This window comes from Coregonus lavaretus (assembly GCF_964263955.1).
Source record: "Coregonus lavaretus genome assembly, chromosome: 26".
NCBI lineage: Eukaryota > Metazoa > Chordata > Actinopteri > Salmoniformes > Salmonidae > Coregonus > Coregonus lavaretus.
The window spans coordinates 18693606-18837784 of record NC_140013.1 but is presented as its reverse complement, the minus strand read 5'-3'; the positions used below and the strand labels follow the sequence as shown (position 1 = coordinate 18837784).

Sequence of the window (144179 nt, the reverse complement as noted above, 5' to 3'; positions counted from 1 at the left end):
TACGCTGTAAAGGGGTTACCGTGCTCATTGGCAAGTACATTTCTGTATTTCATATTGCAGTGTATATATACTGTTATCTAAATACAGTATCAAAGCAAGCACTGTGTAATGACACACAGTACAATGCCGTAAATGTATTGTATTATCCTGTGAGAAAGTAAATGCTACTGTAATCATAATGGATGGTTGAATTAATGAAATTTGTTGAGGGGAGATGGGGTTTGTATTTCACAGTATTTCGCTGTAATTACCTGGTATTGCTGCGAGTAGGCTGCTTTGTAATAATATGTTTACACAGTTTACACATTTCAGTGAATATTTGGTGTTTTATATCACTTGCACTTCTAGAGCCTTAACAAAGGCTTCCAAACTGGGAGCAACTACAGGGCAGAAAATACCAAAAGGACATGGCAAAATGTTCAACCCTGCTGCCACTCCAATCTGTTCCATATACATTTGAAGTTGATGGGCACTATAACCACATTAGTTAAATTAGTACAGCCTTCTCACTAATGGGTGCAACAAATACATCCCATTACAAGGCACACCTCAAAATATGTTAATGAGCCAGAAACAACAATACCATGCACCTACTAGTGGTCAAATGGTTTTTGGTGCTCTAGAAATATGGTACGGTACTGCATTCTGTGGGTGGAATTACAGTACCATTCGAAATACAGCAATTATTTCCCTGCCCACAACATTTTCCCACAATGGACCATAATTTACAGTATGCTGCAGTAAAATGTTTCACAGTATTTTCCTGTTTATAATACCCCAAATGACTGTATAAATTACAGTTTTCCATTACAGTGTACTAGTTATCTGTCTCTAAATATGAAGATAGCAATTTATGATGCTGGATCAGGATACAGAGGAAATGGCAAAGAGGAGAGAGAGAGATGGCACGGAAGAGAGAGAGACAGACAGAGAGAGAGATTGAGATGTAGAGATGGGGGGTGTAGCAGGGAGGAGAGAGAGACAGACTTTAGAATTTTATATTTTGTTATTGTGACCTTCTAATTTATTTAAAAACACCACAGAACGCCCCTCTGAACCCCCCAAGAGAGAGAAAGAGAGAGAGAGATTGTTGGGAGGAGAACACAGAACATCTGACCATGCCTCTCTGGAATGCTGGGAATCTGCAGGAGAATTGAAAAGGAATGGGAATGGAATGGGAATATTGAGTCAAGGACAGCGGTATATTGCAATGTTCTACAAAAGAGCGTTGTCTCGTTGTGGTATTTTATTTATTGTCCTTTGGTGGTGTAAATATTGTGACTGTTGCGTAAGAGTATCATTTGAAATGTAACGTCTGACACCCAGGCTGCGTCCCAAATGGCACCCTCTTCCGTATATAGTGCACTCATTTTGACCAGAGCCCTATGGATGCAGCCCCAGATATGCTTATTGTCTTGTTGGGAAGGTGATCTTAGAGGTTTTACACAAGTTGAAGTTAAGTGTAGAGAAGTCTCTCAGACTTGGCTGAGCACAACAATAACATTGCTGGCAGGCAGCAGGCCTTCAACCATACAGCCACATGTTGTAGCTGGCTGTATGGTTGAAGGACCCCCCCCCCCCCCCCCTCCCCCTTCTCTCTCTACCCCCCTATGTCCCTCTATGTTCCATAGGAACTATAGTCTCTTGACATTCCTTTCCTGTCCTGACAGTCATTCCACTGATTAGAGAGAATATAGAGGAAAGGCAATGCTCTTGACAGATGAAAATATGTTGTGCAGCCTTGTGGTAATAGCAGTATTTAGCTGGTGGTTAGCATGCAGCTTTAGGAGTGTTGTCCCAGTTTAGTGGGAGATTTATTACTGAATGAGCCCTCATCTCATCTGGTGCCCTGGGGACCCTAAAGGTGTCTGCATGCTTCCATCCAAAACAGTTTGCGCATATATTACGACAACATTTTGTGATGTTTTGATCGTTTTGGTCTTCGGTAAGGTTTTTCTGCTGTTCGTGCACACATTTTTCTCAGGCAAGCCGAAATCGGTAGCCGAAGTCTACACCCCTTCGTCGGTGATTGGTCAACAGTAGAGATTGTTCAATGAAGTGTTTGTTGTCATTCAATGAGAGACATCTTAGTTAGATATAAAATTGCGTGACTAAGATCTCTGCAAAAATATCTAAATGTATGACAAATATTTTAAGTTATCTTAGACTAATTCTGACAATTTCTTCTGTCTACAGAGTCTCAAGATGGATAAACAGTACTATTGCCGCTTTCTTCTTGTTTTTCAAGCAAATGTCTGTCAATCACGACCTTGTCCAATGGGCTCTCTGTTAAAGGGAGGGAAGTCAGGTTTGCTGTCTATATACTGTACATCAGCAGAAGATGAAGAGGTGTGGGGTAAAAAACACGTCATAAAGGAAAATTAAATAGAAATATCCAGTAGAAACATTGTAATCAACTGTAGCGGAACAGCGGTCTCCTGTTTCTGGCCCTGGCATGCTTGCATCTCTAGCTGTTGGTTGTGTTTGGCAGCCTTGCCTAGGCCCTCCGACCATGTCTTCACATAGCTGTCATAGAAGCCTGAGGTTTGGGGAAACGGCTCTACATTGCTCACCGCTCACCAGCAGAGCAATATCCCATCAACCCTGCCTCCTGAATCACACACACACAGAGACACACACACACACACACACACACACACACACACACACACACACACACACACACACACACACACACACACACACACGGCTAGATACTAGGTACTGTCATTACATTAGGCAGTTAGGATTGAGACAATTAAATAAGCTCTTGTGTTTGATGTATTTAGTTCCCAGTGCTCAGTGTGACTGTGACTTTCTGTTAGGTCATGTTCAGTTCTCTGACTGACCCTGCAGATTCTATAGTTTCTATGGCTATGTCCCAAATGGCAACATATTCCCTATTTTGACCAGAGCCCAATAGGGTGCCATATTGGACGCAGACAGGGTCTAAACCAAGCTCTGCATAGCACGGCTCGACTCAACTGCTTTTCACCCCAGGTGTCCTCTTTTCCCTCATTTAGTCTTTCCATCTCTCTCTCTCTCTCTCTCTCTCTCTCTCTCTCTCTCTCTCTCTCTCTCTCTCTCTCTCTCTCTCTCTCTCTCTCTCTCTCTCTCTCTCTCTCTCTCTCTTCTCTCTCTCTCTCTCTCTCTCTCTCTCTCTCTGTGGAAACTAACAAGTCTGTTTTCCAGCAGGGCAGCGAGGGCCTCTTTTCGAAACATCCAGCTGTGTTTGACTAGAGCTATTCCCAACCCTAACCCCTGGTCAGACAGAACCTGGAACAGACCCTGTCTGTGTCCCAAATGGCACCCTATTCCCTATGTAGTGTAATATGATTGACCAGGGCCTCAGGTCAAACGCAGTGCACTATATAGGGGATAGGGTGCCATTTGGTATGCAGGCAGGACCTCTTCACCTCAGCAGCTGAGCCAGATGAGACCAGGTGAAGATAAAGGCAGCCTTTCACTAAAGCAGCCAATTGTTCAATGTGTTCCTCCAACTGTTGCCCCAATGTTGTTCATAAGAGCTGGCAAAGGGAAGAATGGGTTCTCTCCTCTTCTCCTCTCCTCTCCTCTCCTCTCCCTCTTCTACACTTAACAAAAATATAAACGCAACATGTAAAGTGTTGGTTCCATGTTTCATGAGCTGAAATAAAATATCCCAGAAATGTTCCATACGCACAAAGAGATTATTTCTCTCAAATGTTGTGTACAAATTTGTTTACATCCCTGTTAGTAAGCATTTCTCCATTGACAAGATAATCCATCCACCTGACAGGTGTGGCATATCAAGAAGCTGATTAAACAGCATGATCATTACCCAGGTGCACCTTGTGCTGGGGACAATAAAAGGCGACTAAAATGAACAGTTTTGTCACACAACACATTGCCACATATGTTTCAAGTTTTGAGGAGTGTGAAATTGGCATGCTGTCTGCAGAATGTCCACCAGAGCGGTTGCCAGAGAAGTTAATGTTCATTTTTCTACCGTAAGCCCGCCTCCAAGGTAATTTTAGAGAATTTGGCAGTACGTCCAACCGGCCTCACAACCATTGTCGTGCCATTCATCCGCCACCATCAACTTATGTTTCAGCATGATAATGCACAGCCCCATGTCACAAGGATCTGTACACAATTCCTGGAAGCTGAAAATGTCCCAGTTCTTCCATGGCCTGCATACTCACCAGACACCCATTGAGCATGTTTGGGATGCTCTGGATAGACGTGTACGACAGCGTGTTCCAGTTCCCGCCAATATCCAGCAACTTCGCACAGCCATTGAAGAGGAATGGGACAACATTCCACAGGCCACAATCAACAGCCTGATCAACTCTATGCGAAGGAGATGTGTCTCACTGCATGAGGCAAATGATGGTCACACCAGATACTGACTGGTTTTCTGATCCACGCCCCTACTTTTTTAAAAGGTATCTGTGACCAACAGATACATATCTGTATTCCCAGTCATGTGAAATCCATAGATTAGGGCCTAATTAATTTATATCAATTTACTGATTTCCTTATATGAACTGTAACTCAGTAAAATCTTTGAAATTGTTGCATTTTGCATTTATATTTCTGTTCAGTATAGTTCAGGGAGAGTAGCTCCATTTATTTAGTAGCAGGCTACTGAACTGGTTGGAGTTTTCCTGCTCTCGTTCCAAAGTCGTGTCCTTCTGCACACAGAGGTCTGAACTCAGACTATTGTCTATCATTGCAGACCATATAAGACACTGTAGTAAATATTTTTTTTATTATGCATTCTGTGAGCTTTTTATCTGCTCGCTCACACAAAGCCAACGCAAACACAAATAGGACCACCAAGGACACCAAGGAATGTCATTCAACCTAGCAGCACGCAACAGAACCAAAAGGGGACCATACTATCTAATGTACACTCACTCCATATCTCTCTAGTTACACTGTACATTTACATTTTAGTCCTTTAGCAGACACTCTTATCCAGGGCAACTTACAGTAATAAGTAAATTCAATTTCATACGGGTACCCCATGGGAATCAAGCCCACATCCTTGGCATAGCAAGCACCATGCTCTACCAACTGAGCCACACAAGACTTCTAACGCTCTTCAGTTTCTGTCACTATTGAACATTATTGTATGTGAAACAACCCAGGACAATCATTATATGAACTTTTTTACCCAATGAAAACATCTAAACCTTTACTATGCACTTTTAGAAAAAAAGGTGCTATCTAGAACCCTAAAGGGTACTTTGGCTGTCCGCATTGGATAACCCTTTGAAGAACCCTTTTTAGTTGCAGGTAGAAACCTTTTGGTTCCAGGTAGAACCCTTTTGGTTCTCTGTGGTCCTCTGTAGCTCAATTGGTAGAGCATGGCGCTTGTAACGCCAGGGTAGTGGGTTCGATCCCCGCGACCACCCATACGTAAAAATGTTTGCGCACATGACTGTAAGTCTCTTTGGATAAAAGTGTCTGCTAAATGGCACATTATTATGTAGATCCCTTTCTACAGAGGATTATACATGGAACTCAAAACGGTTCTACCTGGAATCAAAAAGGGTTCTCCTATGGGGACAGTCGAAGAACCCTTTTGGAACCCTTTTTTCTAAGAGTGTATTTTTTCCTTACAACTATGGCACATTTAATTTAGATATGACAATACCGTGCAAGCATACAGTAACAGTACTGTTTCTTGTGTGTATGACTGTTCTCTGATGTTTGGATGTACTAGTATGCAGTGGCGATTTTAGCATGTAATTCTTGGTGGGGCAAGCCAGCAAAGCCACTACACAACACAACACTAAACAATACATTAACTGCACTATAATGGTGACAAATGGTGCCCACAAACTTTTAGGGCCTACATAAAGCTGTCCCTACAGCAGAGCTTTCTTTTCAGCACCATGGACTGAGTCCTTAATACGGCTACACCTGGCTATCAGCGGAGCCTTGTCTGGCAGCGAAACAGTTAATTCAGCCTCTTATCTGCCTTAAAAAAAAACATAGCTGATATGGCTGACTTGCTTAAACAAATGTGGTTTCTACTGACAATTGAGATGTACAAACTATGGCTTAAGGGGACGATGAGCGGATAAGAGGCAATCCGTCATTTCGATTAAGACAATGAGGGAGCTAGGACGGACATAGTCAATATACTATTTGTTCAGCACTTTTGAAATGTACAGCGACAGAATTCAGAACATTGGCCGTTCTTACAGTATTCTCCCTGTACACCAAGTCAGAACCATAGGATAAATAAAGGGGGCATATAAGCAGACAATGAAAGCTCTTACAATTTCGATGATTACATTTCTCTAAAACAGGCTATAGGCTACATGTGCACCACCAAGTCAGAACAGTAGGCTAAGTTATGAGGGGAAAAGGGACCAAATTATTAGGGTGAGGCACATGGGCTACTAACAACTTACTCACAACATACACTTAGTATTAATTTCTTAGCTACAGTAGACATATCTCCCTGGCATGTTACATCATTTATGCAGCAGCATACAATACATCTTTGGATTCACCTTGTTGTGCTGTGCTCACTTGAATAGGAAGGTGGGGCGGCGGTCCTTATTGTGGGCAAATTTGGTCATCAAACTTTGTCATCAAAGTCTGGCATTCTCTGGATTTATGGTGCTTTCAAGACAACTGGGAACTCTGAAAAAAAAAAGGTTGAATCATGACCTCAGTGATCTTCAGGTCGGAGCTCTAGAAAGAGGCCCGAGTTCCCGAGTTGGATGACCGTTCAGAGTTCCCAGTTGTCTTGAACTCACTGAAGTCTGAGATTTCCCAGTTCAGAGTTTCCAGTTGTTTTGAACGCGGCAGAAGTAATGCTGGATTGACAGCATGGCCAATGTATTCAATATTTTCTGGCCCATGGTGTTGAATGTTTATCCTTTTAAGCTTGGAAAAGAGACCCTTAAACCCAGACTTGGACCACACACCCACTCCACTGAATAGCAGGCTAGTGATTGCATTGCAACGCTTGCAGTTCGCCACTGATTCCTTCCAAACCACTCATTGTTGAATTTGCAATTTCCAACTTCTTGTGTAATGTTTATGTCCTATGGCCGATGAGCACTGATACGTTTTGACAAGGATTGAAAATAATTTGCCAGTAGATTGTCAACTTGATTCATGATGATGACTGATTGTCCAGCTTGCTAGCTAAGATTCTGAAAGTATGATGTTGACATGATCAGTCCAATCAAAGTTACAGTAGATATAACGTTATTTGATGTAATTTTATGTGTGGCCAATGACCTTGAGCCTTCTTGGATGGGCACTTCTAATGTAACTCTATGAACGCACCAAAGGGGATTGAATTTTCAAACTCTCCCCGTAGATTTTGCGGTGACATAGCGTCCACATTTTTCTGCTGGCTTGCCCCACCACCACAGAAAGCACTCAGCTAGGCTGAAACACCTGCATTTTGGAGCTGCCTTACTCAAGAAAGCAAAAAATGTTTGTATGTGGCTTTATTAACGCAATGATTATTATATATTTTTTTACATTGTTTGCACACTGATATGTGACACCTATTAATGGCAAAATAACATGCAAAACAGGCTCTGCCCCACCTGCCCTGAATGACGGGTCGCCACTGCTAGTATGTTAAGGCGGGGCTGGTTGCTCATAAACACCTTAAATTATATGTATAGAGTGCCGTGACAATGGCAGGGCATAGAACAGCTTTCAAAGAAGATAGCTGGAAACTATTATTGACAGAGAAAGATAGCCATGGGCGGATACCAGAGTATTTTATGAATGATAGTCTGATGTCGTGCAGAGCTGCCATCAATGACTCCTGTTTGTCATTTAGTAATGGACAGCATATGGCAGAACTAAAGTAGATTATTTATGACTAACTTCACATTACCCAAAAAAAAAATCACAAACAAGGCGCTATCACTATGGCAAATACTTCACATATCTTATTATATCTCTGTTTGACACTTTTCATTACAACATAGCAGCATATCTTTGACCTTGAGAGGATCCTTTGGAATTCCTTATATGTGCTATCTGTATGTCTTTATATTTTAACCAGCTACAGCAGGATATCAAGGCATGGTGCCGCTCCTCCTAAGTAGGAATCCGCTCTGCCGCGCCTCAGGAATGACTGCCATGCTGTTGCATCCAGATAGGATGACTCACACGCACACACGCACACACGCACACACGCACACACGCACACAGAACACACACACACACACACACTCTGAGTCCAGTGACAATACAGCCATGAGGTCACTCTGTCTTCACAGCCTAACATGTTGTGTTAGCTGGAACCACATATTACCTTGTTCTCTTACTGTGCCTTATACCAAATACTGCTCCTCTCCCTTACTCCCTCTCTCGCTCCCACTTCCTCTCTCTCTCTCTCCTATCTCTTCTCTCCTCCCCTTTCTACCTCCCACACAAATACACACACTCACATCCTTGCCCTTACCCATATTCTGAATGGCTTAGTCAGAGCGCTAGCAGCATGCATAGAGGTAGCCAGCGCTAACCTCCACTAGCCTCTGAGGGAGGACAGATAGAGGGATAGATGAGGAATAGTTGAGATGACAGAGTTACCCTGCAGAGGAAGACCTGCTTGACATACTGACTGGAAACACAGAGTGGCTTCACTTCTGACAGGATACTCTTCTACTCTGTCTCTTTTCTCTCTTCTACTCTCTCTCTTTTCTCTCTCTCTTTTCTCTCACTCTTCTACTCTCTCTTTTCTCTCACTCTTCTACTCTCTCTTTTCTCTCACTCTTCTACTCTGTCTCTTCTGACAGAGACTCTCCTAGTCCCTCACTCTCTCTCCTGCTCGCTCTTGTGTCTTAAGAGAACTTTGGTTCCACAAGGACTCTGTGTCTCTCCAGTGTTTTGTTGCTATGATCTCACTTTGTCTGTTTAGACAACAAACAGGACTATTCTCCACCTAACAGGTAAGACTCTACTTGCATCTCAAATGGCATCCTATTCCCTATATAGTGCACAACTTTTGACCAAAGCCCTATCCATATAGGCCCAGGTCAAAAGTAGTGCACTATAAAGGGAATAGGGTTCCATTCTCTGTCTGTTTGTTCTCTGTTTTCATTGCCCTTTGAGACTGTTTCCCTCTCTGACTTCCAGGTCTGTCTGACTTGTTAGTCCTGGTGTCCTCACCGTTGGTTAGTATGAGCTGTAGAGGTTAAAACTGATGTTACAACCATCTGCCTTTATCAAGTTGTATTACATTGTTCTATGTCAACATGCTTTGATCTTTCATTGACTGTTTTAAATGTAACCCATATCCAACTCTATATCTACATCCAACTCTTTAATTGTGTTTGTCAGAGTTTATTTTTACATTTACATTTAAGTCATTTAGCAGACGCTCTTATCCAGAGTGAGTGCATACATTTTTCATACTGGCCCCCCGTTGGAAACGAACCCACAACCCTGGCGTTGCAAGCGCCATGCTCTACCAACTGAGCTATAGGAGGCCATTTTATAGATCAGGTTTATAGATGATCAATACAATTTTGTAAAATGTTGTATGTTTCTTAAATCCAGGAAAATAGTTAAGATAAAATGAAACAATAGATTGAATTCCTCAGTTGTGGGATCTATTTCACAGAATGAAAACATGTAGAGACTAGGGATTTTTTGTTGTTGTTGAGAATCTATCAATTTTCCTTCCCGAGAAAATTGCAAGATATTACTGGGCTTCCCGGTATTCCCGTTCAAACCGGGAACACATAAAAGCATATAATACCAGCGAAAAAAATTGGACATAGTTATAACACTGTAAATGGCTAAATATAGACTACACAGGAATCTGACAATTTCATGTTGTATTTTTTTACTCAAAGTTCTATGTCACCACACTATATCGTTGATGTAGCCTAGTTTTAATATAGGCCTATGAAGCACTGTTGGCCGACTGGTAAAATATAAAAAATATAAAAAGAGGTTATTACAGTGTAGTTATAACTAGGCTAAATTCATTTTAGCCTACCTTTGACTGAAATATGCATCTTGGTCATTTTCTCTCCCCTTGCACCTGGCTATTGGGGGAATTTGGGAAAGTTGTGGCTGTTTTTACTTTATGATAACCCGCTTATTCTGGTGATTTTGTTAGAGGGAACATATCTGCTTCTCCGCTAATCAAACAGATAAGCTATAGCGGAGATTCAGCACCATGGATAGCGCTGCGGTTGATCATTGCCCGCAAATATAAACCGTGTGTCATGTGTCATTCTAACGTGACCTGGTAGTGTGGTGCCAGGACAACAACCGCTCCCTCAACGTCAGCAAGACAAAGGAGCTGATCATGGATTAGAGTAAACAGGAGTGCCGAGCACGCCCCCATCCACATTGACGGGGCTGTGGAGCTGGTTGAGAGCTTCAAGTTCCTCAGTGTCCACATCAATAAGGAATTAACATGGTTCACACTCACCAACACAGTCATGAAGAAGGGACAACAATGCCTCTTCCCCCTCAGGAGGCTGAAAATATTTGGCATGGGCCCTCAGATCCTCAAAAAGTTATACAGCTGCACCATTGAGAGCATCTTGACTGGCTGCATCACCGCTTGGTATGGCAACTGCTTGGCATCCAACCGCAAGGCGCTATAGAGGGGAGTGAGTACGGCCCAGTACATCACTGGGGCCGAGCTCCCTGCCATCCTGGACCTCTATACCAGGAGGTGTCAGAGGAAGGCCTTAAAAATTGTCAAAGACTCCAGCCACCCAAGTCATAGACTGATCTCTCTGCTACCGCACGGCAAGCGTTACCGATGCACCAAGTCTGGAACCAACAGGACCCTGAACAGCTTCTACCCCCAAGCCATAAGAGTGCTAAATAGTTAACCAAATAGCTACCCGGATTATCTGCATTGACCCCTTTTGCACTAACACTTTTGAATTATGACATACACTGCTGCTACTGCTTATTATCTAAACTGTTGCCTAGTCACTTTACCCCTACCTATATGTACTGTACATATCTACCTCAATTACCTCGTACCCCTGCACATCGACTCGGTACTAATTCAGCTTATGTGACAAAACAAGAAAGTATAGTGTAGAGAATCATTGTACCATCCAAACATTTATATTTTATGGTGTTTGAAGCTGGTGTACAAAACCGAAAGTAAAAGATGCAAAAACGAAACTTAAAACAGGAAGCATAGAAATAGAGCACATAGTACAGATCTACTGCTTCTTAGACTTGCTTTCAATGAGACTGACAGATCTATAACTCACTTTTCTATGTGAATTTGTTCAGGTCAGCCAAAAAGTTACATATTGCAGCTCAACATTTTCATATAATAAAATCAATTAATAAAATGGTACAGTGCAATGTACAGTGCGTTCGGAAAGTATTCAGACCCCTTCACTTTTTCCACATTTTGTTACGTTACAGCCTTATTCTAAAATGGATAAAAAAATATATATCCTTATCAATCTACACACAATACCCCATAATGACAAAGGGAAAACAGGTTTTTAGAAATGTTTGCAAATGTTAAAAAAACGAAAAACCTTATTTACTTACCTTTTCCTATGAGACTCGAAATTGAGCTCAGGTGCATCCTGTTTCCATCGATCATCCTTGAGATGTTTATACAATTTGATTGGAGTCCACCTGTGGTAAATTAAATTGATTGTACATGATTTGGAAAGGCACACGCCTGTCTATATTAGGTCCCACAGTTGACAGTGAATGTCAGAGCAAAAACCAAGCCATGAGGGCGAAGGAATTGTCCAAAGAGCTCTGAGACAGGATTATGTCGGAGCACAGATCTGAGGAAGTGTACCAAAAAACCTCTGCAGCATTGAAGGTCCCCAAGAACACAGTGGCCACCCATCATTCTTAAATGGAAGAAGTTTGGAACCACCAAGACTCTTCCTAGAGCTGGCCACCTGGCCAAACTGAGCAATCGGGGGAGAAGGGCCTTTGTCAGGGAGGTGACCAAGAACCCGATGGTCACTATGACAGAGCTCCAGAGTTCCTCTGTGGAGATGGGAGAACCTTCCAGAAGGACAAACATCTCTGCAGCACTCCACCAATCAGGCCTTTATGGTAGAGTGGCCAGAAGGAAACCACTCCTCAGTAAAAGGAACATGACAGCCCGCTTGGAGTTTGCCAAAAGGCACCTAAAGGACTCAGACCATGAGAATAAATAGTCTCTGGTCTGATGTAACCAAGATTGAACTCTTTGGCCTGAATGCCAAGCGTCACGTCTGGAGGAAACCTGGCACCATCCCTACGGTGAAGCATGGTGGTGGCAGCATCGTGCTGTGGGGATGTTTTTCAGCGGCAGGGACTGGGAGTCTAGTCAGGATCGAGGGAAAGATTAATGGAGCAAAGTACAGAGAGTTCCTTGATGAAAACCTGCTCCAGAGCGCTCAGGACCTCAGACTGGAGGCGAAGGTTAGCCTTCCAACAGGACAACAACCCTAAGCACACTGCCAAGACAACGCAGGAGTGGCTTCAGCCAGAACCCCGATTTGAACCCGATTTAACATCTCTGGACAGACCTGAAAATTCTACAAACCTGTTTTTGCTTTGTCATTATGGGGTATTGTGTGTAGATTGCTGAGGGAAAAAACTATTTAATCAATTTTAGAATAAGGCTATAACGTAATTTTTTTGGGGAAAAAGTAAAGGGGTCTGAATGCTTTCCGAATGCACTGTATTTACATTGCATTTTCACCACTATTAGTCAAAATGGCAATCAAGCATCGATCATCATGTCACCAGAATAAGACCTTCTGCATTTATTGTAAAGGAGCATTAAGCTCGCGTGTACAGTTTCATCATAAAGAATGCATGCGCTTTGAATAAATTGCATTTTTTTTGTGTAAGTAATACGCACATGTCCTGAGCGTTGATTATTGATCATGCAGATAGTAGAGCAGAAGGCCATAGCGAAGACAGATTTAGACATTGCATATCATTTAACGGTTCCATTTCACGTCACGCTGTTCATATAAATAATTTATTATAATTTACCGATTTCTCGCAATTATTTATCATGGGAAAAGGGAGTGGGTTTGGGCGGTAAATCCCGGTAAATCTCGGTAACCTGGTCTCCGCCATTAAATTCTAGTAGAGACTCATGCACAGGGTTTTTTCTAAATAAAAAAGTGGCTTAGGTGGTGGGCATGGCAGGGGGTGTGGTAGGGGCGCAGTCTGCCTGTCAGCGCAGCTGAATTTTAGAGAACATCTTAGAGGCCCCCCATATTGGCAGTGCAGAGAAATGTTTGCATTTTTAAGCTTATTTCCTGCAATTCGATGCATTTTATAAGGGATCGGGGTTTGGCTGGATCTAGACAGAGTCTGACACTTCCCCGATCTACTGAGAGGGGGAGTCATCAGACTCGATCTGCTTCACCTGAGTTCTGAGCACACCTGTCAGTAATTAGAGTAGGATATAAGGTGTGCTCAGAAGTTCAGTCGGTGCGAGGTATTGTTCCTTTGTGACTTGCTAAGCGTTTTGTTCAGAGAGAGAGAGAGAGAGAGAGAGAGAGAGAGAGAGAGAGAGAGAGAGAGAGAGAGAGAGAGAGAGAGAGAGAGTTTGTTTTTGATTACCAGTGTACCAGACCTGTGCTTCGTTGTTTGACTCCCCGTATTGCTTAATCTTCTGCTTGTCTATCCCAGTGATTACCGTATTCTGAACCTGTGCCCGTGCCCTCGACTACGACTACGCCCGCTCCCTTGGTACCTCTGCCTGTCTCTGCCTTGCCCGGTTTTGACCACAGCTCGCCAGACCACGATTAAGCTATTCCCTTGTCTGTACTCTAATAAAGCATCGCAATTCTGCGATTGGATCTTACCACTCTGTCCGAGTATTCATTACAGAATACCTTGCCGCAACCATGGATCCAGCGGAATTACAGAGGCGATGGGAGATACAGGAGAAACGGATGGATGAACTCCTGCAACTACTCAACGCTGGTGCGGCTGAAGGCACCACCCCGAGCACGGTCAGTCCTCGTCATGCACCTCCGATTTCTCTACCGACTAAGTACGATGGGGAACCTAGCAAATGTCAGGGGTTTCTACTCCAGACGTCCCTGTATATGTCCTATAATCGTACTATGTTTTCCGATGACCGTAGCAGGGTGGATTTCATGATTTCTCTGCTAACGGGAAGAGCACTGGATTGGGCTACTGCGCTATGGGCAGCTGAGGTCCTCGAGTTGAATGTGTAAGTTCAGTTTAAGAGACTGTTCCAAGAGGTGTTCGACCACCCAGTATCTGGGCGTAGCGTGGGAGACCAACTATGCGAACTTCAGCAGGGCCGTCGCACAGTAGCCGATTACGCCTTAGAGTTTCGGACTATAGCAGCTGGTAGCGGCTGGAGCAAGACTGCTTTGCTCACCGTTTTCCGTAGAGGGCTGCGCAAAGAAGTACAGACTGAGTTGGCCTGTCGGGGAGATATCACTGCGCTACATGAATTTATCAACATAGCCATCTCTATTGATAATTTGATAGTGCAACACAAGGTATCCGCAGTCCGGGAGCCCTCGGTCACAGGTCCTAAGCAATCGACAGAGCGGAGGAGAGAATCTGAGGAGGAACCCATGCAACTGGGACGGTCGCCCTTACAAAGTTCGGTGAGACAACAACGTCGGCAAGACGGACTATGCCTGTATTGTGGTCAGTCGGGTCATTTCATTCGTCAATGTCCGGTACGACCAAACCGTACCCCAGAATATCGCCTCGGAACTGCCAAACCGGTGAGTGAGACTCAACAATTACATCTAAACAAATGTATGTGCCAGTTACCTTATCTGTCGGAGAGAAGGTGCGCAGGTTGGAAGGTCTTATTGATTCCGGAGCGGCTGCCAGTTTTATGGATATGGGTCTCGCTGAGGAATTGGGAGTTCAACTTATCCCAATTCAACCTCCCCTGCGAGTCAACGCGCTAGACGGTGAGCCCATGGGCACTGGGTTCATTACGCACCGTACAGAGGTAATAAAGTTACAAGTGGGCTCCATACACCATGAGAACATCATTCTGTTCGTCATCTCCGCTCCACGGGAGCCGCTAGTTTTCGGCCACCCCTGGCTCGTCACCCATGATCCGGTCATCTCCTGGAAATCTGGCGATATCACTGCGTAGAGTGAGGTATGTAGGGCAGAGTGCCTCAATTTACCGTGCAAAACGTCTACTGTGGAGGATGCGCAGGGTGCGGTGTCTACTGTTGTTCCAACAGAATACCAGGATTACGCGCAGGTGTTCTCCAAGGAGAGGGCTACCGTGTTACCACCTCATCGGGCCTGGGACTGCGCGATTGATCTGCTATCCGGGGCTACACCTCCTCGTGGAAGAATCTACCCTTTGTCACAGCCGGAACGAGAATCGATGAGAAAGTATATTGATGAGGCGCTACAGCAAGGGGCCATTCGCCCATCTACGTCTCCCGCCGCATCCAGTTTTTTCTTCGTTAAGAAAAAGGATGGCGGACTGCGTCCTTGTATAGACTATCGAGGTTTGAACGATATTACCATCAAAAATCGTTACCCCCTTCCTTTGATTCCAGCAGCCCTCGAGCAGGTGGGGCAGGCCTCAATCTACAGTAAACTGGACCTCAGGAGTGCGTACAATCTGGTGCGCATTAGAGAAGGGGATGAATGGAAGACCGCCTTCATCACACATCGAGGACACTATGAATATTGTGTCATGCCCTATGGACTTACCAACGCGCCCTCAGTATTCCAGGCGTTCATGAATGACATTTTCAGGGACTTGATTGATCGCTTTGTTATAGTGTACATTGATGACATCCTAATCTATTCAAACTCTCTGAGTGAACATGTGTCCCATGTACGACAGGTTCTGGACCGACTCCTACAACATTCTCTGTTCGTGAAGGCAGAAAAGAGTGAATTCCATGTCACTACGATTTCCTTCCTGGGGGCCATACTCACTCCCGACGGGGTTAAACTGGATGAATCCAAGGTGCAAGCGGTACGAGACTGGCCTCAACCCCAGACGGTGAAAGAGCTCCAGAGATTCTTAGGGTTTGCCAATTACTATAGACGGTTCGTGCGTAATTTCAGCACAACCGCAGCTCCCCTGTCGGCGATGACCAGCTACAAGGGTCGAGGTCTGAACTGGACGGAGGAGGCAGTGCGTGCCTTTGAGACGTTGAAACAACGCTTTACCACTGCTCCTATTTTATGTCAGCCGGACCCTACCTTGCCGTTTATCGTGGAAGTGGACGCCTCGGAGGTTGGAGTTGGAGCCGTGTTATCCCAGCGCCAAGGTGAGCCGCCTAAATCACGACCCTGTGCTTTCTTTTCAAGGAAACTGAATTCGGCCGAGCAGAACTACGACGTGGGTAATCGTGAATTACTGGCGGTGAAGTTAGCACTGGAGGAGTGGAGACATTGGCTGGAGGGAGCAGAGCATCCGTTCCAAGTGCTCACGGACCACCGCAACCTGGAGTATCTTCACAGTGCTAAACGACTGAACTCCCGACAGGCTAGGTGGTCTTTATTCTTCAACCGTTTCCGATTCACTGTCTCTTATATCCCCGGGTCCAAGAATGGAAAGGCGGACGCGCTTTCCCGACGGTTCGAGCGCGCGGAAAGACCCGTGGAACCAGAACCTATCCTCCCCATGAGTTGCCGTGCTGGTCCTGTGAGGTGGGCTATTGATGACACCATTCAGGAGAGCCTACAAGCGGAACCAGCCCCTCCAGAAACCCCGGTGTCTAAGGTGTTTGTACCAGCTCCGCTTCGACCGCAACTGTTGGAATGGTGCCACACGTCGCTGGGATCTGGTCATTCCGGAATTACTCGAACTACACGACTCATCAGTCGAAAATACTGGTGGGATTCCCTTACAGTATGCGCGCAATCCAAGGCGCCTCGTGCACTACCGGAGGGTAAGCTGATGCCATTGCCAACTCCTCAACGACCCTGGTCGCACATTGCTATGGACTTTGTTACAGATCTCCCAGAATCAGAGGGCCATACTGTAATTCTCGTGGTCATCGATCGATTCTCCAAGATGTGCCGGTTAGTACCCATGACCCGTTTGCCTAACGCCACTCAGATGGCTGAGACTATGTTTAACCAGGTGTTCCGTCAGTTTGGTGTTCCGGAGGATATTGTGTCTGACCGGGGACCCCAGTTTGTTTCCCGGGTATGGAAGGCCTTCTGCGAACGCTTGGGCATCTCAGTGAGCCTAACCTCCGGATATCATCCCCAGGCCAATGGGCAGACAGAACGGCTCAATCAAGAAATTGGGAAATATCTACGGCAACAGTGTTCGCGGCAGCCGCAGGAGTGGAGCCGATTTCTTCCTTGGGTAGAGTATGCTCAGAACTCCCTCATTCACACCTCCCTACGTCTAACGCCCTTCCAGTGTGTTCTAGGGTATCAACCACCTCTGTTCCCGTGGGATACTGCACCAGGGATGGTACCGGCTGTCGACGAGTGGTTCCGTCGGAGTGCGCAGGTCTGGGAGACGGCCCATCAACATCTCAGTCAGGCCTCACAACAGCAGAAGACCTACGCCGACCGACGCCGGAGACCTACTCCCACTTATCAACCCGGGCAACGAGTGTGGCTGTCTACCCGGGACCTGCGGTTCCGACGGAGCTGTAAGAAGCTCCAACCCAGGTACATCGGGCCTTTCAAGATACTGAGACGTATTAACCCTGTCACCTACCGTCTGTTACTTCCTCGACACTACAGGATAACCCCTACTTTCCACGTCTCGCTGTTGAAACCTGTCCACTATAGCCCGATGTACCCCCCAATCGCTCAACAACCTACTACACCACCTCTGGAGGATGAACAGGACACCACCTATACAGTCCACGAGATACTGGAGTCAAGACGGAGACGAGGGGGCATCGAATATCTCGTGGACTGGGAGGGATATGGACCTGAGGAACGGTCCTGGATCCCTGCGAAGGACATACTGGATCCCGCTCTCAAGGCCACTTTCCACGCTGAACACCCATATCATCCAGGACCCCGACCCAGAGGAAGACCACCCGGTAGAGGTAGAAGGCCGTCAGGAGCCGGCCCTGGGGAGGGGGATACTATAAGGGATCGGGGTTTGGCTGGATCTAGACAGAGTCTGACACTTCCCCGATCTACTGAGAGGGGGAGTCATCAGACTCGATCTGCTTCACCTGAGTTCTGAGCACACCTGTCAGTAATTAGAGTAGGATATAAGGTGTGCTCAGAAGTTCAGTCGGTGCGAGGTATTGTTCCTTTGTGACTTGCTAAGCGTTTTGTTCAGAGAGAGAGAGAGAGAGTTTGTTTTTGATTACCAGTGTACCAGACCTGTGCTTTGTTGTTTGACTCCCCGTATTGCTTAATCTTCTGCTTGTCTATCCCAGTGATTACCGTATTCTGAACCTGTGCCCGTGCCCTCGACTACGACTACGCCCGCTCCCTTGGTACCTCTGCCTGTCTCTGCCTTGCCCGGTTTTGACCACAGCTCGCCAGACCACGATTAAGCTATTCCCTTGTCTGTACTCTAATAAAGCATCGCAATTCTGCGATTGGATCTTACCATTCTGTCCGAGTATTCATTACACATTTTGCCATGGCTAATGCTGTGTTCTTTTGCTAAAACATAATAACAAAATCAATACTGCTAAATTCATTGTTTTGGGAATGTTCTATTCTCCCTGACTGTCTATGTTTTATTTTGGTGATTGTTAGTTCTCAAAGATTATAGTATTTAAAGATATACAGGTCCATGATGTTTTCTATATACTTTATATATGTTTTTAGTTGTTTAAGTGCATATTCATCCCGAAAATTAGTAAAAAATAAAAAACAGTGTTTGGATTTAGGCGACCTGAAATAAAAATCCCCAAGGATTTAAATGGCAGAAAAGAAAACTGCACACGTGTCTGGATGTCACTGTGTTCCTCTCCCTCCATGTGAATCTACTGTGTATTATTGTGTCAACTTGTTGGGCAACACTCTGGGGTAGGGGTGTGTGTGTGTACTTGCTAATGTACTTAATATAATTATTATTCTTATTACCATATCTTTCACTTGAAGTGAGCATTATTACAAGGTAACAGTATATGTGTGTCCATAACCCCAGTCTAACAGTATGTTGATGTTAGTGGGAGGTTGTGTCCATACCCCCAGTCTAATAGTATATTAATGTTAGTGGGATGTTAGCCGGAGTTTGTGTCATCATCTGGCTGTGAAGGTTTTAAGTTATTAGGTTTTGAAGGTTAAAGCCCCAAGTTCCTGCCAGACCAGACCAGGTGCAGGTCTTTTCTCTGATACATTGGCACAGTGTATGTGTGTGTGTGCGTGTGTTTGCATGCGTGCATGCCTGTGTGTTCGTTCATGCCCATTCGTGTGTGTGTGCATGCGTGCATGTATTTGAGCAGTTGTTATAAGAGCTAGAGTCAGGGCCATGGTCCAAGATGCAACAGCTGCTAGGTTCTCAGGGCAGCAGGATGTGTGTGTGTGTGTGTGTGTGTGTGTGTGTGTGTGTGTATGTGTGTGTGTGTGTGTGTGTGTGTGTGTGACAACAGAGCAGCAGGCTGTACTGTAGCTACATGGGAACCAGCTCTCTGATTCTCCATAGCTGTTTCATACATAGCTGTGTGTCAGTTTAGGAGTCATCCATTACACCATACACACTTAAAAGAAGGTGCTATCTAGAACTTAAAAGGGTTCGTTGGTTGTCCCTATAGGAGAACCCTTTTAAGAACCCTTTTTGGTTCCAGGTAGAACACTTTTGGGTTATATGTAGAACCTTTTCCACAGAGGGTTCTACATGGAACCAAAAAGGGTTCTCCTATGGGGACAGCCAAAGAACCCTTTTGGTTCCATACTAATAAATAATCATCCATTACACCATACAGATCAACCATACTAATCAATAATCATCCATTACACCATACAGATCAACCATACTAATACATAATCATCCATTACACCATACAGATCAACCATACTAATCAATAATCATCCATTACACCATACAGATCAACCATGCTAATACATAATCATCCATTACATCCATTACAAGCATTTTGCTACAGCTGGCCATGCTTTCCATCTGGCTACCACTAACCCGGCCACCAACTCTGCACCCTCTGCTGCAACTTGCCCATGCCCCCCCCCGCTTCTCCTTCACACAAATTCAGACAGCTGATGTTTTGAAAGCGCTGCAAAATCTGGACCCCTACAAATCAGCTGGGCTAGACAATCTGGACCCTTTCTTTCTAAAACTAGCCGCCGAAATTGTCGCAACCCCTATTACCAGTCTGTTCAACCTCTCTTTCATAACGTCTGAGATCCCCAGAGATTGGAAAGCTGCCGCGGTCATCCCCCTCTTCAAAGGGGGTGACACTCTAGATCCAAACTGCTACAGACCTATATCCATCCTGCCCTGCCTTTCGAAAGTTTTCGAAAGCCAAGTTAACAAACAGATCATCGACCATTTCGAATACCACCGTACCTTCTCCGCTATGCAATCCGGTTTCCGAGCTGGTCACGGGTGCACTTCAGCCACGCTCAAGGTCCTAAATGATATTATAACCGCGATTGATAATAGACAGTACTGTGCAGCCGTCTTCATCGACCTGGCCAAGGCTTTCGACTCTGTCAACCACCGCATTCTTATTGGCAGACTAAATAGCCTTGGTTTCTCAAATGACTGCCTCGCCTGGTTCACCAACTACTTCTCAGATAGAGTTCAGTGTGTCAAATCGGAGGGCCTGTTGTCTGGACCTATGGCAGTCTCTATGGGGGTGCCACAGGGTTCAATTCTTGGGCCGACACTTTTCTCAGTGTATATCAATGATGTCGCTCTTGCTGCTGGTGACTCTCAGATCCACCTCTACGCAGACGACACCATTTTGTATACATCTGGCCCTTCATTGGACACTGTGTTAACAAACCTCCAAACGAGCTTCAATGCCATACAACAATCCTTCAGTAGCCTTCAACTGCTCTTAAACACTAGTAAAACTAAATGCATGCTTTTCAATCGAACGCTGCTAGCACCCGCCCACCCGACTAGAATCACCACTCTCGACGGGTCGGACCTAGAGTATGTGGACAACTACAAATATCTAGGTGTCTGGTTAGACTGTAAACTCAACTTCCAGACTCACATAAAGAATCTCCAATCCAAAGTTAAATCTAGAATCGGCTTCCTATTTCGCAACAAAGCCTCCTTCACTCATGCTGCCAAACATGCCCTCGTAAAACTGACTATCCTACCGATCCTTGACTTCGGCGATGTCATTTACAAAATAGCCTCCAACACTCTACTCAGCAAATTGGATGTAGTCTATCACAGTGCCATCCGTTTTGTCTCCAAAGCCCCATACACTACCCACCACTGTGACCTGTACGCTCTTGTTGGCTGGTCCTCACTACATGTCCGTCGTCAAACCCACTGGCTCCAGGCCATCTATAAATCACTGCTAGGCAAATCCCCGCCTTATCTTAGCTCATTGGTCACCATAGCAGCACCCACCCGTAGTCTGCGCTCCAGCAGGTATATCTCACTGGTCATTCCCAAAGCCAACACCTCCTTTGGCCGCCATTCCTTCCAGTTCTCTGCTGCCAATGACTGGAACGAATTGCAAAAATCTCTGAAGCTGGAGACTCTTATCTCCCTCAATAACTTTAAGCATCAGTTGTCAGAGCACCTTACCGATCACTGCACCTGTACACAGCCCATCTGAAATTAGCCCACCCAACTACCTCATCCCTATATTGTTATTTATTTTGCTCTTTTGCACCCCAGTATCTCTATTTGCACATAATCTCTTGCACATCTAGCATTCCAGTGTTAATACTATTGTAATTATTCTGCACTATAGCCTATTTATTGCCTTACCTCCATAACTTGCTACATTTGCACACACTGTATATATATTTTCTGTTGTATTTCTGACTTTATGTTTTTTTACCCATATGTAACTCTGTGTTGTTTTTATTGCACTACTTTGCTTTATCTTGGCCAGGTCGCAGTTGTAAATGAGAACCTGTTCTCAACTGGCTTACCTGGTTAAATAAAGGTGAAATAAAAAAAATAAAAATAAAATTACACCATACAGATCAACCATACTAATCAATAATCATCCATTACACCATACAGATCAACCATGCTAATACATAATCATCCATTACACCATACAGATCAACCATACTAATACATAATCATCCATTACACCATACAGATCAACCATGCTAATACATAATCATCCATTACACCATAAAGATCAACCATGCTAATACATAATCATCCATAACACCATACAGATCAACTATACTAATCAATAATCATCCATAAACACCATACAGATCAACCATACTAATCAATAATCAATCATTACACCATACAGATCAACCATACTAATCAATAGACTTCAAGCTTTCCATACATACAGAAGGCAAAGTTATTGTCCAGGGAATATGAGGACAGTTGCAAAGGCATTCATGACTGTATTTAAGCTGTAGCAAGACCTCACAGTTGGGGTTAGTGTATCTATCTGTGAAATGTAGGGAATGCAGTTACTGATGTAACTTTGTTATCAGCTTGTTTGGAAAGAGCAGTCTGAGAAAAGCCTCCCTTTGTACCCTGAGACAGATGGTGATCCCCTACACAGAGTGGAGTGCTTATGGAATGTGTGTGTGTGTGTACATCAGCTGCTGGGGAGAATAGCTAGATTCCTGTGTGCAAAGATGTCACTGCCGTAGTGTTTGAAACAGATCCAGACTTGAACGTTGCGACTACAGCCAGATGTTCAGATTCACAGCTAGCAGCTCCTCTCTGGGACTGTGTCCCAAATGGCTCCCTATTCCCTACATAGTCCACAACTTTTGACCGGAGCCCAATGGACCCTGGTCAAAAGTAGTGCAATGTATAGGAAATAGGATGACATTTGGGACACAGCCTGAATATTAGCTCCGCTGGACTCTCTGGCTTCACTCCAGCTGTGGTTAGTTCACTGCTAGTAGGAGAGTCAGAAAGGGAGAGACGAAACACACTTACAAAATACTAGCTTGATAAATCTGTGCTTGAAGGTAAAGTTATTACTAATTTTTCAGTTGAGATGGATGTGTGTGATGGATCTGAACCTGAGGACAGCAGGCAGTCTTTGAGCAATGTCATTGTGAGGTGTTTATGGCTTGGAACTAAGGCTTTTTTTTGTCTGTTTGTTTAATGCAGTATTTTCTCTAATGCAGTATCTTCTTTGTATCTTCTCTAATGCAGAATCTTCTCTGTATCTTCTCTAATGAATTATCTTCTAAGTATCTTCTCTAATGCAGCATCTTCTCTAATGCAGAATATTTTCTAATGCAGTATCTTCTCGAATGCAGTGTCTTCTCGGTATCTTCTCTAATGCAGTATCTTCTCTAATGCAGTGTCTTCTCTGTATCTTCTCTAATGCAGTATCTTCTCTAATGCAGTGTCTTCACTGTATCTTCTCTAATGCAGTATATTCTCTGTAACTTCTCTAATGCAGTATCTTCTCTGTATCTTCTCTAATGCAGTATATTCTCTGTATGCTCTCCAATGCTGTATCTTCTATAATGCTGTCTTCTCTGTTAATTTAATGTTGTACTGTTATCTTCTCTCTTTGTTTAATGCTGTATCTTCTTAGTTTTTAATGCTGTATCACCTTAGTTTTTAATGCTGTATCTTGTCTGTTTTTAATGCTGTATCTTAGTATTTAATGGTATATCTTCTTAGGTTTTAATGCTGTATCTTGTCTGTTTTTAATGCTGTATCTTGTCTGTTTTTAATGCTGTATCTTATTTTTTAATGCTGTATCTTGTCTGTTTTTAATGCTGTATCTTCTTAGTTTTTAATGCTGTATCGTCTTAGTTTTAATGCTGTATCTTCTCTACTTGTTTCAGGTGATCTGCTGTTTGATCCGTTTGAAGGTTGGTGTTGCTGATCCAGGTGCTGAGGTGGTCTGACAGGAACATGGCAAATCCATATAGCTCTTACATCAGACAGCAGTCCCTCTGGATCTACCTGACCACCAGTCACACCACCAGACTACCAGTTCCCTAGAAACACACTGTAACACACTGTAACAGACTGTAGAGACAACATGGACACAGCTCTGATGGTTACTCAGGAGGAGCAACAGTCTCTGGTCATGTCAGCATCACCTGGTAGGACCTTCTCGACACAGACACAGACAACGGCACAGACACAGGTACAGCAACAGACACAACCAGAGACACAGACACACCAGTCCTCCTCAGAATGTGCTCCAGGGTCTTCTCATGATGACGACAGCTCCAAAGAGAGCAGTGAGGATGTCTGTCTGCCTGGACCTCTAAGCCTGGAGCTGTCGAAACTGGAACTAGACCACCAGGACACAACCCAGCAGGACAGGGAGGCTGGTAGTGACTATAACAGTACTGGAGCTCCTGGGATAGAGGGAGAACTAGCTGTTACTACTGGAGGTCCAGGAGGGCCAGCAGGGCCAGAAGAGTCTGGTTCTGATGTCTCCCCTCCTGACCCTCTAGACCCTGTCCAGATCGTCTGTCCCGCGGGTCTCCTCAGTGAGCCAGGCAGTGTGACATCACCATTGCCTGATGATGCCAATAACAATGGATTGGATTTACACAGCACTTCTCCAGCTGAGGACCCCTGCCTTGCCTCCAATGTTCCTTCTCCTAGGACAGAGGGAGGTGTGGATGTTCTTGCTCCTAGGATAGAGGGAAACCTGGAGGTTGAGGAAAGTGAAAGACCTGTAGAATCAGGACATACACTGGATGCTAACCTATCTGGTCAGCTAGAGGACATGGAGCTGGGGCATACCTCACCCAGGCAGACAGAGACCGACATGGAGCTAGAGGAGGAGTCACCCAGGCGGACAGAAACAGACAGCCAGCCTGGGGACCACTCAGAGGGGCCTGTGGAGAACGGACATGTCCCTACTGGTCTGGAACACACAGAAGACAACCATTTCCCCGTCCCTCCAGTCCCCACAGAGAATGGACATATCCATACCCTTCTGGTCCAATCAGAGACAGAGGTCAGCCACATCACTATCTCTGTGGTCCAATCAGAGGCTTTTAGCTCCATCCCTTCTCTAGTGGTCAGTGTCGACAACAACATGGATCCCTTCAGACCTCCCTCCCTCCCCCTGGCCCTCTCTGAGGCCCCCTTGGCGGGGCTAGGCCTCTGCAATCACCCCCGCATCATCAAACACAAACCTAGCTCCATCACCTTCTCAGACTACACCTGTAGTCCCTCCACCTGTCACTCTAGCACCGACCACAGCGTTTTCATCAATGACAGCTCCGACTGCAGGGAGTGTACCTCAGAGGAGGATGATGAAGGTGATGATGATGAAGATGGGGATGATAACGACATATTCCCAGAGCTGCTTCAGAGCAGGGAGTTCCTGGTCAGTCGGAGGAGAAGGAGCAGCAACAGAGACAAAGTAGTTAAGAAGAGAGGATCTATGCGTCCCCAGGCTGAGGCACCAGTCAGGTCTACATCCAACACTACAGCCAGCTCCAACCTCTCCTTCTCCTCTTCCTCCAAAAACCAGAACCACAGCGGCTACGACGCAGAGACTGAGAGCAGCAGCACAGAGGTAGGCTACTGTTTGTTGACAGTCATTACAGACATTACAACATTTTAGAGACACAACTGTAAAGATAGTCTCACCTATATTCCTCACATATTGATGTAATATTCATGTATTTGTTGAAAGGTTCAGTACAGATGTGTTTGAATGTTTATGTCAGGGTTAGGCACTGTGTACTAACTGTGGTTTAACACTATTAGATACAGTATATTAATGTATGTGAATCCATTGTATATTAATATAATCCAGCCTGTTCTCTCAATGAGGAGATGTGACTGTTGCTCCCACAGGCTGTGTATTTCCTGCCTCCTGGTATCAAGGGTCTCAGAGTAGGAGTGCTGATCTAGGATCAGTTCTGCCTTATAGATGATAGTGAATAAGATTACGTGGACAGAGGGGACCTGATTCTAGATCAGCACTCATACTCTGAGATGCTTGATACAAAAAGGCCCCAGATGTTTACCATTAAAACATTCGAATTAGGCTCAATACAAAGACAGTGCTGTGCTATAGAAACACTTTCAAAAGTATGCTCCCCTATGTTTGTTGTTATTGCATTCTGAGATATTACTCTGTCGGAATGAGTGTGTAGGAGTACATTGAAAATCTAGCATTTTCCCCAGCATTTTAAAACACAAAACCCAACAGGCCTTGCAGGAATGCAGACATCCTAAGTCCTATTTTGACAAAGCTCCTACACAGGCATCGTCGGGTCTATTACAGTAACAGTGAACTTAGTCTCCCATTAACAACAGTATCTATAGCTTCATTCAGCTTCATTCTCCTCTACAATGTCTATAGTGCACTCCTCGGCTCTGGTCTGAAGTAGTGCATTACAGGGAATAGGGAGCCAAGTGCAGCAGCTCTGTGGTGTTTTCTCCCAACCGTCCCCCTGACCTTGGTAGTTACCAGGCTATCACCTCATCCCTCCAGGTTTAATGGTAGTTACCAGGCTGTGACCCCATCCCTCCAGGTTTAATGGTAGTTACCAGGCTGTGACCCCATCCCTCCAGGTTTAATGGTAGTTACCAGGCTGTGACCTCATCCCTCCAGGTTTAATGGTAGTTACCAGGCTGTAACCCCATCCCTCCAGGTTAAATGGTAGTTACCATGCTGTGACCTCATCCCTCCAGGTTTAATGGTAGTTACCAGGCTGTAACCCCATCCCTCCAGGTTTAATGGTAGTTACCAGGCTGTGACCCCATCCCTCCAGGTTTAATGGTAGTTACCAGGCTGTGACCTCATCCCTCCAGGTTTAATGGTAGTTACCAGGCTGTGACCCCATCCATCCAGGTTTAATGGTAGTTACCAGGCTGTGACCCCATCCCTCCAGGTTTAATGGTAGTTACCAGGCTGTGACCCCATCCCTCCAGGTTTACTAGTTACCAGACTGTGACCCCATCCCTCCAGGTTTACTAGTTACCAGACTGTGACCCCATCCCTCCAGGTTTAATGGTAGTTACCAGGCTGTGACTCCATCCCTCCAGGTTTAGTAGTTACCAGACTGTGACCCCATACCTCCAGGTTTAATGGTAAATATCAGGCTGTGACTCCATCCCTCCAGGTTTACTGGTAGTTACCAGGCTGTGACAACATCCCTCCAGGTTTAATGGTAGTTACAGGCAGTGACCCCATCCCTCCAGGTTTAATGGTAGTTACCAGGCTGTGACCCCATCCCTCCAGGTTTAATGGTAGTTACCAGGCTGTGACCCCATCCCTCCATGTTTAATGGTAGTTAACAGGCTGTGACCCCATCCCTCCAGGTTTACTAGTTACCAGACTGTGACCCCATCCCTCCAGGTTTAATGGTAGTTACCAGGCTGTGACTCCATCCCTCCAGGTTTAGTAGTTGCCAGGCTGTGACCCCATCCCTCCAGGTTTAATGGCAGTTACCAGGCTGTGACCCCATCCCTCCAGGTTTACTAGTTACCAGACTGTGACCCCATCCATCCAGGTTTAATGGTAGTTACCAGGCTGTGACCCCATCCCTCCAGATTTACTAGTTACCTGACTGTGACCCCATCCCTCCAGGTTTAATGGTAGTTACCAGGCTGTGACTCCATCCCTCCAGGTTTAGTAGTTACCAGACTGTGACCCCATACCTCCAGGTTTAATGGTAAATATCAGGCTGTGACCCCATCCCTCCAGGTTTACTAGTTACCAGACTGTGACCCCATCCCTACAGGTTTAATGGTAGTTACCAGGCTGTGACCCCATCCCTCCAGGTTTACTAGTTTCCAGACTGTGACCCCATCCCTCCAGGTTTACTAGTTACCAGACTGTGACCCCATCCCTCCAGGTTTAATGGTAGTTACCATGCTGTGACCCCATCCCTCCAGGTTTACTAGTTACCAGACTGTGACCCCATCCATCCAGGTTTAATGGTAGTTACCAGGCTGTGAAGTCATCCCTCCAGGTTTAATGGTAGTTACCAGGCTGTGACCCCATCCATCCAGGTTTAATGGTAGTTACCAGGCTGTGAACCCATCCCTCCAGGTTTAATGGTAGTTACCAGGCTGTGACCCCATCCCTCCAGGTTTACTAGTTACCAGAGTGTGACCCCATCCATCCAGGTTTAATGGTAGTTACCAGGCTGTGACTCCATCCATCCAGGTTTAATGGTAGTTACCAGGCTGTGACCCAATCCCTCCAGGTTTAATGGTAGTTACCAGGCTGTGACCCCATCCCTCCAGGTTTACTAGTTACCAGACTGTGACCCCATCCATCCAGGTTTAATGGTAGTTACCAGGCTGTGACTCCATCCCTCCAGGTTTGCTAGTTACCAGACTGTGACCCCATCCCTCCAGGTTTACTAGTTACCAGACTGTGACCCCATCCCTCCAGGTTTAATGGTAGTTACCAGGCTGTGACTCCATCCCTCCAGGTTTAGTAGTTACCAGACTGTGACCCCATACCTCCAGGTTTAATGGTAAATATCAGGCTGTGACTCCATCCCTCCAGGTTTACTGGTAGTTACCAGGCTGTGACTCCATCCCTCCAGGTTTAATGGTAGTTACCAGGCTGTGACCTCATCCCTCCAGGTTTAATGGTAGTTACCAGGCTGTAACCCCATCCCTCCAGGTTTAATGGTAGTTACCAGGCTGTAACCCCATCCCTCCAGGTTTAATGGTAGTTACCAGGCTGTGACCCCATCCATCCAGGTTTAATGGTAGTTACCAGGCTGTGACCCCATCCCTCCAGGTTTAATGGTAGTTACCAGGCTGTGACCCCATCCCTCCAGGTTTACTAGTTACCAGACTGTGACCCCATCCCTCCAGGTTTACTAGTTACCAGACTGTGACCCCATCCCTCCAGGTTTAATGGTAGTTACCAGGCTGTGACTCCATCCCTCCAGGTTTAGTAGTTACCAGACTGTGACCCCATACCTCCAGGTTTAATGGTAAATATCAGGCTGTGACTCCATCCCTCCAGGTTTACTGGTAGTTACCAGGCTGTGACAACATCCCTCCAGGTTTAATGGTAGTTACAGGCAGTGACCCCATCCCTCCAGGTTTAATGGTAGTTACCAGGCTGTGACCCCATCCCTCCAGGTTTAATGGTAGTTACCAGGCTGTGACCCCATCCCTCCATGTTTAATGGTAGTTAACAGGCTGTGACCCCATCCCTCCAGGTTTACTAGTTACCAGACTGTGACCCCATCCCTCCAGGTTTAATGGTAGTTACCAGGCTGTGACTCCATCCCTCCAGGTTTAGTAGTTGCCAGGCTGTGACCCCATCCCTCCAGGTTTAATGGCAGTTACCAGGCTGTGACCCCATCCCTCCAGGTTTACTAGTTACCAGACTGTGACCCCATCCATCCAGGTTTAATGGTAGTTACCAGGCTGTGACCCCATCCCTCCAGATTTACTAGTTACCTGACTGTGACCCCATCCCTCCAGGTTTAATGGTAGTTACCAGGCTGTGACTCCATCCCTCCAGGTTTAGTAGTTACCAGACTGTGACCCCATACCTCCAGGTTTAATGGTAAATATCAGGCTGTGACCCCATCCCTCCAGGTTTACTAGTTACCAGACTGTGACCCCATCCCTACAGGTTTAATGGTAGTTACCAGGCTGTGACCCCATCCCTCCAGGTTTACTAGTTTCCAGACTGTGACCCCATCCCTCCAGGTTTACTAGTTACCAGACTGTGACCCCATCCCTCCAGGTTTAATGGTAGTTACCATGCTGTGACCCCATCCCTCCAGGTTTACTAGTTACCAGACTGTGACCCCATCCATCCAGGTTTAATGGTAGTTACCAGGCTGTGAAGTCATCCCTCCAGGTTTAATGGTAGTTACCAGGCTGTGACCCCATCCATCCAGGTTTAATGGTAGTTACCAGGCTGTGAACCCATCCCTCCAGGTTTAATGGTAGTTACCAGGCTGTGACCCCATCCCTCCAGGTTTACTAGTTACCAGAGTGTGACCCCATCCATCCAGGTTTAATGGTAGTTACCAGGCTGTGACTCCATCCATCCAGGTTTAATGGTAGTTACCAGGCTGTGACCCAATCCCTCCAGGTTTAATGGTAGTTACCAGGCTGTGACCCCATCCCTCCAGGTTTACTAGTTACCAGACTGTGACCCCATCCATCCAGGTTTAATGGTAGTTACCAGGCTGTGACTCCATCCCTCCAGGTTTGCTAGTTACCAGACTGTGACCCCATCCCTCCAGGTTTACTAGTTACCAGACTGTGACCCCATCCCTCCAGGTTTAATGGTAGTTACCAGGCTGTGACTCCATCCCTCCAGGTTTAGTAGTTACCAGACTGTGACCCCATACCTCCAGGTTTAATGGTAAATATCAGGCTGTGACTCCATCCCTCCAGGTTTACTGGTAGTTACCAGGCTGTGACTCCATCCCTCCAGGTTTAATGGTAGTTACCAGGCTGTGACCTCATCCCTCCAGGTTTAATGGTAGTTACCAGGCTGTAACCCCATCCCTCCAGGTTTAATGGTAGTTACCAGGCTGTAACCCCATCCCTCCAGGTTTAATGGTAGTTACCAGGCTGTGACCCCATCCCTCCAGGTTTAATGGTAGTTACCAGGCTGTGACCCCATCCCTCCAGGTTTAATGGTAGTTACCAGGCTGTGACCTCATCCCTCCAGGTTTAATGGTAGTTACCAGGCTGTGACCCCATCCCTCCAGGTTTAATGGTAGTTACCAGGCTGTGACACCATCCCTCCAGGTTTAATGGTAGTTACCAGGCTGTGACCTCATCCCTCCAGGTTTAATGGTAGTTACCAGGCTGTGACCCCATCCCTCCAGGTTTAATGGTAGTTACCAGGCTGTGACACCATCCCTCCAGGTTTAATGGTAGTTACCAGGCAGTGACCCCATCCCTCCAGGTTTAATGGTAGTTACCAGGCTGTGACCTCATCCCTCCAGGTTTAATGGTAGTTACCAGGCTGTGACCCCATCCCTCCAGGTTTAATGGTAGTTACCAGGCTGTGACACCATCCCTCCAGGTTTAATGGTAGTTACCAGGCAGTGACCCCATCCCTCCAGGTTTAATGGTAGTTACCAGGCTGTGACCCCATCCCTCCAGGTTTACTAGTTACCAGAGTCTGACCCCATCCATCCAGGTTTAATGGTAGTTACCAGGCTGTGACCCCATCCCTCCATGTTTACTAGTTACCAGACTGTGACCCCATCCCTCCAGGTTTAATGGTAGTTACCAGGCTGTGACTCCATCCCTCCAGGTTTAGTAGTTACCAGACTGTGACCCCATACCTCCAGGTTTAATGGTAAATATCAGGCTGTGACTCCATCCCTCCAGGTTTACTGGTAGTTACCAGGCTGTGACTCCATCCATCCAGGTTTAATGGTAGTTACCAGGCTGTGACCCCATCCCTCCAGGTTTAATGGTAGTTACCAGGCTGTGACCTCATCCCTCCAGGTTTAATGGTATTTACCAGACTGTAACCCCATCCTTCCAGGTTTAATGGTAGTTACCAGGCTGTAACCCCATCCCTCCAGGTTTAATGGTAGTTACCAGGCTGTGACCCCATCCCTCCAGGTTTAATGGTAGTTACCAGGCTGTGACCTCATCCCTCCAGGTTTAATGCTAGTTACCAGGCTGTAACCCCATCCCTCCAGGTTTAATGGTAGTTACCAGGCTGTGACACCATCCCTCCAGGTTTAATGGTAGTTACCAGGCTGTGACCTCATCCCTCCAGGTGTAATGGTAGTTACCAGGCAGTGACCCCATCCCTCCAGGTTTAATGGTAGTTACCAGGCTGTGACCTCATCCCTCCAGGTTTAATGGTAGTTACCAGGCTGTGACCCCATCCCTCCAGGTTTAATGGTAGTTACCAGGCTGTGACACCATCCCTCCAGGTTTAATGGTAGTTACCAGGCAGTGACCCCATCCCTCCAGGTTTAATGGTAGTTACCAGGTTGTGACCTCATCCCTCCAGGTTTAATGGTAGTTACCAGGCTGTGACCCCATCCCTCCAGGTTTAATGGTAGTTACCAGGTTGTGACACCATCCCTCCAGGTTTAATGGTAGTTACCAGGCAGTGACCCCATCTCTCCAGGTTTAATGGTAGTTACCAGGCTGTGACCCCATCCCTCCAGGTTTACTAGTTACCAGAGTGTGACCCCATCCATCCAGGTTTAATGGTAGTTACCAGGCAGTGACCCCATCCCTCCAGGTTTACTAGTTACCAGACTGTGACCCCATCCCTCCAGGTTTAATGGTAGTTACCAGGCTGTGACTCCATCCCTCCAGGTTTAGTAGTTACCAGACTGTGACCCCATACCTCCAGGTTTAATGGTAAATATCAGGCTGTGACTCCATCCCTCCAGGTTTACTGGTAGTTACCAGGCTGTGACTCCATCCCTCCAGGTTTAATGGTAGTTACCAGGCTGTGACCCCATCCCTCCAGGTTTAATGGTAGTTACCAGGCTGTGACCTCATCCCTCCAGGTTTAATGGTAGTTACCAGGCTGTAACCCCATCCCTCCAGGTTTAATGGTAGTTACCAAGCTGTGACCCCATCCCTCCAGGTTTAATGGTAGTTACCAGGCTGTGACCCCATCCCTCCAGGTTTAATGGTAGTTACCAGGCTGTGACCTCATCCCTCCAGGTTTAATGGTAGTTACCAGGCTGTAACCCCATCCCTCCAGGTTTAATGGTAGTTACCAGGCTGTGACACCATCCCTCCAGGTTTAATGGTAGTTACCAGACTGTGACCCCATACCTCCAGGTTTAATGGTAAATATCAGGCTGTGACTCCATCCCTCCAGGTTTACTGGTAGTTACCAGGCTGTGACTCCATCCCTCCAGGTTTAATGGTAGTTACCAGGCTGTGACCCCATCCCTCCAGGTTTAATGGTAGTTACCAGGCTGTGACCCCATCCCTCCAGGTTTAATGGTAGTTACCAGGTTGTGACCTCATCCCTCCAGGTTTAATGGTAGTTACCAGGCTGTGACCCCATCCCTCCAGGTTTAATGGTAGTTACCAGGCTGTGACACCATCCCTCCAGGTTTAATGGTAGTTACCAGGCAGTGACCCCATCCCTCCAGGTTTAATGGTAGTTACCAGGCTGTGACCCCATCCCTCCAGGTTTACTAGTTACCAGAGTGTGACCCCATCCATCCAGGTTTAATGGTAGTTACCAGGCAGTGACCCCATCCCTCCAGGTTTACTAGTTACCAGACTGTGACCCCATCCCTCCAGGTTTAATGGTAGTTACCAGGCTGTGACTCCATCCCTCCAGGTTTAGTAGTTACCAGACTGTGACCCCATACCTCCAGGTTTAATGGTAAATATCAGGCTGTGACTCCATCCCTCCAGGTTTACTGGTAGTTACCAGGCTGTGACTCCATCCCTCCAGGTTTAATGGTAGTTACCAGGCTGTGACCCCATCCCTCCAGGTTTAATGGTAGTTACCAGGCTGTGACTCCATCCCTCCAGGTTTAATGGTAGTTACCAGGCTGTGACTCCATCCCTCCAGGTTTACTAGTTACCAGACTGTGACCCCATACCTCCAGGTTTAATGGTAAATATCAGGCTGTGACTCCATCTCTCCAGGATTACTGGTAGTTACCAGGCTGTGACTCCATCCCTCCAGGTTTACTAGTTACCAGGCTGTAACCCCATCCCTCCAGGTTTAATGGTAGTTACCATGCTGTGACCCCATCCCTCCAGGTTTAATGGTAGTTACCAGGCTGTGAACCCATCCCTCCAGGTTTAATGGTAGTTACCAGGCTGTGACCTCATCCCTCCAGGTTTAATGGTAGTTACCAGGCTGTAACCCCATCCCTCCAGGTTTAATGGTAGTTACCAGGCTGTGACACCATCCCTCCAGGTTTAATGGTAGTTACCAGGCTGTGACCTCATCCCTCCAGGTTTAATGGTAGTTACCAGGCTGTGACCCCATCCCTCCAGGTTTAATGGTAGTTACCAGGCTGTGACACCATCCCTCCAGGTTTAATGGTAGTTACCAGGCAGTGACCCCATCCCTCCAGGTTTAATGGTAGTTACCAGGCTGTGACCTCATCCCTCCAGGTTTAATGGTAGTTACCAGGCTGTGACCCCATCCCTCCAGGTTTAATGGTAGTTACCAGGCTGTGACACCATCCCTCCAGGTTTAATGGTAGTTACCAGGCAGTGACCCCATCCCTCCAGGTTTAATGGTAGTTACCAGGCTGTGACCCCATCCCTCCAGGTTTACTAGTTACCAGAGTCTGACCCCATCCATCCAGGTTTAATGGTAGTTACCAGGCTGTGACCCCATCCCTCCAGGTTTACTAGTTACCAGACTGTGACCCCATCCCTCCAGGTTTAATGGTAGTTACCAGGCTGTGACCCCATCCCTCCAGGTTGACTAGTTACCAGACTGTGACTCCATCCCTCCAGGTTTAATGGTAGTTACCAGGCTGTGACTCCATCCCTCCAGGTTTACTAGTTACCAGACTGTGACCCCATACCTCCAGGTTTAATGGTAAATATCAGGCTGTGACTCCATCTCTCCAGGATTACTGGTAGTTACCAGGCTGTGACTCCATCCCTCCAGGTTTACTAGTTACCAGGCTGTGACCCCATCCCTCCAGGTTTAATGGTAGTTTCCAGACTGTGACCCCATACCTCCAGGTTTAAAGGTAGTTACCAGGCTGTGACTCCATCCCTCCAGGTTTAATGGTAGTTACCAGGCTGTGACCCCATCCCTCCAGGCTTACTAGTTACCAGACTGTGACCTCATCCCTCCAGGTTTAATGGTAGTCACCAGGCTGTGACCCCATCCCTCCAGGTTTAATGGTAGTTACCAGGCAGTGACCCCATCCTTCCAGGTTTAATGGTAGTTACCAGGCTGTGACCACATCCTTCCAGGTTTAATGGTAGTTACTAGGCTGTGACCCCATCCCTCCAGGTTTACTAGTTACCAGACTGTGACCCCATCCAACCAGGTTTACTAGTTACCAGACTGTGACCCCATCCAACCAGGTTTAATGGTAGTTACCAGGCTGTGACTCCATCCCTCCAGGTTTACTAGTTACCAGACTGTGACCCCATCCCTCCAGGTTTACTAGTTACCAGACTGTGACCCCATCCCTCCAGGTTTAATGGTAGTTACCAGGCTGTGACTCCATCCCTCCAGGTTTACTAGTTACCAGACTGTGACCCCATCCCTCCAGGTTTAATGGTAGTTACCAGGCTGTGACTCCATCCCTCCAGGTTTAGTAGTTACCAGACTGTGACCCCAAACCTCCAGGTTTAATGGTAGTTACCAGGCTGTGACCCCATCCCTCCAGGTTTACTAGTTACCAGGCTGTGACCCCATCCCTCCAGGTTTAATGGTAGTTACCAGGCTGTGACCCCATCCCTCCAGGTTTAATGGTAGTTACCAGACTGTGAGTGACCCCATCTTCCAAGGTTTACTAACCTCTAAAAGTATCTTCTGGACATTTATGAATCATGTTTACATGATAAACCTATGGTTTACCTGTGTCAGATACACCAGATCTCTGACAGTGCATAGCTGTCGTTTCTCAGCTAAACCCTCAGCTAAACAACATATAATACCAACCCTAACCCTGGAGATGAGAACATACAGTAAAACAGAGGGGAGAGGTTAGGTAGGGAACACTCCCACTGTCTCTGCTGATAGCCCTTGCAGGCTTTACAGGCTGTATGACACAACACTGGGAATGGGCTGTTTGTGAGCATAAAGGTTGTTTGGGGAAAGGGAGGAGGAATGCTTTAAATACCTGGAACTGGTTTAAACTGGGCCTTGGTCAAAAGTTGTACACTAAATAGGAAGCAGGGTGCCATTTGGGATGCAACCAGGGGCTCTGACAGGCAGCACTCCTGTTTGTTCTTCAGACAGTCCATTTTAACTACAGCTTTTCATACTAGCCATCTGAGGGCACCATTGCTACATAGTAATCCTGCATGGCCTATGCACGCATCTCTCTCTCTCCCACTCTCTCTCTGTGCATCAATCAGTTGGTTATGCACATGTTTCTGTGATGTTGTTTATCTTTATCTACTTTAGAAGTGAAAGGATTCTACTGGTGTGACTCAGTGCAGAGTAAAAGCATGTTCTCACCAGGGGATAGACCTGGGAACTTAGCAGGTAACTTCTAGAAAGTTAGGAGAGAATGGGTTATAACTATTTTTCAGCGGAGTAACCTGTTAGCCTAGCCGTTGTTCCCTTTCACATGCCACCCTGCTCCATCTCTATCCCAGTCATCTCCAGCCCTCTCCCTGCCTGGTGATCTATGCCTCTCTCAGTGGGTGGTATGGTCCAGGCACGGTGCCCAGAGCTCACACACTTCACTCCTCATTACCATGTCAAAGACCCGGCCTTGGAGTTTACAATGTGGCCAATTTGCCCTGATGAAGTTATCGTCCCTCTCACATTTAGCTTTCCCCTGAAGATAACACTACTGTCTGTCTCATACCGACAGCATTGCCATGGCATCAGTGTTTCTCACTATTGATGGGGCCAGAGAGAGGAGGTAAAAGGTATCATGGGTAGTGTCTCTCTCAGCTTCAAGCCTGCTCTGGAATTCCACTCATTCTGAGGAAAAGTGTCTGCATTCCAAGGCAGGCAGGCAGCACTGTTTGTGGCTGTCAGAGAGAAGAGAGACAGTGGGAGACAATGTGTTCTAGTGTGTTCCAGATATAGCACAGAGAGACAGACAGACAGATTGAGGAGTTTCAACCTGTCAGAGGTCAACCAGCTGACCATAGGTGGACTGACTTCTGCTCTGATCACTAGCCCCCTACTAGTAACACCTTTATGTTGTAGGAATTCTCTAGATGCATGAACACCTCTAGATGCATTGAGTTCCCTGTCTCTACATTGATTGTTGTTTCTCCCCAATTGTATTTCCTATATTTTGTTGTCCATTCCTATTTTGTTTTTATTCTGATGAAGGCCGTTGGCGGCCGAAACGTCATGGCTTTAACTTGAACTAGATTAAAAAAGCATCAAGATTTTAATTGTGAGGGAAAGTCGCCCCTATTTACTGTATGTTGTGAGTGAGACTCACTGCCTCAACATTGAAGCAGGAAGAACAGGAGGCCAATGGGAGAGTCACACCCATCTCCACCCAAGGAGCCTGTGGCTCAGACACCAGCGCTACAGTAGCCCCTCTAGAGAACACAGCCCTCAATAGGATGATTGTTAGGAGGAGAGGGGTTTTAATGCAGCATGGAGAAAGAGCTGGGCGCACAGGGGCTCCTGGGGGCCCTAACAGACAGAACACAGAGCCAGGGGCCAGGGGCTTCCAGGGGCCAGGGGATTCAACAGACAGACAGACACACTCAGAACACAGATGACAGTTCCGCAGTTTAATTCCAGGAAATTAATGAATGGCTTTGTGTCGGCTGCTTGTCTTCTGAGTCACACTGTTGCGCAACAAGGGTCACAAAGAAAGAGAGACCTTAACCTCCAGATCCTCTACCACAGCTCATGTTTATCTCTGGATGCATCTCAAATGTCACCCTATTCCCTATATAGTGCCTATGGGCCCTGGTCAAAAGTAGTGCACTATAAAGGGACTAGGGTGCCATTTAGGATGCATCCAGAGACAAACATGAGCTGTGTTAGAGGATCTGGACTGGAGGTTAAGGTCTGTGTTACTACGTGATGACTGCTAAGAACTAGGTGGTGAAGATATCACATTCCCTCTATGGTGGTCTGTACTGTTTATTGCTGTTTACGTTCACTCTGACATTTATAAAATTGATCTCTTAAATGTATTTAGAGTTTTTAGTTGTCACCTGATGCTCACAACCTTCTCCAACTGTCTGAACGGTTTCAACGTTATAATCCAGAGAATTAAATCGTAACTCTTTGAATGATCTTATTTTTTCCTGTCCAACTACGGAGTAGTGATCGTTGTGGTCCTAATTCATTTACCTTTGTTCCTGTTAACGGCATGCTCCGGTTTAGTACATGCTGTCACAATAGTATTTTTCTGCAGAATCTATAGGTTTCTCCAGTGTTGTCTAATAAAACCCTCTCCCCCCTGCCTTTCTCTTCCCCCAGGAGTCTCCCCTGGTCCAGCCTCAGTCCCCGTGGTGTGAGTCTATGAGCCAGCTGATGAGGAAACTGGACCAGCTCAACCTGGACATAGAGGAGGCTCTGAGTGCATCATCCTCCCCCTCGGACACACCCTGCACCGCACGCAGACAACAGGTCAGTCACACACACACCCTGCACCGCACGCAGGCAACAGATCAGTCACACACACACACACACATACACACACACACACACCCCACACTGCACACAGACAGACAGACAGATAGCAGGTGACATGACCATGTTAATTGAAATGCAAACCATATACTAACCAGTGATACATATGGGAAATCTATACATTCCTCTGCAGTCTATCATGATGGCACATGCTTTTTCATGCTCTCTGCTGTCTATAATCAATTTACTGAGCTTTGTGAATAGGAAATCCTGATGGATTATTGTTATAGTCATTCAACAGGTGTCTAACAGGACTGTAAATCCATGCTGCTATATCATGTACTTTATATTACACATACATTCACCTAACTAACATACATTTCACCTAGGAACCATACGTTCACCTAGCTAAGCCCCTGACCCAGACAGAGAGAAGACTAGACTCAGGATGAGTCCCAAATGGCACCCTATTCCCTTATAGTGCACTACTTTTGACCAAAGCCCTATGGCTGCCATTTGGGATGCAGCCTCAGAAGCTTGTATGTCTGGGAAGGGCTGTTCTGTCATAAGCCATAAGGATAACTGTGATATAATGTTGATATACTGTACATACAGTATGTTGTCATACAGTGGAAGCTGTCTGTCTGGGACACTATGGCCATTGTCAGTCTGTCTTTGATTCTGCTTCTCTGACTGCTGCTGGCGTCCATTTTATGATGTGAGAGGAGGGAGCTGGCTGTTAGAAAAGCTGCTATAGTGTGTAGTGTGTCTAGCAGTAGTCTGGCCAGGGTGGTGGGCCAGGCGGGGCAGAGACAGACAGACAGCCATTGTGTGGAGATGTTGTTACCAGGACCTTGTAGCTCTGGTCCTACATAAGACTCCTCTCATGGAGGCTTGCATCATGAAATACCCCAGCAGTCAGTTAGCAGAGGGCAACAACAGACAGAGGCCTTTATGGTTCTGTATGTGATCAGCAAATAGACAGAGGTCTTGTTGTGTGGGTAGAGGAGGTTGTTTGTATGTTTGAGCATGTTAGGAATGGTTACAGAGGGGTTAGCAGAGGGGCACATGCCTGCAGGCATCACATCAGCAGCCATAACACACATTCACTGAGACAGCTTTAACTAACGACAGCCAGCCACCGGCGGAGGAGACCACACGACATCTTTACTTGGGGGACTTGACAAGGACACACTCTTTGTCCATTCAGAGGACTCACTCTGTCTGTCGCTGTCGGTCCGATAGAACTGGAACTGAAGACTGCGTTCCCTGCCGTTGACCACCCCAGAGACAGACAGACAGACAGACAGACAGACAGACAGACAGACAGACAGACAGACAGACAGACAGACAGACAGACAGACAGACAGACAGACAGACAGACAGACAGACAGACAGATAGACAGACAGGCAGACAGGCAGGCAGGGATCCAGTGTTGACGGTTGTTGTTGTGCTGTTGTTGCAGTGTGGAGCTGTGTCTGGGACGGCAGTAAACAAATCTCTTAACGAGGAGGATAGTACACTGTTGCAGCGAGGGGAACCAGACACAGGAGAATGTCCCAGAAAGGACCAACACAAGACCTCGGCCCCTCGTAGCTCAGCCACAGGAACCAGAGCCAGGACCAAGAAGACAGTCGTAGGTTCCTCTGAGACTCTCCCTCCACTCGACTCCTGCTTACTCTGTGCCTGTCTGTCTGGGTCTAGGTGAAACAATGTGGTATAGATATCATAAGCTAGCTCTTGCTTTACATACAGTGCCTTCAGAAATTATTCATACCCCTTGATTTATTCCACATTTTGTTGTGTTACTGCCTGAATTCAAAATAGATTAAATCAATTTTTTCCTCACCCATCTACGCACAATACCCCATAATGAAATACAGAAATACAGTATCTCATTTACATAAGTATTAAATCCCCTAAGTCAATACATGTTAGAATCACCGTTGGCAGCAATTACAGCTGTGAGTCTTTCAGGGTAAGTCTCTATGTCAAGGTAGATGTAGGTGGGTGTGGTGGTGGAATCAGGCGCAGGACGCAGAACGTTAGTCCAACAGACTTTAGTAGATGCACACAAAAACAATCACGAATAAATGCCCTGAGGCGAAAACTCCGCACGTAGGCGAAAATAACGGGCGCACTAACAGGTACGTCAAAACACTCCAAACAATATGGAGAAATAACTCAACCGAGCAAACAGTAGAATAACAGCCTACCGGCACGACAGTAAAACAATAACACACAACACTAGACAAACACAACGAGAACTTATAGGACACTAATTACACTAAACGATAACAGGTGTAACAACAATCAGACAAAAGCAAACGAACATAGAAACATGCAACGGTGGCAGCTAGTATTCCGGAGACGACGAACGCCGAAGCCTGCCCGAGCAAGGAAGGGAGGCAGCCTCGGCCGAAACCGTGACAGTACCCCCCCCCTTGACGCGCGGCTCCAGACGTGCGCCGACTCCGGCCTCGGGGACGACCAGGAGGACGCGGAGCAGGGTGCGTCGGGTGCCCACGATGGAATTCCGTCAGGAGAGACGGGTCCAAAATGTCTCTCCTCGGCACCCAGCACCGTTCCTCCGGGCCGTACCCCTCCCACTCCACTAGATATTGGAGACCCCCCATCCGACGTCTCGAATCCAAGATGGACCGCACGGAGTACGCCGGTGCCCCATCGATGTCCAATGGGGGCGGAGGAGTCTCCCTGATCTCACTTTCTTGGAGTGGGCCAGCTACCACCGGCCTGAGAAGAGACACATGGAACGAGGGGTTAATACTTTTATACTCAACAGGTAGTTGTAATTTGTAACACACCTCGTTCAACCTTCTCAGGACTTTAAATGGCCCTACAAACCGCCGACCCAGTTTCCGACAGGGCAGGCGGAGGGGCAGGTTTCTGGTAGAGAGCCAGACTCGATCACCAGGTGCGTACACCGGTCCCTCACTGCGGTGGAGATCGGCGCTCGCCTTATGACGACGGAGGGCCCGCTGCAGGTGGACGTGTGCAGCGTTCCATGTCTCCTCCGAGCGCCGCACCCACTCATCCACCGCAGGAGCCTCGATCTGGCTCTGCTGCCAAGGTGCCAGAACCGGCTGGTAACCCAACACACATTGGAAAGGGGTTAGGTTAGTGGAGGAATGGCGTAGGGAATTCTGGGCCATTTCGGCCCAGGGAACGTACCTGGCCCACTCCTCCGGCCGGTCCTGGCAGTATGTTCTAAGAAACCTACCCACATCCTGGTTCACACGTTCCACCTGCCCATTACTCTCCGGGTGGTAACCCGAGGTGAGGCTCACCGAGACCCCCAACCGCTCCATAAAAGCTCTCCAGACTCTGGAGGTAAATTGGGGACCTCGATCAGACACAATATCCTCGGGTACCCCGTAGTGCCGGAACACATGGGTGAATAGTGCTTCGGCGGTTTGCAGGGCAGTAGGAAGGCCCGGCATAGGGAGCAAACGACAGGCCTTAGAAAACCGGTCCACAACGACCAGTATAGTGGTATTCCCCTGTGAAGGAGGAAGGTCAGTGAGGAAATCCACCGAGAGGTGAGACCATGGTCGTTGTGGAACGGGCAGGGGTAGTAACTTACCCCTAGGCAGATGTCTAGGCGCCTTACACTGGGCGCACACCGAGCAGGAGGAAACATAAACCCTCACATCCCTCGCCAACGTGGGCCACCAGTACTTGGCACTAAGACAGTGCACTGTCCGGCCGATACCAGGGTGTCCAGAGGAGGGTGACGTGTGAGCCCAATAGATCAATCGATCCCGAACCTCGAGCGGAACGTACTTCCGACCCTCCGGGCATTGAGGTGGACTAGGGTCGGTGAGTAACGCCCGCTCGAGTTCAGCATCGACCTCCCACACTACCGGTGCCACCAGACAAGACTCCGGCAGTATGGGAGTGGGCTCCACGGACCTCTCCTCCGTGTCATACCGCCGAGACAGTGCGTCTGCCTTACCGTTCTGTGACCCAGGGATGTACGTGATCTTAAATGTGAACCGGGTCAAAAACATATTCCACCTCGCCTGGCGAGGGTTCAGCCTCCTCGCTGCCCGGATGTACTCCAGGTTACGGTGGTCCGTCAAAATGAGGAAAGGGTGTTGAGCCCCCTCAAGCCAGTGCCTCCACACCTTTAGGGCCTGTACCACGGCTAACAGCTCCCTGTCCCCTACGTCATAGTTTCGCTCCGCCGGACTGAGCTTCTTGGAATAAAAAGCACAGGGGCGGAGTTTAGGTGGCGCGCCGGACCGTTGCGAAAGCACGGCTCCTACACCGGCCTCTGACGGTACCTGATATGGCAAAGAGGGATCCGGATGCGCCAGCACCGGGGCCGAGGTAAACAGGTCCTTCAGCCTCCCAAACGCCCTGTCCGCCTCGGCTGACCACTGCAGACGCACCGGACCCCCCTTCAAAAGAGACGTTATGGGAGCTGCCACCTGTCCAAAACCCCGGATAAACCTCCGGTAGTAATTCGCAAACCCCCAAAACTGCTGCACCTCCTTCACAGTGGTTGGCGTTTGCCAATTACGCACGGCTGACACCCGGTCTACCTCCATCTTCACCCCTGACGCAGACAACTGATAACCCAAAAAGGAGACCGACTCCTGGAAGAACAGACACTTCTCTGCCTTGACATACAGGTCGTGCTCCAACAGCCTCCGCAACACTCGGCGCACCAGGGCCACATGCTCGACTCGGGTAGGCGAGTACACGAGAATGTCATCTATGTACACGACCACCCCCTGCCCCTGCATGTCCCTGAAGATCTCATCCACGAATGATTGGAAAACTGAAGGAGCGTTCATCAACCCGTATGGCATGACAAGATACTCGTAATGGCCCGAGGTGGTACTAAAGGCTGTCTTCCATTCATCGCCCCCCCCTAATGCGCACCAAGTTGTACGCGCTCCTGAGATCTAATTTAGTGAAGAAACGCGCCCCGTGCAATGACTCCGTCATGGTCGCAATCAGCGGGAGTGGATAACTGTACTTCACCGTGATCTGATTGAGACCACGGTAGTCAATGCACGGGCGTAACCCCCCATCCTTTTTCTTCACAAAAAAGAAACTTGAGGACGCAGGGGAAGTGGAGGGCCGTATGTATCCTTGTCTCAGAGATTCGTCTATGTAAGTCTCCATAGCTCTCTTCTCCTCCTGAGACAGAGGATACACATGGCTCCGTGGGAGCGCAACTCCTGCCTGGAGGTCTATCGCACAATCTCCCTGCCTATGGGGAGGCAACTGCGTCGCCCTCGACTTACTGAACACAATAGCCAAATCCCCATACTCAGGGGGAACGTGCAATGCGGGCATCTGGTTTGGACTCTCCACCGAGGTAGCCCCTACGGAAACGCCTAAACATCGACCCACACACTGGGCAGACCACTCCATCAGAGCCCTCTCATGCCACGAAATAGATGGGTTATGGGTACTCAACCAGGGCATGCCCAGCACCACCGGATACGCAGGCGAGTCGATCAGAAATAGCTGGATCATCTCCTGATGACCCCCCTGCGCACACATCCTAAGTGGCGCCGTGACCTCCCTGATCAAGCCCGCACCCAACGGACGGCTATCTAGGGCATGAACGGGGAAGGGAACGTCAACAGGGAGAAGGGGAATCCCTAAGGCTAAACAAAATTTCTTATCAACAAAATTCCCAGCCGCGCCTGAATCTACCAGCGCCTTATGCTGGGAATGAGGTGCTACCTGTGGAAAACGCACAGGCATACAGTGTGCAACAGAGAGCTCTGGGTGAGTGGGGCGCCTACTCACCTGGAAGGACTCCCCAGTGCGGGACCTGTCGTCTTCTCCCCTAGGAGGCCATCCCCAGCACCTAGCCGTGGTGTGTCCTCCCCGACCACAGTTGGGGCAGGAGATGGACCCCCTCGTCATCCGACCCCTCCTCTCTCTAGCGCCAGCGCCCCCGAGCTCCATGGGGCACGGCTCGGAGGCGCTGGAGGGTGAAATGGACGGACCCCCCTCGGGACGTCCGCGGGTAGCTAGCAGGGTATCCAGCCTGATGGACATGTCGACCAACTGGTCGAACGAGAGGCTGGTGTCCCTACAGGCCAGCTCCCTACGGACGTCCTCACGTAGACTACATCGGTAGTGATCGATGAGGGCCCGCTCATTCCACCCTGCATCCGCCGCTAGAGTACGGAATTCTAAGGCGAACTCCTGGGCACTCCTCTTCCCCTGCCAGAGGCAGAACAGACGCTCCCGTCGTAGGTGATGGTGAACTCGTCGTAGGTGATGGTGGTAGCGTCGATTCTCCTCCACTCTGCGTTGGCCCATTCCAACGCCTTACCGGAAAGGCAGGAGATCAGGGCGGACACGCTCTCGTGTCCCGAGGGCGCCGGGTGCACGGTGGCCAGGTAAAGCTCCACCTGGAGAAGGAATCCCTGACACCCGGCAGCGGTCCCATCGTAGGCCCTCGGGAGCGAGAGTCGAACTCCTCTGGGTTCCGGAGCGGGAATGGGCTGACTTGCCGATGGTGCGGGCAGGGAGGATGGTGGTGGAGGTGTCCCTCGGGTCTCCCAGCCTCGGATGGTGGTGATCACCTCCTGCAGTGCGGACCCCATCCGCAGGATCTGGTCATTCTGCTCGCGGACCCGGTCCTCCAGCGTCGCCTGTGCTGCTGCGGCTCCTGCTGATTCCATTCTTGTGGTGTGTTATTCTATCAAGGTAGATGTAGGTGGGTGTGGTGGTGGAATCAGGCGCAGGACGCAGAACGTTAGTCCAACAGACTTTAGTAGATGCACACAAAAACAATCACGAATAAATGCCCTGAGGCGAAAACTCCGCACATAGGCAAAAATAACGGGCGCACTAACAGGTGCGACAAAACACTCCAAACAATATGGAGAAATAGCTCAACCGAGCAAACAGTAGAATAACAGCCTACCGGCACGACAGTAAAACAATAACACACAACACTAGACAAACACAACGAGAACTTATAGGACACTAATTACACTAAACGATAACAGGTGTAACAACAATCAGACAAAAGCAAACGAACATAGAAACATGCAACGGTGGCAGCTAGTATTCCGGAGACGACGAACGCCGAAGCCTGCCCGAGCAAGGAAGAGAGGCAGCCTCGGCCGAAACCGTGACACTCTAAGAGCTGTGCACACCTGGATTGTACAATATTTGCACGTTATTATCTTTTTTATTCTTCAAGCTCTGTCAAGTTGGTTGTTGATCATTGTTAGACAGTCATTTCCAAGTCTTGCCATATATTTTCAAGCCGATTTAAGTCAAAACTGTAACTAGGCCACCCAGGAATCTTCAATGTCATCTTGGTAAGCAACTCCAGTGTATATTTGGCCTTGTCTTTCAGGTTATTGTCCTGCTGAAAGGTGAATTTGTCTCCCAGTGTCTGTTGGAAAGCAGACTGAACCAGATTTTCCTGTAGGATGTTACCTGTACTTAGCTATATTCTGTTAATTTTTTTCCTAAAAAACTCCCTAGTCCTTGCTGATGACAAGCATACCCATAACATGATGCAGCCACCACCATGATTGAAAATATGAAGAGTGGTACTCAGTGATGTGTTGTGTTGGATTTTCCTCAAACTTTGTATTCAGGAGAATTTCTTTGCCACGATTTACTTTAATGCCTTATTGCAAACAGGATGCATGTTTTGAAATATTTGTATTCTGTGCAGGCTTCCTTCTTTTCACTCTGTCATTTAGTTTAATATTGTGGAGTAACTACAATGTTGTTGATCCATCCTCCGTTTTCTCCTTTCACAGCCATTAAACTTTGTAACAATGTTAAAGTCACCATTGGCCTCATGGTTAAATCCCTGAGCGGTTTCCTTCCTCTCCGGCAACTGAGTTAGGAAGGACGCATGTATCTTTGTAGTGACTTAATCAATTGGCCACCCGGACTATTTACATTGACACCCCTCCATTTGTTTTTACACTGCTGCTACCCGCTGTCTATTATCTATGCATAGTCACTTTACTCCTACCTACATGTACAAATTACCTCGACTAACCTGTACCCCCGCACATTGACTCGATACCGGTACCCCCTGTATATAGCCTCGTTATTGTTATTTTATTGTGTTACTTTTTATTATTTTTTACTTTAGTTTATTTGGTAAATATTTTCTTAACTCTTTCTTGAACTGCATTGTTGGTTAAGGGCTTGTAAGTAAGCATTTCATGGTAAGGTCTACACCTGTTGTATTCGGCACATGTGACAAATAAAGTTTGATTTGATTTGATTTGAGACAACATCCAAAGTGTAATTAATAAGTTCACCATGCTCAATAGGTGCCCTTCTTTGCGAGGCATTGGAAAACCTCCATGGTCTTTGTGGTTGAATCTGTGTTTGAAATTTACTGCTCGACTGAGGGACCTTACAGATAACTGTATGTGTGGGGTACAGAGAAGAGGTAGTCATTCAAATATAATGTTAAATACTATTATTGCACACAGAGTGAGTCCATGCAAGTTATTATGTGACTTGTTAAGCACATTTTTAGTCCTGAACTTATTTAGGCTTGGCATAAACAAAGGGGTTGAATACTTAATTTTTTATGAATTTGTAAATCAGGGCAGGTGCGCTCGAGGTGATTAGGGTGCGTTGCGTTTCCATTCAGGTGTTGCCGAGGTGGTGCGCTCAGACCAGTGGCTCAGTAGACCAGCAACACCCCCCCCCCCGGACGCGCGGCTCCCGCCGCAGGACGTCACCAACCAAGAGGACGACCCCAAGGACGAGGAGCGGGCCGGTCAGGGCGCAATGGTGGATGTCCCGAATTAGGTTGGGGTCCAGAACGTCCCCAGCCGGAACCCAGCGCCTCTCCTCAGGACCATACCCCTACCAGTCCACCAGCTAATGGAGACGTTTACCACAGAACCTGGAGTCCAGCAGGTCCCTCACCGCATACGCCGGACTCCCGTCACTGTCCATGGGCGGAGGAGACATAGCCCGGGGGACGGCATCCGCCAGAGGACCAGGAACCACCGGCCTGAGGAGAGACACATAAAAAGTGGGTGAGACACGGTAGTGAGGGGTAAGGAGCAGCCGGTACGATACCTCATTTATCTGCCGGAGGACCTTAAACGGCCCCACAAACCAGGGGCTCAGTTTCTTGCAGGGCAGGCGGAGAGGGAGGTTTTTAGTGGACAGCCAGACACGATCACCAGGCTGGAATACGGGGGCCTCACTGCGGTGACGGTCGGCTTGGTCCTTCTGCTACCCATATGTGCTCTAAATTCCGGTGTTCAGTGAGAATCCGGAATGGATGGACTGCGCACTCCAGCCAGTGTCTCCATTCCTCCAGAGCGAGGACCACCGGCAACAGCTCCCTGTCTCCAACTCCATAGTTCCTCTCTGCGGGTGTAATCTTTTTCAAGAAAAAGGCACAGGGATACATTTTATCTGGCTTACCATGCTGCTGGGAGAGGACCCCACCCATACCCTTCTCAGATGCGTCCACCTCCAGGATGAAAGGACGAGCTGGATCTGGGTATTTTAGGAGGGGCGCAGTTGTGAACCTCTCCTTCAGCCTCTTGAAGCAGCGTCAGCCGCAGGGTTCCAGGCCTGCTTCTGAGCCCCCCCCCTCCCTAAGGAGAGAGGTGGGCGGGGCGGCTATGGAGCTGAAGGACCTGATGAAACGCCGGTAGAAATTTGTGAAGCCCAGGAAGCTCTGTAGGTCCTTGATGGTGGTGGGGACTGACCATGACCTGACGGCGTCCGTCTTCGCTCTTTCCATGAACATCCCCTGAGGACTGATCCTGTATGCCAGGAAGGAGATGGCCTGTTGGTGGAATTCGCATTTCTCCCCCTTCACCAACAGGCTGTGTACCCAGAGGCAGAGTTGGACCGCTCTGACATCCCTGACATGCTCCTCGAACGTAGCCAAGTAGATCAGGATATCGTCGATGTACACGGAACACGTCATTGACGAAGGACTGGAACACGGTAGGTACGTTGGCGAGGCCGTAGGGCATGACGCAGTATTCATAGTGGCCTAAGGTAGTGCTGAATGCCGTCTTCCACTCGTCTCCTTCCCGGATTCAGATAAGGTTGTAGGCACTCCTTAGGTCCAACTTGGTAAAGTACCGGGCCCCTCGCAGCTGCTCGATGGCCGACGGAACCAGAGGGAGGGGGTAATGGTACTTGGTGGTGACTGCGTTCAGCCCCCGGTAGTCAATGAAGAAGAAGCTGGCGGAGGCAGGAGAGGTAGAGCGTCTGATTAACCCCTGTTTCAGGGTCTCCGCCACATACTTCTCCATGGCCTCAGTCTCCGTTATGGAGAGGTCAGGGAGGTGACCAAGAACCCGATGGTCACTCTGACAGAGCTCCAGAGTTCCTCTGTGAAGATGGGAGAACTTTCCAGAAGGACAACCATCTCTGCAGCACTCCACCAATCAGGCCTTTATGGTAGAGTGGTCAGACGGAAGCCACTCCTCATTAAAAGGCACATGACAGCCTTCTTGGAGTTTGCCAAAAGTCACCTAAAGATTCTCTGGTCTGATGAAAGCAAGATTGAATTATTTGGCCTGAATGCCAAGCGTCACGTCTGGAGGAAACCTGGCACCATCCCATGGCGAAGCATGGTGGTGGCAGCATCATGCTGTGGGGATTTTTTTATCAGTGGCAGGGACTGGGAGACTAGTCAGGATTGAGGGAAAGATGAACGAAGCATAGTACAGAGAGATCCTTGATGAAAACCTGCTCCAGAGCGCTCAGGACCTTAGACTGGGGTGAAGGTTCACTTTCCAACAGGACAACGACCCTAAGCACACAGCCAAGACAACACAGGAGTGGCTTCGGGAAAAGTCTCTTAATGTCCTTGAGTGGCCCAGCCAGAGCCCGGACTTGAAACCCATCGAACATCTCTGGAGAGACCTGAAAATAGCTGTGCAGTGATGCTCCCCATCCAATCTGACAGAGCCCTCTGTAGCGCCTTACGGTCGGAGGCCGAGCAGTTGCCATACCAGGCGGTGATGCAACCGGCAGCCTCTTGAAGCAGCGTCAGCCGCAGGGTTCCAGGCCAGCTTCTGAGCCACCCCCCCCCCCTCTAAGGAGAGAGGTGAGCGGGGCGGCTATGGAGCTGAAGGACCTGATGAAACGCCGGTAGAAATTTGTGAAGCCCAGGAAGCTCTGTAGGTCCTTGATGGTGGTGGGGACTGACCATGACCTGACAGCGTCCGTCTTCACTCTTTCCATGAACATCCCCTGAGGACTGATCCTGTATGCCAGGAAGGAGATGGCCTGTTGGTGGAATTCGCATTTCTCCCCCTTCACCAACAGGCTGTGTACCCAGAGGCAGAGTTGGACCGCTCTGACATCCCTGACATGCTCCTCGAACGTAGCCGAGTAGATCAGGATATCGTCGATGTACACGGAACACGTCATTGACGAAGGACTGGAACACGGAAGGTACGTTGGCGAGGCCGTAGGGCATGACGCAGTATTCATAGTGGCCTGAGGTAGTGCTGAATGCCGTCTTCCACTCGTCTCCTTCCCGGATTCAGATAAGGTTGTAGGCACTCCTTAGGTCCAACTTGGTAAAGTACCGGGCCCCTCACAGCTGCTCGATGGCCGACGGAACCAGAGGGAGGGGGTAATGGTACTTGGTGGTGACTGCGTTCAGCCCCCGGTAGTCAATGAAGAAGAAGCTGGCGGAGGCAGGAGAGGTAGAGCGTCTGATTAACCCCTGTTTCAGGGTCTCCGCCACATACTTCTCCATGGCCTCAGTCTCCGTTATGGAGAGGTCAGGGAGGTGACCAAGAACCCGATGGTCACTCTGACAGAGCTCCAGAGTTCCTCTGTGAAGATGGGAGAACTTTCCAGAAGGACAACCATCTCTGCAGCACTCCACCAATCAGGCCTTTATGGTAGAGTGGTCAGACGGAAGCCACTCCTCAATAAAAGGCACATGACAGCCTTCTTGGAGTTTGCCAAAAGTCACCTAAAGATTCTCTGGTCTGATGAAAGCAAGATTGAATTATTTGGCCTGAATGCCAAGCGTCACGTCTGGAGGAAACCTGGCACCATCCCATGGCGAAGCATGGTGGTGGCAGCATCATGCTGTGGGGATTTTTTTATCAGTGGCAGGGACTGGGAGACTAGTCAGGATCGAGGGAAAGATGAACGGAGCATAGTACAGAGAGATCCTTGATGAAAACCTGCTCCAGAGCGCTCAGGACCTTAGACTGGGGTGAAGGGGGGTAGCCCTATTTGGTAAAATACCAAGTCCATTTTATGGCAAGAACAGCTCAAATAAGCAAAGAGAAACGACAGTCCATCATTACATTAAGACATGAAGGTCAGTCAATACGGAACATTTCAAGAACTTTAAAAGTTTCTTCAAGTGCAGTCACAAAAACCATCAAGCGCTATGATGAAACTGGCTCTCATGAGGACCGCCACAGGAATGGAAGACCCAGAGTTACCGCTGCTGTAGAGGATAAGTTCATTAGAGTTAACTGCACCTCAGAAAATGCAGCCCAAATAAATGCTTAACAGAGTTCAAGTCACAGACACATCTCAACATCAACTGTTCAGAGGAGACTGTGAATCAGGCCTTCATGGTTGAATCGCAGCAAAGAAACCACTAATAAAGGACACCAATAATAAGAAGAGACTTGCTTGGGCCAAGAAACACAAGCAATGGACATTAGACCGGTGGAAATGTGTCCTTTGGTCGAGTCCAAATTGGAGATTTGTCTTTGCGAGACATGTGTGGGTGAACAGATGATCTCCGCATGTGTATTTCCCACCGTAAAGCATGGAGGAGGAGTTGTTATGGTGTTGGGGGGCTTTGCTGGTGACACTGTCTATGATTTATTTAGAATTCAAGGCACACTTAACCAGCATGGCTACTACAGCATTCTGCAGCAATATGCCATCCCATCTGGTTTGGGCTTAGTGGGACTATCATTTGTTTTTCAACAGGACAATGACCCAACACACCTCCAGGCTGTGTAAGGGCTATTTTACCAAGAAGGAGAGTGCTGCATCAGATGACCTGGCCTCCACAATCCCCCGACCTCAACCAAATTGTGATTTTGTGGGATGAGTCGGACCGCAGAGTGAAGGAAATGCAGCCAACAAGTGCTCATTATATGTGGGAACTCCTTTAAGACTGTTGGAAAATCATTCCAGGTGAAGCTGGTTGAGAGAATGCCAAGAGTGTGCAAAGCTGTCATCAAGGCAAAGGGTGGCTACTTGAAGAATCTCAAATATAAAATATATTTTGATTTGTTTAACACTTTTTTGGTTGCTACATGATTCCATATGTGTTATTTCATAGTTTTGATGTCTTCACTATTATTCTACAATGTAGAAAGTCAAAATAAAGCAAAACCCTTGAATGAGTAGGTGTTCTAAAACCTTTGACCGGTAGTGTAGGTCGTGGATGGCAGGAAGCTTGGCCCCACTGATGTACTGGGCCATACACACTACCCTCTGTAGCGCCTTACGGTCGGAGGCCGAGCAGTTGCCACACCAGGCGGTGATGCAACCGGTCAGGATTTTCTCGATGGTGCAGCTGTAGAACAATTTGAGGATCTGGGGACCCATGCCAAATCTTTTCAGTCTCCTGAGGGGGAAAAGGTGTTGGTGTAGGGGTTGGTGTGAATAAGTTGTGGACCTGGAGGTCGTTTTGTGCTGGGGGTCAGACTTCTCTCTAGGCCCTTCCTTTCCTGTAGTCCACGATCAGATGGCTTTGTCTTGCTATGTTGAGTAGAGGTTGTGTCTGCTCCCTGTCTGCAAGGTTGAGTCAGTGGCTGTCATTGTCGGTGATCAGGCTTACCATGTTGTGTCGTCAGCAAACTTAATGATGGTGTTGGAGTCGTGCTTGCCATGCAGTCGTGGGTGAACAGGGTGTACAGGAGGGGACTGTGTTGGAGTCGTTGCTTGGGCCTTTAGTTGTTGGTGGTCAACGTGGCAGGATGTTTGCTCTGTGGGGTCTTGTTGTGGTTCTTCGTGGTGGGTTGGCCACGTTCAGAAGTCCAAGATCCAGTTGCAGAGGGAGGGTGTTTTGTACAGGGGGTCCTTAGCTTAGTGATGAGCTTTGTGGGCACAATGGTGTTGAACGCTAAGCTGTAGTCAATGAACAGCATTCGCACATAGGTGTTCCTTTTGTCCAGGTGGGAAAGGGCAGTGTGGAGTGCGATTGATATTGCGTCATCTGTGGATCTTTTGGGGCGGTATGCGAATTGGAGTGGATCTAGGGTTTCCGGGATGATGGTGTTGATGTGAGCCATGACCAGCCTTTCAAAGCACTTCATGGCTACCGACGTGAGTGCTACGGGGCGGTAGTCATTTAGACAGGTTACCTTCGCTTTCTTGGTCACAGGGACTATGGTGGTCTGCATGAAACATGTAGGTATTACAGACTCGGTCAGGGCCAGGTTGAAAATGTCAGTGAAGACACTTGCAGGTGTGCCAAGCTTGTAGCGTCATACCCAAGAAGACTCGAGGCTGTAATCACTGCCAAAGGTGCTTCAACAAAGTACTGAGTAAAGGGTCTGAAAACGTATGTAAATGTGATATTTCTGTTTTTTTATTTTTAATACGTTTGCAAACATTTCTAAAAACCTGTTTTTGCTTTGTAATTATGTGGTATTGTGTGTAGATTGATGAGCAAAAAACAACAATTTAATACATTTTGAATACGAAATGTGGAAAAAGTCAAGGGGTCTGAATACATTTACATTTTAGTCATTTAGCAGACGCTCTTATCCAGAGCGACTTACAGTTAGTGAGTGCATAATTATTATTTTTTCATACTGGCCCCCCGTGGGAATCGAACCCACAACCCTCGCGTTGCAAGCACCATGCTCTACCAACTGAGCTACACTTTCCGAATGCACTGTATAAAGGCCATCCATACCGGTTTGGATATAATGAGATGTCCAAAGCAGAGCTGTCCATTGTATCCTCTTCTGTTCCTTGTTTTACAAAGTGTGTACACAGGAAGTGTGTGTGTGTGTGACAGCTGAGTGGTTTACTGTCCCCAGGTCAGGTGTTAGTCTGCCTATTAGACAGGCTTAGCAAGGGAAGCGATGCAGCAAGTGTCAGATGGAGAGGTGGTGCTAGGTATGTTTTGTGTCGGCTGTATGGAAACCCTGCTAACGGCCTGTGTCTGTATAGGTACCATGTCTGGATCAGGATCAGATTCGACAGGTGAATGACTAATTAGATTGGTGGGAACAGAATGATGTGGCTTTGTGCTCTCCAGTCCTGATGCATTCTGGTTCTCAGAGTCTCAGAGCAGATTATAGAGTCAGAAAGCTGCAGAGGCATGCGGAACACCACCAAGGTCTGAGTCAGAGACAGACAGGCTGCATGGAGACCACCTTCACACTGTACACAATGTCCTAACCCTAACCCACTGTCAATGGTTCCAACGTCTGGCCGGGAAACACTGTGTCTCCCTGTGTGTGTGTGTGTGTGTGTGTGTGTGTGTGTGTGTGTGTGTGTGTGTGTGCGCGCCAGGCTCTGTAACACTGACCTCAGGCCAGGGTTAATGATTACTTCCCTAGAAGCCCCAGGCTGATTCCAGGATCTAGACCACCCCTACCGCATGCATGCACACACCCCTCGGCCTCTTACATGAGAGTTTTGGAGTGGGTGTGAAAGCAGTGGAGAGAGAGAATATGATGTTAGAGTCTGAGCTGCTGCTGTCATGATGAGGGGCTCAGAATAACCTGACCATGGTAACTAACTACTGCAGCATGTGATGTGATTGGAATGTTATGAGCTGATAGAGAGGTTGCGTCTCAAATGACACCCTATTCTTTATATAGTGCACTACTTTTGACCAAAAGCAGTGCACTATATAGGGAATAGGGTGCCATTAGGAACACATGCAGAATGTTTGGAGTCAGCGTTTGACAGGACGTTGTTATGGCTGTTCCCCTGACCCTGCCTGTCTCTAGGTTAGGGTCACCATTTTTCGGGTGGTCTCAACATGACCCCTGTCGTACTGACATACAGATTCCCGTCCACAATGGTTTGCTAGATGGAAAGGGTATTTTATTCTTAATATTCTGGTTCCATCTCCTCCTGCACCCAATGCATAGTGACTGTGAGGTATGTGTTATGTGTTGAATACGTGACGGTGAGACCCCCAGGTATGTGGCGTGTTCTGTGTTTGATGCGTGAGGGTGAGACCATCAGGTATGTGTTCGGTGTTATGTGTTGGAATGTTCTGCAGCACGTTGCTATGCTCCTGTGTGTCTCAACATGACTGCAGATGCAGCATTCCACGTGTGCCCTGAGACCTGACACTTCTAACAGAGACAGATAGTTCCTCCTCAGAACATGGCAGGATGGAGCTGGTCTGATGGCCCTGGCAGACAGAGGGTCAAAGGATCAAAATACACACAGACACACATCCATGTTTTCACAGCAGGACAGAAAGGCAGCAGTGATGGATAACTTCTCTGACATGGTTGTGACCCATTGAAGCAGAGTTCTAAATTTAGCCAGGTGTTTTCCTGTCTGTCCAGGGGTTGGATAGAGGAGGTGATGGATGAGGCTGGTCTACTAGTCTACTGGCTAGTCTACTGGTCTACTGGCTGGACTACTGGTTTACTGATCTACTGGCTGGTCTACTGGCTGGACTAATGGTCTACTGATCTACCGGTCTACTGGCTGGTCTACTGGTCTACTGGCTGGTCTACTGGTCTACTGGTCTACTGGCTGGTTTACTGGTCTACTGGTCTACTGGCTGGTCTACTGGTCTACTGGCTGGTCTACTGGTCTACTGGCTGGTTTACTGGTCTACTGGTCTACTGGCTGGTCTACTGGTCTACTGGCTGGTTTACTGATCTACTGGTCTACTGGCTGGTCTACTGATCTACTGGCTGGTCTACTGGTCTACTGGCTGGTCTACTGGTCTACTGGCTGGTCTACTGGTCTACTGGCTGGTTTACTGATCTACTGGTCTACTGGCTGGTCTACTGGTCTACTGGCTGGTCTACTAGTCTACTAGTCTACTAGTCTGCTGGTCTACTGGCTGGCCTAATGGTCTACTGGCTGGTCTACCGGTCCACTGGCTGGTTTACTGATCTACTGGTCTACTGGCTGGTCTACTGATCTACTGGCTGGTCTACCGGTCTACTGGCTGGTCTACTGGTCTACTGGCTGGTTTACTGATCTACTGGTCTACTGGCTGGTCTACTGGCTGGTCTACTGGTCTACTGGCTGGTCTACTGGTCTACTGGCTGGTCTGCTGGTCTACTGGCTGGCCTAATGGTCTACTGGCTGGTTTACTGATATACTGGTCTACTTGCTAGTCTACTGGTTTACTGGCTGGTCTACTGGGACAGCTTCTAGGTCGCCCAATGATCTCTTTCTATCCCTTATTTTTTCTTAGACTTTGAGAGTAAAACTAGGGTTATTTTCATAGAGAGCAGGTCTGAGGTTTTATTTTACAACCGAGACAAGTATCTGAATGTTGTGGGGAGAGATGGATTCAGTCCTGTGAGTTTCAGCCTGTAGTTACGTGTTATGAGTTAGGGGTTGTGGATCATGGCTATGCCTTGGCGTAGAGGTCCAGAGGGAGTATCTAGAGCTGTGCTGTTAGAAGCCACATAAGAGTAATGGCCGTGGAGAGACCTCATCCATCCTACCCTGCCCTGAGCTATGATGAGAGGCCTGGATCGTTACATATTACATAGGCTGCGTCCCACATGACACCTCATTCCCAATATAGTGCACTACGTTTGACTAGGGCCCATGGGGCTCTGATCAAAAGTAGTGCACTATGTAAGGAATAGGGTGCCATTTTGGAGGCAGCCATTTACAGCTATAGGTTTGGTTATATAATATCAGACATGGGTTTGGGGGTTCTCTGTCTGTCTCTGTGAACAAATGTGATTCAGGTTAGTCGCGCATGCCAAATGAAACACAATGAATGATTGGTGGGGTAACCTCAGACTTCACTCTGTGGGGTTGGGAGTGTTCAGGACTGTTAAATCCATTCCAAATGCAACCCTATTGTCTATATAGTGCACTACTTGTGCCATTTTGGATACATCCTACACAGACCACAGGGCTCTGTGTGGGGCTGGGAGTGTACTCTACATAGACCGCAGGGGGAAAGTAGGGGGAGTTGGGAAATGCAGGAAAAAGTCAAACACAAACGTCAACGTTGTTCACTGGGGACGTAAAGAAATGCATGATGGGGATTATGTAATTCCTTCCAGATCTCATGTGAACTTTGTACAGCATCCCATTGCCAGCTACAATGTATAGCAGCATCTCAGAGAGTACTATTGTAGAGCATGGACATGTCCCATAGCCTGTTAGATTAGGAATGTTTTCCACTTGTTTTGTCTGAACTAGTTGATTTATTTAGTCAATGCAGAAGACAGGTAGACCAGATCAGTTATCAATCACTAAAGACCAGACATGTCAGTCCATATAAACATCTTGGTTGTTGTAGCAGAGGTAGCTTCCTGATAGGGCTGTGTCTTCTTTCTGTGTCTTGTCACCTGACCTCTAACCCATAACCCGACATGTGGTGATTGCTCAGAACTGAGGCGGTGTGGTATAACCATAGAGACAGATAGAGGATTCTAGTGTCCAAAAGCCTGTTTTAGCATGGCCAGCACTATTAAGGATTTCACCATTTTTAAGTAGTAAACTGGGTGAGACTTCCTATGGGTTAAGGAAGGATCACATAATTCCATCCAGGTCACCAGGAGGGATCAGCCAATAAATGATACTCGTGAGGAAACATTCCATAACTGCAGTTGGCAGTAAACAGCCAACCTTGGCTTTATACCTGTTCAAACAACACACTCTAGGTGGCAGTGTGCACCCTTTGTTTGCCAACTCATAGAAGTAGTAGGGGAAGAAAATGTACTACTTCAAAATGGAGATGGCCTCAATGGTGCGCTGCCGATGTTCTCACAGACGCCATAATGGGACAGATACAATGATGCGATGTCTATCCAAGTCTATGGGTATAACTAAATCAGTGAAGAGGAAAATGGAAGGGCACGAACAGGACTTTATCTGGGCTGTCGAGGGACAGACAGAAGTCTAGGACAGTTTTTGAAGCCCCTGTGAGAAAAAGGCAGACTGGTATCTCCATTGGGGCCATTCAGTCAGTTCTAAAAGGGTAATTTTCATTTTAGCTTTATTTCTAGATGTGGGTCAGAGACGGTTCAAATCAAATCAAATCAAATCAAATGTTATTGGTCACATACACATATTTAGCAGATGTTATTGCGGGTGTAGCGAAATGTTATTAGATCTATGTTAATACACGTCAGTTTAGAGTTTCGACAGCGCTATGGGCCCAGGTCAAAAGTAGTGCCATTTGGGACGTAGACCTAGTTTCCTCTGTCTGCAGAATGAGATGAGATGATTGGTTAGAGCAGAGAGCTGAGAGAGACACTGTCAGCATTGCTTCTTATCTCCAACCCTATGACTGAAGAGGACAGAAATGTAATAATGAAATTCGACTCTGTTATGCTGAATCTCACAGTCAATAAGCAGGGATACTTGGGTAACAACATCAGTCCCTTCACCTCATAGTGTTCTGCCTGAGACCGAATATTGCCTGTATGTCTCCACCTGTTAACCACCTCACTGCTCTGCTGTTGGACAGAGGCTACTCTCTGTAATAGATATGTTTCCTCATACTACCATTGTTGCATCCCAAATGGCACCCTATTCCCTTTATAGTGCACTATTCCGGCTGTGGCAAAGATCCTATCCAGCCACACATGGTGCTGCACAACCACCAGCTGACCTCTAAAATCACAACATATTGTCTCTGGAGACACACAGGCCTAAATACTTATGGCGAGTTTCCAATGACAATTTAACCAGGTGTTTTACCCAAAAGACTCAGACTTCTGTTTCTATCTACATGGACCAGCACCCGTGTCTCACTGGGCCATGGCTCCGGCGGACCTGCCATGACTTGGGGCTAAGCCCAGGTCACTGGTACTTTTCAACAGGCATTTACATAACAAACGCTAACTGTGAACTTTAACACCTTCTCACAAAGCAACAGTCTTGAATGATGCAGAGGTTGTTGATTCTGCTCACCACAAGTCATTAGAGTCACACTCCTGATGATAACACTAGCGCTTACATTAACATAAAACACTGGCGACCCACTGGTGTTGGGATAAGTCTCAATGTAAAAGCACCATATTATAGTGCACCCTGGTCAACAGTATTTTACTTTTATAGAGAATAGGATGCCATTTGGGATTATAGCCATGTGTTTAGTCTAAATTGGTCTAATAACACTACTATAAATAAACTGTTATAAATACTAAAGTGATGTACAAACATGAGCCAGCTGTCCATATTGAACCAGCCATCAGGTCTCTATGGTAACACAGTAAAGCAGGCAGCAGCCATATAGATCAGTCATTAACCCTTAACTCTTTATGGCTGTGGCATTACTAGGATACAATTCAGTTCATTACTCCTCTCCTCTCTGAATATATCCTCTGTGGCATTACTAGCATGCCACAGACACCTGACTTGTACGTCACTGTAGTATTTATAACATTTTGAAAAGTTGTTTGTGTATTCTTCAACCAATCTGTTTTGTTGTTTGTTTGTGACAGCCATGCAGTTAGAGCGGTATTGAGGGCTGCAGTACACTCTACTGTTGTGTGACTAACCATTGTCTATTTCTCTTTTTTGCAGATGTGCAGTAAGATGACCAATGCAGGAGCAGGTAAGGCATGTGTACATGTTTCACCAGGCTGTGTTTTGAATCTGGGATGTAGCCCAAATGGAACCCTATTCCCTACATAGTGCACTACTTTGGACCAGAGCCCCTATGTGCCCTGTTCAAAAGTAGTGCACCATATATGGAATACGGTGCAATTTGGGACATAGTCACTGTCATTAGATTGTCTTTAGATTGTCTTTAGCAGCCCTGCTTAGCTCTTTGAGTCCAGGGTCTGCTCTGTTAGTCCAGGGTATGCTCTCTTAGTCCAGGGTATGCTCTGTTAGTCCAGGGTATGCTCTGTTAGTCCAGGGTATGCTCTGTTAGTCCAGGGTCTGCTCTGTTAGCCCAGGGTCTGCTCTGTTAGCCAGGGTCTGCTCTGTTAGTCCAGGGTATGCTCTGTTAGTCCAGGGTATGCTCTGTTAGCCAGGGTCTGCTCTGTTAGCCAGGGTCTGCTCTGTTAGTCCAGGGTCTGCTCTGTTAGCCAGGGTCTGCTCTGTTAGCCCAGGGTCTGCTCTGTTAGCCAGGGTCTGCTCTGTTAGCCAGGGTCTGCTCTGTTAGCCAGGGTATGCTCTCTTAGTCCAGGGTATGCTCTGTTAGTCCAGGGTATGCTCTGTTAGTCCAGGGTATGCTCTGTTAGCCAGGGTCTGCTCTGTTAGTCCAGGGTCTGCTCTGTTAGCCAGGGTCTGCTCTGTTAGCCCAGGGTCTGCTCTGTTAGCCCAGGGTCTGCTCTGTTAGCCCAGGGTCTGCTCTGTTAGTCCAGGGTCTGCTCTGTTAGCCCAGGGTCTGCTCTTAGCCAGGGTATGCTCTGTTAGTCCAGGGTATGCTCTGTTAGTCCAGGGTCTGCTTTGTTAGTCCAGCATCTGCTGTGTCTTTCAGGGAGCATTCCAAGTTTAACAGAGGTGGTTCGGTGAACCATTCTCGGGTGATGAGTAACCTTGCATGAGACCTGAAGTCTTGCATTAGCTCCCCGAGCCAATGCCTGGACTTTAGCTCAGCGGGCTAACACAGTATTTTAGCGTACATAAGACCTGCATGGTTTCAAACCCAGTCAGTCACATAAGGCTTGTCTGCTAGTGCTTGTTCCGCAGGGTGGTATGGCTATTGCTCTGAAACAATGTGGTTGTGAGTTACGAATGGGGACAGGTGTTCCAGCCAGGGTCCAGGTTTCACTCCCCAGCAGTGTCTAGAGAATGTCCAGAGAATGTCCCTCCCGACACACAGCCTGTCAGGCTTTCCTTTTAAAGGCCTATTTATACTGACAGCCTGGCTTGGCGGGACGTAGTTAAAATTAGGAGGCATGCCAGATCATTGTTACTAGTACTACATAGTTACTGCTGAGGGAACTATTTGTTGTGTTGTGATGTGGCCCTGGGGGTAGCTGGGAGATTACGGGGCGATGCCATTTTTGTCTCAGGTTCCACTCTCACATGAATTCTACGATCAGGGTGGGTAACAGGGGGTAACAGGGGGTATGTCAGTAATGTACAGGAGACCCTGTTCACATTCCATCACTCTCCCCTATAGGTAGGAATGTCTGCTGTGTGGTCTGGCTGTGATTTATGACGCGCTCTTAACATACAACTTTACAGCTCTGTGAATTATCACCACTCACACCAGGGTAATCCAGAGTGACGTATCACTGCTCACAGCTACAGCACGCTAACCCTAGAGTAAGGGTTGTAAATCTATGGACTGTTTGTCAACACAACCAAGACATTTCCTTCCCCATGGTTCTGTTGATGTCATATTATAGTACAGTGTGTTTCTACCCTCTCTGCTTTAATAGCGTACAGTATATTTAGCCACAAGACTCTCGACATGCCGTTTCCCTTTTAGCACCATATCCTGGCTGAAGTAAGCCAGACCAAAGTCAGTGTCAAAGTCAATGTGATGTGGTCAGAATCACTAACAGTAAGAGAACCGTAGTTAACGGAACATCTGTTTTCAATGGAAACACAGATTGCGTCCCAAATGGCACCCTTCTCCCTATATAGTGCACTACTTTTGACCATAGCACATATGGGGCTCTGGTGAAAAGTAGTGCACAATACAGGGAATAGGGTGCCATTTGAGACACACACACAGTCAGGATAATAACTGTGAGTAGGATGATGATGATGATGATGATGATAATGATGACGTATAGAAATGAAGCTAACTCTGAGCTCTGATATTCTCTGCTTATATTTGACAGCCGTACCGTAGAGACTGTAGAGACTGTATGATGTCATGTTACTGGACCAGATGGTCTGCAGAATCTATGGATGCATCCCAAATGGCACCCTATCCCCTATATAATTCACTACTGCTGACCAGAGCCATTTGGGCCTGGTCAAAAGTAGTGCACTATATAGGGAATAGGGTGCCATTTGGGACACAGACTATAGCATAGCACCAGTCATCATAACCACCTGTTCACCTCGTTATAGTGACATAGTCCAGCCGAGGAAACCTCTCTGGGCCCATATCCCAAATAGCCCCGCGTGTCACTAAACACACCACGCACACACACACGCGCAATGTCTAGGGTAGAGGTTAGGGTGGTCAGCTCACTGGGGTAGAGGTGAGGAGAACCACAAGTCAGACAGAGGCTTGAATCCTCATCTCTCTGAACCATGGCCTGTGTGGCCTGAATGTATTTGATGTGTTATCTCCTGACCATAGTTTATGGCCTTTAAACTCTATACCGATCGTTATATCTGTTGTATATCTGTTGTATATCTGTTGCTATGTTCTCAAAAGCATTTTGCTACACCCGCAATAACATCTGCTAAATATGTGTATGTGACCAATACAATTGGATTTTATTTTATTTGATGTTGAGAGGAAACTCCAAGCATCTATGGGAAAACGCCAGACCTTTCTGTCCAACTAGAAATGTTTTTAAACCCCAGAATATTTTTGTTTGTTTTCCCTCAGCTCCCAGAAGGACAGGCTCAGGGACAGTTTGGATTGTTTTAACAAAATCCAACAGCTTATTTTTAGAACATTTTACCAACATTTTACAGTCGTCTGTAAAATCTCTCAACGGGAGAGGGATGGAGAGAGAAGACGAATATGTAGTATGAAAATGTATGCACTCACTAACTGTAAGTCGCTCTGGATAAGAGCGTCTGCTAAATGACTAAAATGTAAAATGTAAAATGAAGAGATGGAGACAGGGAGATGGAGAGAGGGATCTAGACAAAGAACAGTCCACGAACATAGCAGCTACACTTAGCCGCTGTGTCGTTCAGACGTGGCCTGTAACCTGAAGCCATAATAACCGTCCGGGTGTTTTGTTATGGTAAACATCACCTTGGCTGACCTGCTCTCTCACAGTGAGGGGACAGGACACTGCAGTGCCCTAGAACTGTCTATCACTGTCCTAGACCACATACACACATGCATGCCTGTGCACGGAAACACACACCCATACAAACACGCACAACACGCTCACACACAAACACATACACACAAACACAAACACACACACAGATCTCCTCTCTGAATATATCCTCTAATCTGGGTTGACTGGTGCAATCTAAAGCCAGTTATTCTGTGAAAACAAAGGAAGAATTGTGTGGAAAGGGTTCATTCTCTTAATAAGACACTCCGTGTCTGAAGGCTCCATTGGGTTATTTAGACACTGCGTTCCTCACACCTCTCTGTGAATGACTTCAGGGCAAAGCATCCAACAACCTGGCTGACTTCCCTCACCAGGAAAAAGGACACGTCTTTAAGACTCTTTGTTAAACTGGCTTTCTTCTTTAGTTTATTTCCTCTTCACTCTTCAATTTCACCTTGTTATAATAAGGACTTGAGGTATCCTGCTGGTCCTATTGACTCTGCTGTCAGGCTGCTGCTTTGATCAACTATACAGAGTACTGACTGACTAGTTAACCATGGAGGAGTCCTCATCATCATGCACTACATGATTACACCCCCACCATGTCATCCTCACGTAAGATCAGCCTATACTCTAGTTTATTAATATATAGCGATTAGTTGTGAGTAGACTTAATCTTTTTGAGGTTTCTATTTAATATAATTTGTGTACTTTTTACCCCCATTTTTCTCCCCAATTCCATGATTACGATCTAGTCTCATCGCTGCAACTCCCCAACGGGCTCGGGAGAGGCGAAGGTCGAGTCATGCGTCCCCCGAAACATGATCCGCCAAACCGCGCTTCTTAACACCCGTTCGCTTAACCCGGAAGCCAGCCGCACCAATGTGTCAGAGGAAGTCAGCCTGCAGGCGCCCGGCCCGCCACAAGGAGTCGCTAGAGCGCGATGAGCCAAGTAAAGCCCCCCCAGCCAAACCCTCCCCTAACCCGGACGACGCTGGGCCAATTGTGGGCCGCCCTATGGGACTCCCAGTCACAGCCAGTAATGACACAGCCTGGGATCTAACCCCAAGCTGTAGTGACGCCGCAACACTGCGATGCAGTGCCTTAGACCGCTGCGCCACTCGGGAGGCCCCTTTTTGAGGTTTCTTAATCAAATGGATGCTGACTGTCCTGTTTTGTTTATATGGGATTTACTATAGAGTTCTGCACCACTAATATGAACTTGACTGAAGCTAAGTGTAGTCAATCAATGCTGCCACAGGGACCATTCCTAGAACACTTGGGAACACTATAACAGGAACATTAGAACACTTGGAAACACTATCAGAGATAATGTAGAATAATACTGCTGTGAAGTTCTGCATTCTGCCAAGCTGTTTCTTCTCCCCAGACTCCCATAACATGGCTGTGGTCAGTGTGATCATTCATCTTGGTGTAAAACGAGGTCTGTGCTGGCTCAGTCAGTATATACAGTATTCTAAATCCCTGCTCTAGGTCCATGGGTCCAGATGACGCACCACTGCCTGTTATATAACTCCAGGCCAGGCTGGTGGTAATCATCCAGTAGATTTGTCTTTCTATCTTTGTTTGACTCATCTCTGTTCCACCATTGGCACATCACATTGTTCCCAGCTGCCTTCCCAAACCTAGGCCTCTTCCCTCTTTCCTCTCTTTCCTTCTCTCTCTCTCTTTCTCCCTAGCCTCTCTCTCTCTCCCCCGCTACATCTCTCCGCAACCTCTCTCTTGCTCTTCCACCCTCAACCCTTTTCTCACCCTCTTTGCCTTCTGCCAGTGACCCTAAACAGCTGCAGCCTCTCTTCTCCTCTACCAGGACGCTCCCAGGCTGTCACACGCACACACACACACACACACACACACACACACACACACACACACACACACACGCACACACACACACACACACACACACACACAGGATTGATGATGAGGGAGAATGGGATATCACCTGTAGAACCGTAGACAGAACACAGGCAGAACTTATTCTGAGGGTGAACATGTTGAACTCAGACAGTCCCTATCTTACTTATGTGTTTATGATCACATCTATGTATGGTGTCAGTCAAGGTCATGAGAGGGACAGAGGGTGAAGAGGACAGAGGGGGAGTAGGTGAGGGGGAGTCTAGTAGAGGGTATATGTGTGTGTGTGTGTGTGTGTGTGTGTGTGTGTGAGCGGGGTTGGGGAGTAAAGTGATAGCTGATACTCACCAGGCCCGGTCGGAGAAGATGACCAGCGACAGATCTGGAACAGAGATGTCAGGACGGATCTATAGATTCTATACAGAAGTACATGACGTATTCCCTACATAGTGCACTACTTTTGACCAGAGCCATATGGGCCATGGTTAAAAGTAGTGCCCTACATAGGAGTATAGGGTGTCGTTTGGGACGTAACGACAGTGTTATGGAGAAGTGGATGAAGGATCACCGACTGGATGAAGCATGTCGTTGCTGTGGCCTCAATAGAAAACAGGTGTTCTCTCCAAGGTGGCCTATATTCAGTGAAGGGGCTGTGTGTGCTCGTTTGTGTTTACCAGTGAATGTGACCAGGACATTCAGCATTTTAATCCATTTAGCGACCTTAGAATACTATAATAGACAGCAGGTCTGGACTGTGTTGATGTGTCAGTAGTGGCGACGCTCAGAACTTGGAACTCCTGGAAAACCTGTTTTCATGTCATTATACTGTTATTCACTCCCCCTCCTCTCATTGGCCAGTACTGTCCGATCTATGACATCATGTGTTATATTTACTAGCCAGTCGTCATGTGTAGCTTTATAAAGAGCTCCTGGCCTGACCAGAGCATGAAACATTCCACACGGGGAAAGATGGAAAATAACTTGCGGTTTCCTGAGTCCACAGACCAGCCAGACTGTTTGACAGAAGAAAAAAACTGTCCTAGGTTTTAAAAAGACTATCTCCCAAATATACAGTCATTAGAGTGACTCTTCTTTTTAGGCTTAGGAGAAGATGTGAGGAACTACTCAGTGGTGGAAAAAGTACACAATTTACATACTTGAGTAAAGGGAAAGGGGGATACCTAGTCAGTTGTACAACTGAATGCATTCAACTGAAACGTGTCTTCCGCATTTAAGATACATTAATAGAAAATCACTCAAAAGTGAAAGTCACCCAGTAAAATACTACTTGAGTAAAAGTCTAAAAGTATTTGGTTTTAAATATACTTAAGTATAAAATTCCTTATAGTAAGCAAACCAGACGGCACCGTTTTCTTTTTTTTCTTTTTTTCTTTACAGATAGCCAGGGGCACGCTCCAACACTTAGACATCATTTACAGATAGCTAGGGGCACACTCCAACACTTAGACATAATTTACAGATAGCTAGGGGCACACTCCAACACTTAGACATAATTTACAGATAGCTAGGGGCACACTCCAACACTTAGACATCATTTACAGATAGCCAGGGGCACACTCCAACACTTAGACATAATTTACAGATAGCTAGGGGCACACTCCAACACTTAGACATAATTTACAGATAGCTAGGGGCACACTCCAACACTTAGACATAATTTACAGATAGCTAGGGGCACACTCCAACACTTAGACATAATTTACAGATAGCTAGGGGCACACTCCAACACTTAGACATCATTTACAGATAGCTAGGGGCACACTCCAACACTTAGACATCATTTACAGATAGCCAGGGGCACACTCCAACACTTAGACATAATTTACAGATAGCTAGGGGCACACTCCAACACTTAGACATAATTTACAGATAGCTAGGGGCACACTCCAACACTTAGACATAATTTACAGATAGCTAGGGGCACACTCCAACACTTAGACATCATTTACAGATAGCTAGGGGCACACTCCAACACTTAGACATAATTTACAGATAGCTAGGGGCACACTCCAACACTTAGACATCATTTACAAACCAAGCATGTGTTTAGTGAGTCCGCCAGATCAGAGGCAGTAGGGACGACCAGGGATGTTCTCTTGAGAAGTGTATGAATTTGACCATTTTCCTGTCCTGCTAAGCATTCAAAATGTAACAAGTACTTTTGGGTGTCAGGGAAAATGTATGGAATAAAAAGTACATGATTGTCTTTAGAAATGTAGTGAAGTAAAAGTAAAAGTTGTCAAAAATATAAATAGTAAAGTACAGATACCCAAAAAAAACTACTTAAGTAGTACTTTAAAGTATTTTTACTTAAAAATATATGTTTTACTTACTTTACACTGTCACTACTTCAACTACTTCAAACTACTACTAGAAACCTTCATTAGTAATGTTGTATTTAAGCTTTTGTCATTTGAAATGCCACATTACTTCTGATGCCTCCTATCCTATATAAAACCATGAGCATGGCCATGAAATCCCCATCATTATAAGAATGAATGACCAAATATAAATCCATCCTGTAGTTTGATGGTGCCATAGTGAACAGTTAGTCCATGCTGCCTGGACCTTGTCACAAATGCACCCTCTTCCCTATATAGTGCACTACTTTTGACCAGAGCTCTGGAATAGGGAAAAGGGTGCCTCAAACCAGAGAGAGAACAGGAAGAGAACAGGGTTTAGTCAGAGTTAATGAGGCAGGAAGGCCACTAACGCTCCAGGACTCTGCTCTGCTCTGGGACATGCCTACACAGCCAGCATGACTGCCTCCACCCCTGTTCAATGGCAGTCAGTCTGTCTGTCCTATCCTGGCTGTGTTTGTCCAGTGGAGCTTGGCTGTGAGGAAGCATGCAGCAGGAGCTTTACACAGCTCTGTGCTTTCACCTGTACATAGCTGTAACACTGTTACAGCTACAAACACCCTCCAATAACAAAAGGGGTTCAGTGCTAATAAAAGCCAGGTGGTGCAGACAGTAAATGTGTTCCCATGGATTATTGTGGCTAACAGCCTTAACAGATCCAGGCTTGACAACATTACATGCCATGTCATTCTCCTCTTGTTTAACAATGAAGAAACAATAGTCATGTTAGCTTGGCTTGCCAGTTACACTCTGTAGGCCTTTGAGTGGTCACTTCTGTTATTACAATCCTGAAACTAACAGTCTATTATAGTCTAGTACGACTAAAAGTGACATACTTTAGCAGCAGGCTGACTTTAGATGGGTCTGTCATACTGTCATCGTCATGGTGTGTGTGTGTGTGTGTGTGTGTGTGTGTAAACCTACAAGTTGCTCCTCTGGAAAAATGGAAAAGCGTCTTGGGAATATATGGTTAGGAAATGTATAGTGCATGACTGAGATGGGCCTGTAAGAGCGGGGTGAGGGGGGAGTCGGGGGCGTGAGAGTTCCCTGGTGTGTCTTGTTTCCATTAGGTTGGGAGTTTAATCCCCCCGACTATTGAGGGGGCGTGGCCTGGGACCTCATCATCCAATCACAGAGCAGAATCAGCTTCCCCACATCTGGGATTTTCCCACCGCCCGATCTGACAACATTCCACACACACATGCACCCACGCACACACACACACACACAGACACATAAAAATGTAAACATGAGAGAGAGAGAGATGGAGAAAGTGAGAGAGAGATGGAGAAAGAGAGAGGGATGGAGAAAGAGAGAGACAGCAAAGAAGTAAACTAGCTCTCTGAGAAGTTGCCAGTTTCTCAATGAGATGAGAAGTGAGTGGTTTGTGAAGTGGCCTGTCCAAAACAAACATTCAGAGAGTCAGAGAGGAGATGAGGGGAGAGGGGGAAGCCCTGCTCCTGATGATTGATATTTCCTCTCTCTCTCTCTCTCTCTCTCTCTCTCTCTCTCTCTCTCTCTCTCTCTCTCTCTCTCTCTCTCTCTCTCTCTCTCTCTCTCTCTCTCTCTCTCTCTCTCTCTCTGTATGTCTGTATGTCTGTCTGTCTGTCTGTCTGTCTGTCTGTCTGTCTGTCTCAGTCTAGCCATAATATTCTACAGAGATAACAACAGCCGTTGTTCTGGGTGGTGGAGGGTTTCAAACCAGGGTTGGGGTCAATTCAGTGTGTGCATGTGTGTGTTCCTGCAGGTGGCATTCTGCCCAATGGGGCCTGAACAAGTGGGGCTGAAAATAGTAACAAGCAGGTCACTGCTGAGGAGTTCCATGCATAGCACAGTTAGTAGCCTTTATAGAAAAAGCAACAGTGTGTTGTTCTCCAGTAAGATATAGCCTGGTGCTGACCCTGCAGTGTGTTGTTCTCCAGTATGATATAGCCTGGTGCTGACCCTGCAGTGTGTTGTTCTCCAGTATGATATAGCCTGGTGCTGACCCTGCAGTGTGTTGTTCTCCAGTAAGATATAGCCTGGTGCTGACCCTGCAGTGTGTTGTTCTCCAGTATGATATAGCCTGGTGCTGACCCTGCAGTGTGTTGTTCTCCAGTATGATATAGCCTGGTGCTGACCCTGCAGTGTGTTGTTCTCCAGTATGATGAAGCCTGGTGCTGACCCTGGGCAGAGCAGTGAATGTCTTGGTGGAAATTAAGTAATGTTATCCCAGCTGGAGAGGGAGGGAGGGAGAGAGAGAGAGAGAGAGAGAGAGAGAGGAAGAGAGAGAGAGAGAGAGAGGAAGAGAGAGAGACAGAGACACAGAGAGAGAGAGAGAGAGAGAGAGAGAGAGAGAGAGAGAGAGAGAGAGAGAGAGAGAGAGAGAGAGAGAGAGAGAGAGAGAGAGAGAGAGAGAGAGAGAGAGTTGTTGTGTATTATAGATATGAGAGAATTGTATTACTGTATCACTGCCTGCTGAGGTTCAGCTATGTTGACCGTTATTACACTACTTCTACACTGTACTTTCTATATGAAAACCATTGAAGTCACATGGAGTACTCTACTCCAGACTGAACCGGTTGTTGCTCCTTGTCCTCTGTCACAATAATATCTGGTTTAACTTAATATGATATTGACACAGCAAAGCCACTATAATATCTGGTGTGATATTGATACAGCAAAGTCACTATAATGTCTGGTGTGGTATTGACACAGCAAAGTCACTATAATGTCTGGTGTGGTATTGACACAGCAAAGTCACTATAATGTCTGGTGTGGTATTGACACAGCAAAGTCACTATAATGTCTGGTGTGGTATTGACACAGCAAAGTCACTATAATGTCTGGTGTGGTATTGATACAGCAAAGTCACTATAATGTCTGGTGTGGTATTGACACAGCAAAGCCACTATAATGTCTGGTGTGGTATTGACACAGCAAAGTCACTATAATGTCTGGTGTGGTATTGACACAGCAAAGTCACTATAATGTCTGGTGTGGTATTGACACAGCAAAGCCACTATAATATCTGGTGTGGTATTGACACAGCAAAGTCACTATAATGTCTGGTGTGGTATTGACACAGCAAAGTCACTATAATGTCTGGTGTGGTATTGATACAGCAAAGTCACTATAATGTCTGGTGTGGTATTGACACAGCAAAGCCACTATAATGTCTGGTGTGGTATTGACACAGCAAAGTCACTATAATGTCTGGTGTGGTATTGACACAGCAAAGTCACTATAATGTCTGGTGTGGTATTGACACAGCAAAGTCACTATAATGTCTGGTGTGGTATTGACACAGCAAAGTCACTATAATGTCTGGTGTGGTATTGACACAGCAAAGTCACTATAATGTCTGGTGTGATATTGACACAGCAAAGCCACTATAATGTCTGGTGTGGTATTGATACAGCAAAGTCACTATAATGTCTGGTGTGATATTGATACAGCAAAGTCACTATAATGTCTGGTGCGGTATTGACACAGCAAAGTCACTATAATGTCTGGTGTGGTATTGACACAGCAAAGTCACTATAATGTCTGGTGTGGTATTGACACAGCAAAGTCACTATAATGTCTGGTGTGGTATTGACACAGCAAAGTCACTATAATGTCTGGTGTGGTATTGACACAGCAAAGTCACTATAATGTCTGGTGTGATATTGACACAGCAAAGCCACTATAATGTCTGGTGTGGTATTGATACAGCAAAGTCACTATAATGTCTGGTGTGATATTGACACAGCAAAGCCACTATAATGTCTGGTGTGGTATTGATACAGCAAAGTCACTATAATGTCTGGTGTGATATTGATACAGCAAAGTCACTATAATGTCTGGTGCGGTATTGACACAGCAAAGTCAATAAGGCTTAACTTTCCTCTCCTTCAGGGGGGTGTGACCTCTGATAAGTTTGTGTATCAGAATCAAAAATACACTTCATTTTAACTCACGTTTTTACATTTTATTTTTACATAAAACCCAACATCTCTATAAATCAATTTTGATGTAGCCCTAATTCCAATTTTGCTGTAACATTCCATGGTTATTACCTATTAGTCACAAGAGTGAAAGCTCTATTTAGTGTAGTGAAAGTGAGAGTAGCCTGATGAGTGAGCGGGAAGAAGGGAGGGAGGGAGGGAAGTGGAGGGGTGAAAGATAGAGGGAGGGAGAGAGAGCAGCTAGTGTAGTCTATCTATGCATATAGACTGACCGTCACCGTGGTGGAAACTTCAAACAGCCACACATCTGGTCCTAGCTTTGTCTGGCAAGGGGGGTGCCGAATCGTTCTGTCGATTCTCTTCTATGCAGTGAGTTAAATATCGTTTAACTGAAGGACTTGGCAAAGATGGATACTTTATATGGAACATGTATCTGTTCTTCGGTCAAATTTATGGCTGGTTAATTAATGGTTACACTCTACTCTGCGACTGTAACTCAGTACTAATTAGGCGAGGAAGCATCGCCGCGAGCGCAGGTGATGCATTCAGATGAATGACGCAATAACTGGTTCATGAGGACCGGGATTTATTTTATTATGATGGACTCACGGATTTACTATGACAACTAAACGCAAGTCGATGAAACTGAAGCTGCGGCGGTGTTTCAGTGAGACGCTGCGCGATTCCACGTCGAAAGCCTGGGATCTACTTTGGAAAAATGTCAGGGAGCGAAGACTCGCAGGTCAGTCTCCAAAAAGTATCGGTGTAGTATTGAATACACACAATATTTATTTGATATTTATTTATGCTGTAAGAAAATAGCCATTCTTAACTTTGTTAGATTAAAAAAAATAATTTTACATAGACAGATTCTAGCACAGAACTGTTTTATTAAACAAATAGCTTAATAAGCACACAAAGTTACAAACCGGGCCATTATAGTTAATTTTCTAATCACAATCGATCAAGTGAATGTTAAAGGACAATCAGCAGTTGCTAGATCCATTTTTTGGACTTATACATTAATTATATGTAACCTTACCCATTGATTCTTGAAGAATATATCTTATAAATGCCTCAAATGAGCTTAGTTCAACTGTCATACCCCATCAGAACCAAAAATATAGGCTTGTTTTACTGCAATGTCTGTAAACAAAGTTAATGTAAACAAAAACGATATAGCCTCAAAACATGGTTACAACTATAATTGTGATATCATGGATGGTCAGTCCTTGCATCCATATCTCTGTCTATGAATTTTAGTGGTTATTTATCCAGCCCCATCCCTCAGCTTTTTTACGAAACAGGGATGAGGAAAATGCTTTGTTATTGTTTCTACTGCAGATTGCTGCTTTAAACTATTCATCATACCACTCATTGGTTGTTTGACACAGGCAGCCCAATTCAGATCTTTCTTCCACTAATTGGTCTTTTGACTTTTCACATCAGATCTTTTTCAGAGCTGATCTGATTGGTCAAAATACCAATTAGTGAAAAAAAGATCAGAATTGGGCTGTCTGTGTAAATGCAGGCTATATGCACAGAATACATTCTGCATAGTTGTCCTCATAATTACTCTTCTACAATAATCATATCCATTAACATGTGTTCACCAGGTGTACTTACCTTAGTTTCACATGTGATTTACTTCGCTCTTATTTATTTGTTTGTTTAAAGATCTTCTAATTTACAATAATAACTAGAATTTCCCAAAACAATTTGCAATACAGTTTTACTTCTTATTTATTGTTATAATGATTAATTTGGATGAAAGTAAAACAATATCACAATATATGTGAATAATTTTCTCAAATGTAGCACCAAAGCAAGACCCATTATTATCCCAATGTGAGTTTGTGCTAAGCATGTAGAAGAGGTATGAAACTGTGGAGTAGAGACCAGACTCCCTACTGTCACTGCTGCTGAAGGCTATACTTAATGGTTAGAGGGTGTTTCCTAGATTAGTTTGCCTTATAATTCAAATGTGAAGATTATGCATCCCAAATATCATTCCCTATATAGTGCACTACGTTTGACCAGGGCCTATAAGGTTCGGGTAAAAAGTAGAGCACTATACAGGGAATAGGATGCCATTTGGGACATCCACTGATAGTTATTTCCTTCAGGTACCTTTCTGTCAGAGATTTAAAATACAGCTGGAGCTGCTTGCTGGGAGAATGATATTGTATTTTCTAAGGAGCTGCTGAAGCATGGACTGTGTGTGTAGAGAGCCCAGTACACCATTAGGTGGTGCCAGTCAAATTATCCATACAGTAGGACAGTCCAGTAGTCTAGTAGGTTATGAACTATCTGAGAGGGATTCCGTTCTCCATCTGTATTTCAGTGTTATAATGACGTTATAATGTTATGTGATAGAAGTTGACCTCAACTGTACCAGGAGATTGTAATTGAATCAGATTGGTGTCAGTTCTGTTTCCCGGACACAGTCCTGGACTATATAGGCACGACTCCAACACCATCATTAAGTTTGCAGATGACACAACAGTGGTGGAAAACCGCCTCTATAAGCATATTTTATTGCTACACTATAGGTGATATGTGTGATCAACCTTCACAATACTGTCTTTGTCTTGTTTTAGCAGCATGTCTGTCTCTGTGTATTTAATGTAGTTTAAACCCTGTCAGTCCATCTCAGCTGTGCAGTACTGAAACACCTCTCTGATTTAACTGCCTTTAGAGCCCTGTGGCTGCATTGTTGCTTCGTTGTTGCTGTGTTGTTTGAAAGGTTGACACATTAATCTAACATTCTATTCCATATTTGTACCCTGGTGATATGCCATGGTGCCATGCATCTAGCAGCCCATCCATTGGACCTCCTACAGGCCTTGGCCTGCTGTCTGTTTAGAAGCACACTAAACAATCAGGGGCCGTTTATGGGCTGGATACAGCTGACTGTCTGGCCTGTGTGTGTGCATGCGTCGATCAGACCTGGCTGGCTGGTGGTCTATTGCTTTCATAATGAGTCATAATTCTAACACATCTATTATATTTTTATGAGACCACTGAGTACCAGCACCTCTTTGGCAATGGTCTGGTCATAGAGATGCCTGTTGGTTTGTGATTTTACTGAGGAATAATTCTAACATATATTACATAAATAATAGTTACATGTCCTATAATCCAGCTCCATGAGAAGACCTGGCTGACATTGAGGGTCGTTGAGGGATAGAGGCTCTCTTCAGTTGGCACCTGCTCTAGAACATGTGCTTGGCATGAATAAGAGACTCCCAGCCAAGACTGCAGTTGCTGTGTCCTTAAAATGAAAGCACCTGCTACAGTCATATCTGTCCTGAGGGTTCTCTCTTTGAAATGTCCTCAGTTCTTCGAATCAAAGAGGACATTTCTACTGCAGCCCAGCATCAGACCCAGTCTAACGGGTTGGTTATTTGGATCATGGAGTGGAATTCGTCAGTCATTCTGAGGCTACCTCAGGACAGGAGCCAGACCAAAGCCAGAGCCATGCAGCCTAAACATTTACCCAGTTGCCTCTAATCTCTGATCAGTCCTGGTTCCAGACACCTAGTAATACTACATCCAACCCTGGTTTCAACCCTACTACAACGTTGGGATAAATAATGGAAATGTTAACAATGTTGTGGGATATATCATAGTTCAAATTTTCTAGATTGAGTTTGGTGTGAGGCTGGCTGGCTGTTTAGCTGGTTGTGGAGTGTAGGCAGGGCAGACAGGTTTGAAAGGTTTACAGCTGCCGCAGCAGCCAACACACAGAGCACCTAGCAACACATAGAGGATGTGCTGTAGTACCCGACACAGAGCACCTATCAACACAGAGCACCTAGCATCACAGAGCACCTAGCAACACAGAGCACCTAGCATCACAGAGCACCTAGCAACACTGAGCACCTAGCATCACAGAGCACCTAGCAACACAGAGCACCTATCAACACAGAGCACCTAGCATCACAGAGCACCTAGCAACACAGAGCACCTAGCAACACAGAGCACCTAGCACCACATAGAGGACGTGCTGTAGTACCCACACAGAGCACCTAGCACACAGAGCACCTAGCAACACAGAGCACCTAGCACACAGAGCCCCTAGCAACACATAGAGGACGTGCTGTAGTACCCGACACAGAGCACCTAGCATCACAGAGCACCTAGCAATACAGAGCACCTAGCACCACATTGAGGACGTGCTGTAATACCCTACACATAGCACCTACCAACACAGAGCACCTAGCAACACAGAGCACCTAGCACCACAGAGCCCCTAGCAACACAGAGCACCTAGCAACACAGAGCACCTAGCACCACAGAGCACCTAGCAACACAGAGCACCTTGCAACACAGAGCACGTAGCACTACAGAGCACCTAGCACACAGAGCACCTAGCAACACAGAGCACCTAGCACCACAGAGCACCTAGCAACACAGAGGACCTGGCACCACAGAGCACCTAGCAACACAGAGCACCTAGCAACACAGAACACCTAGCACCACAGAGCACCTAGCACCACAGAGCACCTAGCAACACAGAGCACCTAGCAACACAGAGCACCTAGCAACACAGAGGACCTAGCACCACAGAGCACCTAGCAATACAGAGCACCTAGCAACACAGAGCACCTAGCAACACAGAACACCTAGCACCACAGAGCACCTAGCACCACATAGCTCAGACTACAGGAACGCTCAGAGCAGTGCAGCCACCCAACACACCAGAGACAGGGACCTCCACCCCCTCATTTCCATGAACTAACACCCTTAGTGTCTGTATGTGTGTGTGTGTGTGGGGGGGGGGGGGGGCAGAGGTAGTGCATGCCAGAGGTAGTGCATGAAAGCATACAGAGGGTTGGGGGGCTCTGAAGTGACGGGAGATGGGGGTGAATGGTGGTCTTTGTTGCCCAGGGATGGTCCTGCCAGCCAGAGGGACAGGGGCTGTTTGAGTGTTTACTGCATCCCAAATGGCACCACCCTATTCCCTATATAGTGCACTACTTTTGACCAGAGCACTATAGGGAAAAGGGTGCCATTTGGGAGGCTGTTTAGCATGGTGGTGTGCTTACTAGCAGCCCCAGTCCCACTCCTACCCCTGTCCCGTTCCAGTCCCATGTGGAGCCCTGTGCTGCAGGACACAGGCAGCCTGTGTGTTGAGAGGGTGACACCACCAGAGTGGCCTGCTGTGACTGGGAGTGGGTGGGTCTGGTCTGTTTGCAAGGATGTGGACTCTATTTTAAGTGTGAATGATGACGTCTGTTGTTCCATCCTGTTCCAAACTCAACATCACTACTGGAAGGTTAGAAAGTGTCAAGATCTACTTTTATAACTATTTCGTTTAAACTTCACTATTGACAACTGTATCTTATCATCATATCTCAATCTCAAATTCTAGCGTCTGTAGTGTTGTGGCGGTAGCCTGGTCCCAGATCTGTTTAATGCTCTTGCCTACTTGATTGTCATTGTCAAGCCAAACATTTTGGCATGACAATTCCATAAGGAGTTGGCAAGAGAGCAGAAACAGTCTGACACTCAGGCTATTGTAGTGGGCTGTTTTAATGAACCAGAAAGCTTATTGGGGTCTGCATTAACCAATTGTGTAGAGTTGAGATTAATTATAATCCAGGTGTTTAGGCTCAATGGTTTCTTCTTCACAAGGTGCCACAGGCTTCCTGTCCTGTTGACCCCCACTGTGAATGGAGACGGGCTGGGAATGGTGTTGGAGTAGGGGCGTGGGCGGGGGCCTGGGGGTGGAGAGAGGGTTGTTGTGGAAATTCTTCCTCTCGTTCAGCTCTCGCCTTCTCTTCACTCTCTTCATTCTTTCTCCTCTGTCTTTTACCTGAGTCCATTTGTCAGTGTGGCTTCTCCTGAGTAAACTTGGCACCTGTGTGCAGGTCCACACTCCACAGCAGAGGATTGTTTTGGGCAGGGCGGCTCCTAACAATACTGTTTTTCTAAGCCCTCCCATGTCCTCCTCCCTGTCTCGTCCTCCTCCCTCCCTCCTCTCTGTGCTTACTCAGTTCACAGGCATTCTTCTGGTATTTATATTTCCCTCCAGACCCACATTCAGCCGTTCAGTCGGTTCCACTCCCTCTCTCACATAGACAGACCCTGGATTGAGCTCAACAAGGTGGGCAGTACTCCAAGTACTGATCTGCCACTGGCTGCTGTCTGGTCACCTGACCTGGAGAGGTGTAGTGTTGTCCTGGCACTCCTCCTCCCTCCCCTCCTATAGCCTCTCAGCTCTCCTTCCGAGCCCCAGCCTTTCAGATCACACTGGGCTGCTAGCGCCTGGATGTGAAGCCTTCTGCTGCTGGATCCTCTGAGAGAGCGTGTTTATCAGACAGGGGCCAGTGTAGTGTGTGTGTCAGTCTAGCAGTGCCAGTGCTGTAGTAGCAGTCATGTACAGGGATCTGTCTGACAGAGACTCTGAGCCCCAGGGGCCGGGCAGCAGTATGAGTCAGGACAGCCAGGACTGTCTGGGCAGTATGACCCAAGAGAGCCAGGATATCTACCTAAGGATGGACCACCACCGCCGTCGCTCCGGATACCGCCTAGGACGCATCATTGCCCGGCAACAGCTGCTCCGGAGGATAGCTGGAGGTAGGAGGAGGAGGGGTAGCTCTGGTCCAGGGTGTTATGTGCGGCTTGCTGACAGCCTTAAGCGTCAGCAAGCCGCATGTAACGCCCATGACTAGAGCTAGTTGAGTGGCTACTGTAGTAGGAGTGGTGGTGGAAACTCACTCTAAGTATGATATCTTCTGGACACTCACAGTATTATGATGGTGGATGTTGACCATATGAAGGCTGCTGAAGACTGACATTGTGATGGACAACCAGATAGTTCCTAGTTCCTCTATGAAGTTCAGAGACAGAGAGCCATAGTCTGTCATGGTTATCTAGTCAGCCTATAGTTTGATCCAGCAGCAGCTCTGCTCTGCTAGTGTGTGTGAGGACATGAGCGCAAGCTAGTGTCTGTCAGTCTGTCAGTGTGTAAGGACATGGCAAGGTGCTGTACTCTGTCAGTCAGGAAGTAACTCTAGTGTTGCTTAACTTAATAACACATTTAGCAAGCTGTGTAAAGGGTGACTAATATTGGTGTTGTAGACTAGCACACCACAGTGTTCCTACATTCCAGAGGATTGATTATGTGCACTATTCCCTAGGTATGTAACACATAATACATACCGGGGCTGTGTCAGTTGGTGTGGTCGCTGAATTGTTTTATTGATCCTAAATACGATACACAAGTTAAGGCAACACCACAGTAAGCGCAGTGTGTTGGGAGCATGACAAGCTAATCCTTATCAGCCCCACCTGAACTTTGTTAGCTGACCTACAGTGTCTTCAGAAAGTATTCACACCCCTTGACTTTTTCCACATTTTGTTGTGTTACAGCCTGAATTTAAAATTGATTAAATGTAGATTTTGTGTCACTGGCCTACACACAATACCCGATAATGTCAAAGTGGAATTATGTTTTTAGAAATGTTTACAAATTAATTAAACATTTAAAGCTGAAATGTATTGAGTCAATAAGTATTCAACCCCATTGATTTGGCAAGCCTAAATAAGTTCAGGAGAAAAAATGTGCTTAACAAGTCACATAATAAGTTGCATGGACTCACTCTGTGTGCAATAATAGTGTTTAACATGATTTTTGAATGACCACCTCATCTCTGTACCCCACACATTATCTGTAAGGTCCCTCAGTCGAGCAGTGAATTTCAAACACTGATTAAACAACAAAGACCAGGGAGGTTTGCCAATGCCTCGCAAAGTAGGGCACCTATGGTAGCAGACATTGAATATACCTTTGAGCATGGTGAAGTTATTAGTCACACTTTAGATGGTGTATCAATACACCCAGTAACTACAAAGATACAAGCGTCCTTCCTAACTCAGTTGCTGAATTGTTGTATTGATCCTAAATACTATACGCAAGTTAAGGCAACACCACAGTAAGTGCAGTGTGTTGGGAGCATGACAAGCTATTCCAGAGAGGAAGGAAACCACTCAGGGATTTCACCATGAGGCCAATGGGGACTTTAAAACTGTTACAGAGTTTAATGGCTGTAATAAGAGAAAACTGAGGATGGATCAACAACATTGTAGTTACTCCACAATACTAACTTAATTGACAGAGTGAAAAGAAGGAATCCTGTACAGAATACATGCATCCTGTTTGCAATAAGGCACTAAAGTAAAACTGCAAAAAATGTGGCTGAATACAAACCGTTATGTTTGGGGCAAATCCAACAAAACACATCACTGAGTACCACTCACTATTTTTTCAAGCATGATGGTGGCTGCATCATGTTATGGGTATGCTTGTCATCGGCAAGGACTAGGGAGTTTTTTAGGATAAAAAGAAACAGAATAGAGTTAAGCAAAGGCAAAATCCTAGAGGAAAACCAGGTTCAGTCTGCTTTCCACCAGACACTGGGAGACAAATTCACCTTTCAGCAGGACAATAACCTAAATCACAAGTCCAAATATACACTGGAGTTGCTTACCAAGACGACGTTGAATATTCCTGAGTGGCCTAGTTACAGTTTTGACTTAAATCAGCTTGAAAATCTATGGCAAGACTTGAAAATGACTGTCTAGCAATGATCAACAACCAACTTGACAGAGCTTGAAGAATTTTTAAAAGAATAATTTGCAAATATTGTACAATCCAAGTTCTTAGACATACCCAGAAAGACTCACAGCTGTAATATCTGCCAACGGTGATTCTAACATGTATTGACTCAGGGTGTGAATACTTATGTACATTAGATATATCTGTAGCTCATTTTCAATACAATTTAAAAAATTTAGAAAAACATGTTTTCACTTTGTCATTATGGGGTATTGTGTGTAAATGGGTAAGAAAAAAATAGCTATTGAATAAATTTTGAATTCAGGCTATAACACAACAAAATGTGGAATAAGTCAAGGGGTATGAATACTTTCTAAAGGCACTGTAGCAATACAATAGAGGAACTAACAAAACGGTTAAGCAATAAGACATCTGTGAGTAGAAGATAATGTGCCTGGCAACAGCCAGCACAGTAAACAGTATGAATTAGTTTATGGTCAAACAATGACAAACTTGACCTTCAGCCTTCGTTACTCTGCTGCCATTATCTGCTCACAGGATTAGTCAACTATGTGTGTGTGTGTTCCCTGGTCTGTCATTAGGGTTCTATTGTGTCCAACATGAGTCCACAGAGAGAGTTTGACCTGATAGGAGAGGAGCTGCAGTCCCTCCCTGTGCCTCCCTGTGTATTTGACCCGGAGGGCTGTGGATGGCTTACATGGGGGTGGAGCAGGTCGGGGGGAGAGGAGGGAGGCATGCATAACAACAGAGGTGATAAAGGCGGGTCTCCCCTCCCCTCCTCCTCCTCTCCCTGCAGGTGTGAGAGGCAGGCTGTGGGCCCTGGAACTGGATCGAAGTCTGGCCACATTTCACCTCAGAGTAGAGCAGAGAGCTCTCCATCAGTCAGCAGTAAAGCCTCTGCCAGAGTTTAGTCCTCATTTAGTCACTGTCCCTGGCAGGAGTCAGAACATACACTGTCTGGATTCTCAGAGTGAGATAGATAGCTGGCCTCCAACATCTCAGAGGAGTCAGTGGATTCATGTTTAGCTGTTTCTGTGGACAGACAAACCGACAGACAGAGAGTAGAGACAATGGAGTTATTGTTGTTTGACTGACTGATGCATCTAGACTGTGTGGTTCGGGGGAGGTATGTTTCGGGCTCTGTTTCATGTGGAGGTATCGTGATGATCTGGGGTAGAGGAAGAGGCCTGTTGAATCATGTGTCTGGGTCTGACTGCTCAGATCAAAGATGTCTGGTGTGTGTCAGCTATTTAGATCAGGGATGATGATGGCAGAAAATATGGTATGTTGTCGTGTTGGATCTGACTTTTCTTTTTGTCTTCATAAGTCTAATCCTGCTATGACTCATGGCTGTCTTAGTCCTAGAAAGATCTTAAAGGTTCTCTCTGTTGAGAAGATACGTTTTTTTCCTGCTATAAACACCTATTGTAGCTAAACACAACATATAGGAGAAGGCATTTACTTTGTAGAATCATATTCTTAGGGTTAGGGTTAACAATAGAGATTGCCAACCCTAGAGACTTAATATTTACTTTGTCCTTTGTAAACCTCACAAATTATTAGCTTATAAGGCCTGTATAAAATGAATAAAACAAATACTGAGCTATGTTGTATGCAACAATTCTTTATTATTATTTTATACTAGTCCCCTGTAGCTCAGTTGGTAGAGCATGGTGCTTGCAACGCCAGGGTTGTGGGTTCGATTCCCACGGGGGGCCAGTATGAAAAATGTATGGACTCACTAACTCTAAGTCGCTCTGGATAAGAGCGTCTGCTAAATGACTAAAATGTAAATGTAATACAATTGCTCAGAGAAAGAGATTTTGTTTAACAAGTAATAACAAAAAAAATCTCAAGATAGGGGTCCAAATTATTGGCACCCCTGTTTTCAATACTCCAGCACCCTCACCTTGAGAGGATAACGACGCGGAGCCTTTTTCAAAAATGTTTTCATGAGATTGGAGAACACATTGGGAGGGATCCTAGACCATTCCTCCATACAGAATCTTTCCAGATCATTGATATCCTTCGTCTGCGCTTATGGACTGCCCTCTCGAATTCAAACCACAGGTTTTCAATGGGGTTTAAGTCTGGAGACTGAGATGGCCATGGCAAAATGTTGATTTTGGGGTCAATTAACAATTTCTTTGTGGATTTTGATTAGTGCTTGGGGTTATTGACTTGCTGGAAGATCCACTTGTGGCCCCAAGTGTCAGCCTCCTGGCAGAGGCAACCAGGTTTTTGGCTAAAATGTCCTGGTACTTGGTAAAGTTCATGATGCCGTTGACCTCGACAAGGGCCCCAGGACCAGTGGAAGCAGAATAGCCCCATAACATCAAAATTCCACCACCATATTTTACCGTAGGTATGAGGTGCTTTTCTGCATATGATTCTGTTTTGCAACGCCAAACCCACCACTGGTGTGGCCAAATAGCTATATTTTCATGTCATCTGACCATAGCACCGGTTCCAATCCAAGTGCCAATGCTGTTTATCAAACTCCAGGCGGTGTAGACGGCAGGTAGCCTAGCAGTTAGAGCGTTGGGCCAGTAACTGTGAGGTCGAATACCCGAGACGGCAAGGTAAAAATTCTATTGATGTGCCCTTGAGCAAGGCGCCGTACTACTTTGGCTGACCCTGTAAAACAACCGTTTCACTGCACCTATCCGGTGTATGTGACAATAAAACATATGTTTATTCACCCCCCCCCCCCATTATTTGTTAAAAATAATTACATTATTATTTGCCAATCTTTATCAAGGGATCCAATAATTCCGGGCCCCACTGTACATTATAAAGGTCTAACTTTGTCCCCAGAATGGAATTTAATTGAACTTTATTGATCCATCGAGATGTCACAGGCTTTACATGACACACATTACAAACATATAGGGCTGGTTTCCTGGACATGGATTTAGCTTAGTCGTGGACTAAAACGCTGTTTCAATGGAGATTCATCATTGAGCATGCTATTTATTCCAGGATGTCCGCTAAACTGGCCCATAAAGTGCCGGTACTATGAATGCACTGAACCTTTTGTCACACACAGTGGTGTTAGAGTCTGTCCAGTGAATTGACCTCCTCCATGCCATGTTGTGGCCTGTCTCTCCTGGCTGGAGCATTCCAGCTGACCAGCTCAATTGACATAGCAGGCTAGGAGAGGGAGGGACTGGGCTACCACACCTGGGTTCAAATACTATTTGAAATAATTTAAAATACTTTATCTGTGCTTGATTGAGCTTACCTGGCTTAATGGACCAATAGTGCAAAAAACTGCAAACCTTGCCTATCATGCACTCCAGACAGGCTAGAACAAACGCTCAAATATTATCCGGCCATAGAATAGCAGACTGTGGGAAGGAGTGACTGGGAGCTACTGGTAGTTTGTATAGTTTCACCCCGAATTCCAGGGAAGCTTGTCCAGCGTTTTTAGTCATGTAGGCCTATAGAGCAGTTCTAATATCTATCAGGGTTTTCCTGCCCCACAGAGTGAATGAGCCATTCGCTGACTCTGCAGCAGGGTATGAGGATGTGGCTAGCCTCTCTGCAGCAGGGTATGAGGATGAGGCCAGTCTTTCTACAGCAGGGTATGAGGATGAAGCCAGCCTCACTGCAGCAGGGTATGAGGATGTGGCTAGCCTCTCTGCAGCAGGGTATGAGGATGAAGCCAGCCTCTCTGCAGCAGGGTATGAGGATGAGGCCAGCCTCTCTGCAGCAGGGTATGAGGATGAGGCCAGCCTCTCTGCAGCAGGTCCCATAGGGATTTGGGACCAGGGCCGGTCCCATTTGGGACTCAGCCTATGTGTATGAGGGAAGAGGCCTGGGTTCTATTCTAGAGGAATGTGTCTCTTTCCTGTCAATATTCCTGCAGCCCAACTATATCTCTCTCTAGATCTGTAGAGCAGACTGACTGCATCTATCTCTGTATCTGCTGCTACTTTACTAAGGCAGTGGAAAAACCCAACACTTCACACCCAAATGTAACTGTGTTCAATTCTCCCGTACTCACGCACACAGACCCTCACACACGTGCTTGTCCGCCACATTACCCCCTCTGCCCGTACACACTACCTCCTCTGTCCACAGTCAATGACCTTTTCATGCCATCATGGAGGGAAATTTCCTGCTAGAGTCTTGATTTGCTTTCTCGAATTCCTTGCGGAATTCCTCAGTCTAACGCCCAAAATTATTTTTATACGAACTCCAAGTTGCTTTGGAGGTTGTTCTACTGGCAAACTCATTATAAAATACTCTGTCTCCACAGAGCTGATAGGAAGCCAGAATATTGGTCAACTGCGCAGTTAGAGCTAATGCAATAGTCATGGTTAGATCTCTAGCGTTGATAATGTTTGGAGTAATGGACATGAGTGCTTTGGCCCTGGTATGTTTATCAAGACTAAATTCCTGAAAAACTGGCTGTATATTTCTGGCTCTATATATCTCTACCTATATCTATAGCTGCACCTGTATCTGTAGTGGTGATATACTGTCTGGGTTTTAAAGACTGGCTGAAATGGTGCTTTACTGTGGTAGAACTCTAAACCATGACGAAAGGCTGGCTCACTGACACCCTGAGCCTGACCCTCTAGTGGCCCTTCATAACGGCCCTCTGACCCCTCCGTGAATCTGTTGTTGCAGCCAGGGGCTCCATTCTCTCTCTGTGAAGACTATAGTAATAGCCTGGAGTGAATCTGTCTGTCTGTCTCCTCAGGAGGACTATGATAACTAGCAGTGTGGACTGAAGGTGCATGGTTGTTACATAACTTGGTGGTCGTGTACAGTATCTATATGACTTTGGTTATTATGCATCATAGAACCAGGCTACAGGCCTGCTAGACACCATGATGACCCTCAGTAAAATATAGCCGTGTTGATCATATTAATGATACCCACGTTTACCCAAAGGTCCAGAGTCATGATGACATGCTCTATCATATGCATACAGTGAGGGAAAAAAGTATTTGATCCCCTGCTGATTTTGTACGTTTGCCCACTGACAAAGAAATTATCAGTCTATCATTTTAATGGTAGGTTTATTTGAACAGTGAGAGACAGAATAACAACAACAAAATCCAGAAAAACGCATGTCAAAAATGTTATAAATTGATTTGCATTTTAATGAGGGAAATAAGTATTTGACCCCCTCTCAATCAGAAAGATTTCTGGCTCCCAGGTATCTTTTATACAGGTAACGAGCTGAGATTAGGAGCACACTCTTAAAGGGAGTGCTCCTAATCTCAGCTTGTTACCTATATAAAAGACACCTGTCCACAGAAGCAATCAATCAGATTCCAAACTCTCCACCATGGCCAAGACCAAAGAGCTCTCCAAGGATGTCAGGGACAAGATTGTAGACCTACACAAGGCTGGAATGGGCTACAAGACCATCTCCAAGCAGCTTGGTGAGAAGGTGACAACAGTTGGTGCGATTATTCGCAAATGGAAGAAACACAAAATAACTGTCAATCTCCCTTGGCCTGGGGCTCCATGCAAGATCTCACCTCATGGAGTTGCAATGATCATGAGAACGGTGAGGAATCAGCCCAGAACTACACGGGAGTATCTTATCAATGATCTCAAGGCAGCTGGGACCATAGTCACCAAGAAAACAATTGGTAACACACTACGCCATGAAGGACTGAAATCCTGCAGCGCCCGCAAGGTCCCCCTGCTCAAGAAAGCACATATACAGGCCCGTCTGAAGTTTGCCAATGAACATCTGAATGATTCAGAGGAGAACTGGGTGAAAGTGTTGTGGTCAGATGAGACCAAAATCAAGCTCTTTGGCATCAACTCAACTCGCCGTGTTTGGAGGAGGAGGAATGCTGCCTAACATTATGCTTTGGGGGTGTTTTTCTGCTAAGGGGACAGGACAACTTCACCACATCAAAGGGACGATGGACGGCGCCATGTACCGTCAAATCTTGGCTGAGAACCTTCTTCCCTCAGCCAGGGCATTGAAAATGGGTCGTGGATCGGTATTCCAGCATGACAATGACCCAAAACACACGGCCAAGGCAACAAAGGAGTGGCTCAAGAAGAAGCACATTAAGGTCCTGGAGTGGCCTAGCCAGTCTCCAGACCTTAATCCCATAGAAAATATGTGGAGGGAGCTGAAGGTTCAAGTTGCCAAACGTCAGGCTCAAAACCTTAATGACTTGGAGAAGATTTGCAAAGAGGAGTGGGACAAAATCCCTCCTGAGATGTGTGCAAACCTGGTAGCCAACTACAAGAAACGTCTGACCTCTGTGATTGCCAACAAGGGTTTTGCCACCAAGTACTAAGTCATGTTTTGCAGAGGGGTCAAATACTTATTTCCCTCATTAAAATGCAAATCAATTTATAACGTTTTTGACATGCGTTATTCTGGATTTTTTTGTTGTTTTTCTGTCTCTCACTGTTCAAATAAACCTACCATTAAAATTATAGACTGATCATGTCTTCGTCAGTGGGCAAACGTACAAAATCAGCAGGGGATCAAATAATTTTTTCCCTCACTGTATATACATGGTCTAATACTCCAGTATGTTTTTATGGTACAGAATAGATGTGTTCTGTTTAATGGGGAATTCCCTGAGGACCTATTTAAGTAACCATCACCATGGAAAACTTTGAAACACGTGATCTTCAGAGTGTCTTTGTCCCACAGGGAGGAACATGTTCCATCCTGCTTAGTGACGAGACAGACTGTAAATCTGTATGACCATATCACTGGTATGCAGATGTCACAGTCAGATCTCATGCCTATAGTGGAGCATGGTGCTGCATCTGATGCTGATGTGCCTAGCCTTGGACGCCCAGGTTTCCAAGGTGAGGTGAAAGCCTGTGACAGAGCCTACGTTGTGCCCTACTGAACATGACCCTGATGGTGGCATTTCTCTAGGGAAAGTGGTGTGACGCACAGGCTACAGCCCAAATGACAACCCCGGTCCCAGTTAGCAGCAGTCCTGCCTCTCCTACAGCCTGTGTGTCTAACCTGACAGCTGTCATGTACAGACCAGACCAGTCATAGAGCAGGCTAATGATTGGCTACATACCTGAGCTCCATTGTAACGATACACACAAGTCATATATTAACAGAACTAGGCTGGAAAACTCTCACTGCTCAGCTCAACTCAAATGTCAATCACATTCCTGTGGGGAAATGCTAATTAGCAGAATAGTTTCCCAGTACAAAGTGGCACAAATCAAGTCAATAACTATGTACTAACTAACATATTATATCTCAGTAACAGTTACTGAAATATGACTTTATTAGGACAGTATTTATTAACTGAGGACTGTGATTGTGTCTGTTGAAAGTGAAGTCCAGGCCTCTGTTTCTCTTTACATTAACCTCAGATGGTGCATGTGTGTGTTTGTATTTGTATTTGAATTTGTGTGTGTGTGTGTGTGTGTGTGTGTGTGTGTGCGTGTGCGTGTGCGTGTGTGTGTGCGTGTGTGTTGGAACATAAACAGTGTGTTTTCATGGCAATTCGAGTGGAATAAGTTGTTAGAGGTGAGAGGTTATTGGTTGTGCCTCCTGGTGATTCAGGAGACTGTCATCACTGTTCCATTTGGTTTCCTCACTTCACTGGGTTCATCCTTTCTGCTGACCTCCTCTGGTAGTAATGTGTAACTGCACCACCACATGGAGAGTGTGTGTGTGTTTGTGTGTATGTGTGTGTGATCTCCTAGCCTTGTCCGTGTGATAGCTGTGATTCTGGGTCAGAGTTAACAAAGTCTGTTTGTCTGTTTGTCAGTAATTCATGATGATCTTTCTCCAGTTGTATTACACAGCTCATGGAAAACCAAATGACAGTGTTTCCTATGCTATCAAAGACAGGAAAATACAGTATACAGGCTTAAATTATGACAGGGAAACAGCATTGCCAGACATTATATTACCCTGTGTACACACACACACACACACACACACACACACACACACACATACACACACAAACTGCTTATAATAGGTGACTGATTTACAGAGGTTCTGCTGTCAAAGTGGAGGACATGCATGTCCATTAGCAGGAGGACAAGGTTACTAACTACATAGAACCCAGCTGTGTTACAGACTGCACTGGAGAGGGTGGGGGAGGAGGGGGATAGGGACATCTAATAAATCCCAGAGCAGACTGAGGACTGAGGATGGAAGGTAGGAGGGGAGAGAGAGGGAGAACAGAGAGAGAGAGACAGTCAGTAAGACTGTCGTAGTGGTGGCAGCAGTAGCAGGAGGACAGCCAGGCTTGCGGTGGTCTGTTGTGGGGACCATCTCTCTCTCTCGCTCTCTCGCTCTCTCTGGCTGGAGCCTGTTTCCGCTCCCTGTATCTGGACCCAGAGACCCACCAATGCAACAGGTACCTCTCTACTCTTTCCCTCTACAGCCTGCCCTATACAGTACCTCTGGCCACAGGTATTAGACCTCTACTCTGTATCTCTCTGGCCTCACACAGGTCTGTGGATTTGTCATGCTTTTATTGCTATATAGAGGATGACCCTGATGTTCAGTTTAATAAAACTGCTCTCTGTCTCGTAGACCAAAATAAACAGAAGATAAAAAGGCTATGTTTGATGTTATTGTTCTTCTGAGAAAAGAAAACTACTGAGTTAAGTGTAATCATTGAGTAGCTAGTTCTTATGTCACTATTCGGGGAACTTACATCTGTCATCTGGTATGGGAGTGTTTCTATATCCTCATACTGAACTACTAAGGTTATCTCTTAACGTTAACAACTAACACTCTGGATGCATCCTGAATTGAATCATATTCCCTATATAGTGCACTACTTTTGACCAAAGCCCTATGGGCCCTATGTAGGGAATAGGGTGCCATTTGGGACGCATGGTCTGATTCCTGAACAGAGAGGAGGGTTGGTGGTGGTACACAGTGTGTTGAGAGGGGGTGACAGACGTATGCCTTGTTGAAATGAAAAAGGAAATCTCCAAAAGCCAGAGTTTATGTTTTTCTCTCCTCCATGAAGGGCCTCCAAGATAGCTGTCAAAACACTTTAGCATTTGTGGGAAAATGGCTCCGCTCCAGCGCCTGGAAGTGTTTATATAGAATTTGGGGCTGAGGTACGGGGAAGGACTAGAGCTGGGGCTGGGGTTATAGAGCCGACTGGGGTTGGGGGCTTAGGTTGGGGCAGAGGGCTGGAGCTGGAGCTGGAGCTGGGGTTATAGAGCAAACTGGGGTTGGGGGCTTAGGTTGGGGGAGAGGGCTGGAGCTGGGGCTGGGGTTATAGAGCAAACTGGGGTTGGGGGCTTAGGTTGGGGGAGAGGGCTGGGGCTGGAGCTGGAGCTGGGGGCTGGGGTTATAGAGCAAACTGGGGTTTGGGGCTGAGGTTGGGGGAGAGGGCTGGGGCTGGAGCTGGAGCTGGGGCTGGGGTTATAGAGCAAACTGGGGTTTGGGGCTGAGGTTGGGGGAGAGGGCTGGGGCTGGAGCTGGGGGCTGGGGTTATAGAGCAGACTGGGGTTTGGGGCTTAGGTTGGGGGAGAGGGCTGGGGCTGGAGCTGGAGCTGGGGCTGGGGTTATAGAGCAAACTGGGGTTTGGGGCTTAGGTTGGGGGAGAGGGCTGGAGCTGGGAGCTAAAGCTTGAGAGTGATCACTGTATGTATTTCACAGAATGCATGGCTGATTGATTTGTGTTCTGTTTGGAGCTGCTGGCTGAGTGGGGCAGAGGTGTGAGGGGCTGTGGAGAGTGTAGAAGGACGGGATCTGTAGAGGTGTTTTCTCAGCCCTGCCTGGGGTCGTGAGGTTTCCTGGTACAGGCCTCTCTTCCAGGACTTCTCTTCCAGGACTTAGTAAAGGGATTCATGTGAGTCAGGGTGAGGTTTAGATCTGGGCAATGGTGGGGAGATGGGAACACCACTACCCTGTGAGATCAGACCAGACCACTGCCCCATCCCTCCCTCAGCCAGGAACAGGTCTGTAAATCACAGTGGTGGTTTAGAACATATCTGATGTCTGCTTTTTGAAAACAACTTGAAGTAACCCCCCATTTCTTTAACTCCCTGAGGATACATCATTCTAGAAGGTTCACTGGGTTTAAACTAAACGGGCAGCAGCCATGTAGCGAAGTCAGAAGGGCTTTTTACATCCCTGTGGGCGCTGGATGTTTTGGTGCTGTTGTAATAGTAGACATAGTAGACAGTGGTGGGTGTGTGAGTGAGTGACTATCAATGTATGTTGTTGTATGTGTCTTTGTGTCTTGTGTAGTTGAGACATGGTATGTGTCACTGTGTTGTCTAAGGTATCTATTGTTCTAATAGCATTAGTTGTCTGGTCTGTGCTGTGTGAAAGGGTTGGTGACTATGTTGGAAGATGGAGTCAGAGAGAGTCAGTTTAAGAGCTGTTATCCTGCCAGATGAAAGGCTGGTCTTTCTGGGTGATCTTCTGAGCTGTTTCACTGGGTGAATGCAGTGTTGCTACAGCTGTGCTGTTCTTGTTTCAACTCCATACCAGAGTATGTGAGCGGAGCTGGAGTGGAGCGAGGAGCTAGGCGTGCCCAGTTTGACTGGAGTGCAGGAGCGAGATTACCAATGTCTGGAGCGTCTGCCTTTTCGCCCGCTTTAATTTTGCTCCTGTACCGCTCCTGTAGAGCTCACTTCACTAGCTCAGGGCATGCCCGGCCCAGCATGCATTTGCAGTCTACTTGTGTTCTGCTATAGCCCCTTGCTTTAGCTACTGTCATGGAGTTCGCTAAATATTTTTATAAAGAAACTGATAAAACACACAGGTGCAAAATCAAGGTGACTTACAAAGATGAGGACCAAGTGCAAGAGAGAGAGTGTGGTGATGTAGTGTCCACAACTAAAGAATAATTGTGGAATCTGAAAATACAAGTATTCTGAAGCATGATGTTGTACTTACTATGTGCACATGCTAAAAGAAAGGAACGAGGTGGGTAGATAACTAAGTGTGTCATTGTAGCAAAGTATATAGGCCATAATTGATTTTGGCCCAATAGGCCTGGCATATTCCCACTTTCAAGGAACTTTCCATTTTGATTGGGTTATTTTGCCTAAAAACCTTTAGGCCTATCTATAGAAACATAAAAAAAAAAAACTATGCATCTCTGCCCAGCCTGTCAAGAATGTCCAAAAGGATGTTTAGCATCCCCAGTGGCTCTGCAAGCGTGGAGAGGATATTCTCCGCTGCTGGCCTGCTCTCCAGGCACCATCACATGAGCCTGAAGCCACAGACTCTGGCCAAACTCGTGTTTCTAAAACTCAATTCAAAAGGCACTGTAGACTGAGCCTAATAAGGCATTTTTCGTTTCATTTGTATTTAATTGTAAGTGTCACAGCCTATATGTGCGATTTATAGACTATAATGATTTAATACAACTAAATGTTGTTTAAATGCCAAGCGCTTTATGTCCCTGCCAGCATAGTGTGTCACACTCACAAATGCTTCACAATGTATTTCTTTGTAGAATAGCCTTGAAATAATATAGCCTAAATAATGTCTGGCTCCTGACCTATTTAGTGTGTTTATATGCTGTTTAATATGACATGTAGCCTATTTGAAATGATGAGTGCTTCTTACATTCACCTTTTCATGTTTATTAAATGACTTTTCATTCAAATCATATGGTTTGGTTTCAATACTTCACAACCAAATGGTAGAGCCAGGCAGTAAGAAAAATAGATGGGTGTTGGTTAAATTGTGATTTTAATGAATAGAGCAAATTTGGTGGGGCCGTTTTTAGCGGAGTGGTTTTTAGCGGAGCGGTTGGAAAGGACGTGGAAGGACATGCTCCGTGAGCGATGAGCGGGATTTCCGACAGCTCAACCCCGCTCACATACTCCATACATACAGGCCCTTCAGAGAAACTGACTTCTGACCCAGTTGTCAGGCTTCAGCCCTGGGTTGCTTCCCAAATGGCACCCTATTCCCTTTATAGTACACTACTTTTGACCCAGGTCCATAGGGCTTTGGTCAAAAGTATTGCACTATATACACGCTTAGGAAAATGGGTTCCAAAAGGGTTCTTTGGCTGTCCCGATAGGAGAACACTTTTTGGTTCTATGTAGAACCCTCTGTGGAAAGGGTTTTTATATGGACCCAAAAGGTTCTACCTGGAACCAAAAGGGGTTCTTGAAAGGTTTCTCCTTTGGGGACAGCCAAAGAACCCTTTTCGGTTTTAGATAGCAATTATTTTGCGAGTGAGGGAATAGGGTGCCATTTGGGACAGGGCCAGGTCAACAACAGCAGCCTGCATCCTTCAGATTTGTAGCTCATGTCCTCCTGTTATCCTGCTGTTGACATTGACAATCAATAATCACTCTCTCACTCTCTCACACACTCACACACTCACACTCTCACACTCTCACACTCTCACTCGCCACACATGGTGTTGGGTAGATTAGCGAGTGAGTGGCAGTGGCACCTCCTGGTAGGGTTGTGATAGAGGGGTATTGTATGGATGTATGGGCTGTGGTATGGGGGCATGAGGGGGGTATTGTGTGTAGCGGGGGTGGAGAGGTATTAGGATGTAGCCCTGAGGGTGGCAAGGGGACCATGATGGAGACATGGGGGGAGGTTAATTAAAACCTGAAATGGAAAAATAGACCCACGTTGTTCCCACGACACTGGCAGAGTGACTTGGGGACTGAGCCTGAAGCTGGGGCTTGGAAGAAGGTAGGGGGTATGGGGTAGGGGGTAAGGGGACATAGGAGGAGGGTGAGGGGTACCGGCAGAACCTGGGGCTAGGCTATATTATTAATCCGTCTACTGCCTCGCCAGCACTCTGCTCTCACTGGACCTACTACTGCCTATTCCTGGCTCTATGTACAGAACAGCTACCTACGTACAACCAGTCACTCAGGGTCTCTCCAATGAGGCTACAGACTACTATTTATAGACAATAATTTAAGCCTAACTTAGCTCTTCCTATTGTCCATGCACAATTGAACTCTGTTAGACAAGGAAATGTTAGACAGAGACAGGAGGAAATGTTGGCTTGTTTCAGACATGAGACATATGAGGTGGTGGTTGTGGTTGACTAGAAGGTGCACACTGTTTCCTCCTGTCTATCTGTCTGCCTCAGGCTGTTAATGTAAGGTAGTGTGATCACTGAGTAGGTGTTTGTGGTGTTACAGTAAGATAGTGTGATCATCATTGTGTGCCGCAGTAGTCTGTCTGTAATCAGGCTGCTGTCACTCCTGATGCCTTCCCCAGGGTAGTCAGACAGACAGCAGGGGAGCAGTGCACTAAACTAGTGTTTTCACAGCCACAGCTCTCTCTCTCTCTCTCTATCTATTAGTTATTTCTCTCTCTCTCTCTCTCTCTCTCTCTATCTATTAGTTATTTCTCTCTCTCTCTCTCTCTCTCTCTCTCTCTCTCTCTCTCTCTCTCTCTCTCTCTCTCTCTCTCTCTCTCTCTATCTATTAGTTATTTCTCTCTCTCTCTCTCTCTCTCTCTATCTATTAGTTATTTCTCTCTCTCTCTCTCTCTCTCTATTAGTTATCTCTCTCTCTCTCTCTCTCTCTCTCTCTCTCTCTCTCTCTCTCTCTCTCGCTCTTAGTTCTCTCTCTCTCTATCTATTAGTTCTCTCTCTCTCTATCTATTAGTTCTCTCTCTCTCTATTAGTTCTCTCTCTATCTATTAGTTTCTCTCTCTCTCTCTCTCTCTCTCTATCTATTAGTTATCTCTCTCTCTATCTATTAGTTTTCTCTCTCTCTCTCTCTTAGTTCTCTCTCTCTCTATTAGTTCTCTCTCTATATATCTATTAGTTCTCTCTCTCTCTATCTATTAGTTCTCTCTCTCTCTATCTATTAGTTCTCTCTCTCTATCTATTAGTTCTCTCTCTCTCTATCTATTAGTTCTCTCTCTCTCTATCTATTAGTTCTCTCTCTCTCTATCTATTAGTTCTCTCTCTCTCTCTCTTTAAATAGGGACTAGGGCGCCATTTGGGACGCTGTCTGAGGATCTCAGTATGACTCATGGCTGCTGATTGTTGACGGTTTATGTCATGGTTTTATGTCATGCTTTGGTTTTCCCCACTTTAGCTGCCCACGCTTTTCCGTTCCGTCGATTTGCTGGAAAAACATCTGGACTCCAAGAAACTCCCCCTCCACCCCGTCTTCTCTCCCTCCCTCCCTCCCCTTCCCTCCTCCTCCCTTACTCCCCTCTCTAAAGCAAACAATGTCCAGCTCTCTGGCTGTGTGACAGGGACGAGGTGGTAGAGGGGGGAGATGGAAGGAGGTCTGGGATGTTTAAAGGCTTCTCAAGCCACGGGTTCAAACTATACTCTTTTTCATGTAGCGTTTGATTGTAGTGATGAGGTTTCATTGGGATTACGTCTTTGGAGAGAAAAGTCCCACATTGCACACAGGCATTAGTAAACACGGCTCCTGTTGCTTGGCTCCTGGCATGATGTTCTCTGCCAAAAATGTGCTGAGAGAGATGTAGTGGGCAGAGCTGGGTAGGAGGGTAGAGGAGGGGTAGGGGGTACAAGGAGGGGAGAAGAGTGGGGAGCACCAGAAAGGGGTGGAGTTGGAGAGAAATAAGGGGGTGGCCACATGGCTATTTGGGGGTAGAGAGAGAGAGAGAGAGAGAGAGAGAGAGAGAGAGAGAGAGAGAGAGAGATGTGAGAGAGAGAGAGATGTGAGAGAGAGAGATGTGAGAGAGAGAGATGTGAGAGGGATCAGTAGTGATCAGTATCTCTGAGCAGCAGGCCGTGGTACTAGAGAGCTGGTATCTAACATTACTTACTGCTGCGTGGGAAGAGGAGAAAGATGCCCAGAAACTCTAATACGTCTGTAGAACCACCGTATTGGAATGTGGACATCCTAATGACTGTATGATGAAAATAACCAGTGAGTAAAACACAATCTGTTTCTTACAGTCTGATTATTACAGAGTTGAGAATATTTAGTATGAAAATGTATGCACTCACTAACTGTAAGTCGCTCTGGATAAGAGCGTCTGCTAAATGACTAAAATGTAAATGTAAAATTTAGGTTTGGACTAATACAGGGATCATTTATCTCTCAAGTGTAACTCTACTTCTTTAGAATTTTGACAAGTCTAGTGTAGTGATTGTATAATTTTTTTAACAAGGAGCATGTTTCTTTATATCATGTTCTATAGGCGATGATCTACACTTAACAGTTAACCAGTTATCTTTGTTACCTGCCTGTATCATTCCGAATTCTGTCATGCATCTCTGTCATGTTGTTGGCAGCCAGCCAGCCAGACAGGGTTAGGGTTATTATTAGGGCTTGCACTAGCAGGTTCAGCTCAACCCTCCACCAGCCACTCTCCAAGTCTGCATCCCTATGGACCCTGGTCAAAAGTAGTGCACTATATTATAGGGCATAGGGTGCCACTTCAGACGCACACAGACCAAGTGTGCCATCGCTTCCCTTTAGGACACTACCTATCTGCCTGTAGATCTGATATTCCATTCGTTCCATAACAAAATGTTCCTACTACCAAAAGGCTATGTATGGATATATATCCAATAGAGAAAGTAGTGCACAATATAGGGAATAAGGTGCCATTTGGGCCACTGCCAAGGAATGTTCCTATAAAGGGAATGTTGTTGCATAAGGAGAGGAAGGAGTATCCCCTGTAGGGATAGGTTGGTCGGCCACACACACACACCTTAGTAACACACCTACTGCTGGTGGCATTCAGGACCTTTGTCCCTCCAACGTGCTGGGTTTCATGTCATTGTGGCGATGCAACTGTACACAGTAACATGTTTACACTGTACACAGTAACATGATTACACTGTACACAGTTTTACAGCCATGGTTGTGTAGGAACAGGCAGTTCCCGTCCTGGCTCGCTGCCAGACCAGGGGTACGTCCCATACGTCCCAAATGGCACCCTATTCCCTATATAGTGCACTACTTTTGATGGGCCCTGGTCAAAAGTAGTGCAATATACAGGGAATAGGGTGCCATTTGGGACGGAAACCAGCCTTTTCTCGCTGGAGAAAAGGAAAAGGTACGTCGGAACGTCGGTTGGAACAGAATGTCTCGAGATTCTGTTACAGAATGCCCAGGACAGGACAGTGAAATTCCCAGATCGTATACCCTGTTCTGTTCCCAACAGTCCCACCTCCGGCTGTGGGACAGAGAATGGAGCTGGAGGACCTCTCACCATGTGGTGCAGTATAACAATATGACTCTACTGTACTCAATACAATATACAACTGTCAGGACAGGCTAGTCGGAAGAGAGAGAAAGACCTGAACTCACGGAAAGTCTTTATTCTTTCACTTCTGTGACCTCTGATGCTGCTATCTTAAGACTAGTGACAGTGACTGGAGGTGTTCCTCTTCTATCATGTGTCTTTACAACACTGCACTCAAAGACTTGTACGTAGATAGAGTTGAGCACGCTGATCCTTTATTCCACTAAGAACTGTCTAGATGGCCAGGTTAGTGTCAGTTATCTTTGCTGCTGGGAGATTTCCCATGTTCTCAACCTGTGATGTGACCCTGTTATGGAGGTCGTTGGAGTAAACCGTGATCTGACGTGGGTGTAGAGGTAAACATGGACGTTGTCATCCAAGGACACTGTCTGCGTCCCAAATAGTACCCTAAACACTTGATAGTGCACTACTTTTGACCAGATCTATATGGGCTCATAGAGCTCTGGTCAAAAGTGTTGCACAATATAGGGAATAGGGTGCCATTTGGAACACACCCTCTCCCTCTGGGAACTGTTAATATTTATTCAATTGGTGGTCTGACTTGTCAGTCTGCGGAACAAAGTCACTAGTCATTGACATGTGGACACAGCGCTGTAATGACACAGGTTAGTCACAACACAGGTGAGTCACAGAGCAGATGGTCACGGTGTTTGAGAGAGGAGTAGCATACAATATAGCCACAGAGCAGGGTCTGGAGAAAGGTGGGGTACAGACAAGACAGATGAAGTTACAGTGAAAGGTTATCTCTGTCACAGACAGTTCTGTATGGAGACCCAGGTGGGATGAACTGTGATAAATGACTAGTGCGTCACAGAGCGTCAGACACAGACAGGGGCAGGAACAGACATGCTGGGATACCTGTTTGGAGTGGAGTGGTCCTCTTTATCCACACCAGACATATTGTTGAGGTGATTGTCGAGGGAAATTGGCTGGAAGATGTTCCTATTGTGTTGATCTGCTGTGATATTAACAATAGCTAGTTCGTCTACACACCAACGTGCCTTGAGTATACTGCTTCACTGCACTAGACTATTGTAGCAGCTTCACTGTGGAGTTGGGATCCTATTGGAACAGGAGGACAGGTTTGGGATCCTATTGGAACAGGAGGACAGGTTTGGGATCATATTGGAACAGGAGGACAGGTTTGGGATCCTATTGGAACAGGAGGACAGGTTTGGGATCCTATTGGAACAGGAGGACAGGTTTGGGATCATATTGGAACAGGAGGACAGGTTTGGGATCATATTGGAACAGGAGGACAGGTTTGGGATCATATTGGAACAGGAGGACAGGTTTGGGATCATATTGGAACAGGAGGACAGGTTTGGGATCCTATTGGAACAGGAGGACAGGTTTGGGATCTAAACAGACTTCTATAACAGACCTGTCTGTGTCTGTAGTGCCAGTCCTGGGTAGGTGAGAATATTTTTAATTCATAGTAGATGGGAAAGAATTGGAAAGTGTTTTTGAATTTTACTAGATCATCTTCTTTCTTCATGTTTGACATAGTAGCCTATTGATTATGTAGTGAGAGTGGTGTGTTGGCTGAGTAGTGAGAGGGGTCTGGTGTGTAAGTTGAGGAGTGATAGAGGAGAGAGAGAGGAGTGAGAGTGGGAGAGAAGTGACACGAGTAAGTGAGAGTGAGAGAGAATTGACAGGAGTGAGAGTGAGAGAGAAGAGAGTGGAGTGAGACAGGAGAGAGAGGGGTCTGTTCTGTTAGACGTGAGAGGTCTGTCTGCTTCTTGTCCTGTGAGTCAGGAGCTCGGAACCAGAGAGGGGATGTCACCCCTCAGGTGTCAGCAAGGTCAGGTCATGACCCCACAACAGGGGTCACCACTAGGGGTCACCTGTAGGGGACAGGGTTAGGGTTAGTACAGGACAGCTGCTCTGTCAGGAGGCTGGCTGGATACTTACATTCTGGTTATGTTGCAGCCCCAGTCCCTTTGATCATTGTGCTGACCGCCATATACACTACATGACCAAAAGTATATGAACACCTGCTCGTCAAACATCTCATTCCAAAATCATGGGCATTAATATGGATTTGGTCACCCCTTTGCTGCTACTACAGCCTACACTCTTCTGGGAAGACTTTCCACTAGATGTTGGAATATTGCTGCGGGGACATTCTTCCATTCAGCCACAACAGCATTAGTGAGGTCGGGCACTGATGTTGGGCGATTAGGCCTGGCTCGCAGTCGGCATTCCAATTCATCCCAAACGTGTTCGATGGGGTTGAGGTCAGGGCTCTGTGCAGGCCAGTCAAGTTCTTCCACACCGATCTCAACAAACCATTTCTGTATGGACCTCGTTTTGTGCACGGGGGCATTGTCATGCTGAAACAGGAAAGGGCCTTCCCCAAATTGTTGCCACAAAGTTGGAAGCACTGAATCGTCTAGAATGTCACTGTATGCTGTAGCGTTAAGATTTCCCTTCACTGGAACTAAGGGGCCTAGCCCGAACCATTATTCCTTCTCCACCAAACTTTACAGTTGCCACTATGCATTCGGGCAGGTAGGGTTCTCCTGACATCCGCCAAACCCAGATTCGTCCGTCGGTCTGCCAGATGTTGAAGCGTGATTCATCACTCCACAGAACGCCTTTCCACTGCTCTAGAGTCCAATGGCGTTGAGTTTTACACCACTCCAGCCAACGCTTGGCATTGCGCATGGTGATCTTAGGCTTGTGTGCGGCTGCTCGGCCATTGAAACCCATTTCATGAAGCTCCCGATGAACGGTTCTTGTGCTGACGTTGCTTCCAGAGGCAGTTTGGAACTTGGTAGTGAGTGTTGCAACCGAGGGCGGACAATTTTGATGCACTACGCGCTTCAGCACTCTGCGGTCCCGTTCTGTGATCTTGTGTGGCCTACCACTTCGCGGCTGAGCCGTTGTTGCTCCTAGACTTTTCCACTTCACAATAACAGCACTTATAGTTGACCGGAGCAGCTCTAGCAGGGCAGAAATTTGACGAACTGACTTGTTGGAAAGGTGGCATCCTATGACGGTGCCACATTGAAAGTCACTGAGCTCTTCAGTAAGGCCATTCTGCTGCCAATGTTTGTCTATGGAGATTACATGGCTGTGTGCTCGATTTTATACACCTGTCAGCAACGGGTGTGGCTGAAATAGCCGAATCCACTAATTTGAAGGAGTGTCCACATACTTTTGTATAGTGTATTACAGAGAACATAAGACCGTCAGTCCAGGACAGTTTGATCTGCTGGCTTTGCTTTGTTCTGATATCTATATTTAGCATGATTTGTAGATTTCTTCTGTTTGACAAGTCTAATCTTTTGTAAAACTCGAATAAAAAAAGGACAATAAAAAGGATATATATTACTTTTAAGGTGCAGTTCTAGAAATATATATCCCATGTCTTCCTGTGCTGATCCCTCTGCTGTCCACCGGTGTATCCTGACTTGAATTTATTTCACCCCTATCAGCACTCTGTTGTCAGGCTATACCCTATAATCCAAGCTTAGAGACCAGACCTCAGGTAGTCAAGTAAGGTTTTATGTAAATCTACCTGAGGGACCAACTATCTATCACCTTAGTACTAGTTCAAGTTTTATTATCACATACAGTACATTTACATTTTAGTCATTTAGCAGACGCTCTTATCCAGAGCGACTTGCATAACATTTTTCATACTGGCCCCCCGTGGGAATCGAACCCACAACCCTGGCATGCAAGCGCCATGCTCTACCAACTGAGCTACACGGGGCCTTGCATACTATCTAACAGCTAAACTCAGCAAAAAAAGAAACGTCCCTTTTTCAGGACCCTGTCTTCCAAAGATTATTTGTAAAAATCCAAATAACTTCACAGATCTTCATTGTAAAGGGTTTAAACACTGTTTCTCATGCTTGTTCAATGAACCATAATCAATTAATGAACATGCACCTGTGGAACGGTCGTTAAGACACTAACAGCTTACAGACAGTAGGCAATTAAGGTCACAGTTATGAAAACTTAGGACACTAAAGAGGCCTTTCTACTGACTCTGAAAAACACCAAAAGAAAGATGCCCAGGGTCCCTGCTCATCTGCCTGAATGTGCCTTAGGCATGCTGCAAGGAGGCATGAGGACTGCAGATGTGGCCAGGGCAATAAATTGCAATGTCCGTACTGTGAGACGCCTAAGACAGCACTACAGGGAGACAGGACGGACAGCTGATCGTCCTCGCAGTGGCAGACCACGTGTAACAACACCTGCACAGGATCGGTACATCCGAACATCACACCTGCGGGACAGGTACAGGATGGCAACAACAACTGCCTGAGTTACACCAGGAACGCACAATCCCTCCATCAGTGCTCAGACTGTCCGCAATAGGCTGAGAGAGGCTGGACTGAGGGCTTGTAGGCCTGTTGTAAATCAGGTCCTCACCAGACATCACCGGCAACAACGTCGCCTATGGGCACATACCCACCGTCGCTGGACCCAGACAGGACTGGCAAAAAGTGCTCTTCACTGACGAGTCGCGGTTTTGTCTCACCAGGGGTGATGGTCGGATTTGCGTTTATCGTCGAAGGAATGAGCGTTACACCGGGGCCTGTACTCTGGAGCGGGATCGATTTGGAGGTGGAGGGTCCGTCATGGTCTGGGGCGGTGTGTCACAGCATCATCGGACTGAGCTTGTTGTCATTGCAGGCAATCTCAACGCTGTGCGTTACAGGGAAGACATCCTCCTCCCTCATGTGGTACCCTTCCTGCAGGCTCATTCTGACATGACCCTCCAGCATGACAATGCCACCAGCCATACTGCTAGTTCTGTGCGTGATTTCCTGCAAGACAGGAATGTCAGTGTTCTGCCATGACCAGCGAAGAGCCCGGATCTCAATCCCATTGAGCACGTTTGGGACCTGTTGGATCGGAGGGTGAGGGCTAAGGCCATTCCCCCCAGAAATTTCCGGGAACTTGCAGGTGCCTTGGTGGAAGAGTGGGGTAACATCTCACAGCAAGAACTGGCAAATCTGATGCAGTCCATGAGGAGGAGATGCACCGCAGTACTTAATGCAGCTGGTGGCCACACCAGATACTGACTGTTACTTTTGATTTTGACTCCCCCCTTTGTTCAGGGACACATTATTCAATTTCTGTTAGTCACATGTCTGTGGAACTTGTTCAGTTTATGTCTCAGTTGTTGAATCTTGTTATGTTCATACAAATATTTACACATGTTAAGTTTGCTGAAAATAAACGCAGTTGACAGTAAGAGGGCGTTTCTTTTTTTGCTGAGTTTATATGGTTCAGTCTCAACTCTGTGTCTGTTTTTTGTTCTTCCAAGAGAACAACCTTCCATGGTGAGTGCTGATGGTTGCTGATGTGTGTTTTTAGTCCAACTCATCATAAAGGCGTTCGACATGCTGTATTTTTGTTGTTGTTGACAAAAAACATTTGGACAAATGGATGGATTTTCTTCCCATAATTTATAAAACATGAAAGTTAAATTGTTCAGTGAAGCAGTGAATACCCCCTACCCACCACTCCATGTTGAACATACTGTTTATTTCTGATTCTCTGACTGACAAGACATGTTTTCTTGTTCTGTTTCAGAACTCGAGGCGAAGGAGGCGTGTGATTGGCTACGAGCGGCAGGATTCCCCCAATACGCTCAGCTCTTTGAAGGTAATAAACTCAATAACACACCAGAACAATGCAACACTGGCACTGGCACTGGCACGCACGCACACACACACACACACACACACACACACACACACACACACACACACACACACACACACACACACACACACACACACACACACACACACACACACACACACACACACACACACACACACACACACAGTTGTCTGTCAGTTCCCCTCTCCAGCCATGTATTATTGTCTGAGAGAATGGTTTGATCATAACATACACATTATAATAAGGTAATAAAGTCATAATAGACCAACTATAAAACAAATATGGCAGTTTTATTTTGAAATGTAACTTCTGTTGTGAAATGAGCTGCTGTTGATTTTAACTTTGATGTAGAGTTTCTATATGAGGAGTGAATCATCTGGCATAGTCTGGCTTCCTCTTACACTGCCCTGCCCTACCCAACCCAACCCTGTCCCCTGTTGAGTCCTTTCCTCTCCTCTCATGTCCTCTCCTCTCATGTCCTATCCTCTCCTCTCATGTCATGTCCTATCCTCTCCTCTCATGTCCTATCCTCTCCTCTCATGTCCTCTTCTCTCATGTCCTCTCCTCTCATGTCCTATCCTCTCCTCTTGTCCTATCCTCTCCTCTCATGTCCTACCCTCTCCTCTCCTCTCATGTCCTCTCCTCTCATGTCCTCTCCTCTCATGTCCTATCCTCTCCTCTTGTCCTATCCTCTCCTCTCATGTCCTACCCTCTCCTCTCCTCTCATGTCCTCTCCTCTCATGTCCTATTCGCTCCTCTCATTTCCTCTCCTACATTCTCATATCCTCTCCCCTCATGTCCTCCCCTCTCGTCTTATGTCCTCTCCTCTCATGTCCTCTCCTCTTATGTCCTCTCCTCTCCTCAAGTCCTCTCCTTTCCGCTCATGTCCTCTCCCCTCATGTCCTCTCCTTTCCTCTCATGTCCTCTCCCCTCATGTCCTCTCCCCTCATGTTCTCTCTTCTCATGTCCTCTCTTCTCATGTCCTCTCCTCTCATGTCCTCTCCCCTCATGTCCTCTCTTCTCATGTCCTCTCCTCTTATGTCCTCTCCTCTCATGTCCTCTCCTCTCCTCTTATGTCCTCTCCTTTCCTCTCCCCTCATGTCCTCTCCTCTCATGTCCTCTCCTCTCATGTCCTCTCCTCTCATGTACCCTCCTCTCCTCTCATGTCCTCTCCTTTCCTCTTAGGTCCTCTCCTCTCCTCTCATGTCCCCTCCTCTCATGTCCTCTCCTCTGGCAGTTTCATTTACACAGCTGTCCTCAGGAGACTCAGAGGCTACGGCTCCTTTCAACTCACTCAGGACTGGAGAGAGGGAGGGAGGGAGGGAGGGAGGGAGGGAGGGAGGGAGGGAGGGAGGGAGGGAGGGAGGGAAGGAAGGAAGGAGACAGAGAAACAGGGGGACTGCAGAAAGAGAGAAAGAGAAAGCCTCGGCTGGGCTTTGGTCTGGGTAGTTCCTGGCTAGAGTTACTACCCAAACATGTCCAGCACACTAAAACAAAGAGGTCATGGGAAAAAGTTTTATCATCATGGTTTAGAAGCAGCCAGCTTTCCTCACTCCTACTCCCCTCTCCTCCTCACCCCTGCTCCCCTCCTCCTCACCCATCTGCCCCCTCTTCTCCCCAGCACCCTCGGTGCTCGAGGTCTTTTGAAGTGAGAGGGTGTAATGAATCTCTTGTTGACAGGGATTGTAGCGCGTTGTAAAGGAGACACGCTGACACCAGCCCTCTCTCTGTGTGTTTGTGTGTGTTTGTGTGTGTTTGTATGTGCGTGCATGTGCGATTGTATCAGTGTGTATTGAAAGCCGCAGATACAGTCTCCACTGCTATCCACATTCTGTCCCCCTGTATTCAGCTCCATACAGCCTGCTCACTAAAGGAAACAATGTTTACGTGAATATTGAGTATAAAGTAACTGCATTTTGAAACCATTTCACAATTCCTGCCGGCTGCAGCTCCCCGACCCAGATCTGTCTGAGTGTATTCTGATATCTGTGTTTCTCCTTATGTGACAAACCATGCAGCGGTGCTTTTCATAAAACAGTTAATGATTCCACATGAATGCAGTGGAATGTAATATGGAGGGTCTGGAGTGAATCTGTGCCTGTGTCCCAAATGGCACCCTATTGCCTACATAGTGGACTATGGGCCCTGGTCATATAACAGGAGGCCAATACCCAGAGACAGATGTAATGCTGCTCAATGGCGTTATTTGGTCCAGCTCTCTAGTACCACGGCCTGCTGCTCAGAGATACTGATCACTACTGATCCCTCTCACATCTCTCTCTCTCACATCTCTCTCTCTCTCACATCTCTCTCTCTCTCACATCTCTCTCTCTCTCTCTCTCTCTCTCTCTCTCTCTCTCTCTCTCTCTCTCTCTCTCTCTCTCTCTCTCTCTCTCTCTCTCTCTCTCTCTCTCTCTCTCTCTCTCTCTCTCTCTCTCTCTCTCTTCCTGAGTTAAAAAGTGAAGCTGCTTCTGATCTGCCACGTGTTTCCAGCCTGCCTGCTGCCCTATTACAGTTTTTCTCAATTGCTAAAACACTAAACCCTATTGTCTGAACCAAATGCTCAGTTGCCTGAACCCACTGATTGAATCAATCACTCTTTTGGCAAAACCATAAGCACTTTTCACCTGTTTAGACACAACTTGCCAACACATTTTCATTGTGATGCACCCGTGCTGCATAATGGTGAGCACATGTGACAAAAGTCAAACACAATTAGAGCACAGGTATCACCACTTGAACACAACAACTCAAAATTGATCACACTTGTGGCTAATGATGTGAGGGAACATATACAGTAAGCCAGTTCAGAGAGCACTGGTTTGTGAGGCCCTACAATGGATAGAAATCTGAGAGGAAGAGTTCGTGTGAGAGGAGGTCGAGGTGGTCGAGGTGGTCAGCGAAGACAAAGAACAGTAATATCTGATGAAATCAGAGCTACTGTGATTGACCATGTTCTTGTCCATGGTATGAGCATGAGGGAGGCTGGACAAAGGGTACAACCAAACATCAGTAGATTCACTGTGTCCACCATAATCCGAAGATTTAGAGAAGAGAACAGGTAATTACCTTTTTTTGACATTATAGTACAGTATGTAAATGTTGACAGCAATTACTGTATGACATACTATATACTGTACCACAGTATACTGTAAGTGAATATATGTTTCAGTACATCACTGTACCAATGTACTGTAGTATTGTAATGGAGGGTTGGTCTAACTGTTTGTAGGCCTAGTATTCCATGTATATTTTTTGTAACTCCATGTTCTCTTTTTGTAGAATTGAAAGACTGCCACATGGGGGTGGGAGGACAGGTATGTTCTCCCCACACCAAGAGACCCTAATTGTTGATATGGTCCGTAAGAAAAATGCCATTAAACTGAGCGAAATTCAGCAGAAGATCATTGAGGACCATTTACATTTTGAGGGTATCAACAGTGTCAGCCTCTCTACTGTTGATCGTGTCCTCAAGCGCAACAGACTGCGCATGAAACAGCTATACAGAGTGCCCTTTGATCGCAACTCAGACAGAGTCAAAGAGCAAAGATTCCAGTATGTACAGGTTGGCATATATCCAGACACATTCAATGTTGATTACTCTAAGTAGTGATTTACTGTAGTGGCCTAAATCACTTTTTCCGTATCACTTACAAAACTATATCTATTTCTACAGAGGGTTTTTCAACTGGATGCAATGGAAAGACCCCATCAATACATCTACATGGATGAAGCTGGGTTTAATCTCACCAAAAGGAGAAGGAGAGGCCGTAATGTGATTGGCCATCGGGCCATTGTTGGTGTTCCTGGGCAGCGTGGTGGCAATGTCACATTATGTGCTGCCATCAGCAATCATGGGGTTGTCCACCATCATGCCAACCTGGGGCCCTACAACACTCACCAGCTCCTCATTTTCCTCAATCACATGCGAGATGCTTTGTTAGGGCAGCAGGATGAGCATCCCATCTATGTTGTTGTTTGGGACAATGTGAGTTTTCACAGAGCCCTCCAGGTTAGAGAGTGGTACAATATGAACCAAGGTTTTATCAATCTTTGCCTTCCACCGTACTCCCCTTTCCTAAACCCCATTGAGGAATTCTTCTCCTCATGGCGGTGGAAGGTATATGAACGCCAACCTTACACCAGGGTAAATCTCCTGCAAGCCATGGGACTTGCCTGTGGTGACATAGGTGTGGAGGCATGCCAAGCCTGGATACGGCATGCCAGGGTTTTTTTCCCCCGTTGCCTGGCCAGACAAAATGTGGCCTGTGATGTGGATGAAGTCCTGTGGCCTGACCCAGTACGGAGACATGATGCTGTGGCAGAGTAATGCACTTATTTGTATATTTTTGTACTTTATTTTTACATGGGCTTACTGTACACAAGCGGCAAACGCATAAGATTTCTGTTTGTTTTTACAAGTGCTACATGTAAATGCACAATATTTCTGTTTTGTCTTTTTGTACAAGTGCTAAATGCACAGGTTTTTTTTGTTTTGCAACATGCATTTAGCCTACAGTGAACAATAAACATTTATTTCTCCAGCTTCATGTCCTGAGCATTGTGTTTTCTATTTTTCTACGTAGTGTTTAGTGACTGTTCAGTAGTGTTTTTTATTTTGATTGACTCGGGGCACGATTTGACAACATAGTTCAGTTTTGAGCACAGATTGAACTGTTTTGAGGTGAAAGTTTGGTTTTGCAAGAAGAGTCTGAGGTTTTGTGAATGTAGCTTGAAAATTGGGTTTTGTGTTCACAGTTAAGAGAAAAGGAGAGCAGCTTTCAAGAAATGTGTCTTAGCAATCGAGAAAAACTGTAAGGAGCTAGATAACTACTGAGAGGAGAAAATGACAGAACTTTTAAAAGTTGTATCTTTAATCTAAGAGCAGCATTTAATCTGTTTCCTTCTCCTCAGACTCTCAGTTCCCCATTGACATCTCTCCTGTAAAGAAAGACCATTACTTTCTGGACAAAGACCTGGTGGAACCTCTCTGCAGGTGAGTGGATTAAACCTGGTTGGATTTTCCATACTGCTTCCATACCAATTGCAGTGTCATTCAGTTGACGTTGAATGTGTGAGATTGTATGTCAGTCAGTAAGGTAACAACAGAGAGAGCTGAGTGTTTGAGCCTCAGGGAAGTGAAATGGATCTACACCGCTTAAACTGACAGAGCGATAATCACTGTGAACAACAAGCACCTCACGCATCTAGGAGTCCTTTACTAGACAGACGTCACAGAAATCTCACACTAACGTTACCCAGCCACCAGAAGAAAACAACAACACAACAGATTAGCCAACGTGGCAGACCAGAGGGGTACACTACAAAGTAAGATCAATGCGTTAGCCAGCTAACTTAAATATTGTGAAATAACTTATGGAAAGATAAACTTGAAATGGGCATGGTCTAATCGACTCAACAACCAAAAACACATAAATAAGTTTAACTTTCTTAATGAACCAGAAAATCAATAGTTATTTCTGGTTGTTTATCTGGCAAACTCACTGATCCTGCTTTGTAGGATACCCCTCTGGGCCCGTTTTTAAACCTGCTTCTGTCTGGCAAGACTAGTAGTCAAGTTCAACCTCACCATTGTTTCCCCTTTGCTATGCCAAGACATTAACTGTCTCTGATTGGGTTCAAAACAGCCCTTTAGTTCCCCATGTTGCCCTATATTGCTATGGAAACTTCCCCCAGAGACTCAGCAGAGAGAAGGGCTTAGTCCGAAATGGCACCCTATTCCTTATATAGTGCACTACTTTTGTCCAGGGCCCATAGGATTTTTTTTCAAAATAGTGCACTATATAGGGAATAGGGTGCTATTTGGGATGACGCCAAGGTAGGAGGAGGGAAAGGGCTGCCTTTACAGCCTAACACACTGTGACTCTAAACAACCCTTAAGCAACTCATCTACATTCCAAACTAGCCCTGGAGACAATGCCTCCCAGCTCCCACCTCCCTGTGACTCTGTCTCCCTGTGAGTGTCACCCCCATACACCATCCCTGACTCCTCAGCTTCTTTATGGTCACCTGGAGCCAGGGGAGACTGGTAAACATGCTGTCTGCCTGTCACTGTGTGGTGAGCAGAGTAACACTTCCTCCCTTCACACTGACCATGGGGCTGAGAGGAACAGATAGATACAGTATGTCACGCTCTCCACTGATGTTTTCTCTGTGATCCCTGGTTATTCAGGCTCTATTATGCTCTATAGTCAAAGCTTTTTAGTCTTTAGGAGTTAGGGGCCCTCAACACTCTCTATAGGCTCTACACGCTCCAACAGCTTCTGTAAGGACCATGGGAACTAACCTAGGCTGCGTCTGAAATGGCAACCCTATAGTGCCATACGTTTGACTAGAGCTCTATGGGCTCTGATCAAAAGTAGTGTACTATATAGGGAAAAGGGTACCATTTCGGACAAAGACCTCCAGCCCTACTGTATCCTGTTGGCTTCAGAGCAGCAGGAGGGGGCTAGAGGCTAGTCTCTTCTAACTCTGCTACATCTGAAAGGGAAAAGGGGATACTTAGTCAGTTGTACAACTGAATGCATTCAACTGAAATGTGTCTTCCGCATTTAACCCAACCCCTCTGAATCAGAGAGGTGCGGAGGGCTGCCTTAATCGACATCCACGTCTTTGGCTTTTTACTGTCACAGAATCCACATAAACCCTGCATGGGACAATATCTAGAGTGGTAAAACGTTACGTCTGTCACACCGTACATCTTCTGTTGAGCGCCATTTTCCTGGCGAGGATTGGTTAGGAATGTGTCGTCATGTTTTCCTCTCGTGCTGTTGTTGTTGTCGTTGTTGCTTTAGGCAGGGCAGCTTATTGGCCTGAGTGTCTCTGCCTTATTTACCACTGCAATAGGCCAGCCTCCCCTACTCTCAGCCAGCTAGCTGTCCCACAGACCCCTACTCTCCTACTCTCTGATTACGTCCCAAATGGCACCCTATTCCCTATATTGTGCAGTACTTTTGACCGTAGTGCACTATATAGGGAATAGGATGCCATTTGGGACATAGGCACAACCTCTGACTGTTTTACTGTTCATGGGGTATATTGTAAATGCCCATTGTTACATTGTTACTCTAGCAACTTGTGGGTGGGATTGAATTTAAACCAACTCTAACAGTTATGGAGCTGTTTAGAGCTGGTTAGCCCAGAAAATTCCAACAGGGACTTAGTTTGCTGTGCGTTTATGAACTCTATGGATAGAAGGAGAGAGTGACTAAGCGGGAGCAGGAGCAGGAAGTCTGTGTGCAGCTAGAGAAGCAGCAGAGACTAGTCCATTAGGTGTGAATGGAGAATCTCTGTGAACCACAGGCGAATAGACCAATGACTACCACAGCAGGCTACCCTCAGCGCCTCAGCAGTCTTCACCAATTAGGTCCCTGTCAGGGAGAGAGAGGCCAGAAGCAGATAGACAGCCAGGGAGATAGCGAATCGCATCTCTGCATGTCTGGCAGACATATCAGTATGGATGACGGATCACCACCTCAAGCTGAACCCTGGCAAGACGGAGCTGCTCTTCCTCCCGGGGAAGGACTGCCCGTTCCATGATCTCGCCATCACGGTTGACAACTCCGCTGTGTCCTCCTCCCAGAGTGCGAAGAGCCTAGGCGTGACCCTGGACAACACCCTGTCGTTCTCCGCCAACATCAAGGCGGTGACCCGCTCCTGCAGGTTCATGCTCTACAACATTCGGAGAGTACGACCCTGCCTTACACAGGAAGCGGCACAGGTCCTAATCCAGGCACTTGTCATCTCCCGTCTGGACTACTGCAACTCGCTGTTGGCTGGCCTCCCTGCCTGTGCCATTAAACCCCTACAACTCATCCAGAATGCCGCAGCCCGTCTGGTGTTCAACCTTCCCAAGTTCTCTCACGTCACCCCCCTCCTCCGCACACTCCACTGGCTTCCAGTTGAAGCTCGCATCCGCTACAAGACCATGGTGCTTGCCTATGGAGCAGTGAGGGGAACGGCACCTCTGTACCTTCAGGCTCTGATCAGTCCCTACACCCAAACGAGGGCATTGCGCTCATCCACCTCTGGCCTGCTGGCTCCCCTTCCTCTGCGGAAGCATAGTTCCCGCTCAGCCCAGTCAAAACTGTTCGCTGCTCTGGCACCCCAATGGTGGAACAAGCTCCCTCACGACGCCAGGACAGCGGAGTCACTCACCACCTTCCGGAGACATTTGAAACCCCACCTCTTTAAGGAATACCTGGGATAGGATAAAGGAATCCTTCTACCCCCCCCCCCCCCCCCCCCAATTGTAAAGTGGTTATCCCACTGGCTATAGGGTGAACGCACCAATTTGTGAGTCGCTCTGGCTAAGAGCGTCTGCTAAATGACGTTAATGTGCCCTTGAGCAAGGCACTTAACCCTAATTGCTCCTGTAAGTCGCTCTGGATAAGAGCGTCTGCTAAATGACTAAAATATAATGTAAAGAGAGGCCAGAGCATCTGTCCATTAAGTTATTAGCCACAGTTAGCAGGCATGATTAGGTTTGGGCTGCCCTGGCTGTGTAGTCGTCAGCCCCACAGTCATTTAGCTCCTGGACTGGAGAACAGATCTAACTACGCTGGCTGACTGTGTCTATTCCTGGTGACTTCTCTCGGAGTGAAGGATGAACTCTGAGAATGTTATTGTTTACATCCATCTGGCTTGTTTCTCTTCCAGACGACTCAACACCTTGAACAAGGTTGCCTCTATGAAAATAGACGTCAACCTTCCTAAGAAAAAGGTAAGTAGAGGTTTTAATTATTATATTATTATATATTATGACCGTTATGATCCTGTTCAGTTGCGATAAACAGCTTTAGTCAGTGCAAGGATACTATGTATACCTTTCTAAGGTATTATGGTAATAAATACTGAGGATATCGGCCAACACAAAACTACTCCTCCTCTTAGCCCTCTATTCTTCCATCCCTCTATCCTTCCATCCCTCTAACTCAGATCCTGTGATATGTGAGATGTGTCCATTGTTGTATTCCCTAAAGGATGTACTACTTTTGACCAGTGCCCTGGTCAAAAGTACTGCACTATAAGGAATAGGGTGCCATTTGGGATGCATCCAACACCTCTGTTGTTTCATCTTCCTTCAGTGTGGAGGGAAGCCCCTCTAGGCTTCAGGATGTTTCCTATTGGTTTATTTATGGCTGTAGAACCTGATAAGTGATGTTAAATCATCATGATTATGTGATCGATATAGAACTGTAATGTGATTATAACTGAACAGACACATCCTCTGTCTCCGTTGTTTACTTTTAGGAAAAAAACACAGATGACATTTGTCTCTCCTTCCTGGAACAGATACAGATACAGACAGGCTGTGATGCTACACCATCACAGATCTCACAACCAAAATATCTAGATACAGCTGTCCCATCAGCTTATTACTAGAACCAATCATTCTGATTGTCTTGTTACCATGTGTTGATAACAGTGTACTGACAGCGCTATGTGTCTACTCCCTTCCTGTGTCCAGAGTGAAGACTCGGATGAGTGTGTTTATGTAACTTTTAACTGGTTTCGATTTCTACCTGACTAGGTGATCATGTGTTGATAATTGATTTTGTGTTGTCTTCCTGTGTATTCAGAGTGAAGACTCTGATGAGGAGGACCTGTTTGCCATCAGTGACAGATGGACGTTTGAGTGGACGAGCCGCCGCTGGTCCAGACTAAAGGGGGAGGGGCAGAGTCCCAGGGAATGGGAGGGGCGGGGCCTGCGGACCACCACCAGTAGTGAGAGTGTTCTAACTGACCTCAGTGAACCAGATGTCTCATCTCTCCACAGTGAGAGCAGTGGGGGGAGTGGCCAACAAGCCGTGAGCACAGAGGACTCAGACTGTTCTAACCGGAACAACTCTGACTCTGCAGCCATGCCTGAACCTGACTCCACATCCCTTAACCTGCCACAACTCCCTAAGCACCTCCCTTACTACGGCTCGCTGCCTGCCAAAAACGGCCGCGCCAGACAGACCCGTGCCAAGGACTTCCTGCACCGCATGGAGACGCTACGTTCCCGGGGCACGCTGGGTAGGGGGAGGAGCAAGATGCTGGTGATCAGCGCTCCGGTACTGCAGACAGAGCCGCAGGCCCTGAAGACGCTGCGCTGCATGGAGATCACCAATGGGGACGGGTCGGGGGCGGTGGAGGTACCCACTGGGGGACCAACCCTAGGGCTAACCCCCCAGTGCCCCTCCAGCAGCGAGGGCAGCCACTCCAGTGGCAGCACCGTCTCCTCCCCCAGTCTGAAGGAGAGGAAGCCCCACTCCCAGCGGACAGACCGGTCTGAAGCCAAGCGCAGTGGCATGTATCTGGAGGACTTGGCCGTGTTCTCCAGCCTGCAGCAGAACAGTGGCGTGGCCCAGGGGAAGAGGGGCGTGGCCGAACACAATCGGCGTAACGAGTTCCGCTCCTACGAGGACCTGGTGGTCCACATCCCCAAAGACCACAAGCCTGGCACCTTCCCCAAGGCCCTGTCCATAGAGAGCCTCTCCCCCACCCTGAGGGCCTCCGTCCCCTGTCACAGCGATAGCGTCAACTCCCTGGAGCCCCAGTCCAACCCCTACCCCCACCCTAACTCAAACCCCAGGGAGTTCCACCACCGCCCGGTCACCCAGTGCTGCCCGCGGGGCAGTAGGATCAGTGTGTACGACAACGTCCCTGGGTCTCACCTCTATGCCTCTACTGGAGACCTGCTGGACCTGGAGAAGGAAGACCTGTTCCCCCACCTGGATGACATCCTGCAGCACGTCAACGGTCTGCAGCAGATAGTGGACCACTGGTCCAAGAACATGCTGCCCTCTGCAGGCCTGGATGGACAGGGGATCCAGCCTGCAGGTGTGCAGTCCTCCAGCCAGATCACACTGGACTTTGAGGGGACGTCTGTTCTGGAGGGACAGAGCACATCCAGTGACGGGGACAGAGACGGTGTGTCCCTCAATGAGACTCACTGTACAGGACACAGAGAGAGGAGGGACTCAGGGGTGGGAGCATCACTAACCAGACCCAACCGGTAAGAATCATAGTCCTCAAATTCTTATTAACATCTCAGTGTTTAGTTCCCTGTAGAAATCATTATCCTGTTGTTATTTCCATACTGATAGTGCTAAATACTTACTCAAAACATCCGTCTTTTAGAGGTGAAGACTAGTGAATGATTTGTGGCCAGTTTCAGTAGTTTTGATACATTTACAAATCTTCAAGTTGACATCATTGTCCAAGCTTGCATCCCAAATGGCACTCTATTCCCTACATAGTGCACCTTTTCCCTGCATACTTCCCTATGGGGATCTGGTCAAAAGTACTGCACTATATAGGGAATAGGGTGCAATTTGGAATGTATTCTAACTGTTGTCCTCTCTCTCTCTGGCTTTAGTCTGCGATGGCCCAGCTTCCAGATATCCAACCGGCTCAGCCACTCAGTGGCCTCGCTCCAGATCACCAACCAATCAGCAGGCCAGCTCAGCCTGCTGCAGAAGTTCTCTCTCCTCCGCCTCACTGCCATCATGGAGAAATACTCCATGTCCAACAAACACGGATGGACCTGGTGAGTACAATCAATCAATCGATCAACCTAAGCTTGTCAAGGCTGAACTCTATTCCTGTGTTTGTGAGTAGACATGAGATGTATCCTGTGTTGTCTCTCTCTGTCAGGTCGGTTCCAAAGTTCATGAAGAGGATGAAGGTTCCAGACTACAAAGACAAGAATGTGTTTGGTGTTCCTCTGATCGTTCACGTCCAGCGCTCTGGTCAGCCCCTCCCCCTCAGCCTGCAGCAGGCCCTCCGATACCTCAGGAGCCAGTGTCTAGACCAGGTCAGTCTCTCTCTGTTAAACTGTGTTACAGCAGACTGTCATCTCTTTCTGTTAAACTGTGTTACAGCAGACTGTCAGTCTCTCTCTGTTAAACTGTGTTACAGCAGACTGTCATCTCTTTCTGTTAAACTGTGTTACAGCAGACTGTCAGTCTCTTTCTGTTAAACTGTGTTACAGCAGACTGTCAGTCTCTCTCTGTTAAACTGTGTTACAGCAGACTGTCATCTATTTCTGTTAAACTGTGTTACAGCAGACTGTCAGTCTCTCTCTCTGTTAAACTGTGTTACAGCAGACTGTCATCTCTTTCTGTTAAACTGTGTTACAGCAGACTGTCAGTCTCTCTGTTAAACTGTGTTACAGCAGACTGTCAGTCTCTCTGTTAAACTGTTACAGCAGACTGTCAGTCTCTCTCTGTTAAACTGTGTTACAGTAGACTGTCAGTCTCTCTCTGTAGAACTGGTCAGTCTGTCAGTGTCTAGACCAGGTCTGTCTGTCAGTCTGAATGTTCTGCTCTACTCCGTCTGAAGGTGGGTCTGTTCCGTAAGTCTGGTGTGAAGTCTCGTATCCAGGCGCTGAGGCAGATTAATGAGTTGTCTCCTGATAATGTCAGCTACGAGGACCAGTCAGCGTACGACGTGGCAGACATGGTCAAACAGTTCTTCAGAGACCTGCCTGAACCTTTACTGACCAGCAAGCTGGGAGAGACCTTCCTACACATCTACCAGTGTAAAGACTGATACACACGCGCACATGCACGCACACCAACACACACACACACACACACACACACACACACACACACACACACACACACACACACACACACACACACACACACACACACACACACACACACACACACACACACACACACACACACACACACAGAGACAAATCATCCTTAGGTATCTCTCCATTACCCATGGTTGGATAGTTCAACCATTATCTCTGTCTCACTCTCGTTCCCTCTCTCCTCTCCTCTCTTCTCCTCTCCTGTCCTCTCCTCTCCTCCTTCTATCCCTTCCTCCCTCTCCTCCCTCCAGATGTTCCTAAGGACCAGCGGTTGCAGGCTGTGCAGACGGCCATCATGCTGATGTCAGACGAGAACAGGGAGGTGCTCCAGATGCTGCTCTGCTTCCTGTCTGATGTCACTTCCTCTGTGGAGGAGAACCAGATGACTCCCATGAACATTGCTGTGTGTCTGGCCCCATCCCTGTTCCACCTCAACATCCTGAAGAAGGACAACCTCTCACCCAGGTACACTACACACACACAGGAGACTGAAAAGATTTGGCATGGGTCCTCAGATCCTCAAAATGTTATACAGCTGCACCATCAAGAGTATCCTGACTGGTTGCATCACCGCCTGGTATGGCAACTGCTCGGCCTCCGACCGCAAGGCACTACAGAGGGTAGTGCGTACGGCCCAGTACATCACTGGGGCCAAGCTTCCTGCCATCCAATGACCTCTATACCAGGCGGTGTCAGAGGAAGGCCATAAAAATTGCCAAAGACTCCAGCCACCCTAGTCATAGACTGTTCTCTCTGCTACCGCACGGCAAGCAGTACCGGAGCGCCAAGTCTAGGTTCAAAAGACTTAACAGCTTCTACCCCCAAGTCATAAGACTCCTGAACAGCTAATCAAATGGCTACCCGGACTATTTGCATTGTCTGGCTCAGGCATCAGGGGTTCAGCTACAGTGGACTAACTAACTACAGTAGACTGGCTATCTGGTTCTGGGCTGTTTTTATTAAGAAGGTTCTGGAGTTCCAGGGTACTCTTTAAAACACTGTGTTTTATGACATCACACTGTGTACAAACAGTAACCTCTCATCCAACTATCTGTTGGAACTGATTCTTTAAGGATCAAAGGGATAGCGTGCAGAGAGAGATGTTGAGATGACTGGGAGGAGGGAGAGGAGAGAGAGGGAGAGGATGGCATGGAAGGGGGAAGGAGATAGAGGGTTAGGAGCTGTGACGAGTGGGGTTCTCAGCTGTATGGGGGACTCATTTTTCTAGTGGGTTGGGAGGGAGCTTAACTAGCTGTATTCAGTGGGAGAGAGGGAAGAGATTGTGTTCATTGGCACCTCGGCTGATGGACTCTGGCTGCTGTGTTCATAATTGTCTCGTTACCCATGATCCTCTGCTGTGTTAATAACTGTTACCCATGATCCTCAGGGCCATGCAGAGGAAGTACGCAACAGGCCGGCCCGACCAGAAGGACCTGAATGAGAACCATGCCGCAACGCAGGGACTCGCCCACATGATTATAGAGTGCAACCGACTGTTTGAGGTAATAGACCTGAATAGAATACAATAGAATACTTCATTACTAATCAACAATGTTACTAAGATGCCTTAGATATATTGGATGTCATAAAATGTTATAAGTCTCATTATAAAACATTATAAAGGCTCATACCTGCTGACAGGTAAGATATAAAGCATTATACCTTCAGCCTTTTAAAGTGTTATCGAACCATAAAAAAAAAGTCATTTAGCAGACGCTCTTATCCATTGTGACCTGATCTCTGATTGATCTTTCTTCTCTGACCAATCAGATTCCTCACGAGATGGTGACTCAGTCCAGGAACTCGTACGTGGAGGCGGACCTTCACGCTCCCACCTTAGAGGAGCTCTGTAGACAGCAGGAGGAGGATGACGCGTCCTACCAGACAGAGGCCAGACCCTGCCAGACACACACAGAGACCAGACCACAGAACCTGTACCAGAGCTACATAGAGAGCAGGCTCCAGGAGCTCCTGAAGGAGGCCAGAGAGAAGGCTAAGGGCTGGGTGTCCTGCACCAGCTCAGACAACACTGAGCTCTACTGTAAGAAGGTGGGTGATGGGAACCCTTTGCGGCGGTGGCGTGTGGCGGTGGAGGTGGAGGCCCCTCCCTCGGTGGTGTTGAACCGCGTGCTGCGAGAGCGCCACCTGTGGGATGTGGACCTGCTGCAGTGGAAGGTAGCTGAGACTCTGGACAGATACACTGAGATGTTCCACTATGTCCTCAACCGCATGCCACCACACCCCAGCAGAGACTTCCTGGTCCTACGGTGAGTGTGTGGGTTTGCGTGTGCGTGTTTGTATTTAGAATTTTGAAATTTACATTTCAACTCAGAGGAAAGGTGAATCCCCAAGAGCATGTTAAATGCTATGTTTGTTGTTTCTGTAGAGCACACATCAACGTAAAGCCCTGTCTGTTCTACCTGTCTGTACTGAATGAAGCTGACTCTGTGTCTCTTTCTGTCAGGTCGTGGAGGACTGACCTTCCTAAGGGGACGTGTGCATTGGTGTGTGTGTCTGTAGAACATGAGGACTGTCCCCGGGTTGATGGGGTGAGGGCCGTGGTTCTAGAGTCTAACTACCTTCTAGAACCCTGCGGCTCTGGGAAGTCCAGACTCACTCACATCTGCAGGGTGGACCTCAAGTGAGTCCACACATACAGTGGCTTGCGAAAGTATTCACCCCATTCACATTCTTCTTATTTTGTTGCCTTAAAACCTGGAATTAAAATGGATTTTTGGGGGGTTTGTATCATTTGATTTACACAACATGCCTACCACTTTGAAGATGCAAAATAAAAAGAATTGTGAAACAAACATGAAATAAGGCAACAAAACAGAAAAATTGAGCGTGCATAACTATTCACCCCCCCAGCTGCAAGTCTCTTGGGGTATGTCTCTATAAGCTTGGCACATCTAGCCACTGGGATCTTTGCCCATTCTTCAAGCAAAACTGCTCCAGCTCCTTCAAGCTGGATGGGTTCCGCTGGTGTACAGCAATCTTTAAGTCATACCACAGATTCTCAATTAGATTGAGGTCTGGGCTTTGACTAGGCCATTCCAAGACATTTAAATGTTTCCCCTTAAACCACTCAAGTGTTGCTTTAGCAGTATGCTTAAGGTCATTGTCCTGCTGGAAGGTGAACCTCCGTCCCAGTCTCACATCTCTGGAAGACTGAAACAGGTTTAGTCAAGAATTTCCCTGTATTTAGCGCCATCCATCATTCCTTCAATTCTGACCAGTTTCCCAGTCCCTGCCAATGAAAAACATCCCCACAGCATGATGCTGCCACCACCATGCTTCACTGTGGGGACGGTGTTCTCGGGGTGATGAGAGGTGTTGGGTTTGCGCCAGACATAGCGTTTTCCTTGATGGCCAAAAAGCTCAATTTTAGTCTCATCTGACCAGAGTACCTTCTTCCATATGTTTGGGGAGTCTCCCACATGCCTTTTGGCGAACACCAAACGTGTTTGCTTATTTTTTTTCTTGAAGCAATGGCTTTTTTCTGGCCACTCTTCCGTAAAACCCAGCTCTGTGGAGTGTACGGCTTAAAGTGGTCCTATGGACAGATACTCCAATCTCCACTGTGGAGGTTTGCAGCTCCTTCAGGGTTATCTTTGGTCTCTTTGTTGCCTCTCTGATTAATGCCCTCCTTGCCTGGTCCGTGAGTGTTGGTGGGCGGCCCTCTCTTGGCAGGTTTGTTGTGGTGCCATATTCTTTCCATTCTTTAATAATGGATTTAATGGTGCTCCGTGGGATGTTCAAAGTTTCAGATCTTTTTTTATAACCCAACCCTTATCTGTACTTCTCCACAACTTTGTCCCTGACCTGTTTGGAGAGCTCCTTGGTCTTCATGGTGCCGCTTGCTTGGTGGCCCTTTGCTTAGTGGTGTTGCAGAATCTGGGGCCTTTCAGAACAGGTGTATATATACTGAGATTATGTGACAGATCATGTGACACTTAGATTGCACACAGGTGGACTTTATTTAACTAATTATGTAAATTCTGAAGGTAATTGGTTGCACCATATCTTATTTAGGGGCTTCCCAGCAAAGGGGGTGAATACATATGCACGCACCACTTCTCTGTTATTTATTTTGTATAATGTTTTGAAACAAGTAATTTTTTTCATTTCACTTCACCAATTTGGACTATTTTGTATATGTCCATTACATGAATTCCAAATAAAAATCAATTTAAATTACAGGTTGTAATGCAACAAAATAGGAAAAACGCCAAGGGGGATGAATACTTTTGCAAGGCACTGTAACATACCTTAGAATATACTGTACAAATAGAGTTAATTAATTTCCGAAGATTGTGTAGATTTGTGTGTGAATCTGACTGTGTTGTTGTTGTTATTGTTGTAGTTGTTGTTGTTGTGTTTGAACCTGACCATGTGTTGTTGTTGATCCAGGGGGAGGAGTCCAGAGTGGTACAACAAGGCCTTTGGTCACCTCTGTGCTGCTGAAGCTGCTCGCATTCGCAACTCCTTCCAACCAATCAGCACAGAGGGCCCAGAGACCAAGATCTGACATTAGAGTCTTCCATCCATAGAGCTAGACCCACCCATACCTGGAGGAAACTAGGCCCAACCTGGCCTAGCCTAGAATTACTGTAACAGAGTTGGATTTGTAACCTCACTCCCCAGCCTGAAATGTCTCCACCCGTGCTATCGAACTGCTAACTTTTCGGTAGCGTAGTTGGCTAAGACGTTGTCAAGATGCTGGTCACGTGAGATCAAGGACCAGTAAGGATTTGTGAGTGAGGAAGCACAGTGACGTCTATTACACTAGACCAAATGATGTCTGGAGCTAGACCCATCCATGCCTTCCATGGGCTGCCAACCATGTCTGGAGCTAGACCCATCCATGCCTTCCATGGGCTGCCAACCATGTCTGGAGCTAGACCCATCCATGCCTTCCATGGGCTGCCAACCATGTCTGGAGCTAGAGGAGGACTGAGAGGAGGAGTATATAGTCATAGTCCTGAAGCCAATAGGCAGAGCTGCAGCACTAAAGGATAAAATAGACTGTGCTGACGAATGGTTAAAACCAGCGGATGGCCGCCCTATCGCCTCTGACCACCGAACGAACATCAGTCGTCATTTTCTATTTATTTCCCGACGATTCTACATGTTGAATCGCCACCATTTGTCGACCCCCAGCAGGTGATCTACTGTGCACGGCCAACGTTCATGTTGGTCTGTCTTGAAATGTGAACACAGAGACTGAAGAGAGTATGGAGCTTCTCTGGACTCTACACAATGACACAAGAAGACCTCCTTAGGTGCTGGATATTATTAAGACGTTATTATGATGTTATTATAATATTATTATAATGAACCTATTATTATTATTTGTATTATTATGACCGAAAGGGGAACAGAATGATCCTGCCAATGTCCATTAGTATTTAGTATTACAGTTATGTCTAGGACATTTAAGCTCTTCAAAGCTTCTGGGAAGCTGTATATTATTTTATTCATGTAAAATGTAATGCTTTGTGTTACATATGCTGTGTGTGCACGCATGTGTCTGTATATGTCTGTGTGTGTGAAAACATACAAGCATACTAGCTGTATATACTGTATATTTGAAAGGCTTAATGCTACAACTTATATATTGATTCCTGCATTGCGTCATTGTTATTGTAATTCATACAGTGAGGGAAAAAAGTATTTGATCCCCTGCTGATTTTGTACGTTTGCCCACTGACAAAGAAATGATCAGTCTATAATTTTAATGGTAGGTTTATTTGAACAGTGAGAGACAGAATAACAACAACAAAAATCCATAAAAACGCATGTCAAAAATGTTATAAATTGATTTGCATTTTAATGAGGGAAATAAGTATTTGACGCCCTCTCAATCAGAAAGATTTCTGGCTCCCAGGTGTCTTTTATACAGGTAACGAGCTGAGATTAGGAGCACACTCTTAAAGGGAGTGCTCCTAATCTCAGCTTGTTACCTGTATAAAAGACACCTGTCCACAGAAGCAATCAATCAATCAGATTCCAAACTCTCCACCATGGCCAAGACCAAACAGCTCTCCAATTACCCAAAACACACGGCCAAGGCAACAAAGGAGTGGCTCAAGAAGAAGCACATTAAGGTCCTGGAGTGGCCTAGCCAGTCTCCAGACCTTAATCCCATAGAAAATCTGTGGAGGGAGCTGAAGGTTGGAGTTGTGTGCAAACCTGGTGGCCAACTACAAGAAACGTCTGACCTCTGTGATTGCCAACAAGGGTTTTGCCACCAAGTACTAAGTCATGTTTTGCAGAGGGGTCAAATACTTATTTCCCTCATAAAAATGCAAATCAATTTATAACATTTTTGACATGCGTTTTTCTGGATTTTTTTGTTGTTATTCTGTCTCTCACTGTTCAAATAAACCTACCATTAAAATTATAGACTGATCATTTCTTTGTCAGTGGGCAAACGTACAAAATCAGCAGGGGATCAAATACTTTTTCCCCCTCACTGTACGGTACTAATCTGTAAGCTGGTTTTACTGGGCTTCAACAGCGCTGTGTGTGTCTGAATGGATGTAATGTTATTCGATATGACCTTAGTGTTTAAGGTTGAAAACATGTTTGCGTCCTAAATGGCAGCCTATTTCCTATATAGTGCACCACTTTTTACCGGAACCCCCAAAGGGCTCTGGTCAAAAGTAGTGTGCTATATAGGGAATATGGTGCCATTTGGGACGGAGCCCATGTGACTCAGGTTTGATCTCCAGACCTGCTGTAGAGAGCTGGCTGGACTGAGCTTCAGTTTAGTTCCAGAGACAAGATTTCTTAATTAAACAATGTAAAAAATGTTTATGAAATGTTTATATTGCGTGTTTATTATTTTTACACAGACAAATGCAATTAGAATGGATTACAATATAAACTTAATTGCTCTAAGGGAATTTGCTTAATTGAAAGTCACTCTCTCTTCACTCTATTTGCAATTTGTTTATTTTCAGAGTTGTATGTTCCACTAGTCAACACCTCACCTCACATGGTGTGTTCTCCCTATTCCCTACATAGTGCACTACGTTTGACCAAAGCCCTGGTTTAATATATATGGACTAGGGTGCAATTTGGGACACATTTTATGCCTTTACTCTATACCACCCTGCATCCCACTGCTGGCTTGCCTCTGAAGCTAAGCAGGGTCAATCTTGGTCGGTCCCTGGATGGGAGACCAGATGCTGCTGGAAGTAGTGTTGGATGGCCAGGAAATCTTTCCACTGTAAAAAAAAAAAAAAAAAAAGCAAAACACAGGTCCCAATGTCCCAGGGCAGTGATTGGGAACATTGCCCTGTGTAGGGTGCTGTCTTTCAGATGGGATGTTAAACAGGTGTCCTGACTCTCTGTGGTCACTGAAGATCTATGGCACTTATCGTAAGAGTTTACCCCGGTGTCCTGGCTAAATTTCCCTCATGGCCACCTAATCATCCCCAGCTTTGAATTGGCTCATTCACCACCCCTCCTCTCCCCTGTAACTATTCCCCAGGTTTTTGCAGTAAATGAGATTGTGTTCTCAGTCAACTTATCTTCAGGTAATTTGTCTAAACCAAAAAAAGACCATCTATAACAATCTACTGGCCTCCCAGCGTTCTAATGACCTTTCACCCCTGACCCCACATAGCTGTTCCACACCATAGAGAACAGCCATGTGATGTCAGGGACACCGCCTGCAACAATATACCAGATCATGATCACATACCTCTCTCCCGAATACCACCACACACAGTCACAGGCTGCCCAAAGAAGACATGGAGAAGGATGAATGAGGAAAAGATGAAGAAGGCAGGAACCGCCTGGGATGAGGTCAAGAAAACCGCCCAGAACAGAACAGAGTTAGCTGGAGGTGAGCACCATTGAGGGTCTTTGCTCCACTAGGAGCTGACAGGAATAAGTCAGGTAAGTCAAGACCCAGTCTGTCAGAATACCTCTCTCCTGTGCACACTCCGTCAGAGCAGACTCTCCCATACACTCTTAGTGAGACCAGGACAAGTTAGAGCTATATTATCCATAGAAGAGTTCTAACCCTGGTCTGCTTATAGCAGCATGCTAGGCAGTGAGTTGGTGTCCAGAGTCACAGACAGGACAAGACAGGATTGGACTGGAGACCCTATTTCTGTCAAGAACACAATGACCAGGGAGGCCTGGGAGCGCATAGTGGAATGGAATCAGGGAGAGAATAGTGATACCGAATTTGAAATATTTCCTTTAAATAGCACCCAGTTGTTTTTTTGTTTTTGTTTTTTTTTAAGAGCGTGGCAGACAAAACTGCCGACGTGCCCTTGAGCAAGACACTTAACCCTAATTTCTCCAGGGTCGCCGTTGATAATGACAGACCCTGGCTGTGACGCTACTCTCTGAGGGTGTCTCAGGGGGAATTAGGATATGCAAAAAACACATTTCCAATTCCCATGTGTATTAATACACACTTCTACATGTGTGAAATAGGACAAATATAAGCACCCACCAAATGATTATTGTTATTTATTATTTACAGGATATTGTTGGTCATACTGTGTATTACAACCTGCAGTCAGCCTGTTTCTCTCTCAACTCAGGGTTGTTATTCATCTGTATTTTGTGTTTATACATATGGAATATGTTCTATTGAAATAATCAGATTAATGATGGAGGGATCACGAAAGATGGCTTATCCCAAATCGACCCCTAGACCCTATGCACTTGTGGCGATATGAGAGGATTTCACAGGTGGAGAAATATGGTAATAGCTCCAATTTGCACTCTGATAGGCTAGGTGCATGTTTCACCATACTGCATACACCAATCAAGTGCATAGGGCATGGTTCTAGGGCACACGTGTCAAACTAATTCCACGGAGGGCCGTGTGTCTGCGGGTTTTCGCTCCTCCCTTGTACTTGATTGATTAATTAAGGTCACTAATTAGTAAGGATCTCCCCTCACCTGGTTGTCTAGGTCTTAACTGAAGGGAAAAACCAATAACCCGTAGACACTCGGCCCTTCGTGGAATGAAGTTTGACACCCCTGTTCTAGGGGTTGATTTGCCTGTTCTAGTGGTTGATTTGGGATAGATCCATACATACAGTTTCCTCCGAACTTCACAGAAATAAAGTATTTATTTATCCACTAGATGGCGTTATCTGATTTCTGAACAATAGAGCTTCCTCAAACAGACGGGATTCTGAAGGTTACATTTTTACATTTTAGTCATTTAGCAGACGCTCTTATCCAGAGCGACTTACAGTTAGTGAGTGCATACATTATTTATATTTTTTTCATACTGGCCCCCCGTGGGAATCGAACCCACAACCCTGGCGTTGCAAGCGCCATGCTCTACCAACTGAGCTACACATTTATCTTGCGTCCGAAATGGCACACTATTCCCTATATAGTGCATTACTTTGACCAGGGTCCCGTCCCAAGTGGCCCCTATTCCCTACATAGTACACTACTTTTGACCAGAGACCTATGGGCCCTGATCAAAATAAGTGCACTATATAGGAAATAGGGTGCCATTGGGGACATAATTTAGTAACTTCCCCCAAACCTGTTCTTTCTGTTCTGTCTGTTCTTCAGGACGACTCACCAAGGTCACTTCCACATCTACAGACTGTTCAACGAGCTGCAGAGACACCAGGAGTCCTATTTACATAATGAAATCAAATACAAGTAGACAGGGTTCGTCCCAAACGGCACCCTATTCCCTTTATAGTGCATTTTTGACCAGAGCCCTATAGTGCACTATAAAGGGAATAAGGTGTCACTTGTATTTAGGTGACCTGTAATAAAACAATTATTAAAACGACCAGCCAAGCTTTTCACAATCTAAGCTTTAATAAGGTGCTTTCTCTATCGTGTAACTGGCGCTTTCACTAAAAACCTTTTGAGCAACCTTTTCCTCCCTTCTATTTCATTAATTCAGTTTAGACAGCAATAAAACCACAAAGATGGACTGATTCACAACCAATTCAACTGTAAAGGCTTTGTTGAATCCCTTTAAAGTATTATTTCATAACGTTACATACACCTCATTCACCAATTCTTAAATTCCGTTTTGTTTTAGAGCGGTTCTCTTACTTTAGCTTGTCTGCAGGCAGGCGTGATGCACTTCTTCCCGCAGGCAGGGGGCGGCAACATGACGGAGAGCGGCAGAGCTGTAGCCTAGAGACCCTGCAGTGGCTGCCGCGCTGTTCAGGTTCATTCTGTTCAGATTACCAGAAGACGTCTGTGTACAGGGAAGGACACGGCTCGTTCTACCCTCATTAAATTATTACCAGATTGCAGTTCATATTCGCGCACGCCAGAGAGAGTGGATGTAACCGGTAGAGCGGTTTCCTTTTCGTCAGGCTCTTCCAGAATCTTCTATTTTTTCTCATGTTTAATTGATGCAGTTGAACAGCGATTAAAACAGGTGACATCGATCTGGTTGAAAGGACATGACAAGTGAGAGGCCGGCGGTGAAGATGCCGGGTACTGTGTCTCTTTCGGACTGTCAAATCCCCCCGGGTCATGGGCAGCCAGGGGGCTCTGGTACCCGGGAAATAATGGTATCTGGCTCGGGTTCTATGGTTCTACCGGCCGGGATGATCAACCCGCAGGTTCCCATCCGGAATATCAAGATGAAATTCGCGGTTCTGATCGGATTGATCCAGGTGGGGGAGGTTAGCAACAGGGATATCGTGGAGACTGTGCTCAACCTGGTAAGGAAATATAGGCTATTTCAGCCACAGCATCTCACACATGTAACACAACATCATCAACACGCACAGAGCGTTACATTGTAGCACCATAATAAAGGGTAATGGTCTCAGCGGATGACTCGATGACTGGCAAAACGGCAGGTTGCTGCTGCTGCATGTGTTCTGTTCTGTACAGGTCTGAAATTGTAGTCTAGAGACCCTGTAACTAGAGATTACAGATAGGGTATTATTAGAGATTGAGGAACTCTCTTATGGAGTGTGACACTGTTTCAACAGTTGAGTTGGTGCTTGTTAGACAACACTTCAACATCTGAAGATGACAACTAACATAACATGATACATTACAATATTTAGAACACACAGGTCAGATACAGGAGGCATGAAGGGTCATCATGGTGCCCAGGTCTGATGTGGTTGATGGGACCACAGAAGGTGTTGAACCAATGTTGTTTCCATGTCATTTCAATCTCAAAAATCAAAGTGATGATGTTGAATCAACATGGGAAAACTGATAGAATGTGCAAAAAGTCATCAATGTAAGGGCATTTCATATTTTTTTCACCCAACTTTTTTTACCTTGACATGGTGACATTTGTTGTTGATTTCACATCGAGTTCACATTAGTTGACAACTCAACCAAATGTAAATCAAAACTAGATGTTAAACTGATTCCTCTGTAGTACAATAATGTGGCTATGTCTAGTTCAGACTTCATCACAACCTTAATGGTAGCTATAGAATGGTAGCTATTGCAGGTATGAAGATGGAACCAGTCCATTCAATCATCATATTTCACTAATAGTTCCCATTTGGCCTCTTAGGCTTCCTGTCTAATATATCTGGGTAAATGGTGAAATATTAGTTCTACTAGGCTATAGTTGTTTCATATGATGGCTTTCATTTGTAGAGAGATGTGTTGGATGGAAAATCTGTCTTTATTAACCATCATCCATCAACTCTTTGTGGAAGTGGAAATTGTAGTTGAGTCTCAAATGGCACCCTATTTCCTATATAGTGCTCTACGTTTGACCAGAGCCTTATGGTCAAAAGTAGTGTACTATAGGAATAAAGTGCCATGTGGGAAGCATACTGTGTTTCATGTGATGGTTTTTAGTGCTGCATGTCAGGAGGTGTGTTTTTAATGTGACCCTGGTATGATGAAACAGTGTGTATGATGGTGAACAGTTCTGTATCGAGAACATTATATTTCTTTCTGAGTAATGTCTCCTCTCCTCTAACTAATGTTCCATTAACACGTCTCTGTCATCAGGCAGGACAAACTACAGTACATGAGAACTAGAATTAATTGCATAACACTCATTTAGGGATTGTTAAAGAGCAAAAATGGAATCTAAAAAGGTGATTGCTGTAATGGAAAACAGACACAAGCAGGCCAGGGTAGATATGTAGTATGCGTCCCAAATGGCACCCTATTCCTTATACGGTGGACTACTTTTGACCAGTGTACTATAAAGGGAATAGGGTGCTATTTGGGACGCACCTATGAGTGTGCAGGGCTGCATCTGTCTGTGATTCATATCGCCACACATCACTTGAGGTTGGATGAACACATACTGTAGCAGCACAGTCTCAATCAGAGAGAGACAGTGGGATGGAGGGAACATTTTAGCATAGTGCTAATCATGTCTCTCCTGTATGTACGAATGAATGATTCAGAGGGTCAGGGCTCTGAACAGAGACCAGTCTGATTCCAGAACAATGGAGAGAGAGACAGAGAGCAGAGTCAAGTAGGATCAGGTTGACAATGATGAGTGGATGAAAGGAGGAGTAGGAAGACGTGGAGGAGTAGGAGGTGGAGTAGGAGGGGAAGAGAGATATAGGTCAAGTTCCTGCCTGACTAGATTTGCAGGCATTGCATTGCATCAACCAATGGTTGCGTGCTACGTCGTCGTCATCGACTATGCAGTCGGGCATCAGATGGCGAAATCATATGATGTGGTTAGCGGATATGTTAAAAATACTGTACTTATCCAGGCGTTGTAAGATATGGCATGCATCTGCAATGTAGTTGGAAAGGAACTCGACCATAGTGATCTATCGTATGAGGCCCTGTAAAAACATTTAAAAAACCGTGCCAAGCAGATTTATCTTGATGTGTACATGCATCCTGAACATAGGGACTGACCTTTTGTGTCTAGCTAGCGTTATGAATAACTAGGGTATATGGCTGAGGACTGGAGTTGGCCATCCCTCAATCTAGACTAGGCCTACGTCCCAAATGGCACCCTATACCCTATATAGTGCACTATGGGCCCTATGGGCCCTGGTCAAAAGTAGTGCACTACAGTATATAGAGAATAGGGTGCCATTTGGGACGCAGCCTAGATGATGGAACACCACTCTTGGGTCTGAAAGGGCTAAACTCGCGACAGATCAACATCATCCATCCATTCTGACACATCAAATGTAGACCGTCCCATGTAGGAGAATAATTAACCTCCTATCAGACAGATGCTACAACACTGTGTTGTGATGCTATAAGGCAGTATCCTGCCCTACGGTGCCACCATCCCTCATCTCAGCTCATTAAGCCTGGTTAGCTCGTTTATGTTCTCTATAGAAGCCAATCTGATGAAAGCTGTAAATAAGATAACGTGTCATAATGAATGAAGTCTCCCCTCCAGGTTGGTTTAATTCAGCATAGTTGTATTCATTAGTGCACACTGTAGCAAAAACGTTTCGCAACGGAAAATGTTTTGCGAACGAAAGTGACAGTTTCTTATTGGAAAAGTTCAGGTCCGTTTTCTTCCGTTTGGTTTCTAGTGAATACGACCCAGGAATTAGATTGTTTAATGAGGGGTGAGATTAATCATGACTTTCACTTAGCAACATTCAGATTGAGTGTTTAATAGTCACATGTATGAAAAATGTATGCACTCACTAAAACTGTAAGTCGCTCTGGATAAGAGCGTCTGCTAAATGACTAAAATTTAAAATGTACAGGGTTGCAGGTGTGATTGCAGGGTACAGTGAAAATCTTAGGCTTCGAGCTCCAACATGCAGGACTAAGTGAAATAAAATAATGTAAATGGTAATTTTTGTTGTTGTTGAAATATTACTATATACAGTTGAAGTCGGAAGTTTACATACACTTAGCTTGGAGTCATTAAAACAAGTTTTCAACCACTCCACAAATTTCTTGTTAACAAACTCTCGTTTTGGCAAGTCGGTTAGGACATCTACTTGACACAAGTAATTTTTCCAACAATTGTTTACAGACAGATTATTTCACTTATAATTCACTGTATCACAATTCCAGTGGGTCAGAAGTTTACATACACTAAGTTGACTGTGCCTTTAAACAGCTTGGAAAATTCCAGAAAATGATGTCATGGCTTTAGAAGCTTCTGATAGGCTAATTTACATCATTTTAGTCAATTGGAGGTGTACCTGTGGATGTATTTCAAGGCCTACCTTCAAACTCAGTGCCTCTTTGCTTGACATCATGGGAAAATCAAAACAAATCAGCCAAGACCTCAGAAAAAGAATTGTAGACCTCCACAAGTCTGGTTCATCCTTGGGAGCAATTTCCAAACGCCTGACGGTAACACGTTAATCTGTACAAACAATAGTACGCAAGTATAAACACCATGGGACCACGCAGCCGTCATACCGCTCAGGAAGGAGACGCGTTCTGTCTCCTAGAGATGAACGTACTTTGAAAAGTGCAAATCAATCCCAGAACAACACCAAAGGACCTTGTGAAGATGCTGGAGGAAACCGGTACACAAATATCTATACCCACATTAAAACAAGTCCTATATCGACATAACCTGAAAGGCCGCTCAGCAAGGAAGAAGCCACTGCTCCAAAACCGCCATAAATGCACATTGGGACAAAGATCTTACTTTTTGGAGAAATGTCCTCTGGTCTGATAAAACAAAAATAGAACTCTTTGGCCATAATGACCATCGCTATGTTTGGAGGAAAAAGGGGGCGGCTTGCAAGCCGAAGAACACCATCCCAACCGTGAAGCACGGGGTGGCAGCATCATGCTGTGGGGGTGCCTTGCTGCAGGAGGGACTGGTGCACTTCACAAAATAGATGGCATCATGAGGAAGGAAAATTATGTGGATATATTGAAGCAACATCAAGACATCAGTCAGGAAGTTAAAGCTTGGTCGCAAATGGGTCTTCCAAATGGACAATGACCCCAAGCATACTTACAAAGTTGTGGCAAAATGGCTTAAGGACAACAAAGTCAAGGTATTGGCAGGGTACCTGGCAGGGCGGCAGATAGCTTAGTGGTTAAGAGCGTTGTGCCAGTAACCGAAAGGTCGCTGGTTCTAATCCCAGAGCCGACTAGGTGAACAGTTATTTCGATGTGCCCTTGAGCAAGGCACTTAACCCTAATTGCTCCTGTAAGTCGCTCGGGATAAAAGCGTCTGCTAAATGACTAAAATGTAAAAAATTTATTGGATTGGCCATCACGAAGCCCTGACCTCAATCCTATACAAAATTTGTGGGCAGAACTGAAAAAGCGTCTGCGAGCAAGGAGGCCTAGAAACCTGACTCAGTTACACCAGCTCTGTCAGGAGGAATGGGCCAAAATTCACCCAACTTATTGTGGGAAGCTTGTGGAAGGCTACCTGTTTGACCCAAGTTAAACAATTTAAAGGCAATGCTACCAAATACTCATTGAGTGTATGTAAACTTCTGACCCACTGGGAATGTGATGAAATTAATAAAAGCTGAAATAAATCATTCTCTCTACTATTATTTCATTTTCTTAAAATAAAGTGGTGATCCTAACTGACCTAAGACAGGGAATCTTTACTAGTATTAAATGTCAGGAATTGTGAAAAACTGAGTTTAAATGAATTTGGCTAAGGTGTATGTAAACTTCCGACTTTAACTGTAGCAGTGATGAATAAATAAATGTCCATAGGGGGAGTAGCATGACCATTGACGGGGTGTAGGGACCAAGTGAAATAAAAAACCTGTTTTGATCAGCAGTCTGTTCTTCACTTGTAGTTTGTCCCAGCTGTTCATTAAATACGTAATAACACATCATGTCCATAAAATGCTTCTCTGAAACCCAATAATGCTAAGATCAGGGCCCAGCACACAGTTTATTGACATTAGCATATTCTGGATAATACTGACTTGGTCAGAGAACTAGTCCTTCTAGAAGAGGATTCTGGTCAGCTACTGCAGAGCCAGGCTGGTGGTGTCTCTGGGTGACAGCTGGCACATTGCCACACCTCATATCCCACATCTCTTTTACAGTTTGGCTGACAAGGTGAGGGATGGCTGGCTGATGGATGGATCAGAGGCTGCTACTGATAGATGCTGCAGTAGGCCTACAGTAACAGTGTTATAGATGCTGCAGTAGGCCTACAGTAACAGTGTTATAGATGCTGCAGTAGGCCTACAGTAACAGTGTTATAGATGCTGCAGTAGTCCTACAGTAACATTGTGATAGATGCTGCAGTAGTCCTACAGTATCATTGTGATAGATGTTGCAGTAGTCCTACAGTAACATTGTGATAGATGCTGCAGTAGTCCTACAGTAACATTGTGATAGATGCTGCAGTAGTCCTACAGTAACATTGTGATAGATGCTGCAGTAGTCCTACAGTAACATTGTGATAGATGCTGCAGTAGTCCTACAGTAATATTGTGATGTGTAGCCTAGCTGTGTTAGTGTACCAGCTTCATTAATCTACACGGCCCCAGGAGACCAGCCTCAGTGACCTTGCTGCTGCAGTAATATAAAAAGTGTTTGAAATGGCTCCCTATATAGAGAGTAGCGTTCCATTTGGGATGCAGCCAATGACAGGCCCATATTCATAAGGACCGCACATGCATTCAATGTCTAAGCACTCAGTGTCAGTGTGAGTAAGGATCACTATTTCTCATCTTTATATTTTCCTTGAGTTGAAATCTAAATGTAAGTCAGTAATGTGACAAACCTCAGGCTACCATTTGTCACATGGTTTATATCCTGTTGTCTAAACATGACAAAGCAGTGTGTGTGCTTGCGTGTCCGTTTAGGTTGTCATGCTGCTTGACAGTCTTAGAGTACAGTGAGGGGAAAAAAGTATTTGATCCCCTGCTGATTTTGTACGTTTGCCCACTGACAAAGAAATGATCAGTCTATCATTTTAATGGTAGGTTTATTTGAACAGTGAGAGACAATAACAACAAAAAACATGACTTAGTACTTGGTGGCAAAACCCTTGTTGGCAATCACAGAGGTCAGACGTTTCTTGTAGTTGGCCACCAGGTTTAAACACATCTCAGGAGGGATTTTGTCCCACTCCTCTTTGCAGATCTTCTCCAAGTCATTACGGTTTTGAGGCTGACTTTTGGCAACTCAAACCTTCAGCTCCCTCCACAGATTTTCTATGGGATTAAGGTCTGGAGACTGGCTAGGCCACTCCAGGACCTTAATGTGCTTCTTCTTGAAACACTCATTTGTTGCGTTGGCCGTGTGTTTTGGGTCATTGTCATGCTGGAATACTCATCCACGACCCATTTTCAATGCCCTGGCTGAGGGAAGGAGGTTCTCACCCAAGATTTGACGGTACATGGCCCCATCCATCGTCCCTTTGATGCGGTGAAGTTGTCCTGTCCCCTTAGCACTAAAACACCCCTAAAGCATCATGTTTCCACCTCCATGTTTGACGGTGGGGATGGTGTTCTTGGGGTCATAGGCAGCATTCCTCCTCCTCCAAACACGGCGAGTTGAGTTGATGCCAAAGAGCTCCATTTTGGTGTCATCTGACCACAACACTTTCACCCAGTTCTCCTCTGAATCATTCAGATGTTCATTGGCAAACTTCAGACGGGCATGTATATGTGCTTTCTTGAGCAGGGGGACCTTGCGGGCGCTGCGCCATTTCAGTCCTTCATGGCATAGTTTTTTACCAATTGTTTTCTTGGTGACTATGGTCCCAGCTGCCTTGAGATCATTGACAAGATCCTCCCATGTAGTTCTGGACTGATTCCTCACCGTTCTCATGATCATTGCAAGTCCACGAGGTGAGATCTTGCATGGAGCCCCAGGCCGAGGGAGATTGACAGTTATTTTGTGTTTCTTCCATTTGCGAATAATCGCACCAACTGTTGTCACCTTCTCACCAAGCTGCTTGGCAATGTTCTTGTAGCCCATTCCAGCCTTGTGTAGGTCTACAATCTTGTCCCTGACATCCTTGGAGAGCTCTTTGGTCTTGGCCATGGTGGAGAGTTTGGAATCTGATTGATTGATTGCTTCTGTGGACAGGTGTCTTTTATACAGGTAACAAGCTGAGATTAGGAGCACTCCCTTTAAGAGTGTGCTCCTAATCTCAGCTCGTTACCTGTATAAAAGACACCTGGGAGACAGAAATCTTTCTGATTGAGAGGGGGTCAAATACTTATTTCCCTCATTTAAAATGCAAATCAATTTATAACATTTTTGACATGCGTCTTTCTGGATTTTTTTGTTCAAATAAATCTACCATTAAAATTATAGACTGATAATTTCTTTGTCAGTGGGCAAACATACAAAATCAGCAGGGGATCAAATACTTTTTTCCCTCACTGTATATACAGTCTGTGAGCAGAGTTGAAGGGTCATAAAGCCAGTATATATTGGGTGACGTCCCAAATGGCACCCTATTCCCTATATAGTGCACTACATTTGACCTGGTCCCATAGGGTGCTGGTCAAAAGTAGTGAACTAAATAGGGAATAGGGTGCCATTAGGGGCACACACCTGGTCTATCTGTTATGTTTCTGGATCATAATGCTGCTTAGTACAGGACACTTTCTAATACCCCCTGCCCCCTGTAGCGCTACATACCTGTCTGGATTAGTAGACTTTGACCGGCATTACAGAGCAAATACCAGGGCCGTGTCCCAAATAGCACCCTATCCCCTATATAGTGCACTACTTCTGAACAGGGCCCTGGTCAAAATTAGTGCACTATATAGGGAATAGGGTACCCAAGCTAAGCACAAAACCAGCCTCGGAACCAACACTGTACAGCCTCTTATAATTTTCATTGAGCAACGTTCTGGAACTAATCACAATGGAACACCAAGGTCCCTGTTTGGGCTTCATGCTGCTGGTTATTTCTCAGTAATCAGAAGAAGAAAAAAAGAAAAGCAGTTTCTTTTCTCGCACCAAGCGGGTTACTGATTTTGATGTTTTTTGCCTGAGGCAGGTTGAAACCTTTAGCCACATTTACCGGATGTACTTAGTTGGGCCATGATCTTTCAATTCCCATTAAAAGGCATATTGAAGTGATGAGGACATGGTTCATCACACGTTACAGCCTGGGAGACTTCTGTCCTGTTGTCTTGTGGAGTTTGAGCTTCATAGAATTAAGTTAAACATTTCAAATCAAATCAAATCAAAGCAAATTTTATTGGTCACATGCGCCGAATACAACAGGTGCAGACATTACAGTGAAATGCTTACTTACAGCCCTTAACCAACAGTGCATTTATTTTTAACAAAAAAAGTAAAAATAAAACAACAACAAAAAAAGTGTTGAGAAAAAAAGAGCAGAAGTAAAATAAAGTGACAGTAGGGAGGCTATATATACAGGGGGGTACCGTTGCAGAGTCAATGTGCGGGGGCACCGGCTAGTTGAGGTAGTTGAGGTAATATGTACATGTGGGTAGAGTTAAAGTGACTATGCATAAATAATTAACAGAGTAGCAGCAGCGTAAAAAGGATGGGGTGGGGGAGCAGTGCAAATAGTCCGGGTAGCCATGATTAGCTGTTCAGGAGTCTTATGGCTTGGGGGTAGAAGCTGTTGAGAAGTCTTTTGGACCTAGACTTGGCACTCCGGTACCGCTTGCCGTGCGGTAGCAGAGAGAACAGTCTATGACTAGGGTGGCTGGAGTCTTTGACAATTTTGAGGGCCTTCCTCTGACACCGCCTGGTATAGAGGTCCTGGATGGCAGGAAGCTTGGCCCCAGTGATGTACTGGGCCGTACGCACTACCCTCTGTAGTGCCTTGCGGTCGGAGGCCAAGCAGTTGCCATACCAGGCGGTGATGCAACCAGTCAGGATGCTCTCGATGGTGCAGCTGTATACTTTTTTGAGGATCTGAGGACCCATGCCAAATCTTTTCAGTCTCCTGAGGGGGAATAGGCTTTGTCGTGCCCTCTTCACGACTGTCTTGGTGTGTTTGGACCATGATAGTTCGTTGGTGATGTGGACACCAAGGAACTTGAAGCTCTCAACCTGTTCCACTACAGCCCCGTCGATGAGAATGGGGGCGTGCTCAGTCCTCTTTTTTTTCCTGTAGTCCACAATCATCTCCTTTGTCTTGGTCACGTTGAGGGAGAGGTTGTTGTCCTGGCACCACACGGCCAGGTCTCTGACCTCCTCCCTATAGGCTGTCTCATCGTTGTCGGTGATCAGGCCTACCACTGTTGTGTCGTCGGCAAACTTAATGATGGTGTTGGAGTCGTGCCTGGCCATGCAGTCATGGGTGAACAGAGAGTACAGGAGGGGACTGAGCACGCACCCCTGAGGGGCCCCCGTATTGAGGATCAGTGTGGCAGATGTGTTGTTACATTTACATTTTACATTTACGTAATTTAGCAGACGCTCTTATCCAGAGCGACTTACAAATAGGTGCATTCACCCTATAGCCAGTGGGATAACCACTTTACAATATCTATTTTTTTTTTGGGGGGGGGTAGAAGGATTACTTTATCCTATCCCAGGTATTCCTTAAAGAGGTGGGGTTTCAAATGTCTCCGGAAGGTGGTGAGTGACTCCGCTGTCCTGGCGTCGTGAGGGAGCTTGTTCCACCATTGGGGTGCCAGAGCAGCGAACAGTTTTGACTGGGCTGAGCGGGAACTATGCTTCCGCAGAGGAAGGGGAGCCAGCAGGCCAGAGGTGGATGAACGCAATGCCCTCGTTTGGATGTAGGGACTGATCAGAGCCTGAAGGTACAGAGGTGCCGATCCCCTCACAGCTCCATAGGCAAGCACCATGGTCTTGTAACAGATGCGAGCTTCAACTGGAAGCCAGTGGAGTGTGCGGAGGAGCGGGGTGACGTGAAAGAACTTGGGAAGGTTGAACACCAGACGGGCTGCGGCATTCTGGATGAGTTGTAGGGGTTTAATGGCACAGGCAGGGAGCCCAGCCAACAGCGAGTTGCAGTAATCCAGACGGGAGATGACAAGTGCCTGGATTAGGACCTGTGCCGCTTCCTGTGTAAGGCAGGGTCGTACTCTCCGAATGTTGTAGAGCATGAACCTGCAGGATCGGGTCACCGCCTTGATGTTAGCGGTGAACGACAGGGTGTTGTCCAGGGTCATGCCAAGGCTCTTTGCTCTCTGGGAGGAGGACACAATGGAGTTGTCAACCGTGATGGCGAGATCATGGAACGGGCAGTCCTTCCCCGGGAGGAAGAGCAGCTCCGTCTTGCCAAGGTTCAGCTTGAGGTGGTGATCCGTCATCCATACTGATATGTCTGCCAGACATGCAGAGATGCGATTCGCCACCTGGTTATCAGAAGGGGGAAAGGAGAAGATTAGTTGTGTATCGTCAGCGTAGCAATGATAGGAGAGGCCATGTGAGGATATGACAGAGCCAAGTGACTTGGTGTATAGGGAGAATAGGAGAGGGCCTAGAACTGAGCCCAGGGGGACACCAGTGGTGAGAGCACGTGGTGCGGAGACAGCTTCTCGCCACGCCACTTGGTAGGAGCGACCGGTCAGGTAGGACGCGATCCAGGAGTGAGCCGCGCCGGAGATGCCCAGCTCGGAGAGGGTGGAGAGGAGGATCTGATGGTTCACAGTATCAAAGGCAGCAGACAGGTCTAGAAGGACAAGAGCAGAGGAGAGAGGGTTAGCTTTAGCAGTGCGGAGAGCCTCCGTGACACAGAGAAGAGCAGTCTCAGTTGAATGACCAGTCCTGAAACCTGACTGGTTTGGATCAAGAAGGTCATTCTGAGAGAGATAGCAAGAGAGTTGGCTAAAGACGGCACGCTCAATAGTTTTGGAAAGAAAAGAAAGAAGGGATACTGGTCTGTAGTTGTTGACATCAGTGGGATCGAGTGTTGGTTTTTTGAGAAGGGGTGCAACTCTCGCTCTCTTGAAGACGGAAGGGACATAGCCAGCGGTCAAGGATGAGTTGATCAGTGAGGTGAGGTAGGGGAGAAGGTCACCGGAGATGGTCTGGAGAAGAGAGGAGGGGATGGGGTCAAGCGGGCAGGTTGTTGGGCGGCCTGCAGTCACAAGTCGCAAGATTTTATCTGGAGAGAGAGGGGAGAAAGAAGTCAAAGCATAGGGTAGGGCAGTGTGAGCAGGACCAGCAGTGTCATTAGACTTAACAAACGAGGATCGGATGTCGTCAACCTTCTTTTCAAAGTGGTTGACGAAGTCATCCACAGAGAGAGAGGAGGGGGGGGGGGGGGGGAGGATTCAGCAGGGAGGAGAATGTGGCAAAGAGCTTCCTAGGGTTAGAGGCAGATGCTTGGAATTTAGAGTGGTAGAAAGTGGCCTTAGCAGCAGAAACAGATGAAGAAAATGTAGAGAGGAGGGAGTGAAAAGATGCCAGGTCGGCAGGGAGTTTAGTTTTCTTCCATTTCCGCTCCGCTGCCCGGAGCTCTGTTCTGTGAGCTCGCAATGAGTCATCAAGCCACGGAGCTGGAGGGGAGGACCGAGCCGGCCGGGAGGATAGGGGACACAGAGAGTCAAAGGATGCAGAAAGGGAGGAGAGGAGGGTTGAGGAGGCAGAATCAGGAGATTGGAGGGAGAAGGATTGAGCAGAGGGAAGAGATGATAGGATGGAAGAGGAGAGAGTAGTGGGAGAGAGAGAGCGAAGGTTGCGGCGGCGCATTACCATCTGTGTAGTGGCAGAGTGAGTAGTGTTGGAGGAGAGCGAGAGAGAAAAGGATACAAAGTAGTGGTCGGAGACATGGAGGGGAGTTGCAGTGAGATTAGTAGAAGAGCAGCATCTAGTAAAGATGAGGTCAAGCGTATTGCCTGCCTTGTGAGTAGGGGGGGACGGTGAGAGGGTGAGGTCAAAAGAGGAGAGGAGTGGAAAGAAGGAGGCAGAGAGAAATGAGTCAAATGTAGACGGAGGGAGGTTGAAATCCCCCAAAACTGTGAGGGGTGAGCCATCCTCAGGAAAGGAATGTGTCAAGCTCATTGATGAACTCTCCAAGGGAACCTAAAGGGCGATAGATGACAAGGATATTAAGCTTAAATGGGCTAGTGACTGTGACAGCATGGAATTCAAATGAGGAGATAGACAGATGGGTTAGGGGAAAAATTGAGAATGTCCACTTGGGAGAGATGAGGATTCCTGTGCCACCACCCCTCTGACCAGATGCTCTCGGGGTATGCGAGAACACATGGTCAGACGAGGAGAGAGCAGTAGGAGTAGCAGTGTTTTCAGTGGTAATCCATGTTTCCGTCAGCGCCAGGAAGTCGAGGGACTGGAGGGTAGCATAGGCTGGGATGAAGTCTGCCTTGTTGGCAGCAGAACGGCAGTTCCGGAGGCTGCCTGAGACCTGGAACTCCAGGTGTGGGGTGCGTGCAGGGACCACCAGGTTAGAGAGGCAGCAGCCAAGCGGTGTGAGGCGTTTGTGTAGCCTGTTTGGAGAGGAGAGAACAGGGATAGGCAGAGGCATAGTTGACAGGCTTTAGCAAATGGCTACAATAATGCAGAGGAGATCGGAATGAAATGAACTAAACATCTGGGAAAGGAGAGAGTAAAAACCAAAACTCCCAAAATATAACTCTCCCAACTTCACCTCAGAAACTATAATTGTTTCACTGAACCACCCGAATAAAACTCTCCCAACTTCCACTTTAGAAATTAGAATTGTTGTGAACTACAGCGGTTCAATGTTTCAAGGAATAGACTCAACTTACTTTATTCAGCTAGCTAACTATGACGCTATAGCTAACTAGCATGCTAGCATCCAATAACACACAGTTTAGCACCAATACTTGGTTACAACAAACTACCAATAGTGTGTTAACACACTAAACAGATAATTCGTGTCCGTGTCTAGTTCCTTTCATAACGCAGCAATAATTAAACGTTGGCTAGCTAGCACAAATATATTGTATTTAGCTGCTACAGTACAGCTAGCTTGTCGTGTTGGCTAGCTAGCAAATTGCTGCTGTGTTGACTTTGTTTGAGTAACGGCGGCGCTGCGAACAAATGTAGCTGGCTAAAAGGATATTGTATTTAGTTGCTACCGTTGCTAATAGCTACTCGCCAGCTAGTCCAGGAGGTGAGCTAGCTAGCTAGCTAGCTTCGTGCTACACCCGGCACCGCCGAATACAATGATAACCTACAATAACTACCCACAACAGCCCACGATGCCTACCTATAATACCTAATAATATACAGCCCACGATGCCTACCTATAATACCTAACTACAATCTAAATACATAGTTTAAGCCTTACTCGACAAAGCCCAAGCTATGTATAAAGCCAAACTTACCCGACGCCAGCTGTCTGGGTGGCAGACTGCAATCAGTAGCTGTAATTAAGTACAGCAGCCACCAACCACCTAACGTTAATGCCTCGGATAATGAGGTTAGAAAAACAGCTGAATGGTAGGTAGCTAGCTGGCTTAATTACAGGTACTCTTAAGCGTGAAATAACATTGGAAACAACTATCCACAGTTGCTAAAAGTTACCAGTAGCAACCCGCTAGCTAGCTAGCTTTGTTGGTCCAGGTAGTGGGTTAGCTAGCCTCGTGCTTCGCCGAATACAATACTTACCTACAATAATTACCTACAATAACCTACAATAACTACCTAAGTAAACTACCTACAATACCTAACTACAATACGTACCTACAATCTAAATACATGGTTTAAGCTTTACTCAACACCATATAAGAAGCCAAGCTTACCTCCTGCTAGAGAAAACACAACCTCTCCCGACCAGGAACAGCAACACTGTTACCTACCCTTACCACCCTTACCACCTGGGGGCGGCCCGTCAGGAAGTCCAGGATCCAGTTGCAGAGGGAGGTGTTTAGTCCCAGGATCCTTAGCTTAGTGATGAGCTTAGAGGGCACTATGGTGTTGAATGCTGAGCTGTAGTCAATGAATAGCATTCTCACGTAGGTGTTCCTCTTGTCCAGGTGGGAAAGGGCAGTGTGGAGTGCAATAGAGATTGCATCATCTGTGGATCTGTTGGGGCGGTATGCAAATTGGAGTGGGTCTAGGGTTTCTGGGATAATGCTGTTGATGTGAGCCATGACCAGCCTTTCAAAGCACTTCATGGCTACAGACGTCAGTGCTACGGGTCGGTAGTCATTTAGGCAGGTTATCTTAGAGTCCTTGGGCACGGGGACTATGGTGGTCTGCTTGAAACATGTTGGTATTACAGACTCAGTCAGGGACATGTTGAAAATGTCAGTGAAGACACTTGCCAGTTGGTCAGCACATGCTCGGAGTACACGTCCTGGTAATCCGTCTGGCCCTGCGGCCTTGTGAATGTTGACCTGCTTAAAAGTCTTACTCACATCGGCTACGGAGAGCGTGATCACATAGTCATCCGGAACAGCTGGTGCTCTCATGCATGCTTCAGTGTTGCTTGCCTCGAAGCGAGCATAGAAGTGGTTTAGCTCGTCTGGTAGGCTTGTGTCACTGGGCAGCTCGCGGCTGTGCTTCCCTTTGTAGTCTGTAATAGTTTTCAAGCCCTGCCACATCCGACGAGCGTCAGAGCCAGTGTAGTACGATTCAATCTTAGTCCTGTATTGACTCTTTGCCTGTTTGATGGTTCGTCGGAGGTCATAGCGGGATTTCTTATAAGTGTCCGGGTTAGAGTCCCGTTCCTTGAAAGCGGCAGCTCTACCCTTTAGCTCAGTGCGAATGTTTCCTGTAATCTATGGCTTCTGGTTGGGGTATGTACGTACGGTCACTGTGGGGACGACATCATCGATGCACTTATTGATGAAGCCAGTGACTGATGTGGTGTACTCCTCAATGCTGTCTGAAGAATCCCGGAACATGTTCCAGTCTGTGCTAGCAAAACAGTCCTGTAGCTTAGCATCTGCGTCATCTGACCACTTTTTTATTAACCGAGTCACTGGTGCTTCCTGCTTTAGTTTTTGCTTATAAGCAGGAATCAGGAGGATAGAGTTATGGTCAGATTTGCCAAATGGAGGGCGAGGGAGAGCTTTGTATACGTCTCTGTGTGTGGAGTAAAGGTGGTCTAGAGTTTTTTTTCCTCTGGTTGCACATTTAACATGCTGGTAGAAATTAGGTAGAACGGATTTAAGTTTCCCTGCATTAAAGTCCCCGGCCACTAGGAGCGCTGCATCTGGATGAGCGTTTTCCTGTTGATTTATGGCCTTGTACAACTCATTCAGTGCAATCTTAATGCCAGCATTGGTTTGTGGTGGTAAATAGACAGCTGTAAAAAATATAGATGAAAACTCTCTTGGTAAATAGTGTGGTCTACAGCTTATCATAAGATACTCTACATCAGGCGAGCAAAACCTTGAGACTTCCTTAGTATTTGATTTTGTGCACCAGCTGTTGTTTACAAATATACACAGACCGCCACCCCTTGTCTTACCGGAGTCAGCCGTTCTATCCTGCCGATGTAGCGTATAGCCCGCTAGCTGTATGATATCAATGTCGTCGTTCAGCCACGACTCGGTGAAACATAAGATATTGCAGTTTTTAATGTCCCGTTGGTAGGATAACCGTAATCTTAAGTCATCCAATTTATTTTCAAATGATTGAACGTTGGCTAATAGGATTGATGGAAGAGGCAGTTTACTCGCTCGCCGTCGGATCCTTACAAGGCACCCCGATCTACGTCCACGATATCTCCATCTCTTCCTCACGCGAATGACGGGGATTTGGGCCTTGTCGGGTGTCTGTATGATATCCTTCGCGGCCGCCTTGTTGAAGAAAAAAATCTTAGTCCAATACGAGGTGAGTAATCGCTGTCCTGATATCCAGAAGCTCTTTTTGGTTATAAGAGACGATGGCAGAAACATTATGTACAAAATAAATTACAAATAACGCAGAAAAACACACATAATAGTACAATTGGTTAGAGGGCTGTAAAACGGCAGCCATCTTCTCCGGCGCTGTTCATGGATTTACCTGTATACATGGGCGTTTAGAAAGTGTCTGAGGAATGGACAGACTTATTTCAGCTTGTGTCAGCTCTTCACACAGGAAGTAGACAACTGTCATCATCAGTCTGGAGGTTCTGATGACACTGCCAGAAAATAATGGTTGCAACATGTTAACATGCCAGTGGTATGTCACATATTAACATCCCCCTTCTCCCCAGTGGCTGGGCCTGACTGTGAGTGTGATTACATCTCAAATAACACCCTTTTCCCTATTTAGTGCACTTCTCTTGACCAGGGCTCTCGCCTAAAGAAGTGCACTATATAGGGAATAGGGTGCCATTTGGGACTCAGACTGAGAGAGATAGGAGGGTCTGACGTGACGAAATAGACATCACAGCTCCACATCTCTGGATGAAAACAGACGTGTCAGTATGCATGTCTCTTTCATGATGTTACTTTTCTCAAGATAAATTATTTTCAAAAGACCAAAAGCTGGCTGACATATTTGAAACAAGCATATACTGTTACATCAGCCCTGTGGTGGGTTGTCTGTAGATAGGTAGATCATAGATAGATGTGTGGTTGTATCAGATCTAGAGGGAATAGCTTCGTATCAATCAGGAGAGTTGGTGTTGATTTACCACTAACATTAACATCAGCTCTCTGTTCAGCTCAGCTCAGCGGTGATGGCTTCTGGGAGACTTCCCTCCTCCTGCTGCTCAGTTCAGATGCTTCTCTTTGTTTTTCACGGGAGGCATCTAAAATTCATGTTGTCCCAGTTTCTCTGGTTGAGTTTCTCTGGGTTAAAGCCATGCTGCCACACTGCTGCTGTTGCACTCTGGGACAGAGACATTCATTCTCTCTCTCACCATGGGCTCGTGTCTTGGATGGGGAAATGTGAGTCTTAAGAAATATTGTTCATTTTCAGAACACATCTCGACTCACATTGGGAATATTCTTACTCTAAACAACAATCCTTAACCCAGCAGGCCCTCTGAGCGTGTTTGATTGTTTTTAAACTCCAGCGGTTGGTTGAAGTTGAAACACTACAGTGGAGCCCTTGGGCTGGGCCTGATCACAACACATCAACCCTGTTCAATCTACTGACTAGGAATAAAGGAACGGTTCTAGCAGCCAGCAGTATAGCCTTTTAATTAGGAACCACAGTCTATCTGTGCTGGCTAGGGACAATCAATAACAGTGGAAATGCATAATAGATTAGAAGAGAGCAGAGGGGCTGCCTCCTTGGCCTCCACTGTGGTCATGCTGCTCGTCTGTCCCAGAGCAGCCTCCTGTTTGTCCCAGGCAGAAGGGATCAATCCTTGGTCGATGCAGCCGTAGTGACGGGGCAGAAGTAACGTAGACCAGCCTGGTGGTGAGACAGAGCAGACCAGTAGGACCGCGACCCAGCGACCCAAATGGCACCCTATTCCATTTAATGTAGACCTACCTGGAGTCCCGCTGAAACCCTCCTGCCTTTGTTTGCATCTATTTACATTTACATTTATTCCATAATCATTTGAAAAGGGGAGGTACCTTATAAGCCTCTCAAGGTTTTCTACCTCTCCTGCACATGCTCTTTTAGTTTTCCTTTTCAACTCTGATCACATTGTTTAGTATTTTCTTGTGTGAAAAAAATGATAAAAAACAATAATTTGAAAAAATCTACCAAAGCCTGTTTAGTCTGAAATGTGTTTAGTTTAGACGTCTTCCTCTGTAGTGATCTGCCTTTTCATTCCAACTACTCTCTATATTGATGTCATGTAGTCCCATTACATACCATGCTCCAGGTGTTTTGTCTCAGTTATAGTGACAAATCTACACTAGCATTGTTGGAGCTAGGAACACAAGCATTTCACAACACCCGCAATGACATCTGCTAAATATGTGTATGCGACAAATAAAATGTTATTTGATTTTATTGACTGTTTCGATACTCTCTGCTACTGTGGGAGTCAGTGGTTGCGTCCCAAATTGCACCCAATTCCTTACATAGTGCACTACTTTTTACCAGGGCCCCAGTCAAAAGTAGTGCTCTATATAAGGAATAGGGTGCCATTTGAGACGAAGCCAGTGTGTGGTAGAGATGGCAGCCAGTAGCTTTGGCCTCTATATATTGTGTCTCAGTGTTGTCTCTGTTGTGTTTCTGTGTTGTCTCTATGTTGTGTTGTGTCTGGGATGAAGTAGCTGTGTCACTGGAAACAAACCACTAAAGCCCAGAGGAGCTGTTAAAGAGATGGGCCACAAGCCATTGCAAAGGCCATGGATCGATCTCTCTCTCACAGTAACCCTGGAGAATTTCCGATGGGGGATTTTTTGGCAGCTGCCCACATTAGCACGATCCTGATGGAACATTATGTGCCCACTGCCTCCCCACATTAGCATAAGAGGGCTGTAGGCCATGCCTCCCTGCTCTGGGTAATGGGGACCAGGGGCAAAGCTGGTAGGAAGAGGGGAGGAGGAGAGGAGATAGGGCTGGAGGAGGAGAGAAACGGAGGAGGGTAAAGGAGGAGAGGGGGGATATGGGGCTCTGGAGGATGAGATGGGGGCACAGCTGGCTGCTGTCTTGCAGGAGGAGGAGAAGGAGAGGAGAGGTGGGGATGAGGATATGGCTGCTGCCTGCTGTCTTCCAGAAGGAGAGGAAGAGGAAAGGAGAGGTGGGTAGTAGGAAGAGGAGAGAGAGATGGGGCTCTGTCATGGGGATAGGCTGCACCATGTCTATAAGGAAATAGGGTGCCAGTTGGGATGCAGACGATGTGTTTTTGTCAATACATTTTTGTAATACTCTAACTCCCCACCACAATGAAGAAAAAAAAGTTGTATATTAGCCAATCATTTCAACACTTGGGTTATAACTTGGTTATCTGCTGGGGTGGATGGAGTAACAGTGTCTAAGTAATACAACCCATTGGTCACAGATGTCATTTCAATGTCTAGTTTTGATTTACATTTGGTTGAGTTGTCAACTAACGTGAATTCAACATGAAATCAACTAAACATTTCACAATGTCATTGGATTTAGGTTAAATGTTAGGTGAAAAAAAGACTAAATTCCCTTATGTTAATGACTTTTTAAAATCCAATGATTTTTCGACGTAGGGAGGATTATTTAAGACACATCAATCCCTCTAATTACCTCTAAACACCTTTTCACACCTTCTTACCTTTCCGCCTGGTGTCATCTCCCTCCATCTCAGCTATCGTCGACTGCTTCTGTCTGGAAATAGATATGCATATTTATGCTAATGAGACATCCAGGGCATGTAAGTGACATTACTGTCATCTAGGGCTGTGACAATACCAGTATCGCAATATTTTTTCCATGTCAAAAATTAAAAACCTGCTCTATGCAATATTGTGTGCTATAGAGTACCACAGTATGAGTCATAAGACTCATAAAACCTAGCGGTCAAACAGGGAAATGGGATCCAATCATTTTTCCACCATTCATTTTTCCCATAGGCTTTTTTAGAAACATTTAAAATAAGGGCCGTGTTCCATGTAGGCTTACCCTGGCGTGACGTTTTGATAAATCTCTCTAGGTCAAGGTGACTTTAGTCCAAAATTAAATGCTAATTAGCTGTTAATGTGGCTGACAGAAAGAACTAAACATGCCATGATGATCTGGACGAGACTGCCGAGTCGAGGCAAAGGTAAGATGTAAGGGTTGGTGTGAGGTGTGACCCAGGTGCGGTGCAGGAGAGACAGTAGGCAGGAGAGACAGTAGGCAGAGATGGTGAAACAAGGAACTTTACTGATGGTCCCGAAGCCAGGATACAAAATAACGGACTTTACACGAAAAAGAAAGGCGGAGCAAATAAGACTCCAAAAAACAGGCAGACAGCCAAAAATACGAAATACTAACTATGACTGAAATAATAAATAAACAGGGAGAACACTTCTCACGTACCTGTCCATGCGTCCCATGATCAGACACTGATTAGTACTGCTTGGCATAGTGAAACTAGCAGAGAAAATTGAGCAAGG

General features: G+C 46.3%; 2 protein-coding genes across 10 annotated transcripts in view; both read left to right on the top strand.

Moving 5' to 3' along the window:
• Nucleotides 1-24059: 24059 nt before the first annotated feature.
• On the top strand, nt 24060-119404 carry LOC311101862 (stAR-related lipid transfer protein 13-like; the record flags this gene model as incomplete). Of its 8 annotated transcripts, XM_084143080.1 has the most annotated exons (16): nt 24060-25562; nt 38064-38213; nt 39683-39853; nt 58900-58930; nt 100746-100817; nt 105753-105834; nt 109518-109581; nt 110441-111861; nt 112225-112395; nt 112503-112662; nt 113190-113388; nt 113706-113919; nt 114842-114956; nt 115225-115721; nt 115919-116095; nt 117868-119404. In XM_084143080.1, 16 exons carry the CDS (start codon nt 24060-24062, stop codon nt 117983-117985), a joined length of 5145 nt encoding a protein of 1714 aa, XP_083999206.1. In that variant the 3' UTR covers nt 117986-119404. The 8 variants fall into 8 exon arrangements, with proteins under 8 accessions (XP_083999206.1, XP_083999208.1, XP_083999207.1 ...); XM_084143082.1 differs by lacking the exons at nt 24060-25562; nt 38064-38213; nt 39683-39853; nt 58900-58930 and adding an exon at nt 71039-71185; XM_084143081.1 differs by lacking the exons at nt 24060-25562; nt 38064-38213; nt 39683-39853; nt 58900-58930 and adding an exon at nt 76866-77028.
• Nucleotides 119405-123881: 4477 nt separating this feature from the next.
• LOC311101415 (neurobeachin-like) overlaps nt 123882-144179 on the top strand; it is a gene marked incomplete at both ends in the record, with an annotated part of 295001 nt that continues 274703 nt past the window's right edge. For both annotated transcript variants that reach the window (XM_084142549.1, XM_084142550.1), the window contains one exon: nt 123882-124145. In XM_084142549.1, coding sequence (XP_083998675.1) covers nt 123882-124145 — 264 coding nt within the window. The remainder of the gene's footprint in view (nt 124146-144179) is intronic.